Consider the following 140,300-nt stretch of genomic DNA (forward strand, 5'->3'; position numbering starts at 1 on the left):
CTGCACTCTTGTATTGAAATATTTATTTGGTTGTAACTGATTTTTATTATTAAATTTTGCTCTTGAGTTTCTGTAAAATTTTATACTAGTCAGAGTTTTAACTATCAAAACTAGTATAATTATGTAAACCTTACTGTATCTCTGTGTAACCTTAACATTCAACCCACCAAATCCTGCCATATAAACTCTGAGCAGCAAGCACAAGCTGGGGAAATGGTCACCTAATTAGAAGAGCCCATTCTCTCAGGGTCAGCCTTCAGCATCATCTCACTCAATTGAGTGTTTTATTACTTTACTGCTAAAATGCATATTCTCTTACCTTGTAACTCAATCCTGAAACATGTTTCAGATACATGAGATTCAGCTATTAGTGATAAGCACAATAGAAACACCCTAAAGGAAATTAAGCATTGCTTATAAACATGCAATAAACATACAGAGTCATGAAGTGAACTGTGATTAAAAAAAAAAAAAAGAAAAAAAGAAAAAGAAGGTGAGTGGCTACAAATTCATTGAACACTTTTCATCCTGGGCACTGAATGAATCAATCTCTTGTGAAATGTGACCATATCATTAAAGACTGATAGCGCATTGTTGTGGTTCCGCTCAAGTGGGCAGCCAAGCTCCACCACAGCCGCTCTCTCACTCCCCCTCCTCAAAGAGGAATGAGGAGAAAATATGTGAAAATGGCTCAAAGGTTGGTATAAGGACGAGAAAATCACTCAGTAATTATTGTAACGGGCAAAACAGACTCGGCATAAGGAGATAGTAAGATTTATTGCCTATTACTAACAAGCTAGAGAAGTGAGAAAACGAAGGAAAGAAACCAAAAGCACCTTCCCCCCCACCCATCCTCTTCCACCTCCTCCCCCCGAGCGGCGCAGGGGAACGGGGGAATGGGGGTTATGGTCAGTCTACAGAGCTTCTTCTCTGCCGCTCCTTCTCGGTCACTCTCGTCCTCTGTGCTGTGGGGTCCCTCCCACGGGATGCAGTCCTTGATGAACTGATCCAGCGTGGGCTTCCCACAGGCAGCAGCTCTTCCAGAACTGCTCCAGATATGGGTCTGTACCACGGGGTCCATCCCTCAGGAGAAAACTGCTCCAACCTGGCTCCCCCACGGGCAGCAGCTCCTGCCAGGTCACCTGCTCCTGCGTGGGCTCCTCTCCACGGGCTACAGGTCCGGCCCGGAATCTGCTCCGGCAGGGGTCTTCCACAGGCGGCAGCCTCCGTCAGTGCAGGGCCACCTGCTCCACTGTGGTCTCCTCCACGGGCTGCAGCGTGGAACCCTGCTCCACCGTGGTACTCCATGGGCTGCAGGGGGACATCCTGCTTCACCATGGTCCTCACCACAGGCCGCAGGGGACTTCTGCTCCGGCGCCTGGAGCACCTCTCCCCCTCCTTCTGCACTGACCTTGGTGTCTGCAAGGCCGTTCCTCACTCCTTTCACTCTCCCAGCTGCTGTGTGGCGCAGCGTTTTTTCCCTGTCTTAAATATGCTCTCACAGAGGCGCAAAACAACATCGCTTATTGGCTCAGCTCTGGAAAACAATGGGGCCCTTCCCAAACATGGGGCAGCTTCTAGATCTTTCTCACGGAAACCACCCCTATGGCCCCCTGCTACCAAAACCTTGCCACGTAAATCCACTACACACATACACCCTACCCTGACAAGCCTTGATTCTGCTGTTACAGAACTGGGTGTTTACCTTCACAACTATAATGCCTCATCTGCCACATCACACCAAAAAGCATAAATGGAGATCTGACTCATGCACAAGATGCAGCAGCCAGCTCTAGGCCAAGGACACTGCTCTGCTTAACAGGCCAAGCTATGTAATACATTCTGGTAGTTTCTTCCATGAAAAAGCAGGGGTAGCAGGGAAGGCAGATGAGCAAAAGTCCTCTTTTGTAAGTGAAATTACCAGGTACATTTCAAGTTGCCAGACAATTCTGCCAGGAATTATGAGAAAAAACAAAGACGAACAAACTGGGGAGTTTGGTTTTCCTAGTGAAGGCTGATAACAAGATCAAAACGGAAAGCATGAGGTGAAGATACCAACGGAGCATGAGGAAGGAGTGCGATGTTCTAATAGTCACACACATGGCTGCAACCATGAGTCTCACATCCCCTGCTAGTGAGGAACATGCAAAAGAAAGCCAGTTCCTATTTCTTATTCTGCCTGTGACTTCTAGCTTTACAGATACATCTGTGATCTCATCCTGAGATTTTTCTTCCTATCCCTTCTGTTGGGAGCAGAGTAGAACATGTGGAGATGTGACTTGTGTACAAATCTACGCAGTATTGTCAGTCTGCAGGTAGCTTCGTTCACATGGATTTGAGAGAGGAACAAAAATAGGGGAATGAAATAGGCTGAGAAAAGAACAGGAGAAGAACCTGGGTAAAAACAATCAAAGCAATGAATTGCAAGCAGAGATGATACAATGAACCATAGTTAAAAAGAATAGCTTGAACAGTTCAAAGTTCAGCTCTTGTGCAAACATTACAATCTGCTCTCATTGTCTGCAAACTGTCCAGCTCCAGCCAAAGTTCTGCTATGAGCTAAAGGGAACACATGTTGTCAGTTGTATTCTTGAAGTCCTTCTGCTAACTGATACAGAGACGCAAGAGCCAGCAATTTCAGACACAAAGAAATACAGAATGTAACCCTTTTCACCAGTTCTGAATCTGTCGTACATCACTTTGCTTTGATTTCACACAAAGGTGGCAGAGACCTCTCTCTAGGAATGAATAAATCTTAAAAACACAGTTGGACAGATTCATTTTACTGAAGATTGACCTGACAAGAATTATCAGCATTTCTCAAGAAGTCAACTATTCATTTAATTAAATACCAAACAATATTCATGCCTTGACCTTCAACAGTAACCTCTTCTTTAAGAAGAAAAGTACATTTACCAAGTCAAGTAGACTTGAAATGTTTTCTAATCACTTACTGTTCAATACTTGAAAATGTGTTAAAGGTTTCACAGGTCCCATGTCCCATTTTAGTCTGCTCCTCAGAAATGGGAACAATTAGCTGTACCGTTAGGGCCTGGTAACAAAATGACTTGAAAAAACAGGGTTCCTTCCACAGATACGTATGGAAACACAAAGACTCTAGATCTAGATGTGAGGCAGACTCCTGCCCCCATCCAGAGAAAGCTACAAAAGAAGGGAATCAAAAAGCTTGCAGGCACTGGCCTTGGGACTCCTCCTGAACAAGGGAAGCTTGTATCAGAGAGAAGATGCTAAGTGCTCCCAGGCTAGAGGCAGTGGAGGTGGTCAATCACGGTTCTTGTGTCTTGTGCACAGTGTAGAAAGAGCTGTTGATGAGGTCTTGGGGAAGGCTCTCACGTGCTTCCTGCATCCGGCACCGTGCCTTCTGGAAAGCCTCTGCAACACAGCAGGTGACAGCAAGTCAGAATGCATCAGACAGCCTCAGAGAAGAGGAAGGATGAGTCTGCCCACTGAACATCATCTCTCTCAGAATAGGAGTCTCACTAAGTACCACCAACAAAGCACCAGGATCTTGCTGCTCTCTTGACTTCCAGCCCTGTCTTTGCTCTGTGCATAATGGAATCAGAGACAGAGCCTGTGCACCACAGCCACAAGCTATGTTTTGTGCCAGGAACGACCAGGCAACCCAGCCTAGGCTTTGCCGTCATGGAGTGACTATCCCTCCTGCCTGCTGAGGGCTGATGCCTCAAGTTTCCAGCAATTTCAGGTCAGAACATTTAACCTCTGCTATGGACTCAGACCCAAGAGAGCTCACAGTGGGAGACAATCAACCCCACAGCAATGGATTCTCTCTGCCCACTCTATGGGCAAAAGTGAGCCCGAGGCTCCCCAGGCAGAATGAGACTAAAAGCCCTACCCAAAACATTGTAGACAGAGCTCTGCTGGCTGAAGCCTCCAAGCCGGTCCAGTACACTCTGCATGCGATGCCTCGAGGCACTGGTCTCCAGAAAGGCTCTGCACAGAAGTACAGTTTGAAGTCAGGGCTGGAAGAACACTGCTGTGAAGATGGAACTTGCAATCACTGCAGCACTCACTTGGATTGCTGCAGGCAGTAAAGCCGGAACGTGACACTCCCTGTTGTCTCTGTGTGAAAACCAAAGCGGCTCAGACGCTCTCCCTGCAAAGACAGCAAAAGTTCTCCTAACAGCCTGCAACCTGTTGCAGCAGGCTGACCCTGGCAAAAATGAGCATGCCCCACCAGAAGTTCATACTTGATTAAAAAAAATGGTGACCTGACAGACAATTTTCAGACAAGGACAGCACAAGCAAGGGCAAGGCAAGATTTCGGAACACATACAACCACTTCTCTAGGTTACACACACCTCAAAAGGCAGAGAGCTCTATCTCAGGGTTTGCCCATTCTTGTCTTACTCATAAGTATCAAAGGGGATCCATTTATTTAGTCAGAGGGACATGACCACCAGAGTATCTGTTCAAGTCCAGTCCAAACTGTCCACAGACATCTGAAGTCAAGAGACACCAGATTCTGTACCTGGGATGGGGCAGCCATGGATATAAGTACAGCCTGTGAATGAGAGGCTGGAGATCAGCCCTATGCAAAGGGATCTGGGGGTTATGGTCAACAACAAGTGGAACCTGAGTTAGCAGTGTGCCCTGGCAGCCAAAAGGACCAAGTGTATCCTGGGCTGCAGTAAGCACAGCAGAGTTAGCCGGTCAAGGGGAGTGCTTGTCCTGCTCCACTCTGCACTGGTGCAGCCTCACGTTGAGGACTGTGGGCTACCTTGGGAGCCATGAGAGAAGGACATCAACCTCTCAGAGAGGTCCCAAAGAAGGGCAACAGACATGATGAAAGACCTAGAGGGCATGGCGTAAGAAGAGAGTTCGATGTGGCTTGGTTTGTTCAGCTTAAAGAAGAGAAGGCACAGGGGTGACCTCATGGCGGCCTTCATCTTCCTCACCAGGGGGAGCGGAGGGGCAGGCACTGATCTCTTCTCTCTGGTGCCCAGTGAGAGGACCTGAGGGAACAGCAGGAAGCTGCCTCAGGGCAGGCTCAGACAGGAGCTGTCGGGAAAAGGCTCTTCACCAGGAGGCTTGTCAGGCACTGGAACAGGCTCCCCACGGAAGTGGTCACGGCACCAAAGCTGCCAGAGGTCCAGAAGTGCTTGCACAAGGCTCTCAGACACATGGCTTAATTTTCAGGTAGTTCTGTGTGGAGCCAGGAGTTGGGCTCAGTGATCCTGGTGGGTCCCTTCCAACTTGGGATAGTTTATGATTCTGCAGTTTCAAGAGCGTAATCCACCTTTTCCCAGCAAGAGCAATGTCCTGCAGTTGAGCCTACCTTGAAGGTTGCTGGTATCCTGACATACGTCATATCCTCTAACTCAGGAGATCCACCAATGAAAAATCTCCTCAGTTCAGCAACAGTCCCCAGTTCCACAGGGCGCCAGGTAGGGATGGTGAGTATATGGAGACCTGACCACAGGACAGCACAATTTAGACAACAGAACAATTTAGCAGAACAATTTAGCTGCTCTGACCAACAATGTAAAGTCACAGAGGTCATCACAGTAGATGGATACCTACTGATCCCCAATGTCTTCCCAATAAGCAAGCCCCCGTCACAGAGACAGCATTGAAACTACCCTTGCCTATGAGGAGCATCTACTTATTAATACATGAGAATGTCAGACTAGTTGTGAGCCTCAGATTCCATCTGGGACAAAGGGAGTCTATTGCTAGTATAAAGATGGACATGCAGCACTACACAAAAGCATCATAACATGCAATTTTGCAATGGAACCACTGAAGGAGAAAGGACAGCAACACATGATGCTTCTCAACAAGGTATAACAGTGCACGATACATAAAATCTCTCTTTGCTGCCTCACAGACAGCTAGCTATTCCCTTCAGTATGCAAAGGTAAAGCAACGCCAGGACGGGATGCATCCGTTCCCAAGAGAACCATTCAACTCTCATTTCCCTAGACACTTAACATAATGTCCCAAGGATGTTTTACCTGGAGATGCTGGCAGCACCAATGAACCATACCCTTCAACACGGTATCTCTGCCAGAAATCAAGGGACAGAACCTCAAAGTAGAGAACAGGCCATTGAGGGAGACAGTCTGCAAGGAAAAGGAGCAGATTGCAACTTTTTAAAAGCTGCAGAGGGAGATCATCATAGCGGGGAAAAAAATACTAAATCACTAACTCCGCTAGCAAGGAGCCCTTTCTGTATTTCTCCTAAAATGACAGACATAGGTGTATGGGTGATTATTTTCCCCTATAAAAGCTGAACCCTCAGACTTGAGACTGAAAACAGAATTATTGGTAAGTTGCTAAAAATTTGGGAAAATTCTTTGCTTTGATGAGTCTCTGACAGCAAGTCCAAACCGGTTTCTCTATCGTTTGGGCAGACAAGGCACTCTTCTGCAAACAATTGATGCAAAACATGGGAACCTTTTTATCTCTGACCTTTCTCATCATTGTTGGGGGATTATTAACTTGGATTGCCCTACCCGCCTCCAAGCATTCATTTATTTTCTCCATGGTGAAACAAACTCATCATATTTATTCTAGGCTGAAAGTTTGTTAATGTTGAATACTCCAATCCAAAGTGTTGGCTGAATACTCAAATACAATGCATACACTGGATTCAAGTGGCAGACATGCTGTAAAGCTGTCCCTGGTGATTGCAAAACAAAGAGCAGAGGGGTTGGTGAGGAAACAGTAGCAACACAATGAAGCAGTAGAAAAAGGCAGCAGAGAAGTCCAGCCTAAAATAGAGATGGAAATTTCGAAGTGACATAGACAATATGAAGATTATATAGATGTCCTGGTTTTAGTTAGAACAGAATTAATTTTCTTCCTAGTAGCTGGTGGAATGCTGTGTTTTGGCTTAGGATGAGAAGAGTGCTGATAACACCCCGATGTTTTAATTGTTGCAGAGCAGTGCTTATACCAAGCCAAGGACATCTCAGCCTTTTGCTCTGTCCTGCCAACAGGCAGGCTGGGGGTGCAGTAAGAGCTGGGAGGGGACAGACCCAGGACAGGTGACCCAGACTAGCCAAAGGGGTATTCCATACCATCTGACGTCATGCTAAACAATATATAGGGGTGGCTAGCCGGGGGGAGGGGGGCCGGACTGCTCGGGGTTAGGCTGGGCATCGGTCAGCGGGTGGTGAGCAATTGCATTGTGCATCACTTGTTTGTAAATATTATTATTATTTTCCTATTATCATAATTGTAACATTATTGTTATTATTGTTATTATTATTTTGTTATTATTATTTTCCTGTCTTATTAAACTGTCTTTATCTCAACTCACGGGCTTCACTTTCCATTTCTCTCCCCCGTCCCAGAGAGGGAGGGGGGAGGGTGAGCGAACGGCTGTGTGGTATTTAGCTGCCAGCCGGGTTAAACCACGACAACAGGTCACTGAGTGTGTCTACTAACTTAAGATTCAGCACATAGTTTTAGCTGTGTACAAAAATAGGCCCATTTCTTCCACTGCTCTATGCAGTACAACATGCACGGCAATGCAGACCAGCATGTCAGGCATTTTGAGACAGACATGCTAAGACCCAAGTAGTTTTGCATATGGATGAAGCTGACTACAACCTGGAAGCAGAACAATGTCAATGAATACATACAAATACTAACACATTGCTGGGGAGGGCAAACTTAGTATGTGTCCTGAGCTTACGCGGTGATGGGGTGAACATCTTCTGACTGAGCAACATTTCCCTGAAGTGGTCATGGCACTAAGCCTGCTGGAGTTCAAGAAGCATTTGGACAATGTTGTCAGAAATATACTCTGATTTTTGGGTGGTCCTGTGTGGAGTTGGACAACACAATCCTTGTGCGCCACTTCCAGCTAGGGATATTCTATGATTCTATAGTTTTACAATTCTGTGATTCCCTTTGTTTACAGATGTCCTTTCACCTTGGCAAGTCAAACAAGTCAAACAAGTCATCAACAAGTCAAACAGCATGATGCCTACACTGCAACCAAGAGATGTCAGAGCTTTATATTTCAGAGAAACAAGGAGACGTACCTTCTGATTCATTTTCTTGGGAGAAAAACATCTCCAAAGTGAAGGGGTAGCAGAAGTACGCCACATTATCCTAGAAAAGGAATGAGACAGAGATCAGATTCCTGGAGGAGAAAGTTCCATCACTGGTATCACAGGGGGTACAGAAAGCAGGGAGAAAAGAAATAATGGTAGAGCACTAATGATATCCAGACAAGATCAATCTCATCACGCTAAGAAACACTTGACTGCACAATGGATCTGCACATAATCCTATGCCATGTTGACAGAACAGGCTAAAATAAAAATAATGAAAATAATGAAAAAGAGCAAAACACACCTCAAATGATCATTCAGCCATTTGCATAACTATTACAGAATGCTACAGTCTATACAGGAGCCAAGCAAAATACCTCAAACAACAGTCCTACCAAAATGTTGTATGATAATGATTTTAATATGCAAGTCAGTTCACATCAAATACATAAAAATACATTAAATTTTATTGATTATATTAATACATTAAAACTTTATAAAATTCAGATTTTACTGTCTCTCAGAGAAGAGCTGGAAGAAAGGTTGATTCTGATAAATCAGTTTTGAGACTGTTTGCACTCCAGACTCAGGCAAGCCAGAACAATTCTCCATTAACTCTGCACATTTGAGAACACAAAAATCAAAGATCCAAAGGCAATCAGCCAGAAGAAAGGAAAAAGTAAGGTTCCAGAAACTGCTCTGACCTTTTATCTGAATACAGCGGAACATGTAAAACATGATGTTTTTCATGCTTTTTTTCAAGTATAACAACAAGGAGGATTCCAAATATGCTCTGCTCTTGAAGGGAGCTATCATGCTAGAATCTTGGTTGAATAAATCTGTAAGTTGTTATACACTTCAGTTCAGAGAATGACTGTTCAAACTCTGCTCTGCAGGTCTGAAAGCATCCTTACCCAGTCCTCTGTCTTGGTGGCACAGGTCTGTGTCACTCCTGATAGCTGCTGGAATGCGGGGCTTGACCAGTCTGGGAGAAGAGAATGTGAGCGCAGGGGGTGAATACTTTGGGTAAGAGGAATGATTCATATACCAGAGCAGCTCAAAGGAGAAAGTCAGAACCAGATGTTCCTCCACACTGAATTTCCCTAGGGGCATCCTGCCCCATCTTGTTCCAGGTGCTCTCCAGAACACCCTGGACATATGAGAGCACCAACTCCATCTTTGCACAATGGTAGAACCTTTTCGAAATGCACATAGAAGCAAAAGCAGCATCTCAGGCAAACATCAGGCTATAACCAGAAGGGAGCCAGGGCCATAGCTTCAGGAGGATTAAACACATAGCAGGACGTGCATGTTAGTGTTGGGAAGCTTATTTATCAGTCAAAGCTGAATACATCAGTGTCAACACAAAACATAAAAACACAATGCTGGGCAGCAAAATCAGACAAGGTCATTGTTGAGGCAGAAAAGACAGGAAGGCTTTTCTCTGCAGCATCAGGAATGAACCTGGGGTAGTTTGCTGGAAACGATCACCTCTGGTTAAGAAGTCTGTGGACCAAATCCAGCCAAATTTGGAACAGACAAGAGGGGAAGATGCTGACATATTCAAACATGTCAGTTTAGTTCAAACCACCGAGTTCTGCACTTTTAGCTCTGAAGATTTCTATTTAGATCTCAGACCCTACATTACCTTTTACTAACTTTTAGCAAAGCTGATCTGACTGACTAGCTTAAGCATGCTTTATTCTTTGTGATATGGCTGGAAGCATGAATACTCACGGTCAGGCAGCTCCAGGAAGAAATGAACATAGAGGTTGTCATACTCATAGCCTTGAGCTGAAACTGAGAAGAGAGAATGAATTTCAGCAGCTAACTTCCACACTAACTCCTCCATTATACACTGAAGATTTTTGGGAGAGGCATCACAAATAACCTCAGCACAACCAGTTACTGCTAGAAGCTGGGAAAAGGCAAGGTCTTTGAAGTAAAAGAATAAGACCTCAGAAAAGATTTTCTCAAGACTAGCCTATCCACATATAACTAACCAGATTAGAGAGATCACAAAATTAATTGCCTTCTTTGCTATGTCTGTTAATTCCCCTATCTGTTGTCCTTTATTCAGAACTCTGTCTTCCTAGAAAAGCTGCAGTATCTATAAACCTCCAATCAGTAAATGCCACTTGAGGGTTAGTCTGCAAAAACAGTGGAGAAGAGGGAGTAAGTAAAGAATTTTAGGGAGAGAATCACCTACTCTAGACCAGGTTGTGAACCAAAAATCTTTAGACCTTTCATAGCCTCAGCCATCCCAGCACACCTAGATTTGCCCCTACAGTTACTGTTCATAATGAGGACTCACCTACTTCTCCATTCACAAAAAGACGCAATGTACCAGGAAGAGTCTGTAAAAACAAGCAGATAAAGGGCTTAGAGACCGCTGGTGGAACCTCTTTCAGTTCCCCCCCCCCCTTCAGGGTCTCACATGGATATCCTACAGACATTTGTACTTGAATGCTTTGCTTTGCTGGTCAGGGAGAAATCATCACTTCTTGCATCAACCTGTCATCCTTTCCAGAAGTCAGCAGTCCCTCTGGATAGAGGCTCCCTATGAAGACCAAATTCCTGTACTGCGGGAATTCACTACTCTGTAAAGCAGATCTACAGATTTCTAGATGGATATAAAAATGTAGTGAGAAGTCACTTGCAAAAATCATAAAATCATAGTCCTGGTTCTCCTGTAGTGTTCTTGCATATGCTCAAGAGTGTGAAAAAAAAATAACAACAACCAAAATAACAAAGCCAAAAATCCATAGGACAAATTGAAACACACTTAGCTTAACTAGCTGCAGGAAAGAGTACAACAACTTTCCTACTTTGGCAAACAATACTTTAGCAAAAAACAAACAAACAAACAAAAAAAAAAGGCTGCAGCCTAGGTAACTTAGTGAGCAAGAACACACAAACTGTGCATGAGAAAAGAAAAATTTAGTGAGTTTGAAGGTTGGGAGGAGCTGTTTACTTGAGCAAAGTGGGACACGGATACATTTGATATTCAAGAAGTTAACAGCAATCTCTATCCCAAAAGATACAAATCCTCTTTCTGTCTTACTACAGTCAAAGACCTTCAAACAACGGATGCAGTCTCACTGAGACTGTAGCATTCAGCATGCTCTGCTACAGGTCTGACAGATGCATGTTGGACCTTCTCAGGCCCCATATCCATTGCAATCATACTCTTTCAACCCAATTTTCAGTAGGAGGCCATGAGGTAAAAGCTGCCAACACACCCCCAGAACAACACAATCTTTGGAGACTGGTACAGAAGTCAGCCATGTGAACAGCCTGCAAAGGCTCCAGGTCCCTGCTGAGTGCTGCTGGTACTCACCGTCTCAAATTCTGAGCCTACAAGACCACTGAGGTACTCCTTGTGTCGACTGTACAGCTGAAAACACAGAACAAGTGGATTAGAGTGTCTTCTTGATTATAGGTTTTTACTTATATTACTGCAAAAAAATGTAATGGATATGTAACTTAAAACCAACTTAAACTGTTGACAGGCTCAGCTAACAGTTTTTTGCTTTTATAGTAGATACGGAGAATGTAAGAATTTAATAGAACAAAAGATGCATAACTGCTAGCACTGCATGAAGCTCCAGCTTCAGAAGAAACCTCATCAAAGGTCAATATGAGGTAAAAAGAAGCTCCAAAGAATCAGCAGTTCTTATGTGACATAATGGGAGATTAGTGTACCTAGGTCAGGATTTCCTAATTGGCCACAAAACCAATAAGGAACTGTACAAACTAAAATTAAAAATGAAAACAGACTAAGTATCCTTATAGACTGCCACAGGCAAAAAGACAATTAAAAAAGGTCAAGGCACAAAATGAGTATCTCAAGTATCCTGGAACATCATGGGTCATGAGAAATCATTCAGGAAATATACAGGCAGCAGAAGGAAACCCAATGAAAGGGTTTGCCCACTGCTTGAAAGGGAAGAAAAACCACTGGCAGGTGACGCTATTGATGGTTTCTTTCATCAGCTCCTGCTACATATATCAACTACAGTCAATAGCCAACACAAGTTTACCAGTGGCAAAAAGACAAGGCCCTCAACCTAGTTTAAGGAATGAAACAGTCAGGGAGTATTTATTGGAGTTCTTGTATCACTGAACATGATGAAACTCACTGCAAGCGACATTCATTTTGTAGCTCTAACAATTATGTCTAGTTGAAGGTCTTTATTCCCTTGGTCAAATCAGGACGACTAGCCAATATAATCAACAGAGGCCAGTCCTTACATCTCTGAACACACGCTGCTCACGTTCCTCCTCCTCTTGCTGCACTTGGATGGATGCATTCTCAATGGTGTATTTCCACAGCTCTCGCTTCTGTCTATCCAGCTCAATCCTGCAGAACCCCAAAATGCATGGGGAAAACCCCATTATGCAGAAAACAGACCCAGCAATATTATCAGCTGTTCCATCATAAAACACCAATCGCCCCATCAAGGCCTGAACAGAAACAAAATGTCACTAACAGCCCTCTCCTCATTCTTGAGTGCCTGACAGCATCAATAACTCAGAGAGACTTGCTTTTGTCCATTGTACACATAACCTGTATTCCTAGGAACTGGCTCCAAAGCCCCACACATCATATGCACAGTAACACCAAGCACAAGGAAACAATAGCCCTGTCTTAGAAACCTTTGGAATAAACCTAAATAATAGCCCTCAATTTAAGTGCAGACTCACTGCCTAAGGGGTAATCAGGAGACAGCAATTTCAGCCCTCCATACCAGTCCCAAATGTGGTACCAGCCCTGTCCCGCTCACCAGTAGGCTCCTTTGGTGCCAGTAAAGTCAGGCTTCACTGTGATCACCCCATTGCCATCCACCTTGATTGTACAAAGAACACGTTCATACTCCCTTTGACCAAGCCTAATGGAAGACATCAAGAAACACAAAGACAGTCTAAACAGAGCACATGGACATTTTCTTGCTCCGGAACAGCAGAGCTGGTAAAAGCACATGGAGGTACATAAGGGAATAAATATACCAATACTTCCCTACATTAGTTTAAGAAGCCTTTTGGAGGGATACATTCCATACCTCCCAAGAAGTAGAGAGAAAACAGCAGCTTGAGTTACTGTGCTCTTTGAATTCCCTCCCCTTAACTACTGAGAGAAACAGAGTCGAGTAAGGAGAGGAGATGGGTTTGTTTCTGGGAAATTAAGATCATTTGGGAATTTTACTTACTTCCCATAAGGTCCCAAGTCCCCCATGATGTACATAGTCTGAACAGGAGTGTTAATCACATGATTGTTCTTTATAAATTCTTCTGAGGGCTCCCAGGTGATGATTTTTGACTTAAGAGAATTCGCTTCTCTGTCAACAACACAAGCACAACTTATTGTCAACAGAACTCACTGCGGTAGCCAGCAATGAACTCTCCCACAATGAGGAGTCAAACTGCCAGACTCTGAGTGCAACACAGCTCAAGCCACCAACTTCCACGGACCAGGCTGCTCTGCAGCTGGGACAACAGGAAACCTGCATTAGCAAGCTCCAACCCGGTTGCACTCACATTGGTTTACGGTCTTGTCTTCTCCTCCTCACATTGGCCATCCTCTCTGCCAGATATGACGGCACCTCATGATCTGAGTCAGTTACCTTCTGGCAGTGCTGAAGGAGAGAAACAGAATAGAAACAGCTTAAATACAACAGGACTTCTTTCTCAAACATCTCCACTCCTGGAGAATAGAACAGGTATTTACATACATATACATGGACAAACTGCTAAAAGACCATAGAGTTGATTCACTGCTCTTGTGGAAAAGCAGAGGTGAAGTCCATCCAGCAAGTTACGTACAGATGTGATGAAAGTTTCCCTCCCTATTTTACTGATTGGTCCTTGTAATAGGAATGTGTGTTAACTTTGTTGGTATGCATATGGCATGTATGTATATATATTAGTTTGCATTTTATGCTCATGAGTGGAATTTCTTGTTCATACAGTAAGCAAACTAAAAGACACCTGCTCATCACAAGGTCCAGAGACAACCCAACCTTGGGGTAAGTACTTTGCTATTCTGCTACTTGGATGATCAAAGAAGCAGAACTGCAGACAACCAAGATCCTAGCACCCTAAGCCCCTCTAAAATCCACTTGAAACCTCACGCCCCACATTTGGGGTCACAACTATTACAATATCAATCCAGGAATGACTGGATCAGAAGCTGTTTTAAGTTTCACTCAGCTACATTACAAATCATCCATCTAAACATCCCCAGTTTTCCAGGCAGGGTCATGCTGCCCCTCACAATTTCCTGCCAGTGAGGCTGAACAGTAAACAGGATAAAGGGGTCTCTTGCCATCCTTGGGCCATTAAGACAGCATGAATCAAGACTGCTAGAAAGCATTGTGCATGAATCACCTCATGCATATGAATAAACGTGTGCCTTGTAATTCTGTATTCTGTGTCCAGACTTCTCACCTTGGTTGGTAACAAGCCAGCATTTTTCTAACAGAGCAACTCTACAATGCCAAGTCCCTCCAACCTGTACATTGCACTGAAACAGGGAGACCTCATGCTGGGTCTGGGATGCCAGGTGAAGCTGCCTGCAGAAGCAGTATGTTCTCCTGCTCCCAAGATATATGGCTTGCTTCTCCATGGCCAAGAAATGACAAACATTCCCTCTGCAGTGGGCCTAGTGTTGTTGACAGATACTGCTGTAAAGATTATGCAAAACAAAAAGCTGGTACCTCCTCTAGGTTGGTGAATCGGTCATGATCAGTGTAGGTGAAGATGCGATAGTTCTTCCGACCCCCAGCCTTCTCCAGTTTCAGGATCTCCTTGTGGTACTGCCGGTCCAGGTGAGTTTGACAGGCTGACTCATTTTGATAAAGATCTACCTCAAACTGAGAGCACCACAGGTAAAACGTAAAAGCTGCATTTCATCAGCAAGCTCAGGGCCAAAGTTTTTCAGCTGAGATTTGTGGAGACACCAAAATGCTGCACTTGGGTCACAACAACCCAGTGCAGCAATACAGACTTGGAGAAGGGCGGCTGCAAAGCTGCCCAGCAGAAAAGGACCTGGGGGTGCTGGTGGTGTGCCCGGGTGGCCAAGAGGGTTAACAACAGACTGGCCGGCATCAGAAACAGCATAGCCAGCAGGACTAGGGAGAAAAGACCTTCAAGATCACTGAGTCGAACAAGGGGATAGTCCCCTATACTGGTAAGACCACTACAAGAAGGATACTGGGCTGCTGGAACACATCCAGAGAAGAGCAACAGAGCTAGAAAACAGGACTTATGAGGAGTGGCTGTGGGAACTGGGGCCGTTTAGTCTGGAGAAGAAGACGCTAAGGAGAGAACTCATCACTCTCTAGATCTGCCTGAAAGCTGTCCCCCTGCTGGGGCCCCGCTCGCCCCGACACAGGGGAGCCGTCGGTCGGTACAGCGAGGAGAAACAGCCGCCGCACACCCACCTGGCTGAAGAGCTTCTCCTGCCACCCCACCTCGGCCTCCTCTTCCTCGTCCGGGGGCCGCCGGGCATCTGCGGTAAGGGGTCGGTCACCACCGGCAGCGCCCAGGAGCGCCGCCCCGCGGGGCTCCCCACTTACCTGGCGAGGCGCGGGCGGCCAGCGCCAGGAGCTCGGGGCCGCGCGGTGCGGAGAGCGGCGGCGGCGGCGGCGAGGCCTGAGCCGGGAGGGGCCCGGCGGCCGTGACCCGCTGGATACGGACCCTGCGGGGGGACAGGGAGGAAGAGTGAGAGGGAGCAACCCCCGGAGCCGGGCCGAGCCACGCCGGGCGCTCACCGGAGGCGCAGGTTGCGCACTGGGTCGCGGGAGCGGTACACGGCGCCGCCCGCCTCAGCGCCCCACAGCCGCTCCGCCATGGCCCCTCACCATAGACACGGGGCGGTGGCGGCCGCGGCGCCTCCCCCCGGCCGGAGGGCGCCGAGCGGCCGTGGCTCCGCCCCGGCCGGGCTGCGGCAGGGCCCGTTCCCCCGCGGGCCTCCGGCTCGGCCTCGAAGCGCTCTTGCGGCCCGGCCGCGGCAGGGCGCTTCCCGCGAGCGCGGTGTCCGCAGCCCCCCCGCGGCCCCCCAGAGAGAAGCCCCCACAGCCGCCCGCTGGCGATGCTGGCCGAGAAGATGGGCTGCGCGCCACGGAGCCTGATACGCGGAGCTGAAGGCTGTGAGACCTGTGAGGAGCCGACTGCGAACCTTTGCCTCTCGCTGCTTGTTTCCCTGCTCCTGCCCACCACGTTACTAAGGAACGGACATCTTCAAGGGGACATCACTGCTGTCGGCTAGGGCCTCACTACCACGTAGCAGTGGGCCTCTCTCTCTCTTGATGTGAGCTGGTGCTGCGCCCTGCTGCCAGCACACTAAGCATCACTGCCATTTCGCAGCCACCTACCCAGTACCACCCACCCTAGCCTCCTGCCTGCCCTGTCTGCGTGGCTTGCGGTGGGATCTGGTGAAAACGTCATGGAAACCCACCTGGTCTGTGGCAACCAGGTCTGCCATTTTCTTAGGTCTCTGGGCAGTGTGCATGCGGCATGCAAGGAGTTAATAGCTAAATGAGCCCCTTTTAGCAGCACCTGTTAAACAAACTTCACTTTATGCAGTTGCAGTTTCTGAAGGGGAGCAGCACAGAGGGGATTGTGGGGTTGTGTTGCTCCTGCAAGAAGGCAGGGGCCAAGCATGCTGTTGGCGCTAGCAGTGTGATGTCCCCCATTGCAAAGTAGCCATCTTCTTTCACAGCTCCATGCCTAGCTGGACATGAAACATTGCTCAGGCTTTTATAAAAGGTCAGAGTTTGCAGCACAGTCCAACGCAATTTTGCTCAAACTGCACTTGCTGTGCCTTGGGATTTCAACCACTGGGGCTGTGCTGCTCACTGACATGCTCACAATGATAGTCTGATTTTACTCCAAATACTTTCCGACACACAACATCATGCTGCGCAGCACAGCTAGCTATGGTCACACATCTCCCTGGTCCTTGTTCCTCTACCACATCTCCAACAGACCTGGCATATCAGTACCTTTGCAGCAACTTGCATTCAAGTACCCGACTCCTTTCCCAGACTGCCTGGCATCCTGTAGAAGTTGCATACCACCACTTCAGGTCTCTCTGTATCTTCTTGAAGTCTTCCTTGGGTTTATTTTTTATTTCTCATAGGACTGCTGCTACTCCTTGTCCTACTGCAAGGCAGCTGCTGTGGCCTCACCTGAGTTGCAGCCTCTTGCCCCGCTGCCACCTTTCCCCATCCTATGATTTAACTGGAGGCCCACTCACTCGGTCTCTCATGTTTCACTCCCATTTTTAAAAAAGGTAGAAAAGAGAAACCGGGGAACTACAGACCAGTGAGCCTCACCTCTGTGCCTGGCATATTCATGGAAAATGTCAAGGCACGTGCAAGACAAAGAGGTGATCCGAGACAGCCAGCAGATCTTCAACAAGGGCAAATCGTGCCTGATCAATCTAGTGGCTTTCTATGATGGAGTGACTGCATCAGTTGATAAAGGAAGACCAATCAATGTCATCTACTTGGACTTCTGCAAGGCCTTTGACATGGTCCCACATGACATCCCGGCCTCCAAATTGGAGAAAGATGGATTTGATGAGAGAACCATTCAGTGGATAAGGCTTGAAGGTCGCACCCAGAGGGTAGTGGTCAATGGGTCTATGTCCGAGTGGAAGCCGGTGACAAGTGGTGTCCCTCAGGGGTCTGTTCTTGGACCGGTGCTGTTTAGGATGCCATCCAAAGGGACCTGGACAGGCTGGAGAAGTGGGCCCATGTGAACCTAATGAGGTTTAGCAAGTCTAAATGCATGGTGATGCACCTGGGATGGGGCAATCCTGGACATGAGCAACAGGCTAGGAGAACTCACTGAGAGCAGCCCCACAGAGAAGGACCTGGGTGTTCTGATGGATGAAAGCATGAGCCAGCAGTACACGCTTGCAGCCCAGAAGGCCAACTGCATCCTGGGCTGCATTAAAAGAAGAGTGGGCAGCAGATCAAGGGAGGGGATTGCCCCTGTCTACCCTGCACTCGTGAGGACCCACTTGGAGTACTGCGTCCAGGTCTAGAGCCTCCAGCACAAGAAGGATGTGGGCCTGTTCAAGCAAGTCCAGGGGAGAGCCACAAAGATGATAAAGGGGCTGGAGCATCTCTCCTATGAAGAAAGGCTGAGAGAGCTGGGACGGTTCAGCCTTCAGAAGATATGGCTCCAGGGGTGACATCATTGCCCTCATTGCAGCTTTTCAGTACTTAAAGTTGTCTTATAAAAAGGATGGAGAAGGACTCTTTACTCAGGTAGATAATGACAGGACAAGGGGGAATGGTTTTAAACTAAAAGAGGGGAGATTTAGATCAGAGGTTAGAAGGAAATTTTTCACTCAGAGGGTGGTGAGGCACTGGAACAGGCTGCTCAGAGAGGTTGTAGATTCCACAATCCTGGAGGTGTTCAAGGCCAGGTTAGATGAGGCCCTGAGCAACCTGATCTAGTCAGTGGCATCCCTGCCTATGGCAGGGGAGGTGGAACTAGGTGATCTTTAAGGTCCCTTCCAAAACAAGCCATTTGATGATTCTATGATTCTTCAGATAAGTCTCTACCTCCAGCCTGGCATGCCTGAGTGCGGGGCCCAGCTCAGCAACCCACCTCCGCCAGCCAGGGCCCCACTTCTGAGGAGTTCCCCTGTTACAGGCCTGCTGGGGTAGGAGTTGCTTCCCACTGCTACTCTTGGGATGTTTTGGTCAAGGCAAGTTTAAATACTGCAGGAGGGCATATTCACTTAAATGTGCTGCAATGCTGACATGACGTGCCACATCAAACTGGCACACTGTACCGGGTCTGGCTGGGATGGAGTTAACTTTCTCTGCAGCAGCCCACACAGTGCTGTGCTCTGCACTTGTAGCTAGAACAGCATTGGTATCACAACGGTGTGGTGTCTATTGCTGAGCAGTGCTGGCACAGCATCAAGACTCCCTCTAACCCCCAGAGAGCCAGCAGGCTGGGGGTGGGCAAGAGGTAAGGAAGGCACATCACCAGGGCAGCTGACCTAAGGCAACCAAAGGGATATTTCGTACCATATGATGTCAGACTCAGCAATAAAAGGTGGAAAATGGAAGAAGAGGGGAGGGGTGGGCTCCCGTTGTGAAAACGTCTGTCCTCCCAAACAATGGCTATGTGCATTGAGTCCCTGCTTCAAGCCCCTGCATCCTGCATCAAGCATTGCTCATTTGTGGGAAGTAGAGAGTAATTTCTTTCCTCTGCACTTCTACATAGCCTTTACTTGTTGTTTTTTCCCCCTTTTCCCCTTTCCTTTTTTCCCTTCAGTTAAAATATCTAATTAATAATTTTTTTTCCTTAATAATTATTTTTTCCTTTAATTAAAATATCCTTATCTCAACCCATGAGTTGTTTCTTTCCTTTTCTTCTTCCCCTCCTCAGAAGAGGAGGGGGAGTGAGAGAGCGGTTGTGGTGGAGTTCAGCTGCCTGACAAAGTAAAGCCACCACATACACACACACATAGTTTGAAGTATAAAGCCTGATAGGATTCAGATATCTCACCTTCTCAGACTAGTTGTTACAGAAATTTCTCAGCAGTTCCTGCTGGTATTGTAAGGCCCTTACATTTTCAGACCTGGAATGCTGGCCATTACAAATACAAATGCAAAATCAGAAAAAAAAAAAGAAAAAAAATATATATTTATATATATATATATAACAGACACTGGTACAATTGTACAAAAGTCACAGCAAAATATCCTATATATATATATATATATTATATTATTTTTTTTTCTGGGCAAGTATGACATTATCATGCGACTATTTTTTCAGTTTTTAAAAATTTAATAAAGTGGTAACAGGAACTATGTCATAATAAAAACTTTGGCAAAGCTCTGGCAACTGTTGGCATCTGAGACAAAGAAAAGATATAATTACATGTATGTGGTAGATTCTCAACAGGTTTCTACACAATTGGAGTTTTAATAGCTATATTGCTTTTGTCAAATTTGACATGACAGTAAGAATTGGGCAGTCAACATAGACACAATATTGCAACAGATTGTTAACTTCAATAGTCCCGATTAGATGGGAAATCTGCATGACTCACTGCAGTTTCTAAACAGCTTGAGTGAGTAGAAATGTGAGCAGGTAACAAGTGAGGAGCATGATGGAGATGTTGAGTAAAGGACCTGGCCAGGCTAGAGAAATGGGTGACAGGAACCTTCTGCAGTTCAGCAAGGAGAAGCACAAAGTCCTGCCCTGGCGAGGAACAACCCCAGGCCCCAGGACGGGCTGGGGCACCCAGCTAGAAAGCAGCCTGGCAGAGAAGGCCGTGGGAGTCCTGTTGGGACTGAGTCCAAGTTGAACATCTCTTGTATGAAGAAAGGCTGAGAGAACCAGATTCTTTTCAGTGGTGCCCAACACTGGGACAAGAGGCAATGGGCACAAACCGAAACACAAGACGTTCCCTCTGACCGTCAGGAAGCACTTGTGTGCTGTGCCGGTGACTGAGCACTGGAACAGGCTGCCAGTTGTGGAGGCTGTGGAGTCTCCTTGGAGATGGTCAAAAGCCATCTAGACAAGATCCTGGGTCCAGGTGTCCCTGCTTAAGCAGGTGTTTGGGCAGGATGACCTCCAGAGGTCCCTTCTAACCTAACGCAGCCCATGATCCTGTGGTGCTTCCTTCCCCAAGAAGTACATTCCTGCTGACTTTCATGCCATCTCTAGCACTTGGACAGCTGAATGATCAGGTGCAGCTGACCCATCTGAAGACTAATTTGCTAAAACCAAAAAAAAAAAAAAAAAAACAAACCACAAAACAAAACAAAAAGGACCAAAACAAACAAACAAACAAAAACACCACTAAAAAAAAAAAAAAAAAAAAAAAAAGAGTTCCCAGCTCACTACACTGTTCAACAATCAAACCTAGTGACATGCGGAAAATGGACTCCACAATTAGTAAGATTGTAAAGTAGGTATGTTTATTCAGTGCTGGGCAACGGGGGGGGGGGGTAGCCCCACCGAAATTGTGCACACCTGACGTGGCAACTTGCCATGGTTATATGCAGCAAAGAGTTACATATGCATGAAGTTTCACACTATGCCTATACATATTCATAACCTGTCCCCGCTTCATATTAAAATTAATTCCAAGGAGTCATTTCCATAAACTTCTCCCATCTGTGCTTGCGCAGTGTATTCTGGTGGTGGTCTTTGGGGGTCATGGGGATGAAGATTGATGACTCTTCCTCATCACTGCTAGTTGACCTCTTGTCTCTGTGCAGATTCAGTTGCTTCTTGGTTCTTGTCCATCCGCAGGAACAGTTTCTTAAGACAGGCTCACACTCTTATTAGAAGACTGACCTTGGTAAAGGGACCCAAGGCTTCTTGCTTTAATTAATTTGAGCATCCTAGTTTCATGCTGTCTATCACTCAATCTCTACTTGATAAGATTCCTCTAACTTCCTCTCTCAGTTCCACCTTTTCTAAAAGTTAGTAAATTCTTTTGCTAAAAGGTTAGTGATTTATTGTATTCTCCTAACTCCCTCTCTCACTAGAGGTACAGGACTGTACTGTTCAACTTATTCATCAATGATTTGGATGATGAAACAGAGTTAACCCTCAGCAAGTATGTGGATGACACAAAACTGAGAAGAGTAGCTGGCAAACTGACACACCAGAGGACTGTGCTGCCATTCAGAGAGACCTGGACTGGCTGGAGCATTGGGCAGAGAAGAACCTCATTAAGTTCAACAAGGGCCAATGCACCTAGGGCAGAATAACCCCATGCACCATTACAGGTTGGAGCTGACCTACTGGAAAACAGCCTTGCGGAGGAGGACCTGGGAGTCCTGGTGGACAGCAAGTTAACCATGAGCCAGCATTGTGCCCTTGTGGCCAAGAAGGCCAATGAGCTGTATTAGGAAGGGTGTTGACAGGAGGTCGAGGGACTTCTAATAGCAATTTTTCTAATGGCCAGGTGGCTGTGGATAGTTTATTTCACTTTGTTTATCTTCATGCAGTGCAACCATGGCTTTATACAGACATTAACAACAAGCAAGTTTTCTGTGTCATGTGCATCATGAGATATTTCTGCCTGTACCATAATAGAGTAGGGAAATACAGCTCTGGTAGGAAAGCAGATACCTTGAGAAGCAGGATACAGGATGTGGCGCTGAGCATAGGTGCAGGATGGTAAGAGATGGGGCACAGGAGATTCCAAGGCCAGAAACAGCTATCTGATTGCAACATGACAAAGAACTGTCCCAGAGCTCAACAAAACTGTTTCTAAGGATAATAAAGAACAAGCATCAAACTTTTGTGAAACACACTGGGCTTACTAAATTCAGATGCAATGGTGAAGTTGCAGACCAGTGAAGAAAGAACAAGGTGTAAAAGTGTCTTAGTAAACAAATAGCAAGTGACCTGAAGTGGAACCTGGAATGAGGAAAAAGCATGTACTTACTCCTGACAAAAGACTCAACTCATTACTCAACTATGTACTTACTCCTCATGAAAGTAACTGTGGATGCTGACAACTTGCGATAAAGACCCCAGCAGACTGAAGCTGTAACATTAGGACCCCAAGTGGCAGAGGAAGGCTGAGCATAACACCCAGAGCAGAATTGGATATTAGGAAAAGTGCAGGCAACTATTATTATTGATAATTTATTTATGTAGTGGTATTCATATATTGCCCCTTTCTTCATCTATAATTATTAGATCTAGACTAATAATAATTATTTGATGAGACTATAGAAATCTCACTTACTAGAAATAAATTATTCTCTTTTCTGTTTACATTTTGCCCATGAGAAGATTTCTAAGCATAGCAGGTGGCAGCCAGTGCCTAAGCCCTTGTGACATTGAGTATATTCTCATAGTTGTGATCATAGTTAGTGGAAAAAATGAGGGAGAAGAGATCAAAACACCTGAAAAGTTAGGGAAATCAACATTCTTGGAGCACTTTAACTTTTAAATACCTCAACAGTGGTTGTGTTTTTAGTTTTTGTTTGTTTGTTTTTTATCATAAAATCTTAAATTTTATGCTGCATTATCTTCTTAGAAGTTCTCTCAAACACAATCTTAAATTCCAAGATATATCCAGAATAAATGGCATACCAGGAGAGGGGTGTTCTTGGAGTTCAGACACACATTTGATATGTGCTTTTGAATACACATATCTCTCATATGGAGGACCATTTGCCAAGCTCAGTTTATTTGCAAGTTCCTCATGCAGATTTGAAATATCTTGGATGGAAAAATATGTTATATCTATCAACATTCTTCCATGGGAACTTTTAAAACACAACACTAAATAACTGAAATTAATATTTTGAAACCTCCCTTCTCAATCCTGCTCAAGAAAATACAGCATACATAGTTAAGAATGACAATATTTTGAGTGGGTGCAGAGAAGGGCGACGAAGCTGGTGAGGGGCCTGGAGAACAAGTCCTACGAGGAGCGGCTGAGGGAGCTGGGCTTGTTCAGCCTGGAGAAGAGGAGGCTCAGGGGCGACCTTATCGCTCTCTATGGGTACCTCAAGGGAGGCTGTAGCGAGGTGGGGGTTGGCCTGTTCTCCCACGTGCCTGGTGACAGGACGAGGGGGAATGGGCTTAAATCGAGCCAGGGGAGTTTTAGGTTAGATGTTAGGAAGAACTTCTTTACTGAAAGGGTTGTGAGGCATTGGAACAGGCTGCCCAGGGAAGTGGTGGAGTCACCATCCCTGGAAGTCTTTAAAAGATGTTTAGATGTAGAGCTTAGGGATATGGTTTAGTGGGGACTGCTAGCATTAGGTTAGAGGTTGGACTCGATGATCTTGAGGTCTCTTCCAACCTAGAAATTCTGTGATTCTGTAATATTGTGTCAAAGCAACATGATCTTGATTTGCTGTAGAAGAGGGCTCAAAGCACAGATGACAAAGTTCAAATGCAAGATCTAGGCCCACATAAGATGAGTTTGTTGAGACTCCAGTGCACAAGTAAGAGACACATGAAATGCCAGTTCAGCACACCAGCATCCTACAGGAATTACCTGCATGTACCACGAGTTTCTTCAGTAGATATACCTCTCCTAAAGACCTTGCTGTTTTGTTCTCCCATCAGCATCAATCTCTTGGTGTTTTACCTGACTCTGTCCTTTAAACCTCCTTCTCTCAGTGGGCTGGGATTGCAGCAAGGACAGAGTTGCTGCCTTTGATAAAAGACCTGAGCCTCTGAATAATCCTGTGCTGGTCTGTGAACAGCATCCATTGGTCAAAGATCTGCAGCTCTGATCATCACTGCCAGGAAACAACCATCTGCAGAGACAAGATGTCTCAGATCTACATGCAGACAGTGAGTACAGGATAGATTGTGCACAACATGAGAAGCTGCCTGGGGTCTGCTTGGGACAGAGGTGCCATTTGGACAGTGTATTCTTTACTTGTTCCATTGTTGCCATGAGCACACACACGGGTGCGAGGTTCATGTTACAGGGAACCACAGGGAAAGAACGGCTAGTTTTGTCTTAAATTGAAAAATTCTTATCCAAACCTGTGGACTATCAAATAACAGATTAAGATCTGTAGGACCTGCTATACGGGTCTTGCTATGGGGTGATGGAAGAAAATGCAGGACACAGCTTTTGAAAAGGAAAAATTTCAAAATGAAGTGGGACAACACAATTAAAACAAGCAGAGCCTTACATCCCTGCTCCTTCAAAACACGGGTCTTAACAACTATGGAGCCACACTGGGTATGCAAAATGAATTTCAATTGACACCTGAAATGTGTGAGCACCTCAAAAGGGGAAGCAGTTTGCAACCTGCTGTGTACTGAGCATTGTGCTTGCTGTGCTGTAGAATTAAAAGGACTTTCCTCTACCTCCAGCCATTCTCTGAATAGAGGACTGAAGAGGCTTTAGTAGCTACTTCAGTGTTGCTAACATCATTACAGATGTTATTAGTACTTGACGTGGCAAAGGAGAAGAAAAGTTGCAGGCAGGTCCTTTGATACAATCATTACAGCTAAAATTACTATTTTGTTTTACAGCTGGCACCAAACAGCTTGTGGGAAGTTGTTGCATCTACACTAACCAAGCCAGGGTATGGAGATTAATCCTCACTAGTGCATCAAGCACTGGGAATTTCACTCCATGGTGCTCAGCGCCAGTAAGGACTTAATTTTTTTTTTTTTTTTTTCCAAAATAGATAATTTTAGGCAGATAAAGTGGCCAGATTTCCAACATGCTAAGCATCTGAACAGACAAAGATAGTTTCAGAAGTCTTTTGCAATTCTCATTAAGAATTAATGGAAGCTCCTACGCAATTTTGAATCTATCAACTTCACTTAAAGGTATATGGGATCCCTAGAAAGTCTTCTTTCAGTTGGGAGTGCTTCAGAAAGTCCTGCTGAGACAGTTCAGAGAGCAGTGCTTCAGAGAATGGTTTGAGGTTGGGGACCATTTAAAATACATTGACCACTACTGCATAGAATTATGCTACATGGCAAAGCCCCTTTTCTAGATTTGGTGAGAACACAGAACAAAAGAAGTTGGTCTTCACTCCCAAATGTTTACAAACCGAGGCAGAAATTAAGTTGGCACTAACATAAATGCGGACTTCCCACAATTTTTACCGGAATCTGCAGCTGTCATGAACTCCATCTGTTTTTTTGCTGCTCAGTCTTTCAACTGTGTCACCTATCACAATCCATGATTCAGGGTTGTCATGTAAAACAACACAGCAAAATGGTTTAGCTCTCATAGAATAGAATCACAGAATATCCTAAGTTGGAAGGGACCCACAAGGATCATTGAGTCCAACTCCTGAGACTGCACAGGTCTACCCAAAAATTCAGACCATGTGACTGAGAGCACAGTCCAAACACTGCTTAAACTCCAACAGGCTCGGTGCCGTGACTATGTCCTTGGGGAGCCTGTTCCAGTGTGTGGCAACCCTCTCAGTGAAGAACCTCTTCCTGATGTCTAGCCTGAACCTCCCCTCCCGCAGCTTGACACCATTCCCACAGGTCCTATCACTGTTCACCAGAGAGAATAGACCGGCACCTGCCCCTCCCCTCATGAGGAAGCTGTAGACCACAATGAGGTCTCCCCTCAGCCTCCTCTTTTCCAAGCTGAACAAACCAGTTCTCAATGCACATATGTGGTCCTGCAAGCATTCTTTGTCATAAATGCTTAGGATATGTCTGAAGTGACAGATGGGCTTTGATCTCGATATCAGCTATTGTTTTTTTCTAAAGCTTTTTCCTGTATTTTACTATGGCTTCCACTTTTCTGCTGTCACCTGCTCAAAAAAAAACAAAACAAACAAACAAAAAAACAACAAAACAAACCACCACCCTGAGTGTTTGCAAAGGCAGAAACATACTTTGGATGTTTTTTGCTAATATATTCCAAGACATTCTCTATAGAGTTCATAAATTCAATGTGTGTTGTCTCATTGAAATCCAGGACCTTTCCAACCCATCAGTTTTTCTCTCCTTAAAATCCTGGCAATGGCATCTTGCATGTAGTGCTCTTCAGTGCTCAAAGCAGTCTCATTCGCTCTCCTTTCAAAATTCAGCAGAACTTTCTCAGTGCTTCACTCATTCTCATTGGCACAGCTTTCCCTTTGCCTGAGAAGTCTAGCAGCTCTACTTGGAGCAATAGGCAAAATGGAAATGACAGACCTGTGGGACAAACCAGTGCTCATGCTATAGATATGTGGCTTTGTGAATGCACTTTTATGCTCTGGACCTCCACAGCTCTGCATTTTAATAACACACAGAAAGCGACTCTACTGCTGCATCTTCATGAAGTATTTGCCGGTCTCCGTGCAGACAATGCACTCCCTGAGCAATATGTCCAGGCCAATACAATGCTATTGGCAACAGTAATTATCGTCCTCTATCTCCATCCTCACTCCTCCTCCTCCTGAACTCAGCAATACACACACTGCTTTAGAAAGCTCATCTCTGCTTTCTCTGATTACAAGAAGCTTTCCCTCTGTATCTCTCTCCTAAAACTATTTTCCTAATATCTGTAACTACATCAGGATGGTTTGTTTTCAAATCTACCAGCAGCTGCCCTTCTTGTCTGGCCATCAGGATCCTGAAATGAGAAATTATTAAAAACACTTGGCAATTATACATGGCAGTGTAACAAAAGGAACCATACACCCATAGTTCAGGCTTATACACTACATTTAATAAATGGAAAATAAAAACCATTACTTGCAATGCACAAAGACAAATCAGACTGTTGCAAAGATACCCAGGGACATCATGTTAATTAACCTAATTTATTGGGCTCTTTTGCATAAGGTAAGGCTTACGTGGGAAGGCAAGGCTCTTGAATGTGCCAGTCACTGTACAGGTAGAGGTGACGGTCTCCTCTGCAAGCCTCTGCACCACAACTCCTTTGGCTGGGTGATCCGACACTCCCCAGCTGTGTCCTTGATGAATTATTACAATCCAGCTGCCCTGGCCCTGTGTGGCCACTTTAGTATATCCATGATCCATCTCTAAATGTTATCTTAAAGCTGCGTGCAAAACGCAATCCAGCCATTTTGACTGTCATAACTGAAGAGCAACCTTGAACCTCCTCTTCATCACCATTTGATATAAATGCCACAAGTTTTGTGACATGACTGTGGCAGTATTGTGGGGCCATGCGGGACACCACTGGATTTAGGCGCAGCTTGCAGGAACACAGACTGGAGCCTGGTGGTGAAGCAGAAGCAGCTCATGAGCCCACTGGAACTGCATGCACCACACAGCGCTGGCAATGGTAAAGCTTAGCTGCCTCCGCACCGAGCCCCTTGGCTGAGCCCCCTGCAGCTGCATGTGGGGGTGGCAGCACCATGTGGATGTGCTGGGACCGGGTCTGGGAAGGGCAGGCTCTGTGCCCCACTGGGTTTCATGCCCCATGGCCACCAGCCCACCTCCTGACAAGGGGCACTGGGCTTGACTAGAAAGACAGGCAATAGGCAGCAGGCCTGCAAGTTGTGGTGTGGGAAGGGGGCAACAGTCCCAGTCTGGTGGAGTGAGGGCTCCACACCAGCTTGTCCCGTGGGGCTGGGGGGTGGACACAAATCCCAGTGCTGCCCGCCACCCATTCCCAAGCTCCCACCCCAGCACTCATCTCCCACCTGCCCCCACAGTCACCCAGCACTGTATTTCAAATAGTTTTAATTTTAAAAATATTCTATTCAGTGCTAAAATATCTTTTCATTTCCACACGCGGCCGCACCTTCGGCTTCGCCAGGCTCGATCACAGACAGACTCGGCAGGACATGCAGTGGTGGCGGGGAGGCCCGGTGTGGTGCTGTGGGCCAGGGTGCTGGTGCGGGGAGCTTAGGGACATGGGCATGGGAGGGCTCCCTGGGGGTTCCTACATCTTGCCCGGACAGGGTGTACCTCAGGGGCAGCTCCCCCTGCTCTGCCAGCCAGGTGCAGGGTACAGGGCAGCAGGAGGGGAGTGGGGTGCAAACCTAGTCAGGACACGGCCACACTGGCTGCCCCCTCCCCTGCCAGCCTCTCTGCGCTCCAGCCCCCGCTCACCCTCTGCAGAAGGCAGCAGAGGCTCTGTGAGGACCCGGCAGCAGAGCAGCAGCAAGCTGCACTGATGTGTTCAGTACCTGCCCTCCACAGTGGTAGCGCTCCTCTCTCTTCCAATACTAATGGCTTAAACTAGCAGCTTATTGCACAGCGTCCCAGCATGGGATCCCTGCCCAGCAGCATGAAGGGCTGTTGTCTTTATTCCCAGGGTGCTCTCCCCCCACCCTTCATTGCACTTTAAACCTATGGCAGGAACACCCCAGCCTACGGTCACAAGGGAGCAGACAAATCACTTCGTGCAGGTAGAACACAGCTCTTTGGTTCCCAGCACGCAGCAGCTGGTGTGGAGGGCAGACATGAGATCCAGAAACAGGCAAACAGCATCTGCCAGCGCCGTAGGGGTGATAGACACTGGGAAGCCCCAAGGATCCCTCCCTCTGTACATGCAGACCACCCACCAGAGACCCCACACCACTATAGTACAGGTCAGCAGGGAGAGTGGGAGCCAATAAATAGAGGCAAATTTGTAGGTACTGGTGGCAGCCCCATCTGGCTGGGGGAATCATTTGCAGGCTGCCTCTGCAGGGGCTGGCAGGAGGCTCCTGCCCCTGAGGGCAGGGCAGGCTGGATAGCAAGGTGGCAGGAGGGCCCTGTCCTTCAGGAAGGGCAGGCTGGGGGGAAGCACCCCGGCCCCCAGGGGAGGGCAGGCGGCTCTGCGAGGGGCTGGCGAAGGCTCTCCCCAGGGACGGGCAGGCTAGCTCTCCGAGGCCGTGTGGCACACAGAGTTCTGATCAGCACAAAATCTCTTCAGAGGTGGCGCACCAGAGTCCTCCTCCTCTTCAGTTACCTGCAAAACCCAGAGGTCACTGGCAGTGACAGGAGCTCACTGCACCCACGAGGTCGTGCTGACCTGCTGGACAAGGCTGTCTCTCACCCTGCGGGGACACCCTGAGTTTTCCTGAGGCAGCCTCAGCAGGAGCCAAGCTGTTAATGAGCTCCTGGGCATTAGCAGTGAGAATCCACCCCAGTCCTGGAGTCAGCTATAATTATTATTCTACTCCATCTCCACACGTTTTCCACACACAATTTATGCCCTAAAACATGAACTAAACCACAGGACCCTGCAGGAAGCCAGGAGGTTTGGGGAGCTCCTGGGGGCAGTTTGGGACTGCAGATCAAGTCTATACATCTTCATGTTTCTGCTACAATAGACAACTAATGAAATAGTAAAGGTGCCCTGGTAAAAAAGGGCAAGCTTGACGCATGCACATTTTAACATGGTATCAATCCTCCTTCCCTTACCTGAGTCTCAAGGGGGACCGGTTCTTCCTTTGTGAGAGTGGGAGGCTCATCTGCAACTTCTGAGGAAGGCAGGGATGGCTCTGGAGGGAACAGAAGGGTTAACAACAGTGCAGACCCAGAAGCACAGTGGTACCCAGCCCACTGAGCCAGGAAAGAAGACCTCCAGCAGAGGTGCCTCAGTCACCCGCCTTATAAGAAAGACACAAGCCCTGTCACAAGGCCTTCCAGCAGTGCTTTCCCCTGCCTCAGCTGGCCACCTCCTCTCTTCCCAGCCCAGCAGCCATGCCCAGGTGTCCCAGAGCCCACCTTCCAGAGTCTCCTGTCCCAGTGTGGGTGGCTGTGAATCGTCCGTGCGGAAGTCAGATGTGTGGGCAGGACTCATGGACTCACTCTGCTGGGGACTGGGGCTGGAGTTGGGGCTGCTGTCCACCTTGAGCTGGTAGACATCCGACAGGGAGCTCTGGTTACTGTTCTCATCTGCAGAAACAGCACCTAGTGAAGAAGAGTACCTTGATCCAGCAGCACAAGCAGCCAAAGGCAGCACTGAGATCCAGGGCCATGGAGGGCTCATGGAAACAGAAGAACAGTCAGTGGCATTCACACAAAGGATTCACAGTCACTCATCAACAGTCAGAGCATCCTGACGCAGCACTCCCCACTGGGACACAGCTAGCACCAGATCCACAGTTGCCCCACAGAAGAGAGGGAGCTTCTGCCCAGGGAACTGGAGAGGCTGAGTAAGGCAGAGGAAAGCAACCTGGGTCTATTCAGAAAAAAAAAAAATGAGCACAAAATGCAAGGGTGACACAAAGCTCTGCAATGCAAAATCTCACATCTGCAGCTTGTGGTGGGCACCCGCACCTGGGCATTTGAGGGCAAGAGGCCTCTTGCTTCTGTACCAGAGTTTTGTACCTCTTCTGTTTGCAAGGCAGCAAACTAACATCAGAGCAAGACTCCACACCTGCCCCACAAGGGAAGACAATCCTGTTTTTCCAGGTAAAGCTGTTCCATGGGGGGTAAACTGCAGACCTGCAGTGCTAGCTTGTTAACTGCATCTACTGGAAGCACCAACACAATGCCTGATGTCCCTTAGCCACAATGAGGGTTGATTGTGTTGTCTGGGGACAGGCATACACTCTGCTCCAGCAGTGGGCTCGTGCACTGATCAGCTCCATCAGAGATTGCTCATTGCTGCTACAGCACTCTTGGATCACAAGCAGCAACCCGCAGGACAGAGATGCTGCTCCACAAGGAAAGGTCTGAGTAGGTCTGAAAGCAAAACCCTGAATCACCACGCCAACCCAGCCAAAGCACGCTAACAGTACCAGGGAAGAGGAAACAAGCCCATCTTGCCACTGCAGCACATCCGGCAACAAGGGAGGTGTAGCATTACATTCACAGAAAACCTCTCCTTTGTCATCTTACACTGCCTTCCCTCAGTCTGGCAGCAACTAAAGGTCCTCTGTGCTTTCATCCCAAAGTCTGTGCCAGTCCTTACAGTAAGCAGGGGCCTCAGCTGCAGGCAGCCACTCATCTGTCCCCCAGCAGGGACTGCAAAGTGGGAATAGGAATCCCCACTCCTCCAGTTCCCCATTAAACTGCTCACAGAAACATTCCAGAAGCAGCTGATTATGATTCTTTTTGACGGCAAGAGTCAGCAGTTTCAGCAGGAACAGTCCAGAAGTGGAACAGCACAACTCTGCACTGAAGATGTGTGCTGCTCTTCCCAACAGGCAGCATGCATCAGCCAGTAACATCCCCCCTGCTGTAAGGCCTTAGAGTCTTCCCCCAGCTCGGCAGGGAAGCGGACTCTGCCAGGCTCACCTTGAAACTCCAGGAGGAGCGAGGAGTTGGCAGAAGTGTCAGCTGGGAAACCGTTGGGCTCTCGGGCAGTGCTGCCGCTTGACTTGGATTTCTCTTTCTTGAGGAAAAAAATAAAAAAAAAGCACAAGACGAGGCGACGGGGCCGGGCTGCGGGACACGCCCCGCAGAGGCCGCCCCCCAGGCCCGCTCCCTCCCCGTCCCGGCAGCCCGCGGGCCCCCACCGGGAGCGAGGGAAAAGGCGATGCGGGGGGGCGGCAGAGCCCGGCCGGGGCGGCTCCTGCGGGGCCGGCAAGGCCGCGGGCAGCGCGAGGAAACCGGCGGGGGGGCTGCCGCAGGGCGGCGCTCACCTCCTTGCTGTCGGCCACCGGCACCCACTTGAAGATGCGCAGCGAGGTGTCGCCCACCGTCACCCACTTCTTCTCCCTGCGCCACACGGCCGTCAGCGCCGCGCCGCCCCCTCGCGATTGGTCCCGCGGCCCGCCCGTCAGCGGCGCTTCTGCTCCAACCCCCCCCGCTCCCGAGCAGCCGAGCGCACTAATTGGCCGCCGCTTCCCTAGCACCGCCCGCCGCCCCGCGCGGCGCTCCGATTGGAGGCTCGGCCCCGGAGCACCTCCGCCGACAGCCGTGTGGCGCGGTGATTGGCTGCGGGTCGGCAGGCCCCGCCCCCCGGGCCCCGCCTCTCACCATCTGCGGACGCGCTCGATGGCCGCCATCACTTTTTTGATGTCATCCTTGGCGCGGCTGCGGGTCTCGGCGCGCACCGAGCGGCCCGACATGGCGCCCGCAGCCCCGGCAGCCCCGGCTCCGCAGCACCCGCCGCCGCACCCTGCGCATGCGCAGGCTCCGCCCCACCTACGCCCCGCGCGCTGCGTCAACGCGTAACGCCGTGCCCGGGGGAAGGGAGGAGGGAGGCCTCAGCGTAGCGGCGCGCACTGCGCCTGCGCGGCTCGCCCCGCCCGCCGGCGCGCGAGGAGGAGGACGCGCGAAGGTGGGGCGAGGCGGCCGCCGCCATCTTGAACGGTGGCCGGCCCGGGGCGGGGCCGCGGCCCGGGGCCCCGTGCCCGCGGAGGCGTCCACGCGCCCAGCCCCCGGTGCGGTGGAGCGCCCCCTCGCCCCTCCCCGCTGCCGGCTTTGGGGCCGGGGAGGCGGCCCGGCGCTGCTCTCCCTCCCCGCTGCCGGCACGCAGCCCCCGCCGCCGCCGGCTCTCCTCTGGAGTGGAAACAGCCCGCCCCGTGAAGCCGGGGAGACTACGACGGCCCCCCCGGCAACAACAGCGACTGCTGGGCGGGACCAAGCAGCTGGAGACAGCCAGAGGCCCTTCGAGACCGCCTCTCGCACCGCCCTTCCCCCCCCCGCGTCAGCCCCGCATCATCCAGCTCTGTATTACCACACTCGGAAAGCACAGAAGGAAGGCTCTGCGTGAGCAGTCAAAGTGCTCTTTTATTACAAATTGTTCAGTGTTATTAAAAACCAACTGCAGCACACTGCTCCCTACAACTGCAGGGAATTGGAAAATGCTACTGTGGGCAAAGAGGACTAGTGCTTCCTGCCATAGATTGCTGCCAGTGCTTTCTTGGCACTGGTGATCTGCTGCTCCAGTCTCTCTCGGGTGGCTTTGTTGGCAGTTTTTTTCAGCATGGTCTCCATCTCCTCCACCACCGCCCGGTAGCCAGCGGTGTTGTGGAACACCCGGATGGCCCGGTCTCCACAAGACACCAGGTAGCGGCTGCTAGTGTCAAAAGCCAAGTCTGTTATACACTGTCCATGAACACCAACAAAGCGCTCCTCCTCTTCTCCTCTTCGAGTGTTGTACACCATAATGCTTGTACCACAAGAGATGGCTGCGACATGAGCATCAGGGGACAGGGCAATGTGACATGGTTCTGTTACTTCACACTTCCCTGTCAGAAGCAGGTATGGATCTTGTTGCTTCTTATATTCCACATCTGTGTCCCAGAATTTCCATGTACCGTCCTTGGAAACAGTTGCCATCCTACAGGCAGGACATAAACCACATGACTGCAAGGAAAAATCCCCCTAATACCCTTCCACATCTGCAAAGAAGGAATCCTTTCCTTTGTGGATAGAGCGCTCTTTTGGGCAGTGTGAGCCTGTATGCATGTGTACTTCATCCTCCTTTCTAGAGCAATGGTCACCCACCAGGAGGAAACCCCTGTGGAAGGCAAAGATGGCCCAAGGCACTCCCTGTGCTCCCAGGAGCACACACACAGCAGAGTTCCCCCACACTGTGCAGGGCTGCAGCCTGTTCGGATGAGCTGCTCAGGCACACTGGAAGGGGTGAGCATACATGTCCTGATGGTGCTATTTCAGGCAGTGAAATAACACTAACTTACCGCCTCGAGTCATTAGAGAAGGAGAAGTAATGTATGCCAGCAGTGTGGCCTTTCAACTCAAAAGCCCTGATCACTTCCCGAAAGTCTCCACTCTTGCCAAAACACACTTCCCACACCTTTACATCAGGGGTAAAGCCACACGATGCCACAAACCTGGGTAGAAGAAAGAGTGAGACAGGGTATTTGTTACAAATTTGTTATTTTGGCTGGGCCATGGAGCTCTATAGCCACAGCCACACAGAGCTCTCCTCTAGCCTCCTGAGGGAGGCAGAGGCCACTTGCAGTCCTACAGGGTGCCTCGCAGAGGAACGCATAAGAAAGGGCTCTGTGAAGTCAATCCTATCTGGACACCTACATTCGGAACTTTGCTTTGATCTGCTGAAAAAGTTTTCACCGGAAGACTAGTAAAGGGAACGCCAAGGAAGGCCACCAGGGACAAGAGCAGCAACTCAACAACTTAACGTTGAGAAACTACTCAGACAAAATAAAAAACCTAAGTGCTGTGATCCCCGAACTCAGTGGGATCAGTGCATACTAACAGGCTTGCTACAGCAACAGGTTAGAGACAGCGCTGAGAACAAGATTTTCCTGATAAACAACCTTTAGGTAATAAAGATTTTAATTTTGTAATTAACATTTAAAAGGTTAAAAACTGCACTAAAAATGTCATTTGCTATGTACACACTGTTTACATTGGCCCACCCACTTTGCCACCCAAAGCCAGTGCTGTTCTCTCCCTCAGCTCTTCAAGAGATGGTTAACGGGAACAGCAGTTCCTGAGACACAATGACAAACCACTAAGTGTCTGAGATCGTGCAGGTGGGAATCAGCACTCCTGGAGGGACTGCTCTTGGGGGCAGGAATCTTTTTTAAAAAAATAAAAATAAAATAATGTGGAACCCTCAGAAAACTGCATTATAGTAACAGCAAGCTGCAGATGATCTGATAATTTCCTCTGAGAAGGAGTAAGGTTGTTTATTCTTGTGGCCTCCCACTTCTCAGCAGGAACAGCTTGGAATACCTGCATGCACCTCACCTCCCACAGGGTGACACTGTAGCATAGGCATTGTTCATCTGGTTAGTGTTAATGCTGGCAAGGACTTCACCTTTCAGGTTCCAGATCAGGATGGTAGTATCACTGGAAGCTGTCATGATAAACTTTCCTGGGGAAAAAAGACAGAGATGAGGACAGCATCTAGGCCTAAAGCTGTCACAGACTTTCCAAAGGACTAGGACAGTCCCTAAGCAGAGCAATCTCTCTCTGCACCAGAAGAATCAAGAAAAGCAAAAGTAACACCAGAATTCGAGTGCTGATCTCCTGACACAGAGTGAAAAGCAGTGTCAGAAGGCTCAGCTCCTGGTTAATAACTTAATGCTCAAACCTGTGGCTTCAGCAGCTGTCAGCTGGCAACGCTGCGTGCTTCTCACCCCAGGACCTTTCGAGCCCATTTCCATTTTCACTTTTGCAGCTGAACAAGGGCCTCAGTTAACATTTTCTCTACTCTTCTATTGCAGAGGAGAACTTGTATCTACCTACTTTCAACTGCCCATTGTCACATACCTGAACCATCCATCAGTTCCCTCATTGCTAACAAACTCCCTCCCAGGCTCTGGTCTGAAAAATCCGAGAAGTCCAAGATAGATCCTACATTTCCTAATCTATGAACTTACTGGGGAGATTTCTGACTGGTTAAAGAGACAGGTGAGACAGAGAACAGAAATGCTCTCAATATTGAGACAAGACCTCTTTGCAACAGTATCCTTGAAAATCTAAATTAAAAGATTGTGCGTATCAGGGAGGTAACACTGTGTTTACATGAAAATTGTTTCTTTGCAACCTATGCCTTCCTATTTACTTACTAGTAAACAAAGGCTAAAAAATCACATCTAGAAGAACAGAGAATCAAGTGGGTCTTAATTAAGCCAAAAACCCTAACACTTTAAACCCAGCACCCATTGCTTTAAAGGAAAATCAAAGCAGATCTGGAGAGCCTTGACAAGCGAGCAGATTGTCATCACCATACCTGTCTCTGCAATTCCTATATTGATGACAGGAGCTTTGTGTTTCTTTGGGAAGTCCTCAGAAGTCGCAGTGAAGGTGAAGGTACCATCATCCTTCTTAGTCATTTTGTAGACACGAATAGTCTCGCCATTCGCCAGCCAGACAATGAATGCCCTAAGTGGAAGGACATGTCACTCTGAACCATTAAGAAACAAGATACCTCAGTTCAGTCTATCTATAAGGTAAGTTAACAGGTCATTCAGTGACACCTGGAGAAAGGGATACACAGTGATGGATAAAAAGCTTTCTTTTATGAGGGTATCAAGTTCTCCCTGTGTTAGCTCAATTGCAACACTGAATGGAAAACAACATCTGGAAACCAGATCCTTTCCTCTCTCTAAAGGAGGCCACTTTGCAAAATGCCAAGGCAGGCTTTTCAAGCAACCTCCCCAGGCAGCAAGAGCTCTCACCCCAGTTCTCCAGAGAGGCCTAGCAGTTCAAGCTGGCTTGCTGACAGAGACCTTAACAAGCACCTCCCACAGGGGCAGCAAGCTGGACATTGGGATATATGCCCCAAGCACCGTACTGAAGTGCCAGCTGCTTTCGGGAGAAGCCACAGATCAGTGGTACCGTCAAAACCCTGCAAGACTTCTTAGAGGGGTACAGCCTCCTTGCAGCCTAGGTGATGCAGCCCTGACTTCAACCAGGGCTCGGGTCATGTGTCTGGCAGCTCCATCTGCGGGGCTTTGGGGTGCAGCAGCACCTCTCACAGTCCCTGGGCTGGGCTGAGATGAGGTGCAGGGAGGCCTGGCCCCACCTGCAGTCTGGGCTGAAGCGGACAAGCTCAGCGTGGTCCAGCTCCACGTTGGCACGCAGACACCGGTGCTCGCGTGCTGTGAAGTCGCGGGTGCTCCACAGGCGGACGGTGCGGTCGTCAGCACACGACGCCAGGTACTTGCCGCTGCTGCTGAAGTCCAGGCAGGACACGGAGCCGCTGTGGCCCTGCGGAGAGCGCGCGGTCAGGAGAAGGAGAGCAAGAGGCGCCCGGCAGCGCCGCTGCGGGGACGGCAAGGTACCTTGAGGGCGGCGACCAGGAGCCGGTGCGTGAAGCTGTGCGGCTGCGGCTTGTCCCTGCGGGCCCGCGCCGGCAACTTCGCCTTCCTGAGGCCCTCCGGCCTGGCGGCGGCGCTGCTCGCCCCGGGGCCTGGGAGGAGCGGGGAATCAGCGGGGAGGGGGTCTACGGGGGCAGCACCGCCCAGCTCAGCCCCCCGCGGTACTCACCGGCTGGCGGCGCGGCGGGCAGCCCCCGCGGGGCGGCGCGGCGAAGAGCGGCCGCCAGCAGCGGGACCAGGACCGGGACCAGGACCAGGACGAGGGCCCCCAACGGCCCCCACCCCGTCAGCGCCGCCGGCTCCATCCTCCCGCCCCACCGCGCGTGGCGGGGCCCAGTGCGCCTGCGCCGGACGGCGAGAGAGGCTGAGGCTCGCCCCGCCCCCTCCCGCCGCGCTGGCTGGCCCCGCCCCGCCCCTTCCGTCCCGCTGCCTGGCCCCGCCCCTTCCCACCCCGCTGATTGACCCCGCCCCTTCTGCCCCGGTGCGCGTCCACCCCCGCCCCGCCCCGCCCCGCCCCGCCCCGCCCCGCCCCGCCCCGCCCCGCCCCGCCCCGCCCCGCGGCAGGAAGAGGCTTTGGGCTGTTCAGCACGCGCTCCTTTATGGCCCCGGCACGCGAACACCGCCCCCCGCCCGCCATCGCCCCCGCAGTCCCGCTGGGGGCTCCCCGCCGCCGTCGGTGGGCGTCCGGGCGGCCTCAGGCTGGGCCCGCGCGGCAGCCCCGGGGCGGCTACGAGGAGCTGCCGCGGGGCGGCCCGGTCACTGCCCGCGTCGCCTGCTCGGGGATGCGCGCCGGGTCGCTCAGGATGGAGGTGGAGATGCTCAGCTGCCGCAGGGAGCTCAGGACGGCTGCGGGGAGACGCGGGGCTCGTCGGTGCCCGCGGCCGGCGGCGAGCTCGGCGCACGCCGCCCTCCCGTGCGGAGGTGCCGCGTGTGTCGCAGCCTCGGCCCCAGCGTGCCCCGGCCGCTGTCTCTCTGGTTTTCCCCCAGGAGCTGCAGAGCCGGTCGGTGCGGGCCACCTGGCCGGCCCTGCCGCTGGGGCGCTGGGCGGGGACGGGGCTACCTACTGGGCCGAAGCGCTGGGAGGGAGCAATGCTGGTCCAGCCAGGCGAGAGATGTCTGGGTGAGGCTCTCCATGCTGGCTGTGGACACCATGCCGTTGAAAGACTCGAACAGGGGCCGGATGATGATGCTGAACTGAGGGGAACAGAGGAGTTAAGGGCCAGCTTGGTCATGGTCTCCCACCCACCAGCTCCTGGTGTGGGTAGCATCCTCCCACAGGTGGCAGGACAGGCCTCCCGCTGGGGTGACAGGGATGTGAGTGCCAGCAGGACCATTCTGTGGACCAGGAAAGGGCCCAGCACCACCATCCCAACCACCCCGCCAGGCCAGGTGCTGCAGCACTGCAGCTCTGGCATGTGGGCGCCCTGGGGAGCCAGGTCCAGCTTATGGCCTGCACCACACAGCTAAGGGCAGGCAACAGGAGAGCTGCACAATCTGCATCACAGCTCTTCCAGACCAGATCAAGGAGTTGACTTGTGCTGTGTCCTCTGCAGGTACCCAAAAGCAGAACATGACACCAGCACATGTGCTTCCCAAGCTATACCCAGCTTCAGGGAACAACACCGGGGGCTGGTGAATGTGTGTGTAGTAATCCACGGGAGGCACCTCCTCCACCATGAGCATGCCCATGTCAGCCTCAGGATCCCTACTGTTGTGTGGAAGGAATCAAAAAGCCCTCTCCCAGTCCGTGTCAGGGACCACCTCTGCTTTGCCCTGGCTGCTTCTGCTACCCAGGGTTTGGTGGACCTCATGGTTTCTGCAGACTTGATGGTCTCAGTGTGTCTAATCCCCATTCATGAAGAAGCTGGCCCAGGTCTTTGACCATCCTGTCTGCCACTCCTTGGCCTTTGGCCCTCTTTGTCCTTTCCACTGTGTGGAGTCCAGACTTGTATCCCAGGCATGGGCACAACTTGGTTTCCAGGGTGTGCTATACTGGCCACCAAGGTGAAGTCCTCATGTCACCAGGTTTGTGCCTGGTCCTTTCTTCAGGTCATCAGGAGCTCTTCCCTGCATGGCAACAGTGAGCTCAGCTCCACTGGTGACCTCCCTTTTCCCCAAGGACTGATCATTTATTCCTACTCTGTTCACTCCCTTGTAAAAGAAGCTTCCCCTTAGCCACAGCATCTCAATGGGCTCCCACCGTGCATCATCCCCAGAGCCTCTTGAGCCGGAGGGACATAGCAGTGGGCTGAGTGGGCAGACCAGTGGACCCAGTGTTTGGTGGAGGGAGCAGAGCCAAGAACAGGCACCAGCCCCAAAGGATACGATCCAGAACTTCCAGTTTTGCAGTGTGGAGGAGCGGATGTACTCGTCGAACATGCTGCGCATCTGGTCAAAGCGCTGGCGTGTGATGGGCACCCCTGTGGCTGGCAGCTGCTCCTGGCACAGGCTGTGGTGCACAAGCAGCAGTATGAGTCTGTGGTCAGGAGGCTGGGAGTTGTGGCAGCCACCCTGTAGGGAGAGGCTCCAGCAGGCCATCAGCTCTCAGCGGGGCTCAGTAGCTCTGCCTGTTTAGAGCTGGTACTGTCCTGCTCTCAGGGTAGTGGTGGGGCATGTGCCCACACACTCGTCCCACACAGCTCTACTTCTTGAGCAAATCCCCCAGGTAGGGTTTGAGGCGGGGGGGGAGGGGGACACAGACAAATGGAGGTCCATGGAGGTGCTCAGAAGATTTGCTGTGGCTGCTGGCCATGGCACTGCTGCTTGCCCCGCCTTGCTTCCCCGACACAGGTAGCAGCTCCCTCCCACCTCCCCTGGCTGTGTCTCCCTACTTGATTGAGCTGTTGAGCTCCTCGATCTGCTCCCGCAGCCGCTGTGCCTCATCCTGGAGGGCTGCCCGCTCCTGCTGCAGCTTGCATATGTACTCAGCTGTCTTCTGCAAGGTGGTGGCCTTGCTGACCTGCAGGAGAGCAGGGCTGAGGCAGCAAAAGGCATGAGGTCTTGTGCGCCCCACTGCCAAGCCTTGGAAGTCTCTGCAACAGGCTGCAGACCTGAGGCAACCTGGGCATGACTCCATGAATACTGGTGCAGCCTGGGGGCACACGATCTCCAGGAGATGCCCTGTGCCCCTGCGTGCCCAGAGCTGGCCAGCTGGTCTGCTCTGCCCTGCACACTTACCTTGATGCTGGGCTGGGTGCTCAGCGTGCTCACCAGGCTGTGCAGTGTGTCAAAGCCCAGCTTGATGTTGAAGCGTCTCTTCTGCTCAGCAGAGATGTGTGTGATACGCCGGCTTTCTATCTGTGGGCCAGCACTGTCAGGCACCTCCTGGCAGCGGAGGTGGCCCTGGGCCTCCTGCCACACTGGATATGGGCTGACCCAAAGCTTGCAGTGAGGGTGGGGGTGAATTTGGTTGGGCAGCAGGGAAGGGGGTGCACATGGAGATGCTGCCCCCGTAAAGAAGGCAGCGCTTGCTCCTGCCATACCTTGCTGGACTCAGGTCTGCCCCTACGGGATGTGGGGTGATGCAGGGAGATGCCAGTGCCAAGCCCTGCATTGGGTCCCAAGGAGGCCTGTCTGGGCTTGGGCCAGTCACTGCCTGGATAATAAAAGAGGATGCTTAGGGAAGACAGGCTGACACCAGGGTCCTGTGCTGGGATGGGCAGTGGGGAGCAATCTGCAGCATTGCCCTGGCTCCAGGGCAGCTACCCCCTCAGCTGATGGTCCAGTTCCCAACCTTTTCTTGTCCTGTCTTTGTCCAAATCACATTCGTTTTACAACTGCTCAGAATATGGGAACATCTGGTAAGTGATATTTTAAATTCCCAATGTTTCTTTGGGTGGGAACCACCAGGATAGAGTCCTGAGGGCAGTAAGGCTGTGATTTGCAGCACCAAACTGAAACTGGACATGACATGGGAGCCGGTTTTCCAGCCCCCACTCTGGTTTCTGTGGGTGAAAGCAGAGTGCTTCCCACTCGAAAACCAAGCTCTGGGTTTTCAAAGCCACACTCTGACTTTTTTCTGCTTTTGTCTTTTCCTCTTTCTGTTTGTTTTTTTTTTTTTTTTTTTTTTTTTTTTTTCCCCTGGAGAAAGAGCCAGATAAAAAGGTCTGTGCCCTCCTCAGCAGAAAGAAGTCATTCTTACTCAGATAGGTAACTGCAAAAAGCTGGAATCAAAGCAGAAATTATTTTTTCCCAGAAGCAATTTGTGTTTGGCCCAGGCTCCCTGCAGGAAACAGGGTGCCCTGGGGGAGTTCCCAGTCACCCCACTCCTTGGGGCGCCCAGACTCACCGCAAGATGATGTGGGGGACAGCCGCTCCACCTTGGGGACCAGCAGCGGCCCCGGCGCAGCACCTGCCAGCATCACTGGCACTGGCACTGCCTGGGAAGGGCTGGAGCCAGGAGACAGCCCTGGGCTCAGCTGGGCCACTCTGGACAGGAAGGCGACAGGGACGTCAGGGACACTACTCTGCTGCTGAGAGAAGGTAGAAGGAAGCAAGAGGTTGGAGGCCAGTGTCCTGTGTGCATCAGGGACCAAACCTCACCCGCAGCACAGAGCCCCTCTGGTTGGTCAGCGCCCCAGCACTAACAGCCAAACACTGCAGGGGGACCTGCAGGGGCCTTGCAAGTGAGACGTTTGCGAGCTCTGCCCAGTTTCTTTTACCTGAAAAGATGCTTGGGCGACTCCCACCCAGTGCTGCTCTAAGCCTCCTTGGCACCCCAGCCACATGCCCCATCTGCATCCAGCTCCATTTTGCAGTGGGGTCCCCGTGAAGCCCCCTTTTCTCCACCTGCTATGTGGTGGCCCTACCCATTCCCCAGCAACCAGAAGGGCAATTCTCAACCTGGAAGGGGGAGAGGGGGCAACTGGTAAAAGGGTATGCAAGTGCTTACCGGGGAGACAGGGGATGCAGGCAGGAGTGACGGACCATGCGCAGGCGAGGTATCCAGGGCTGGCTCCTGCTTGGCTGCAAGAGAGAGGGGATTAGAAGGGTGCTTCTGCGTCAGGCTGCCAGTGCTTGGGTGAACTTTTCCTGCCCCATGGGGGTGCCAGCCCTGAGCACCAACATTGCTGCAGCCCTTTCACTGCCCATCTGCTCCAGGGAAGACTGAAGCAGACACTGGAGAGAGGTGCCTTTGCTCCCTGCATCGGGGACATTCTATAGAATTATAGGATCATAGAATCATTAAGGTTGTAAAAGACCTTTGAGATCATCTGGTCCAACCATCATCCTACAAAAAAGAAGCCCGCAAGGCATCCTAGGGTGTAGCTTGAACCTACAACCCCAGCATGCTGCTAAGGGGGAGGCGAGCAGCGCAACCACTAGGCTACAGCCAGCCCCTTAAATCCTCATGTGTTGTGAGCCTGGGAGCCTTGGTGCAGTCACATACCCCCAGCAAGTTTTGGCCAAACAAAGGAACGGACAAAACATCCTCCATGGCACCTGTCCCATCACACACATGGGCAGCAGGGTGAGCAGACACAGCCGTCCCCTCAGCCTTTTCACACCAAGTAGGCTGTAGACACCGGGCTGGGGACACAGGGACTTTGCACCAGTGCTGGTAGTCAAGCCCTGGAGCCAACTGGTCCCCATCTCCATCCCAGGAGCAAAGGGCGGGGGGGCTCACCCACGTGTCTTTGCCTATGGGCTTGGCACTGTTTGCCCACTCCCTGCCTCACCATGGGGACAGCCACACACCCAGTTCCACATCCCCAGCATCCAAATCCCAGGGAGGAAGCAGCTCTCCCAACACCCTCAAGCACCCCCACCCACCACTGACTCATCCCAACCCTGCAACCCCCCCCCCAAGGGTCTCCTGCGGCCCCTCACCTGTGGTCAGCAGCTGGGTCAGGCAGGGGTTGGGCACAGCCAGGTGTGGCGGTATGGAGGATCCTGGCAGCCTCTTCGCCTTGGTGCTGCCAGCCTTTGCCTTCGACCGCCCGCTCCCGCCAGGGGATGGCCCTTTTGGGGTGGCAAACCTGGGGCTGCCCGGTGTGGTGTGGGGCAGGTGCTGGGGGGCAGCTGGGCCAGGGTACCCTGGGGGCACCATGTCTACAGCATAGCCTATGCCTGGGGTGTGCTGGGCAAAGCATGGTGTGGAGAGTGGGGACACAGGGTGGGCAAGGAGTGAGGGGCTGGGTGATGCAGTGTAGGGAAACTTGGAGCGGGGGGTGGAGGTGGGGGAAAATGAGGGCTCTGGGCCCAGCAGTGGGGGCCCAGGGGATGGGCTGGGGGGGGTGTAGGGGAGGCCAAGCGGCTCCATGCCGATGCACTTGCCAGGGAAGTTGTACTGCAGCAAGGGCTTGTGTTTGAGCTGGGGGCTGAGGCTGCCAGGAACTGCAGCAGGGGGCTCGGGGGCCAGGGGTGGCGGGGGTTGCTCGGAGCTGAGGAAGGCACCATGGAGGCTGAGCTGGGAGGCACTGCCAGGCTGTGGGAAATAGGGAAATGTCAGGAGGGGTGGCTTGGACACTGGCAGCCATGGGCCATGAACTGGGGTCACGCTCACCTGGAGGAGGGTGCTGGGAGGGAGCAGGGCATTGGGGCTGGTAGGCATGGCCCCTCCGCCACCATAGAGGGGCTCAGCCATAGTCACAAAGCAGGGTGGCTCCTGGTAGCCCAGTTGTGTCTGTGCAGGCAATGGCCGATGGCTGATGAAAATATCTGCGGGACAAAGTGGAGAGGTGGTGATGGGCAGTGAGGGCCCAGAGGAGTGCTCCTGCTGCCATGAGTTGCTCCTGGAGAGGGGTGACAAGCCCAGGGCATACTGGAGAGAGACTCCATGCCTGGTGCCGGTGCAGATTTGCCTGTTTCACCTTCACCTTGGGGGGGCATGACAGCTGCTGGCTCCATGGGCAGATTTGGTGCCCTTGTTGTGAAACACTGGAGTTTCACATGGTGAGAGGGAAGAAGCAACTCACGCGCCTAGGCCCAGCCTTGCCACAGGCACTGGGACAGGAAAACCCACCCAAGGACGCCACCCAGGGGTGGGGACCCCATCCCTGTCCCTGTCCCTGACACCCAGCTGAGAGCTGCATGTTCCAGCTACTCCCTGGGGGTTTGGGCCCTTCCCACTCCTCCTGAGCCAGCCCTGGTGGCTGGGACCATGCCACCCAGGCTGTGGGGCAGCTGTGGCGCTGGTCTCACCGCCAACACAACATAACTCAGAGGATCAGGTCGCACTGTCCCTGAGCCACGCGACACAGTCCTGCTGGGGTTGAGGCAAGCATTTGCATCTCTGGTCTGGTGCTGCCTTGCGTGCAGCCTGTGGCTAACCACATCCCATGGCCTTCCCGAAGCCGAGCCCCGTGACCTTGCTGCGACTCCCTCTCCCTTCCTGTCTCCTTCCCACAACCCTGCTTCTTCCGCAGGCCCAGACACCACGGCACAAAGCACTGGCGTTATGCCTGGGGCAATCACCTCCCCTGTTAAACATGCTCCATGGGCACATCAGCCCCACACACACTTCAGCTCTGTGCTGGGGCTACCATCGCCTGTGCCAGCACTGGACCAAACATGACCACCAGGAGGGTTTTTCCCCAGTGAGAATGACTAGGGGGTGGGGATGGGGCTGCTGGATGTACGTTTCCCTGTAAGGTGGAGCAGGAGCACTGGACGGGCTTGCAAGCAGCTGCCCGACAGCTTGTGGCACAGGTTCTGCATCCAAGCAGCTGGTCCAGTACACAAGCACCCATATGTCTGCTGGGGAGCAACTCCAGCCCAGGGCCAAATCCTCAGCTGACATGGGCACCTCTGCCTTCAGGCCCTCGTGCTGCTGACAGCAGAGCCAGTTCAAGAACAACCAGGCTGACCCTGCCTGCCCAGCTTGCCCAGCTGTGCTCTGGGCACCAGGAGGCCTGCAATGACTCCTCTGAGCTCTGGCACAGGCTCCAGTGCCTGGAGTGTCCTCATTGGGAGAGGCAAAACCTTTGGGCCTGAGACCCTTTTGAGTCTACACTGGAGGAGGAAATGCCAGCAGAAAGGGATGCCGTGGCAATCCCAGCAGTGCCATACTGCACAGCACACTGTTGGCTGAGGGTAACACTGGTGTGACACAGGGCAGGTGCCCTGCTCTCCTTGACTCTTCCCCTTCCCCATAAGCCCTGCAGAGAGGAGCTGCAGCCCACGTACCCCAGGCTGGGGACAGCATTTGTCTACATGTCTCTTGCAGGGATGGGCAGCAACATTCACACTCCACTTCTTCCCAACCCACTGCTACAGGTTGTTTCAAGACAGAGTTGGCTGCTGTTGGCACCAGAGCCCTCATGATGGAAATGGCTTCTGAGGTGCTCAGGTCCTTATGGCCCCACTGTCCTCAGAGGCTGCAGCACATCCTCCTCAGACCCTGTTCCCAGTCCCACCTGGACCGAGGCCAGGGGCATGGCAAATGCCTGGGAGCACAGCAGAGCCACTCCTGCCCCTCCAGGGCCAGTACATGGTGTGGGCTGTGGCATGGCCAGGAAGGGTCTCAGCATTCCCCAAGGTGCAGCACCCAGCTCCTTGCTGCCTCTGGCCCTTCTCTGTGCCCATGCCAAGCTGTCCCCTGCCACCAGCACCGCAGCTCTGTGTGTATTTATAGGCATTTCTGGTGCCCAGCACTGCAGATTCGATTCCTCTTGTGCCTCTCACTTTGTTGCCAGGATGGATGGTGGATCCTGCGCAGCACAGCAGCAGGCAACCTCCTGGGCATTCTGTCCTCCCCTTCTCCTGCCCCTTACCCACCCTGTAGCTCTCGCCCATGCTCCTCTCCACTGTCACATTGACCTAATCTGCTCACGGGCTGTGCAGTGTGTCCAGGACACACTGCTGCTTGGTGGACAAGAGCCTGTGCGGTCAGCACACTAAGCCTTTGGCATCATTCTCAATCCTGGAGCTGCTCTCCAAAGGGATCCAGGTTACAGAGCCTGTTCCCAAATACAGGACCCTCCAGCACTGACCCTGGGCTCCAGGCAAGCCCTGCGGTACTGCAAGGTGATGCCACCCCACGAGCTGGCCAACTTGGCCCCTGTAACCCAGTACCCAGAGCAGGTCCTACCTGGAGTGCGGTGCCAGCAGAGCTCGGGCACCGCACCGGGTTGTTCCCTTGCCTCTGCCATCAGGACTTCTCCATCTGCCCCACACCATGCTCCGGCACCCGCTGGGGACATGAGGTGGTTCCTCATTTGGGGATTGGCTTGCACTTGCTGACTGACAGGCACTGAGCTCTATGACAGCCACCAGGCACAGTGACAGTCCTGTGACCCTTGAGGAGTCCTGAGCCCCCATCTCTGCTCCGCTTGCCTTGTTCATGAGATGTGTAGACTCTGGGCACAGCCCCAGTAGGGCTGTTGTGGTGTCCACCCCGCACACTTACACCATGCTGCTCTGCACAAGGCTGCCGGGGGATCCCTGCTCAAGCCACCATCAGCCATCACACACACTGCAAATGCAGCCCTGGGTCCTAAGCTGACTGGCACCTGCTACTCTGGCACCCGGCACCCAGCTTTCAGCATCAGCCTCCCCTTCCTGGAAAAGGACCACCATGTCCTCTCCCTACTCACCCCATGGCCCTGTGGTCACACTTAGGGCCCTGCACACCCCAGCTGTGCTGCCTAATACAAGTTCAGACTCCCAGCCCAGCCTGAGGTGCGCACTCCTCTCTGCTCCCTGGCACACTCACACATCCTGGTGTGGAGGCTTTCCTGCCATTTAGTGGCTTGTGGTAAGACCCAGCCCATTTGCAGGCAGCACCCTGGAGTAAAATGCAGGCCTCTACCCCAGGAAAAGAAAGACAATTTGGCTGTTCATAGAAATGTGTTGCTTCAGATGGGTACCATAGTGATACTTGACAATTCCTGCTGATCATGAGGCTGGGCCACACTGGGTGCACAACAGCAGCATAGATGACAGTGTGGCCCATGAAAAAGAGGCACTGGGGCTGCTGTTGTGACACCACTGCTGTGAGGTGCTGCTTAAAAGGGGTCAGTGCAGCCTTCCAATGCCATGCAGGACCTCCTTGTGGAATGGCAAGTCTTATTTTGACCCCTTCAGAGCTGTCCCACCACCCAGCAACTGGTGCCCACCAGGGGCACCCAGGGACAGGCCAACGGCTAGCAGTGAGGGCAGATCCTTTTCCCAGCATGGCTCACCCCAATGGGATACATGGAACGAATGTGCTGGAAGGGCTGGCAAGAGCTCTTCCAACCCATCTACCCCTGGGGCATCCCACCACCTGCCCCCGCACATGAGGGTGCCCACTATTGCCTCTGCTCCCCGTCAGCATCTGGTCTTGCATCAGCCCACAGCTGTATGGCGCAAGCCACTTTGTTTCCTCCAGTGGAGGGAAGGAGGAAATAGAGAGGCTGGCCAGGGAGCTCCAGGAGTCCCAGCCAGGCTCCATTCACAGGGCACTGAAAGACACACCGAGGGGTCCAGAGATGCTGGTGCTGTCTGAGGCCACCAGCTACATGGGAGGCCTGCAGCCACCAGGCCACATCAGCTGCCCCCCCTAGAAAGTGCTCCCAGGCTACTGGCTTCAGCACACTCAAGGGCAGAGGTAGTCTCTGGTGCAGTGTGTGCCAGCAGTGCCTGGCCCTTACACCACCCATGGGTACACAGCACAGCACAGATGGGACCAGAACATGTCCCAGCTGATACTCTAGTGCTCACTAGAGTGCTCAACTAGCGCTCAACTAGTGCTCACAGACACTGTACTGCTACAAAAGAGTGCACCATGTCCTGTGTCGCAGGCAGACCATGACTGGCAGCACTGATCCCATGGGAAGAGGCTGACATTGCTCACTCATCCTCCTCAGCAGCCCCGTTGCCCCAGCTGTCTGGCCTGGACACCAGTGGCAGTTTTGGTTTTTGGGGCCAACCTGGCAGGGATAGTGACATGTCCTCAAGGGATGTAGCACAGCCCATCATAGGGGCCCAGCTCCAATGCAGGCTGCAGTGCCTGGGGCTGGCCAGCAAGAGAGGGCTGAGGAGCGGGACGTGGCAGCACAGAACCTGCTCTCTAGAGGTTTCCTCTTTCTTTTTTTCTTTTTCTTTGACAATTGTCCTTCCTCTGTCTGCAGCCAAATTCATGTGTTTTCATACACCTGGAAAGACACTCTGTAGAAGTCCCTTTCACCAGCTCTTGGCCAAGCTCCTCCTCAGCTGCTACAGCAGACCAGGGCACCCCAGCCCTTTCTTGCTGCTCTTTCTATGTTCAGCACTTTCTGGCCCCATCAGATCTTGGTCCTGGCCAGAATTCTCACATTCACTTTGGGCTGCCATGGTGTGCACAGTGCACCAGGCTGTATGGATGTGGTTCTGCATCCAGCCTGGCTCTTACCTGAGATCTCCATGGTATCATCCAGGCTGGGCTGCAGGGGAGCCAAGTCTGGCTGGATCATGTCGGCATTCCCAATATATGCTGGAAGAGCAGAGATACAGCATTAGGGCACTGCACCCCCAGTCATCCTGTGTCCTCTGTCCCCCAGGGCTGTCCTCAAACCTGCCCTATTGCCACTGCCAACACACCATTGTCACCCTGCATTGCTGCACCTTGCCCCACAGCAGAGCAAAGCCAGCCAGATGGGTTCTCTCCCTGCCGGAACCCAGCCTCCAGGTCCATCCTATCCCACCATACTGCCCACCAGCACGTCTGAGGCCTCATCCACCCAAAACCCTCCATGAAAGAGGAGAAAAAACAGCTGATCCAGGTGCAGGAGCTGGCGCTGGCTGGTGCTGCAGGAGCTGCCTGGAACCGGGCCAGTAGGTACAATGAGGAGCAGTCCCAGACTGGCAGTGCTGCCATGGAGTCTGGTATGAGGTGAGTCCTGGCCTCCCTGGCAGCTACCTGTGGCACCACAGCCCATCTTGCCCTGGACAGCACGTGCAGCCACTGGGAGCTCTGTGTTTCCAGGGCAGCAGCAGTGTTGGGGTTGTCCAGCACTGGTGGGGGCCCTGTCTGCCAAAGGCAGCAGCTCTCAGTTTGAAGCCAAGAGGCAGAGATCTGCCTTGGGCATGCTGTCTGCCTGGACCTCCTCTTCCAATTCCAGCATGGCTTGGGGCACCTACCATCCTCTGGGAGTGCCTGGTGGGTGCTGGGTGTCTGTGTCATGGTGAAGAGCGTGTCAGAGATGTCTGATAGGAAGGTGTCCAAGTCGAAGTGCTGCCGGCCCCCCAGCTCCTCTTCCTCGTTCCCAAGCAGCATGGGCACCACGTTGCAGAAGAGCTGGTTGCACCATTTCTCCGTTGGTCTCCAGGCATCCTCGTCCTGGGTGAGATGGAGAAAAGGAGCTGGTGGGCACCTCCTGCAGGCAGGGCCCATGCCTGCCTCCCTGGCTGCTGCCCCGGCAGTTCCCAGACAACTGCAGCCTCCCTCATCCCAGGGCCTCCAGCCTGGCACACTGGTGCTTCTGGAGGGTGAATCAACATCCCAGCTCCCTCCCATCCAGTGGCCACCACAGACATCAGGGACAGGGGGCTTTCAACTATGCTCTTCCGGAGCTGCCTGGCACAGGGCTCCACATCATGCCCCTCTCACCACTGCCCATCCTTCCCCAGAAGACTCACCTGCTTTGGGCTGGAGAGCTCTCCCTCCCGGCTGGACTTTCGGAGCTGGAAGGAGAAGAAGGTGACAGCTGGGGTGTGGGCAGATCCAGGGCAGGGCAGCGAGGGCAGTGGGTCCTACCCCTCAGTCACTTCCTGCCAGCGAGCAGGACCACGCGCACTGCCTGCTCTAGGGTCTGGTCCTGGCCACCACCCCTTCACATCTGCCTTTACTGCACAGGACAGTAGTGAGGCTGGTGGAGAGGTGCGTGGCGGTGCGAGGCTGCCTGCACACTGCCTCCCGTGGCACCCTGGCCTTTTTCAGGCTGAGCGAGCGGCTGGGGAGGAGGCTGGCATCATGCTCCTCCCTGCATGGCGGGTGGCCAAGGCCGGTGCCACCCGGGCCACCGCTAGATTATTCTGCCCGGGAATGACTCTCAGGGTGACACTGGGCCAGCCGGCCTGCTGGCACGTGCTGCCTGGCTGAGCCGCTGCTGCCAGCGAATCGTGGCCCAGCCAGGGTGATGCAGTGAGCGCCGCTTGTCCCACCCCAGCACGTGCACTGCAGGTGTGCTGCCAAGCCCAGCCCCAGGCCATGCAGCAGGCAAGGCAGAACCAGCTCAGGTCAGACTGCGAGAGTATGCCACAGCACCACAGGCAGCCAGGGACGGGACCCTGCCAAGTCCCCTCCACCATCACCATGGGGGCAACCATTGGCCAGCTCCCAGGCAGCCATGTCTCTGCACCAGGAATGCCGCTATCCTGTCCCACCATCGTCGCACTGGGGCAGGGAGCAGCAGGGACAGGGCCACTCACCCGCTTCTTGTAGTAGATCCTCCACTTGTGATACTCCCTCATTACCACCTCAATGCGGCGTTTCCAGTAATTGCCCTCCAGCACGACAGCCTGCAGGAGTGGACAGTACTGGGGCATCACTGCCATGCAGCACCCTGGGAGCTGATCCCCCAGTCTGGCACCCCACAGCCAGCCCCTGCCAACCCCAGGCCCCCCACAGATGGGACTGGTTTCCTTGGGCCACATCATAAATGCCTTCCCCAGCAAATCTTGCAAAGACAGCAAGCTGGGATGGGGGCTCTACCTCCTCTGATGTCCCCATCTCCCAGCTGCACAACCCCTGCCCCTCCCAACCTGCTCCTGGCTACAGGAGCAATGAGGGCCCACACCCTACCTCTGGTTTTCGATGCTCGTCAGCCTCTGATCCTTCCAGGGGGGTGATGAAACCACACATGGGGTTCTTCCTCTGCTCCACATCTGTCCAGGGAAAACAGCCAGCTTTGCCCACAGCCTCCTCCCTGCACAGGGGAGGGAGCCGGCACGCTCTAGGGCTGGGTGCCTGCTGTGGCTCTGCTGCCCCAGCATCAGCCCCACCCCACATGGCATTGCCCGGCACTCGACATGGGCAGCAGGGTCTGGCCCCGTACTCACACTGGATGTACCACGCTCTCCAGATAGCATTGTTGAGACGGATTTTATCCCGGCAAAGCAGCCGCTGCCCCTTGAAATTCTTCCACTTTGGCGACACCAGCTTCCCACTAAAATGCCAGGCAAAAGAGAGGCTGAAGGGGACCATGCTAGAGCCCTCCCATTTTGGGGCCTTACAAGGAGGCCATGCCTTGAGACAGACTGAGGGCTGCCAGCAGGTCTGGGAGCAGGCACAGCCATGTGGCTCAGCTTCACAGCTCTGTTGCAGGCTTCTTGCTAGGGACCCATCGGAGCACCACAGGAGCACCCTGAGCTCCTGTTCACTGAGAGCAGCACAGGCCTAAGTCAGGAGCTTTGCAGACCCACATTAGGCTTCTGGAGCCTCTGGGATTAAAGCACAGCATACATGAGAATTCACTGACCGAGACTCTAAACATTGCTCCAAGGTGGGACCCCATCCTCCCCGAGCTGTGTTCTAGCTCCCCAGGGGACAGGAAGGGAAGTCGCCCACCCAGCCAAGTCACTGGGAGCATGTGCTACTGTGGCTCTTGCCTCATCGCAGCATTGGGACTGCTATTTTTTTGCCTCTTTTTAACTCCAGGCAAGGTTTGGAAACTCTGCCTTCAGCCAGCATCAGGCATGGGCAGCAAGGCAGGCAGGGACAGCTGTCTGTGTGGGTCTGGGGACAGAAGGACATGCAGCTTGAGGACATCACGGGACACTTGCTTCTGCCCTAGGAGGGGCAGAGACAGGACCAGCCCTGTCCTCAGCCCAGCACTGCCACGGGCTCCTTTTCCACCCAACCCTACACCTGGTGCCACTCTGCACCCCCTCACCCTATCTCCCAGCCCAGCCTGGGCTCCCTCCTTCCATGTTTCCAGGCTTCTGGAGGCAGCGGTGTTTGTTGTGCAGCTTTCCATGGTGGTGGTGAGGTCCCTCACACAGCCTGCAGTGTGGGAAGCTTCCTTTCATGAAGCCAGCAGTGCAGCTCATTTCCTTCCATCTGAGGGACCCATTACCCTCCTGTGCACCCAACTGCACTGCACAAAGGTTCCCAAAGTCATGCTGTCCCATGGGGCCCTGTGAGAGAGGCCAGGGTCTCTTATTGCCTGGCTCTCCTGATCCTCTGGCCAGCCTCTCTGTCGCAGGTTTGGGATCCCAACTGTTTCCTTTCCTCTTCTTCCTGCTCTCCCACCTGCCAGCACATGGCCCTGGGTGATGACAGCTTCACCCACAGCTTCACGAAGGCTGGGCTGCTCCCCATGGGCAGCATTCACACACACAGCACAGTGCATGTGAAAGGCCACAGCTGCAGTTCTTCCTGTCCCTCTCCAGCTAAAAGTTTCTCCCTTGAAAATCTCAGTGCTGCTTCAGGTCCCTCTTATCCCCTATACATGCAAAGAAGAGGAAAGGTAAAGGCTGGGCTTGAGTGTGTGTGGGCATATTCCCCTGTTGCCACATCTCCTTGGCTGTACCCTGCAGATGATGGGACAGGTGTCCACGGGGAGGTGCTGGAGGAGGAGAGCTGGGCCCTACCAATGCTTTAAGCAGCAGCACACTTCCTATTCAAACTCCTGAAAGCTCTGTTGTGCAGGCTCTAATGAAGACTCTGGCCAATACTGCATTAACTGTGCCTTGAAATCTGCTTCCCATGTCTTGACTCAGCTCAGTCCCATGGCAGAAATTGTCTCAGTCCTGCCCGCAAGGCTCCCTCCCTCTACGGCTGAGCGACTTGGCGAGGAGGAGCTCAGTGCAGTAGAGCCAGTGACATAGCCACATCCCCATGGTGCTTCCCTCAAGACCCACCTACTGCCAGACATGGTGGCTAAGACTCCAGGGTGCTCCTGTCCCTCTGCCCCACAGAGTGAGGTGGCTTTTTGGGCAACAGGGAGACATCGCTGCTGTTACATACAGGTGTCCCAATCAGGCAGCAGTACCTATAGCAAAATGCTCCATGCTGTCCCCAGCTGTCTCTGTGTATGGGAGGTAAGCGCTACCTGTGCCTTCTGGCTGGGGCTGGGAGAAGGCGCAGGGACCCCCAAGGTGCCCCACAACTCCAGAGCCTGATGTAGGAACATGTCTGGGAGCTAGAGCTCTGAGCCACAGGGGTGCAAGGGGGGACACCATCCCCAGGGAGAGCCATGGTTGCGGGCCACTCACCCAGCCCTGACCCATGGCCCCAGGGGGCTGGAGAAGGACCCACATCCCCATGGCTCTGGCCCATAGAGAGTTAAGGACTTGTCTATGCATTGGCCACTCCACTATCACCAGGGATTTTGAACTTTCCCCAGTGGCACAATGCAAACAGCGCGGTGGTGCCAAGCAGAGGAGCCAATGGAAAGGACAGGTTTCCTGGGCACGTGGCCAGTTCCTGCTGGTCAAGGCTACCCAGACACACTCCTTGCTAGTGCTGCCCATGTCACCAGCCAGCTTAAAGGAGCAGCCAGAAACTGTGGCCCCAAGCCCTAGGGCTGTAGCTGGGTGCCTTGGCCATGCATGAGGCTGGTGGGGCCATGGCTACCAAGCACCATGGGACGTGGAGGCAGAAAGAGAATGCCTGTGAGCCTCACCACAAATTGCCTTTTTCTTCCATTAACGATCCTTTCAGTTTTGGAGCTTATCACGCTGATCTTTGCTCACTGGTTTGCCTTGAAAGAAGCCCCACCCTTTCCTGAAATTATGTCCCAAGGAGATGGATGGAAACACTGCACTGAGACATGAGAAAGGTTTGGGATGCCCTGGTGTGCCTTGGCACAGTTCATGTGTCCTGCTGCCCTGAAGAGCTTGAGGAATGGGGACCTGGATCCCATAACTGGCAAAGGGGTTTCTGTGTGACAGGGAGTGGAGCTTGCTCTGTGACCAACCCTGGCACTGGCCAGCAGCACCTCTGGCTCAGCCAGTAGCACCTGTTTGTTCTATGATTTATTTAGCCTGCCCAGAAGTTTAAGAATTGCAGCCCCTACTTCCATGGCAAAATGAGTGTTTTGCTTTCCATCAATGCCAAGAAGAGGGGGAAGGAATGACTTCGTGAGATGCAGAGCTGCATGAAAGGAAATGGGCTGTAGCAGGAGGGGAAAGGCTAAGCTGAAGGTCCTCCTGCAGGCACGAGACTGCTTGACCTTCCCAAGTACACAGAAACAGTGGCCAGAAGCAGGCCCCCCTGGGGCCACCAGAACCCCCTTGTTCCACAGGCAGCAGGGACCCCATTGGCCCCAGGCTGGCTGAAAAATGACAGCCTTTCCTGTAAGTCCTAACAGCTCGTACACCATTTCTTGCAAATTTTGGTACCAAAATCATGGTGTTTTTGTTTGTTTGTTTGTTTTTAACATAGATAATCCAGAATCTGGGAGATAAAGTTAAAAATCTAGCGCCACAGTTTTCCAAAAATTGCCCCAAAGCAAAAAGTGATTGTGCTCAAATCAGACAGTTGTGAAAATGCCTCTACTATCTGCATGAGCTTTTTTTTTTTTTTTTTTTTTTGTATTGATGAAAAAAAAAATGTTCTGCCAGCTTGTCTGTTTTGCTCTACTGCCTCCAGGGAAGTATGTGCTTTGCCCTGGCAGGCGTGTGGTGGAGGCTGGTGTGGGTGTATCTGGGATGATTTGAGGGCAGTGCTGTGACAGAGGTGTTAACAGAGTGTGGGTAATGCTGAGGATTAGATATGGAGGTGCGCTGTGTATTTTCTCGCAGATAGGAGTGACTACATCCTTACAGCTCTGCTTTGTGGGCAGCCATTTACCTCAGTGCAAAGAAAGCACAATGTGCCCCAGATGAGAAGGGAATTCATTTAAATCCTCTTGCAAATAATTGTCTGGGAAGCTGGACAGCTTGCAAGTCAGGCTAGGTTCAGCATGGGAACAGGTTTGCACACCGGACCAACTCCTTTGCGCTCCACACTCTGCTTGGGCATGAACAGCCCCCAAATCTTTGGGAAATGGCTGAGAAAACACAAGCAGTTTCCTGCTGCAAACAACAGCACACCCACACTGCAGCACAGATAGGCTCAGCCGTGCCCAAACCTTGCCCCCTCTGCAGGACCGCTGCTGCCCCTCATGTTGACAATTCACAGCAGGAGCTGCACCGACTGCTGCAAAGCCCGTGGAGATCTGCAGAGCTGGGGCTGCTGTCAGCACTGAGCTCTGCTCCTGTGGCCAGAGTGCCCTGGCTCCTTGCAGATCAGGCATACACAGCATTGAGACAGTCTTCGGTCTTGCAGCCTCATCAGATGGATGCAACCAAATCTGCACTAGCCACTTCCAACCAGCCTGAACTAGTTCATAGGAACGCACTTTGCACAGGCAAATGCTGGTGAATTGTAGTGAATTGATTCTGAGTGATTTGCCGGGAGGGAGGGCAAAGGAAAGTGCAGACTAATCCTGACAGAAAGAGAAAGGAAGAGGATAGTTCAGTGTGTTCATCACTGGGGTGGTCCCTGCCTGCTAAGTTGCTGTATTCTTCCTGCTCTGTGCATCAGTGTTTAAGACAATGTGAATTAGAGAATCAGTAATGGCAAAGCTACAGCGGCAATTCCACTTCTCCTAGGAAAGCCTTAGAGGCTGCTATTAGCTTGCCAAGACGACAAAACAAGCCTGTCTTGTTTTAAATCGTATGAGAGTGGCAGAGTTGATACTCCACTCCGATGTCCCTACCTGCTAAATCTCCCATTCCAGTACAGGCAGGGAAGAAGAGGAGGTTATTCTAAAACACACTCTGGAAAAAACTACAAGAGGTTTTGTTTTGTTTTGTTTTGTTTTGTTTTGTTTTGTTTTGTTTTGTTTTTCCTGAAGCACAAGACAGACCTGCACAAGATGGGACCACACAAACCTGCAGTCTGCAGTTCCCATCTGCACTCGATTTTTCTCCCTTAGAAGGACAGTTCCTCAGGACAGCCACCCAGTGATTCCCTCCAATTCTTTAAAGGATGGGGTGGGACAGGATGAGGTGGGATGGTGTGTGAGCCCAGGAGACCCTGAAAGGCAGAATGATGGGGAGTAGCACCGTGCTTGTGGGGAGAAAGAGTTTGCTCAGCTGGGGCGATTATGCTGGGGCGAAGGTGTGAACAGTTCCTGAAGGAGCTTGGCTCCACACGTGCAGCTTCTTGGGGAAACCTGGGGAATCCAAGTGTACTACTGCAGGGAGGTCCACCCGTGACAGACATGAGAAACAGCAGTCTGAGGAAGGGACTCAAGAAAAGCAGCAAGATGATTACTTGCAAGGAAGGAGTGGATGACAATCCTTAACTCTTTGGCAGGAGAGCTGCTGAAAAGAGAATAGTGTCCTGAAAAATGGTTACAAAGAGCCTTGGAACTGCTTCACGCCAGCCCCTAGCACCAAGAGGAAGACCATGGTGGGGGGAGATGCTGCTTTTTGAGGGAGCTGAAGAAACAAGCTACTGCTGGAAGCAAGCCCTGATGTGGAGAGGGTGCTTCTTGCTCACAAAGGAGGTGATGAACTGTCTGACCCATGGATGATATGAGAGATCCTCAAGGCAATGGCTCAAGCTGAGATGGGACTGCCATAAACATGTGTGAAGTACCACAGAGGAATGATGGAGAGGGGTGGAGTTACAGCTAGTCAAAACACTGTTCAGCTACAGTCATTAAAAAACAGTTGTAAAAAAAAAAAAAACAAAACAGTATTTTTAGAGACAGTTTAGCATTATTTACCTTCCTTTAATATGGTGTGAGCCAGGCCTTGAACAACAAGGAGTATGTGGCTGCAACAGACACCTCTCAGCAAGTAGGTCAAGAAGTGATAGTTCCACTCTATTCAGCACCTCTAAGGCCATGTCTGGATATTGTGTCCAGATTTGCTGCTTCTCCCCACCCTGGGGAGTGGTTGGCTCCACAGTCAGGGTCCAGTCTCATGTGTGGAGAAGCATATCCAGCGCTGCATTGCAGGTCCAAGTTCACCTGAACCTGAGCTCTGATCAATGCTTCTTGTCGATCTGTTTTTAGGATGCTCCAAAGCTGTAGAGCACAATGGCTGTGAGATGGAGGAGGGGAGCATGTAAGCATGGAAGGGCCTTCAAGAAAGAGAAGAACTGAGCATGAATTTGGGTATCATCTAATGTCAAAATCTCCCTGCTGTATTCCACAACTGGCAGCTGCCCTGGCTCCAGGGTTGACAAAGACATGCTCTCACAGGTGCTGAGCAAGACCTACTCTTGCGCCAAGACAGACAAGAGAAGTCTCTACTGTTCTGGGCTCTGGGGTAGCCAACAGTGGTGGCAGTAAAACTTTGTAGCTGATGTGGATCTTCCTCACTGAGTGCTACTGTTCAACTGCAGTTATGGTTTGCCATGCTGCTGGGCTTGGGGCTGGTTCATGCTTTGTCATGCAAGAAGAAAGTGAGGCCCAGGAGTCTAAGGAGTACAGATATCTGGAGGGATGGAGTCATGTCTGCATCAAAAAGGCCAGTCCTGGCTCTTCTGGTCTTCTCCACCCACCAAAGCACTCACATCCTGCCCCTCTCCCTTCTGCCTGGGACACATCATTCATTGCTCAGGAGCACATGGAGGCTGCTCAGGAGCCAGGAGCCTACACATTCTGGGGTGCAGCAGTGTCTGCTCCTCCAGCCCCATGCAGCAAGACTCACAGTAAGGCAAGTGTGGGGCTGGGAGAGCAAAGGAAAGCAAGGCTACTAATTGCCTGAGTAGCTGGCAGTAAGTGCAACCAACCCTTGGATGGGCCACCCTATGCTGAAGTTTACCATATTTCTGTAGAGCATCAGCCTCACCTGCACCTCAGATGAGAGCTGTGCCTCACCAACTATAAGCAAACCATGCAGGCTGGCACACAGACGCATGGCGATGGGCCAAACGTACACAGCTACGTGGCAACTAGTACCCTGCGCAGTACCGTCACAGCACCTGGCATCACCAGGACTACTCTGAGACTGACCACATATTCCATCATGCCAAGCTCCAAAGGACTTCAAGGCACACCTGAGAGGCCAACGTGGGACCAGGACATGGGCAATTCTTCAAGGCTGTTTTGTCCGGGTTTTGTTTTCACAAGGTATCAATAGGTAATCATCACTCCAGGTTTTCACTTGGATTTTTGGGAGCTGTGCAAATAATTTTGCACTGAGGTCTGTAGAGCAAGTCAACCTTTGAGAGATTGCAAAGCCTTGAGGTCTTTGTGGAAGAGGGGAGCTACCTCCAAGAACATGGCCCAAGGTGCTAAGAAACAAGTTGCAGGCTCTCCTGTTGTCACTGAGGAGCTGTATGTGGGCTGAGCATGTCCCTTGCACCCTGGGCTTGGGTGATTTGTATGTTTGGGGGAACGACACAGTCACCCATCTGGTTTTGCTGGAGAGAAGGGGGGAAGCTTTCAGCAGGTCGTAGATAAAGCCCTGTGTAGCCGTCCAGGCTGGAGTGCTGCCACTGCCACATGACCTAGAATAACCTTGGGACAAGTGGGCACAGCTCTGTCCTGGATTGCCAAAGACTAAGTGTTGTCTGCATACAGGTTACTGCTGCTCTACAGAGTGTGCAAGGCTGGGGTGCAGGGTGCTGCATACAAGTGCAGTAACTCCAGATCTCCTGATGGAGGATGGTTAAGCTATGTGCTAAGAGAGGAAGAACTCATCTGGCTCCATAGCAGTTCTCCAGCACCAGCTCTTTTTCCCTGAAACCTCCCAGGATGGTGTTCTGTGAGCAGATTCCCCACTACAACCCAATGGACAAGCAGATGAGGTTCCTGGAGATGGAGCAGGGCTGGGGGAACCCAGCTTTTCCAGCGTGCCAGACTCACACGTTCAGAGAACTGGGGGATCAGTGAGATGCATGCTGGGCGCGAAGACTCTCGGACTCACCTGTACTCTAGGCTCATGCACTCAAAGAGCCGGGTCAGGGTCGGGTCGATGCTCCGTGGATCAGCCGCCTCGGGATCAGCATGGCGGTGGCGCCGACGGGGCAGCGAGTCGCTGTGCGGCGACGACACCATGAAGTGGCCACTATGGATGACCTGGGAGGGTTTCTGCACCCCAGCACCAGGCCCTGCACCACCCGTGGTCGCATCCTCAGAGTCAGAGTCGAAGTCGGAGTCAGGGCATGACCCAACGAGGGGTTCCGGGAAGGGTCCTGGGAGCCCCACCTGAGCTTGTGCCATTGCCCAGTGCCTGCTGCAGGAGCCGCACACGCTGGGAAGCCCTTAGTGGTCTGCCCCAGCACTGCAGTCCATATTCTGGCAAGTGCCCGAGCCCTACAGATGCTGCACTGGCATGGAGCACGCACTATTGCCCTCCCCAGCACTGCACAGGCACCTCCTCCTCAGTGTGGCTCGCCCCACCCCTGTCCCACGCCGTCTCCTCCACGCTGCTTGGTTCAGCTCTGGGTTTGCCAGGCCAGCTCTCTGTGAGCCCTATTTATAGCAGTGGCAGTGATCCCGCCCATGGCGCACCCACAGCCAGGCTGCAGCGCTTGCCACAGGCCACCACTAGCCACAGGTGCTCCAGCTCTGTGCCACTGCCATGTTCTCACCGTGTGCCCGACTGCCCTGACTTTTATTTCCCCCGCAGATCTGGGGAAGATCAGTTCCAGGTCCCCTGGCCCACCCCTTGCCAGCAGGGCTTGCTGGCAGGAGGAGCACAGTCAGCTCTGTTTACCCTGGGCTAATCGCTGCTCCCAGAGCACCGGTGGGGAGAGGAGCACATGTTATTTACCTAGTGCCTCTGCCCTAACGTGTCTCCCTGCACTTCCAAGGGAACAAATACAGATTAAGGGACACAAACAAGTAAAATTATAGCAACGGGCATCCAGCTCAGCACAATGCACACCAAGTCACTGAGCCGTGCCACGAAGCTATGGAACAACTGAGGCAAAAGCCGGCTCCAAGACATGACCCAGCAGGAGAGAGGATGCAAACACTGTGTGCGAGACCCGTGGAGAGGACTATGATGAGCTCAGGTGCTCAGGATTCATATACCTTGTAGGCATGCTGTCCTTAAAGCCGACTGATTCCCTCTGTGGCTGTGGTGGCCCAAGGGAAGCAGCTAGGCAGGGCTCTTGCTCATGCCTCTTCTGGGCCCAGAGCTGACCTGGTGTAGCTGATCTTTGATAAATGCTGGGAGTTTTTGCCAGGGCTTAGCATTTCCCAAGCCATCTAGACCTGTGCCACAAGCACATCCTCACTGGTCAGTCACATGGGGATAAAGTAGATATAATTTTAAATTTAAATAATCTGTTTTATATCTAGTATCTGGCAACTTCTTCCCACAGCTCCATAATCCGACACAAGCATAGGTGCATAGGAAGCACCCAGACATAGCTTTTGGATGCCCCTAATGAAAACTTGGGATAAACAGTTGCATAAAGCTAACATCAGGTGGCCTCAGGCATCTGAACTTTAATCCAGCTCTCAGCTGGAGCTGAACACCCTTTGTACCACAAAGGTGGGTCCTGCCAGTGCTGCAGATGAGTGAGCAGCCATCCAGAATATTTTGTAGAGCTGGAAGAAGAATATGCACAAATAGTTGCTTTGGATATTTTTCTCACTGATTGATGCAAACCTCATTCAGGAGACATTTCTTCATTATCTAGGCAGGTCTACATTGCTCTGTAGCTCTCTTTTTCCCCTTTGTGACTGATTACAAATGTGTCAGCTTCTCCCAGGCTGCCTGTCAATGCTGAAGAGAGCAGCAATTTAAAAATTACTGTGTGCAGTCATTTGAGAGCAATAATGTCATGTGGATTTCCTGGGAAACTAAGAATTAGGCAAGGAAATAAAAGAAACAAAAATATTGGAGACACTGAGGATTTTTGAGAGCTCTCCTGTGCCAGGGCCACACTGTGCTAAAGGGACTTTTCAGGTTTTTCCTCAGGATCATTTGCCATCTGTTCACCTGCTGCAGGCAGACTTTGTTTTTCTGGAACAGCAGATGTCTAAGGGAAGCAGAGAAGTACATCAGTGAGGCTTTTAGGGACATTATAACGTGCTCATCCCCAGTCCAACAGTACTTGCACTTCAGAGGAGGGAAAGTTTATGAGTGAAGTACATCCAGGCTGGGGAAAGGAGAGACAGACCGCACAGAGGGACCTTCCCCATCAGACAGTGGCCCAGGTATGGCCCAGATGTATGCCCTGTGGGAGCAACGATCCTACACAGGAATGAGCCATCTGAATCGCTGAGGGATTTTGTAACTGGCCCTTTGGATCTCACACTATGTGATGCCAATTACAGCTATATGGATGCAACACAGTCTCTGAGAGAGATGGTGAGGAAGCTGTGGTCCTTGGTGCAATGCAAAAGGGATGTTCCAAAGGGGCACTGCCACATGGGAGGTTAAAGCTCCAAGTCCCTGGAGCAATTCTCTAGAATGATCCCTACACTGAGCACTGAGGCAGGGCAAAACAGCTGCAGTGCTCACTATGGGGACACTACTCACAGTGCAGAAGTGGCAGTGGAGAGGGTTTCCCTCATCTGAGCCCTTGTAAGAGGTGGTGGTGAGAATTCAGATTGAAAAGTCAGTGCAAAGAAGTCACAAACCTCACTCATTAGATGAACATTGCCAGGAGCTCTAACCAAACTCCATCAGGACATTTCTGATCTGCTCATAGTGGGCTGTGACCTGCTACTTAGCTACTAAGGGAATGGAGATGACACAGAGATTGTCAGTGCTTGAAAGTCTCAGTCATTAATCTAAAGCTCTCCAGAGTCAGAGGTCTCATTTCTACATCTACCAAAGCAGCGGAAATTTCAATAAACATAGAATTAATGGAAACTCTTGGATAAATCCAATAACTTGAGGAAGAGTTGATATGGATTTTATAAAGGAGATCAGTTTAATTTTTTTGGAAGGAGGTGTATGTGGACAACAGTGATCTGACTAATATAATGTAATCAAAAAAAAGCTTTTAAGCTTTTAAAAATATCTGTCATAGAATCTCCAACGACACTGAGATGGAATAGATTGATGTCTTACAAAGCTCAGAAGCAACAGTAAGACTAATTGGAAAGTTTTCACAGTGTACAGATAACTTATTGAATGCTACATGTACCTGTACTGGAGCTGAATTTTTCAGCACATTAATAAATGAGGGAGAAAAGTGAGTAAACAGCATGATGCCAACATTTTCTGGTGGATAAAATAGTTTGGAACAGTCAAATCTAGAGGTGACTGGAGAAAGCTGCAGAAGGATTTCAGGCTGCTGAGTAAGTGGATGATAAAATGGCAAATTAAATTCTATGTTGATAGTACATCCCTAACTGTGCTCCACGAGGGACTCTAAATTAGCTGTTACAATTGGAGAGTCAGTTTTTAGGGTAATCATGGGCAATTTTCTGAAAACATCAACCAATTATAGAGTATACAGGCTTTAAAAACTGCAAGGAAAGGAATAGGCAGCAGAAGACATCACTTGTGACTGTATAAACTAGAAGGTAATCATAGATGTATACTGACTGTTTTGGTGCCTGCCTCCAAAGAAAAGATCTAGAAGAGATGGAAAAAGTCACCAGAGATGAGAAAGTTGGGCAATCAGAGGTGAGAATGAAATCCATGCAATAAAAAACTGAATATATCCATGAAGAATATATTAGGACTATCCATGAAGAAACAAATGAGGTGGTAAGTGCTATAGATGTATAAACCTGATGCAGTAGGAATAAAGAGTGATTGGAGAATGGTTATCTGGCAGTTTTAGCAACCCAAGAGCCACAGGCACGAGGCAAAGGAATGGCAAGTGAGTTTATCTCATGGCATTGTGAATCTAAAAGTCAAACAGAAATTAGATAAATTGGTGTAGCACTGGAACTATTAAACTAGACAGTCTCTGTATGCTGCATGTACAAATAAAAGCTTCCTCCTGGGAACTCTGGGCATGGGTACAAGCTCGCACTCAGTTTCCTGTTGCATGGACAGAAGTTGGTGAGTGCAGGATGAGACCTTCCAAACACTTAAGAGTGCAAGGCATCTCCATCTTGTCAAAACTGCCTGCACTGACCATGGAGATCTGCTCCACAGGCCCATGCAAAAGTCTGCAGAGAAAGTTTTTGTACTTTTCTCCTTTGGCTGCAGATGCATAAATGATCTGGAAATATACATGTATATATATATATATATATATATATATATATATATATATATATATCTTTCTATCATTCTCTTTTTCCCTGTATTTTTTGCTGTAAAATATAAATGAACTGCTCTATCTCACCCAGAACATGAACAAGTAATGGTGCTATGGATGCTGTTGACCTTCAGAACTTCTCTCAGCCTTCTCTACTTCACTGAAGTGAGAAGGATGTTTGGGACAAGCAGTAAGGAATTTTTCCAATCTTCTTTTTTGACTGCCATACTGGTGCCTCTGCCTCTACAACCCAATACAGTGTAACAGAAGATAGCCTGGGATCTGAACTCCTGAATCCATCACACCTGCTCATGAAAGCTTGACACATGTCCTAGAACATGATTCTGAGACCCATGTTTCCAACAGGATGTGGATGAACTTCCTGTAGTTGGGCTACATCCCTGACACCAAATGGTGGCCAACAGAGGAGATGAGATTAATATTAAAGGATGCAGGATGCTGGCAAATGAAGAATGGATGCAGTCCACCACCCAGAGGTTCTCCTTGTAGGTGTGGATGAAAGGAGATGGTGCCATGCCATTTAGCCACATGTCCCAGAAGTGCTGTTTGGCACTTCTTTCTCTTGCAGCATTAATTCAGACTAGAACTCAAATATCTGCCTTGCCACCAGCATCTATAAGGAGCCAAGTGCCAACAAAGCAGACTGCTCTCTAAGACAGTGCATGGACTTTGGCCTGGAGTTGGTGTGGCATTAGCCTTTCCTTGGAAATGGTGGTGCTACTCACACTATAGCAGCCAACAGTTTGTATTCCTCCCAGCAGTGATGAGGGAGCTGTGGAAGGAGGGCTGGGGGTGATGGCATGTTTGGCACATTGGGTCGCTGTCTCCTCATTGTTGGAGAATGTTGGACAGTTGAAGAATGGAGAAAGAGACTGAAATCTCTTGTTATGGACTCACGGTGCCCACTTGCCTATGGAGCTGAGGCTCTTCAACAGGAGTTAGCGTGTCTGTCCCCGAATTGCTGGGAATACCTTGACCTTCCACAGCCTGTAGTAGTTTAACCTGGCAGGCAGCTCAGCACCATACAAGCTGTTTGCTCACCAGCCCCCAGTGAGAAGGGAGAATCAGAAAAAAGTAAAACTTGTGGGTGGAGATAAAGACAGTTTAATAGGACAGAAAAGGAAGGAAGAAGGAAGAAGAAGAAGAAGAAAAAGAAGAAGAAGAAGAAGAAGAAGAAGAAGAAGAAGAAGAAGAAGAAGAAAAAGAAGAAGAAGAAGAAAAAGAAGAAGAAGAAGAAGAAGAAGAAGAAGAAGAAGAAGAAGAAGAAGAAGAAGAAGAAGAAGAAGAAGAAGAAGAAGAAGAAGAAGAAGAAGAAGAAGAAGAAGAAGAAGAAGAAGAAGATCAATCAATATTTTCATCCTAAACCCAGAACACAACACCACACCAGCTACTAAGAAGAAAATTAACTCTATCTTAGCTGAAACCATGACATGGCCCTAGTGTATGAGGCCACAGATGGCCATAGGAGGGAAATCCTGACAAAGGTGTTGCTGAGATACTGTCACATGTAAGGCTGAGGACCCATGGTGACGTGTTCCAGTTTATTGTCATCTGCAATACTGCTGTGAAAAACATTAATTTGGGAAGGCTGGATCTCCAAATTGATGTAGCAGTAATCACATACATCCCAAATGGCCTGGAACCGGATACACTGTGCCTGTTGCTATCTGTTTCCTAGGATTTTCTGTAATCAAGAAAATGTCAACAAGTACCCCGGAAGCCATTATTGTCCCAGAGCTCAATTAGCAGAGGTTGGAGGAGGTGGAAGCAGGAGGTACTGCTGCAGTTTTCCCACCCAGAGTACAGCCAGTTGGCTTAGTGCTGTTATATGGATTGGATATCAGCCCTTAATCTTATAATCTTATGACAAACTCCAAAGTCACTGAAGAGTCCAGACACCAAGGCAGGCTCACCTGTGGTGTGGCCAAGTACCACCACATAAGTGAGAAGGTCACCTTGCATGAACTTTGCACATCACCAAAAATGTCTCTGTGGTCTGCTTGGGAAATGCACAGCTACAGCACCCAGATAAAGTACAGCATTCCAGCTAGAAACAGAGACCTTGTAATTATGAGTAGTGGAAGTCAAATATGACCTTAATGAGAAATTGCAGGCAAAGGACGATGGCTTTGTCAGAATCACTGGGGACTTTTCCTCTTAATTCTGAAGATATGCAACTCACTGTGGGGATCTGGCCCTGTTTCTGTCCCTAGCTGCTGCTGGAAGTCCTCTCTCCTCTGCAAGTGAAGCCATCTGGGGAGGGCTGACACCTTGTGACAGTCCCAGTTGTGGTGATGCTGCTGTATCATGCTTAAAGGGCTTCACTTCTCTGCTTGCTGTACTTGTAGATGGGGCCAGCCCTTGGTTGCCCTGACAGTGTGAACACTTTTGGAGATGGATTTATCCATCTGGGCAGGATTTCACAGAATCATAAATTATCCCAAGTTGGAAGGGACCTATGAGGATCATTGAGTCCAACTCCTGGTTCCACATAGAACTACCTGAAAATTAAGCCACATGTCTGAGAGCCTTGTGCAAGCCAGGCTGAGCAGTGCCAGATCTCTCCTCACAGCAGAGGGCTTCAGCATCTCTATGTCCCTTTGTTGAACTCCCTCCAGTAGCTCCAGGTCTCTGTCGTGCTGGGAAGCCCAGCACTGGACACAGGTCTCCAGGTGTGGCCTCACCAACACTGAGTGGAGGGGAAGGATCACCTCCCTCCACCTGCTGGAAGCACTTTGGCTAATGCAGCCCAGGATACCACTGGCCTTCTTTGCCCAAGGGCACGCTGCTGGCTCATGGTCAGCTTGGTGCCCACCAGACTCCCTGGGCCTTCTCTGCCAGGCTGCTTTCCAGCTGGGTGCCCCAGCCTGTCCTGGGGCCTAGGCTTGTTCCTACCCAGAGCAGGACTCTGTGCTTCTCCTTGCTGAACTGCAGGAGGTTCCATTTCTCCAGCCTGGCCAGGTCCCTCTGGATGGCAGCACAGTCCCCTGGTTATGTCTGACACTCCTCCCATTTTGCCATCACCTGCAAACTTATTGAGAGTGCATTCTACCACATCATCCAGATCATTAATGATCATCTTCTGTCAAGAAAGAAAGAAGGGTTATCATCATGGCGGACTCCCTTCCGAAAGGGACAGAAGGCCCAATATGCCATCTGGATCCTATCCACAGGAAAGTCTGCTGCCTCCCTGGGGCTCATGTGAGAGGCATTGCCAGGAAAGTCACTCGCCTGGTACGGCCCACTGACTACTACCCACTACTGTTTTTTTAAGCTGGTAATGGCGAAGTAGCAAGGAGAAGTCCAAGAGCGATCAAAAGGGACTTTAGGGCTTTAGGGCGGCTAGTTAAAGGATCAGGGGCACAGGTTGTGTTTGCCTCTGTCCTTCCAATAGGAGGGATCAATGATGACAAGCAGACTTGTCACATTAACACATGGCTTCAGAACTGGTGCAACCGGCAGAACTTTGGGTTTGTTGATCATGGGAAGGTCTACATGACATTGGGGCTGCTGTCACCAGATGGGATGCACCTCTCTCAGAGAGGGGTAAGGATTTTGGCTCAGGAGTTGGCAGTGATAGATAGGGCTTTGAACTAGAGTTGAAGGGGGAAAGGGGTAAAAACAGGCATGCTGGTGATAAGCTAAGTGATGGCACACTAGAATCAGAGGGACTGTGTGCTAGTGAGGTCTTTCAGTGTGCTCTACTAGGTGCTGCATGCTATGACACACATTTGAAGTGCTCTACACAAATGCCCACAGTATGAGGAATAAAATGGATGAGCTAGAAGTCTTGGCCCAGTCCCACAGCTACGACATCATCAGCATAAGCGAAACCTGGTGGGATAAGTCCTGTGACTGGTGTGTTGCAATAGATGGTTACAGGCTCCTCAGAAGGGACAGACAGGGCAGGCAAGGTGGGGGGGTGGCAATGTACATGAAGAAGAGGCTGGACTTTGTGGAGCTTGCAGTTGGTGATGGCAAAGTTGAGAGCCTCTGGGTAAGGATTAAGGGACAAACAAATAAAGGGGATATTGTTGTGGGAGTCTATTACAGACCACCCGGCCAGGATAATGACGCTGATGAATTATTCTTTGAGGAACTAAGAAATACCTTTAGATCAACTGCCCTTGTCCTTATGGGAGATTTCAACTTGTCAGACATCAACTGGGATTACCACACAGCCAAAACGAGCAGGTCCAGAAGATTCCTAAAGCACCTTGATGATAACTTCTTGGTGCAGGTGCTATGGGAGCCAACTAGGAAGGGTGTCCTCCTGGATCTGTTGCTGGAGAGCAGAGAGGGTCTTGTGGGGGTTGTGGTAATTGACAGCTGTCTTGGTCATAGTGACCATGAAGGGGTTGAGTTTAGAATTTATGGTGACAGAAGGAAAACTGCCACCAAAACTTCAGCCCTGGATATGGGAAGAGCAGACAGGCTGCTTAGGGAACTAGTCAGCAAGGTCCAATGGGAAACTGCTTTTGAAGGTGTTGACATCCATCAGTGCTGGTCAGTCTTTAAGCACTGCCTCCTAAAAGCACAGGATCAGGCAACTCCAAAATATTGGAAGTCAAGCAGGTGGGGCAGAAGGCCAGCCTGGCTGACCAGGGATCTTCTGCTGGAGCTTAGGCAGAAAAAGAAAGTGTACAGCTGCTGGAAGGAGGGTCAGGCAATGTGGAAGGGATACAGGGACACTGTTCACATTTGTAGGGAGAAAATTCGTGTGGCCAAAGTCCAATTAGAGTTGAAGCTGGCCATGTCTGTGGGAGACAATAAAAAGTTTTTTTGCTTCTCTGTTTTTTAATTATGTGAACAGAAAAAGGGGGACTAAATAAAACATAGGTTCACTACTTGATGGGGAAGGTCACCTCACAGACAAGGACATAGGCAAAGCAAAGATGTTTAATGTCTTTTTTGCCTCTATCTTCAATGCTGATGATGGACTTCAGGACCCCGGGTGCCCTGAGCTGGAGGACCATGATGGTGGGAATGATAAACTCCCAACCAGGGTCGGTATGTGTGCAGGATTTGCTGCTCCACCTGCATCCATACAAGTCCCTGGGTCCAGATGGGATTCATCCCAGGGTAGAGAGCTGGCTGACGTCATCACGGGACCTCTCTCAATTATTTTTCAACAGTCTTGGGAATCTGTAGAGGTCCCAGCAGACTGGAAGCTGGCAAATGTTGTACCTAATTTCAAGAAGGGCAATAAAAAAGACACTGGCAATTACAGGCCTGTCAGCCTCACGTCAGTGCATGGTAAAATTATGGAGAAGATGATCCTTGAAGTTATCGAAGCATACCTGGGGGACAATGTGGTCATTTGTCCCAGTCAACATGGGTTCATGAGGGGTAGGTTCCTGTTTGACTAACTTGATTTCCTTTTATGATATCTAGTCGATCAAGGAAAACCAGCTGATGTGATCTTTTTGGGTTTCAGTGAAGCTTTTGACACAGATTCCCATAGGATCCTATTGGACAAAATGTCCAGCATACAGCTAAACGAAAACATCATATGATGGGTGAGCAGTTGGCTGATGGGCAGGGCTCAAAGGGTTGTGGTAAATGGGGCTGCATCAGGATGGTGGATGGTCACTAGTGGGGTGCCCCCAGGGTTCCATTTTAGAGCCAGTCTTCTTCAATGTTTTTATAAATGATTTGGATGTAGGAATAGAAGGTGTTTCGAACAAATTTGCCAACAACACCAAACTTGGAGGAGTTGTGGACTCTGTTGAGGGTGGAAAGGCCTTGCAGAGAGATCTGGACAGATTGGAGAGCTGGGCAATCACCAACCGCACAAAGTTTAACAAGAGCAAGTGTCGGGTCCTGCACCTGGGATGGGGCAACCCTGGCTATATGTACAGACTGGTCGACGAGACACTGGAGAGCAGCACCGCAGAGAGGGATCCGGAGGCGGTGGTTGACAGCAAGTTGAATATGAGCCAGCAGTGTGCCCTGGCAGCCAGGAGAGCCAACCGTGCCCTGGGATGCATCAAGCACTGCATCACTGGTTGGTCGAGGGAGGTTATTGTCCTGCTCTACTCTGCGCTGGTGCGGCCTCACCTCAAGCACTGTGTGCAGTTCTGGGTACCACAGTACAAAAAAAAAAACATTAAACTGCTGGAGAGTGTCCAGAGGAGGGCTATGAAGATGGTGAAGGGCCTAGAGGGGAAGACATATGAGGAGCAGCTGAGGTCACTGGGCCTGTTCAGCCTGGAAAAGAGGAGGCTGAGAGGAGACCTCATTGCAGTCTACAGCTTCCTCATTAGGGGGAGTGGAGGGGCAGGTGCCGGTCTATTCTCTTTAATGACCAGTGATAGGACCCGTGGGAATGTTGCCAAGCTGTGGCAGGGGAGGTTCAGGCTAGGCATCAGGAAGAGGTTCTTCACTGAGAGGGTTGTCACACACTGGAACAGGCTCCCCAGGGAAGTAGTCACTGCACCGAGCCTGTTGGAGTTTAAGAAGCATTTGGACTGTGCTCTCAGTCATACACTCTGAATTCTGATTTTTGGGTAGACCTGTGTGGACCCAGGAGTTGGACTCAATGATCCTTGTGGGTCCCTTCCAACTTGGGATATTCTATGATTCTATGGTTCTATGAACATATCAAAGAAGCATCAGTCATCTAATAGGATAATCGCTCTTTATAAGTACATTAAAGGAGGCTGTAGCGAGGTGGGGGTTGGTCTATTCTCCCATGTGCCTGGTGATATGATGAGGGGGAATGGGCTAAAGTTGTGCCAGGTGTGTTTTAGGTTGGATATTAGGAAGAACTTCTTTACTGAGAGGGTTGTGAGGCATTGGAATGGGCTGCCCAGGGAAGTGGTGGAGTCACCATCCCTGGAGGTCTTTAAAAGACATTTAGATGTTGAACTTAGTGATATGGTTTAGTGGAGGACTTGTTAGTGTTAGGTCAGAGGTTGGACTTGATGATCTTGAAGTCTCTTCCAATCTAGAGAATTCTGTGATTCTGTGATAAGCAATGTAAGCTGTTACTCCAAGAGGAGCTCTAATGGGATATTGCTTTATGCAGGTGACAGTTTGATGTATCTGGGCCACTGCTAGCTAAATCCTCCCCAGAGTCCCCTCTTCTGTGGCTCTTCTGGCTTCAGGATAAATCATCTCTCTCGTTTTTATCTGAAAGACATGAGGCCCTTGGCTGCCCATGGTTGTGAACACAAAGCACCAAGGGAGCATGCGTTGCCCTCCCAGTGAGCACAGTGGAGAGGTCATGCATTATTGTCTGCAGCTCCTGCCCTGCGCAGTGCCTGGCAAGCTGGTGCTCAGCCCTCATACTGGCACTGTGTGGTCCAGCAGCCACTAGGATTTGTGGCAAGCCCTGATTTTGGTTGCTAATACCTACTCAGGGTGCAGGCAACATGCATGCCATGGCCCAGGGTCATTCTGACTGGCAGGGTTGACTTCTGGTAGTCAGTGCATCCCCTCTCCCCCCTCCCCCCTCCCAAAAAAAAAACAAAAAAAAAAAAACAAAAAAAAACCAGAAGTCTTCCATTGGATACACAGGGCAGGAGAAAAAAGAGACTCACAAAGAAGGGTTGAAAAGACATCCGCAGTAACCTCATCTGCTTATATGTGGAGATAAAAGGCCAAGGGGCCCCAGAAGGACCATAAAGATTTGTGCTTGAGGCATGAACCACAGGAAGATGTGCCATTTTACATCAGTGCACATTTAAGCAAAGCACTGCACAGAGAGAAATTCTGGGAGCTGCTGCAGGACTCCAGCTTTCTGTCGGCAGAGCTGTTTGGGTCTTTTTGTACTCCTCTTTCTTCCTGTCCATGGATTTCATTCAATCAAGCCCCTGGTTCAGGAAGGTGAAAGTCTGCAAGACCAAGACTCACAGCCCAGCAGGGCTTTCTGCTGCAGCCTTCAGTTTGGGTGCAGGCACCATGAGGTGCTCTCAGGCTCCAGGCTGGGCCAGGGTCCACGTGCCAAGCTGCAGTCCACTGTGAGAGTGGTGGCAGCAGAACATGCACCAGTCTTGCTGCCACAGGGCTGTGGTGCTGCCACCAGCCTAGGCAGGGATGGCTGGGATGTCTGATTAGTCATGGGAGAGATGGAGAAGCTGAGGAAGAATTGCTCATCATGGATCATGGTGTAGAGACAGAGGAGGAAAGAGTTTTCAAGTGCAGATCCTAAGAACAGCTGAAAGATCAGCAGGATGCCACATCTGTGGATCCTGTGTAAATAAAGATTCATTCAGGGAGGGAGGAAGTGACCCAAGGAAGGACCTTGCAAGCCAGCAGATGAAAGCTAAAGCCTGTGTTTGAAAGCTGCCAGGATCACTCTGGCACACCCTACGTGTCACCTCCACCACTGGTAGCTGGCTGCTTGCTCCTGTGGATCACCTGCTGCTTAGACTCATACTCTATGCATCTGCCAGATCTGTAAATCTGCTTTTGTCTCTGCAGAGGAGAAATCTGAGAACATCCTCTGAGAGGCAGCTTTATCTCCTTTTATTCAACTCTTTTTTTCGATAAATCCCTTTACTTCCACCAGGGTTTAACAGGAGTTGAAGGCTGTTTCAAATGAGTCCAAATACTTCTATTTCCTATATGAACAACTTTCAACTTCAAAACAGACTGTTTAATTGCCAGTGATTCTTAAAGAGCCTTCAGCCTGAGGCAGGCATCAATGGAAGAACTGACCAGTCAGGAGAGCAGGCTGCCTTCTTGTCTTGGTTTTGCAAAAGAATCACAAGATAGCAGATAGCTATAGATTCCCCCAGCTAGTGGGAATATTTCTTGCTAAAATGGTTACTTCATAGTAACCATTCTCAGGAGGTTTTAGGGAGTGTGTCTGTACATGGAGTTATTTCCTTGTTCATACTGAGATGTCATCTGGCAGCTATTGTATAAAGGCACTGCTCTCCTACATTTGCAAAGAAACATTTGAAAAGAAGCTCTTAGGCTTGAAAAAAGTTTGAAGAACAATGAAGTCTCCCATCCTTAAGTAGAAGAGTACTAAGAAGTAACTGATAACATCAGCACAGCATTATATAACCATAAACATTTGCATAGTTTAAAAAATAAAGACTACAAAGCATCTATTAAATAACAGGATTTCAAGAAGGGGATTTTTAGAGTTGCTTTTGTGATTTTAAAGAGAAATGAGATGAAGAGGCCTCATTTCCCGAAGGATTTTATAGCTCTGAAACGTGACTGCCACCATCATTCTTTGGAGCGCTGAGCAGAGCACTGTTGACAGTGTTTTCCACTATGAAGTTCTGTTTCTACCCTATAAATAATCCTACAAAGTCTGCTTTCTTGCCTTGAAGGTCCCTAGATGACTTCTCTTGCTAGGGATCTTCTTCAAGTCGCCTTGCAGTTGCTGTGTGCAGCACCACATCATGAACCCTAACACTGATGATGTATTTCTAGGAGAACAACAAAGAGAAAAAGAATTTTGAAGCTGCAGCCTAGGACAGGCACCTGGAATGTGAGACACATCTGCTTGTACCCAGGGAGAACTGAAATTGATTCAATGAAGGGTTTCCTTGATGGGTTAAGCTTTTTCCTTAGCAGACAGAACATTTGCCATTATCCCAAGAGTAAAAGTCATTTAGTTGCCTCCTAATACGTACAGCCAAAGGCAAGTTTTAGTAGCTCAGAATATCCCACTGTATTTAGCATTGGTGTGTCCTCACCTTGAGTATTGTGTGCAGTTCTGGGCTCCACAAATTGAAAAGGATATTAAGATACTTAAAAGCATACAGAGGAGAGCAAAAAAACTCATAGAAGGGCTTGAAGGCATGCCCTGTGAGGCAAGGCTGAGGACACTGGGTTTGTTGAGCTTGGAGAAAAGTAGGTTGAGGGGTGACCACGTTGCTTTTTACAACTGCCTGAGGAGGGGAAGTGGACAGGGAGGTGCTGGTCTCTTCTGCCTGGTATTTAGTAACATGACACGTAGGAATGGCACAAAGTTGCATTACGGGAGGTTCACACTGAACACTAGGAAAGAATCTTTCACTGAGAGGGTAGTTAGACTCTAGATCAAGCTTTCTAGAGAGGTGATTGATGCCCTGTGCCTGTCTGTGAATTTGGATAATGCCCTTAATAATATATTTTAACTTTGTGATAGCACCTAAGTAGTCTGACAATTGGACTTGATGATCACTGTAGATCACTTCCAACTGGAACCATTCTACCTGAATACACCTAAGTGTAGGAGGATGACCAGAATTAGATCCCAAACTGATGCTAGTTATGTCCAGCAGCCTCTGTCATGGGCTGTTCATCCAAGACTGCCCCTGGCACCCTTCCAGCAACTGTGCCTCTTGCTCATCTCCACTCTTCTTGCTTTGAGCAAAAAACTGTCACCTCTCCTAGACCAAAGGGCAAGAAAGGTGAATGAGTATGGGACATGAGTTGGAGTGAGGATGCAGCCCCTGAGTTGGATTGGAAAGGGGACAGAAAGCCCTGGACAGGAAGAGGATTACATGGGGTTGCTGGTGCAGGCAAGGGAGGACAGGGACAAAAGGGAAGTGTGACAGTGGCTGAGGGGTGGGAGCGTGGAGCAGAGGGAACTCCTACACCTCCTGGTGGGGACTGGGCTGTCAGGAAGGGTGGGGAGGGAAGGTTCCTATCATGTACTCCCTGCACAAACAGGTAATGGCAGTAGCCATGGCTCTGACTGGGAAGGCTTTTTAGTGTGAGCTAAGTTCTTGCAATAAGGCTTTTACCTGGCTTTGATTAAAGCCCTCAAACTTGGAGGCACTGAAGCTGCACAAGCCTCCCATCTCCAGGTCCTCTGTGGTGATACTTCCGTGACAAGGATGCTGTGCCATTCCTGATGTTTGCACCATCAATACATTCTCTGATGAGCCTACTGTACTCATTGCTGATGGCTCACTGCCCTGATTTATCACTTTATATCCCACAGCATGGACCATCACCTGCTGCAGACATAGCCCTCTCTTTTCCTCAGCAGAGACAAGCACATGACCTACAACTTGGGTTTTATTCCAAGCTTCAAACCACTCTTCAAAAAATCTCAAGCATGGTCTGGGGAATGCCTGCATACATTGTCCAAATGCAGGACTGCCATCTCCTGGGCAGCTGGGAAACTCAGTCTACAACAGCCCCTGAAAACCACCCTGGAATAATTCAGAGGCCATGTGACCAAGAAGCCACAGCCATGGTGGGTATGGCCCAAGGAAGAGAGACACAGCATTGGGTTACTTCGGAAGCAAATCTGGCCTTCTCTGTGTTTAACCCATGCACTAAGCAGAGCATGAGCAGTGTCTTTGGGCTCTCAACCAGAAATTAGAGAGCCAGATGGGTCAAGCAGGCTGCTTCCTGAGTGCTCAGCACTGCTGTATCCCTGCCTGCCTCTTTGGAGCAGTTTCCTGCACACCTCTGCCCTTCCTGAAGGGCGGAAAGACACCAGGCCGAGCTGGGTGGCCCTGCACCATGGCTGGAGGGTGTTGGCAGGACAGAGGCACTGGACTGGCACTGGGTTCAGGGGACCGCAGCTCTGCTCCCACCCCTCCCCATGGGTCCAGCCCCCTCACCCCAAGCTATGCTGTGGTCCAGATCTGCACCTGACCCCCGCAAAACCCAAACTCCCATCTGCTTTCCTTACACACCATTTTTCCTTCTCATCCTCACTTTACCCTGCAGCCCGTGGAAGTGGACAGGAAATTTCAGCCCAAGAAACTGAGGTCTGATAAAGCTGCAAGCAATGAAAGCAACACTTATGGGATGTACCACACAATCCTCTTTCAACGGCTGTGATCCCACTCTGCTTTGAAAATAACTCCTATAGCTCCTACAGCACCTGACCAAGGTAAAGAGAAACCTCAACAGAAATTCCTAAACTCACCATTATATTTATGGCATTAAATCCCAGTTCTGGTAGCAGAAGTAAATAAGGACAAGTGTTAGCATAATAGAGATTCACTTATCTCAGCATTAATTCTGTGCTCTGTTAATGTGTGCAGGGAGCCAGGTATGGAGTGGGGGGAAACCCTGGTGGGTCCTGCCCCACACACTGGCAGGACAGGCCTGGGGGTTGGCAGTACCAAAGCAGGATGTAGGAACCAAGTGAGAACTGTTTGTGTTTGTTGGGACCGATCTGAGCATAAGCAGAGGGTGAACCACAGAGCAGACAGTGGGGTGGCTGATCTTGGAGGGGCTGAGATGTAGCCAAGCACAGCAGGACACCAATGTGCCTTTTGATGTACGAAGGACAACACCAAATTTAGTCCAAACACAGATGCCAGGTTAAAGACAACAAGTGTAGCAATGCAGTGAAGAGACAGACTATTTCTAGCAACTGTATACAGACTATCAGATAAAGAGAGAAAGAGAAGCCAACTGAATGCCCCCTCTGTGACTGCATTTCTGCTATTAAGTTACCCTGTGAAGTCAATTACTCCTGCACGGCACAGCATGTGCACAGGGGAATAACAGGAGCTCTGCGCTCCTCAGCACCCATTGCCAAGTGAGGTCCATCACCATGTACCTGGATCCTCCCTGGCACCATGAGAGCATCTAGGACACAGCTGATTTCTGTTGTCTCCTTTCTCTAAGCATGCTATTTGATCCCTGCATTACACCTTGTGGAGTTAGAGAGAGAGATGCATTTGTAGCTGCATCTTAGGCACTCTTATTCTGTTAATTAACTTTATCCTTACATTACAGCATTACCACTATCTCCAGCTTGTTAAACAATCATTTAAACATACTTTCAGCTGATTTCTGTATGTCAACTGGCACTGTGTTCAGTACGGTAACTGACATGTTCAAGGGAGGCTCAAAGCTTTCTGAGGTTACAAGTACCTTAAACAAATAAATGCCCCATGAAATTAATTTCTTTTCCCACTCCACCAGCAGAAATGATGTGATACTTCTTCTATTAAAATAATCTGGTAAATACATTTTCCCATGTGAAGGGTGTGATACAGAAACTATTGTGTCTGTTACAGAAATGGATAACAGTTTTGGCTCTGTTGCTTGAGAACAGCACATTTTGCACAGCTATTTGTGTCAAAACCCATGCCTACTTGTATTGGGTTTACATGGCAAGGTTTTGGCAGTGGGGGGCTCCAGGGGTGGCTTCTGTGGGAAGAATCCAGAATCTGCCCCGTGTTAGATAAGAGCCCATTTCAGCCAGCTGCAAAGGGACCTGCCACTGGCCAGAGCCAAGCCAATAAGTGATACTGTTCGTGCCTCTGCAAGAGCAGACATACATGTATAAGAAAGGGAAAAAAACAAACAAACAAACAAACAAACAAACAAAAAACTGCTGCACAACAGCAGCTGGGAGAGAAAGGAGTGAGAAACACCCTGCAGCCACCAAGGTGAGTGCAGCTGGAAGTGCTCCAGGCACACAGCACAAGTTCCCCTGCAGAGGCCCCTGGTGGAGCAGGCTGTCCCCCTGCAGCCCATGGGTCCCACATGGAGCAGATCTCCACGCTGCAGCCCGTGCAGAGGAGCCCACGCAGCAGCAGGGGCCTGGGGGGAGCCGCTGCCCGTGGGGGACCCGTGCTGGAGCAGTTTGCTCCTGACAGATGGACCCCGTGGTACAGAGCCATGTGGGAGCAGTACTTGAAGAGCTGCTGCCTGTGGGCAGCCCCCACAGGCTCAGTTTGGGAAGGATGGCATCCCATGGGAGGGCCCCCACAGGGAGCAGGGGCAGAGAGGGACCGTGAAGGAGCGGCAAAGACAAAGCATCAAGGACTGACCTCAGCCTCCATTCCCCATTCCCCTGAGTCACTCAGTGGGAGGACATGGAAGAAGATGGATGGGGAGAAGGTGTTCTTTGTTTTGAGTTTCTCACTGCTCTAGCATATAAGTAATAGGTGGCTGGAGTCAGATGGTCAAAAAACAAGCCATTAAGACAGGCTTCTTTGGCCTGAGGAGGTGGAGAGGCTTCACCCTTGAGGACCTTGTTAGAGCTTCAGCTGCTAGCATTTAGGGAGCACTGTATTTCTGTGTGCTTTCACTGATTGCTTGCAAGGTGGCGAAGAGGGGACTTGTTTTTACTTATGCTTTTCTGTGGTAGAGGAAGGAATCATGATAAAACAGTAACTCCTTGTTTTATGCAGTGCTGCTTTTTCAGTGGAGATGCATAATGGCAGGATATAGTGTTGATGTACCACGTTACAGAATCACAGAATTTTCTAGGTTGGAAGAGACCTCAAGGTCATCGAGTCCAACCTCCAACCTAACGCTAACAGCCGTCCACTAAACCATATCCCTAAGCTCTACATCTAAATGTCTTTTGAAGACTTCCAGGGATGGTGACTCCACCACTTCCCTGGGCAGCCTGTTCCAGTGCCTCACAACCCTTTCAGTGAAGAAGTTCTTCCTAACATCTAACCTAAAACTCCCCTGGCTCAACTTAAGCCCATTCCCCCTCGTCCTGTCACCAGGCACGTGGGAGAACAGGCCAACCCCCACCTCGCTACAGCCTCCCTTGAGGTACCCATAGAGAGCGATAAGGTCGCCCCTGAGCCTCCTCTTCTCCAGGCTGAACAAGCCCAGCTCCCTCAGCCGCTCCTCGTAGGACTTGTTCTCCAGGCCCCTCACCAGCTTCGTTGCCCTTCTCTGCACCCGCTCAAGCACCTCGATGTCCTTCTTGTAGCGAGGGGCCCAAAACTGAACACAGTACTCGAGGTGCGGCCTCACCAGAGCTGAGTCCAGGGGGACGATCACCTCCCTAGCCCTGCTGGTCACACTGTTCCTGATACAAGCCAGGATGCCGTTGGCCTTCTTGGCCACCCGAGCACACTGCTGGCTCATATTCAGCCGACTATCCACCATCACTCCCAGGTCCTTCTCTGCCTGGCAGCTTTCCAACCATTCCTCTCCCAGCCTGTAGCTCTGCTTGGGGTTATTGCGCCCCAGGTGCAGGACCCGGCACTTGGCCTTGTTAAACTTCATGCAGTTGACCTCAGCCCATCGGTGCAGCCTATCCAGATCCTCCTGCAGAGCTTTCCTACCCTCAAGCAGATCGACACACGCACCTAACTTGGTGTCCAACTTCACCTAACTTTATGGTCTGAAAAGATGAATTTGTCCCACAAATCCCACTGTTCATTAAGGCTTCTTCTTTTCACTCTGAAGTAGTAATAGCAGGTCTATGCAAAGCAAACATATTCCTCAGTGCAATGAGGCAGTGGGGATCTGGGATTGCTAAAACATACTTATTTAATACGCTAGATGTTAGGTAAAATCAGCATTCCTGATCACTGAAAAAGGGGCTAGAAGGTGCACTCCTGGGCTCGTGTTTATGTGACAGCTTTTGGCAGGCTGCACTTGAGCTGCTGCCCCTGGGATCACTAGTAAGAACACATGTAACATGAACTTGGCACGAATGCTTTATTGTAATAAAAGAAACAACAACAACACTCGATTTTGGATTAAAAACAAGCACACTACAACAACAAAAAATCACACAGTTCCTGGACTTACATCCTCGCACAGAAGCAGCACCCGAGAGGATGCCCAGGCCTTCCGCCTCACGGCACCCCGACCGCGGCGGCCGCCGGCACAGCCCCGCGCCGTGCCTCAGAGCCGAGACCCGGCCCCACGCCAGCCCGGCGGCTACCGGCACGAACGGGCGGGCCTGGCAGCACCGCGACCCGCAGTCACCGACTGAGCCCCGCACCGAGGAAACGGGACCGGGACCCTCGCTACCTCCCCGGCCGGACCCCTTCCCGAAGGCAGCGGCCCCCACACGAGCGACGCCCGCCGTTCCGCGACGCCCCGCCCGCCCCTGCCCCTTTAAGAGCCGGGGGAGGGGGGAGCGGGACGAGCCGAGCGCGGAGGACAAAGCCCAGCAAACGGCCCCGCCGCGGTACCCGGATGGGCGGGGAGAGGGGGCGCGCCTCGATTGGCCGCGGCGGGGAGGGGCGGGAGGGGACCGGGGCACAAAATGGAGGCCCGCTCCCTGCCCCTTACATAACGCGACCTCTCACCTTGCGCGCGGCGCAAGGCAGCGTGCTGCGCCGAGGGGGTGGGGCGAGGCGGCGCGATTGGCGGGCGAGCTAGCCAATCGGAAGCCGGCCTCTCCGGCGGCCCGCCAGTAGGCTCTCAGAGCCGCGGGGGGCGGGGGCGGGCCGCGCGGCGCGGAGTGGGCAGGTTCGGGTGCGCGCGGCGAGGCCGGGCCTGCCGCCCGCCCGCCCGGGAGGGGGAGGGGAATCTCCCGCCATTTTTCAATCCTCCCGCCCGGTGCCGCCGCCGCACGGATCCGCCGGCCCCAGCCGGGGCCTGTCTCGCCGCGCCATGGCGCCGCTGCTGGGCCGCAAGCCCTTCCCGCTGGCTAAGCCGCTGCCGGCGGGGGAGCCGGGGGAGCGGTTCATCATCCCGCACACGCAGGAGGCCTTCCGCACCCGCGAGTATCCCCACGGCCGAGGGGGGGGGGGGAGGAGGCGGCCCGGACAGCCCCGGGGCGGCGTCGCTGTCACCCGCCGGCGGCTCCGGGACGGCCGCGCGAGCGGCGTCAGCGCCGGGTGGGCGCGGGCCCGGCCTCCGCGGCCGTCCCGGGCCTCCTGGGGAGGGCCCGTGCGAGACGGCGGCGGGGCCGAGCCCGGGGCCGCGCCGAACGAAGCCGGGCCGAGAGGCGGAGGCCGCCGGTATCCGCTGGGCGGCCCCGGCCTCTTCTTCGGCGCTGGCGCGGGCGGGCCGGGGCTCCTGGCGGGCTTCTCCCCGCTTCGCAGGCGGCTAAAAGCGGGCGAACGACGGGCTGAAGGGGCCCGGGAGCAGCCTCGTGCACGCCGCATCTCGAGACAGCCCCGGGCAGGGCGGAAGCCTCCCGGTGGGTGCCGCAGGCGGGCTCCTGCCTGCCCGGAGCAGGCGCCGTGCTCTGGAGGAGAGCTGTGGGGTCTGCGTCCTGCGGGCGGGGGGGGGCGGGCGGAGGGACCGGGGGCTCCCGCACGGGAGGGAATGAGGCAGTGGCGGAAGCAACCTGCCCGCGGGCAGCCGGGGGGCTTCAGCTCCAACGGGAGAGGTTTCTTCAGGGCCGCCTTCGCGAGACAAGCGGCTCTTTGGGTTCCGTGGAAGCGGGCGCGCGTCGCTCTTCGGGAGGCAGGAAGTGGACGTGGGCAAGGCAGATAACTGACGGGAGCTGTGCGGCTGCGTGGGCAGCGTTAGCGTTTGGGCCCTGTGCCGGGCTGAGGGGGCAGGACTTCTGCGCCGTAACCTACAGACCGCTGCCTCAGGAGCCTGGTTTGTTGCTTGTGTGATATGGCTCAGAATCTGAGGAACTGAGAACCGAAGGAAGGACTGAAACCATGGCAGAAATGCATAAATAAAGAAATGTACCTCAGAGATCTTGTTGGCGTGCAAGACGCAGGGATTCGAGCACTTACACAGACCCTCCTGGCATTGGGGATGTAAGAGTGTCGTGTTACTTCAGCACGAAGAAGAGAATGCAAAAGCCCCTAGGAAGGATTAGCTCGCTTTTGAAGAGGAAATGCATATATGAGTGCAAATAGGCATTATTAATGCAGTCTGACCAATAAAATTCACTCAATAAAATTGAGTGTTTGATACAAGGTAGATACGTGCTTTTTAAAAGTACTGTAAATTCAAATATATTCCACTTGAAACCAAACAGCATACTATGTTTGTGTAAACAAACTGAAAGGAGCTCAGTCTTCCAACTGGCCAGGCAGAGGCAGACCTGTTCTCTTCCTCTTCATGGAACTATCAGTGGTCAAAAATAAGAGTTTAATTCTAATTACTGCTGTTGTAGATGTTGCTTTAAGGTTCACCTGTGATGTAGGAATAGCTCAGAGGTGTTTAGGCGCACCTTATGAGAACACCAGTCTGGTAGCATGGCTCTTGTGGATCGATGAGCAGGTGTAGGACATGTTTCTCTGGACACTTGGATGGTATTAGCCTTAAAAAAGAAATGATGTTTTCTCTCTCCTGGGAGAGGATGCTGGTAGCTGCAGGGTCAGAAGGAAAGAAAGCACGTGCAAGCACAGAGGTCCTACAGAGATGCTCTTCTGTTGGAGAAAGTACTACATGGAATGCAGTGGGAGGCTGACAGCCTAGCCTGTTCTAGAAAGTTCGTGTTGCCAGACATGTCAAGAAGCTAAAAAGAGAAACTAAGTTATGTTAGGTTTCTATCTTACTTTGTTGCCTATGTGTATAATACAAGCTAGGCAAAAAGTGGAACAGAAAATTGCAAATGAGTCAATAGGCTGAAGGGAGATGTTACCTAAGGAAGATTGGAGGGTTTTTTTTGTCACTTCTGTTGACCCTGGATAGCCACAAAAGCCATTCATTTGCACTAGCTTGCAGAGAGGGCTGTACTGGAGCCTTTACCCAGAACAGCTCTTGGTGTGGGTAGTGCCAGGGCCTGGCAGAATGTGGTTGCCTGACCTTTTTCCACCTTGAAAAGCAATTGATCAGCTCTTGCCCTTAAGGTTTGCAGGCTCTTACACTGCACAGCTATGAATGCAGTATTTGAAAGACACAAACTTTAAGAATCTTTAAGATTTGCGGCTGTAGATTAGGTTGAATAAGAACGGAAATGGGGGTATTGTGTGGTAAATGTGAGGGAAGACATCTGTCCTGTGGGCAAGGGTTAAGAAAGTGTCTAAAAGCAGTGGGCAGATGGATAGACTAGTCATCAGAGCTCAGATATTTATTTGTCTGTGAAGTTTATTTCTAGTTTTACATGGCTTTCTTCTCTAGCTAAGTCCCCTGGAAATCTTTTAAGAGCAACTGTGCTGTGTAGAGTCCCTTGCATGCTAGAGAAGCCTTGTGTTTCAGAGTGAGACTTGTTCATTGTGTGGGGATGGATGAATCACAGAATGGTCAGAAATAGGCTCCTTATGGCTCGAGCTCTGTAGGATCTATTCTGAGATCATGTGAGGTATGAAGCAAATAAATTATCCCTGCTTCAAGTATGGGACAGTCTTGTCCTGTTTATTTCATGTGTGCACCAGGGAAGGTGAACTGTCTGTGGTGCTTGTACAGTGAGTTTGATGTCTATCAAAATCCAGAATTCATGCTGTTGACACCAGGTGATCTCTTCCATTAATGTGTGGAACTGCTGTAGTGTGTTCTGTTGTGCTGGCTATAGTTGGGAAAACTCCTTTGCTAGTTCAAGAGAAGACACAGTTTGGAGAGCTCATTGACCAGGGCTGGCAAGATGGACTGTTCCAGCCAAAGCTTTCCTTCAGTGACTCTTGGGAAGCTGTATTCTTCTCCCCAGGCAAAAGTTTGCTGTGATTGCACACATCTATCTTTAGTTTATGGGTGTGTACAGTGAACTGCAGAGAAAACATGAAGAATTGGACTCCATTGTAGTTTACATCTTGACGTGTAATATCAGAAAATTAAAATCTGGATGAAAGGTGGCAGCACCAAAACATGGTCATGTCATGCTCTGCAATTGTGTGAAAACTTTGTCTCCCACCCACTTTGTAAATGTACTTCCTGGTAAGTTTGCCTCTGGCTGTTACATGTGGAAACAATTATGATACTGTAAAGCTATTTTGGAGTTGATACTAATTTATATGAGAGTATCACTAATCTGGGAAGGAGCAAACTTTGTATCTGTTTAATAGTCTTCTTGTGTACTTTTAAGCATTTTTCTTTAAAATGGTCCATTGTTTTTAATTTAGATTTGTTTTCTGACTTTTTAACATCGAAGTCATGTCAGGAGGATAAAAAAAGGAATGTGATTTGTTAACTGTTGCACAGTGGGTAGTCATCAGTATTAATGTATTACAGCTTTCTGGGGAATGTTCACAAGTAGCTTTTGTCCGGGTTTTTTAGTTAGCATGCTGGGGGGTTGTGGCAAAAGCAGTTCCAACTGTGCTCTTGGTAGAAAGATGGGGTGGTTGTGGCATATCAGTGAGCCCTTGCTTGTAGCCCTATACCAGATCTGTTGTACAGTTTGAAATAGGTTGGGTTTGTTTCCAGTCTGAGTTGAAAGGACAAACAGCACTTGTGTAGTGGAAAGTTTGAGCCACAGCAAACTGCAAAAACGTTCTCCTGCTGTTCATCTTTGTGCTCACCCCAGGATTTAAAAGTAGAACCTGACTTGAGAGGCTTCAAGCAGAGCACAAAGGAAGGATGAGGATTGTGGCCGTGAGTCTTGAGCGCTGGTTAAAGAATGTGGCCAGGGGTCAATGTTAGATGAGAGCTGACCAGCTGCAGGTGGAATTAAATTGCATTTTGAGGGACAGAGTTGAACTGGACAGGGGAATTGCTGTACCTGCCACTTTTAAATTCAGCGTTGATATGAGAAAAATGAGTTGTAGTATGGTGGGATTTCACATGTTTTCATAAGTATGTACAGGCAGAATGCTTAGGGAAAATCCTTGTGAGCCTTCCTGTTAATATGGGAGATGGTGTTAGGTAAAGCAATACATACATTTCAAGTATATATCAACTGGAGATGAGCATTTTTTTTATTTTTTTTTGTTCTCCTTGCTGGGAGGATTACTTATCTCCTCACAGGGACATAGAATGTTTTTAAGTGCAGGAAGTAGAACATTATTTCTCACTTATCTCAAACATTTCTTCATAGTTAGAATACTGAAAGCTTATTAAGGCAGTGTGGTGAACCCTTAATAAGGGTATTTTTCCTTTAGTGTTCGTGCTAGGCAGCTGCAAGTCTTTGGTAGTGTCCATGGATATGTCTAAGGAAATCCATGGGAGAGGGAAGGTGGCTTGCTGAAGGAAACTGAAGACCAATGTTGTTTGTATGTTCAGATTCCTGTCTATGATGAGGATTGAATTTGCTTTTGACTTCTGCTTTTTGTGGGAAAGGCATAGGAAAGAACAACATTATGACTTCAATTTAGTCATTATTAGAATCTCCAATTGCTGTAAATACAAGTAGGACTCCTGGCTTCTGGTTAGATTTTTTTTCAGCTTGATATTGTTACTGAAGCTTACTAAAATCACACTTCTGGCCTGGTCAGCATTTCTTGCAATGAGCTGCTCTAAGCTGTGCTTTCTCCTTGCCTCCTGCCACTGCCCCAGTGCTTTGTGTCCTGCAGCCCCAGGCTGCTGCCTGGGCTGAGAAACAAGTACCCTCAGCTGTGATAAAGGCTGAGGAAACTCAGGTGCTTTTGAAACTTCACAGTTGAGAGGGATAAGAAATATCCAGAGGACTCAAAGCTTAGTTGGATGATGCCCTGTCTAATGCAAATTCATCTGCCAAGGAGCAGGAAACACTCCAAGAAGGGCTGTTGGGGAAATGGGGGATTTTTCAGATTTAAGACGTGTTCTGGGCAGACAGAGTGCTGTCAGCAGTGGCAGTGCTGTGTTTTGGTATTCTTGTATAGCTCTGGTTGATGTAGCTATAATGTGCCTGTCAGTGTTTTCAGAGTAGCATCTGTGCCTTATGTCCAAGAAAACTGGTTTCATTGGAATTGCAACTCGCCTTCCTAATACAAATCTCTTTTTAAAACCACCAACTACAACAAAACTTTAGCTGAGTCATGCTAAAATTTTTTGACAAAGTGTACGCAAAGCACAAAGCATGGCTTGCTGTGATTGGTGGCTCTGCCTTCGCAGGAGAGTGGAGCAATCTGCATGCTCCCACAGCAGCTCACTTGTAATTAGCACTTGTGCTGCAGTGGGCCGAGCCTCTGTAGTTGTTACATGTATGCTTTGAGCTCTTTGTTTGCTTTCTGCTGGAAAATGCACCAAAGGAGAAGAGAGAGAGAGAGAGACTTTTTTCTTTTTTTTTTTTTTTTTTGCCCCTCTGTTATAATTTCTTTGCTTTCCAATGATAATTTAAATACACATCAAACTAAACAGGCTGCCACAGAGTAAATTGTTAAGAATTTACACTGTATTAGCTTTTCTGACAATTTTGCCTATACAGTCCACAGGAAGTATGAAGTAGCTTATCTGGTTTTACTGACAGATAACTACCTCTTAGGTGGAATGAGTAAAGCATAGGCAGAGATGCTTATAACAGAGTAGCTAATGCTGTATTTCATACGAGTGTCTGCACTACAGCAACTCACCTGTGCAACTATTAAACTTAATGGGCAGAATAACTTAACTTTGAGGCTGGTTGTGGTATAGGAAGCAGGAGATGATGATGAAGATACTAATGTTGTGCTAACCCAGGAGGTTGCTTTTGTTGGAAACTACGGCAAACATGGCCTTCCACGTGACTTCAGTTTCAAGGCTTCTGTTTTTGTTTTTTTTTTTTTTCTCCCCAAAAGACTGGGGATACTGGGTAGACCACTAGTTTGCATCTGTAGTTTATAATATCACCCTAAAGCATTGGAGTGGTAGTTCACCAACAGTTACTCTCAGGCAATTAGTGATGGTTCATCTATGCTTCCTGCATCTGCCTGTGATGTTGGTGCTGCTTTCCAATGAATCAGACTGGAATAGCTGAAAACTTAGCAAAACCAAGAAGTGCTTAATGGTACGTATTTCCCTGGAGCATTTCAGCTGAACCAATGGTGGTGTGCCACCTTCTGTATGCCAGCACAGAAGAGGACAGACATTTCAGCTGCAGAAAGTTTGAAAGGGTCCTGGTCTAATAACCTATCAGATTTAGTGCAGCATCTCCATGGTAGATGCAGAGTCAAACCTTACCTTTAGTCTTTGTGCACTCAAATAGAAAGAGTTTAATTGAATTAGATAGTCTTGTGCTACACCGGCTATGCTTTCTACTGCATAAATCCTGTTTTCCTGAGCTGCTACTGCTACAGAGAATATGAAGCGCGGTTGGAGAGATACAGTGAGCGAATATGGACATGCAAAAGCACAGGAAGCAGCCAGCTGACGCACAAAGAAGCTTGGGAGGAGGAGCAGGAAGTTGCTGAGCTGTAAGTACCAGTGAAAAAATTGGTATGTGTCTGTCTTAGGGGCAAAAGAGAGGACTTGGAAATGAGATATGATTGCTAGTTTTTGAAGTAGGTAACTTTTTACTGGCTTTGGCTAGATCTGGGGATTCTGGAGTTAAAAGCAAAATCCAAATTTGATGCCATTGCTAATGCAGTTGAGTAATGTACTTCTGTGCTGTATCTTGGTATTACTTGAACTAAAATAGTTCAGCATATGCTACTTGATGAATTTTAGAGTTCCTTGAGTAATGGAAATTCTTCAGAGGGGGAAAAAACAATTTAAAAATAAGTTTTTGGAATTTCACATCAGTGAGCTCCACAGCTGTAATTATTTTTGGCACATCTGTATTGGAATCACTCATTGTACTAAATGCAGCTACTTTGGAGTAAGCATTTGGGGATCTACTCTATTTGAAATGATAAATAACAAAGGGACAACAGCAAGAATAATTAATCAATTCAGACCACCATTGTTCTTCCTTGCTGGTGTGTCCATGACCTCCCCCTCTAGTGAACGGCATAGGCCCTGAATCCTTGGTTGAGATCCATGGTGACCCTTGCCGTAAGAGAATTCTCTTGAAAGGTGTAAGCTGTTGGCTGAACTAACATACATAATGTATTTTGTGCATATCAAACTGTAGGAATAATGCCAGGCAAATGGTATGTTTCTCTCTTCTGTGAACTGATGACTTGGATTTCTGTAACTTTTTTTGTTTCCCCGGATTTAAACTGGGCATACTGTAAGCATATGAGAGGAAAATTGAGAGGAAAGTTTCAGCTGCATCTCTTTCATGAAGAATCCAAGTTTCTGACTGGCAAAATAGTTAATAGCTTCAGTTTGAGGAGAAATTTTAAGTTTTATCCATCAGTTAAGTTTAAACGCATCCGTAAAGGCAACAAACAAAAATCTCTTTTCCTAATAGTCCTAATGTTGATGAGGCTTGAAGTACTACTGTCACCCATCCTTCCTCACAAACGTTCCTGCCTGTGAGGAGGGTGTGCAGCTGACTAGTGTCATGTCCTGTTGGGTAGTGACATTTAATTGGTTGTGCACTTCTGAAAACATTTGAAAAATGGAACATAAATGAAAAATGTATCAATAACATTTAGCTGTAGTCTCTTGAAATGTGTGTGTGGGAAACATCCTATGAAGTGAAATTTTGGACTTGTCTCTCTGAAACAGGATTAAAAGCTTCCTAGGTGGTTTATGGGCTGCTGATAGGGAAAAAAAAAAAAAAAAAAAAAAAAAAAGGCTTGCAAAATGGATAAGTTTGTTCATGGCAGTTGTAGAACAGCAAGTACAGCAGAGAAAGCTAAAAGGGCTCTGGAAAAGTGGAGTATCTTGTTCATTCTTACAGTAACTTGAAATAGATTTTATTTTCGCAATATTTGCAGAGCCAAAAATCTTTATGCAATATACTTCTCAGCACTCCTATCAATTAACTGAACTGACTTGATCCTTTAGTAAGTAAATTAGTCAAGTGAACTTGTAAGTCTTCTCTCTTCTTTAAATGAAAAAGCTTTAAGATCTTGCCATGGCATGAAACACACAAGACATTTTTCTCTGGAAAGATAACTTGATTGTGTAAGCCTAGACCTGCTTTCTTTCCTGCATTAGGAGTGTGTAAGCCCAGCGTTTAGGAAGAAAGAAAAGCTCAGTGTTCATTAGCATCATCTTACTGTTGGAAACAAAAACCTTGAAGTAACAAGTCCCAGAATAATGACAAGTTTTTGGTATACGTTCCCCATTTAATTGGGAGGCAGTAATAACCAGCAAGAAAGTCAGTGCTACTCTTCCCAGAATTTTTCACAGTGTTTCTTCTGGGAAGGACAAGCACAATTAGTATTGTCATGCCAATTGACACTTTGGAGAGTGCAGATGGGGAGGGCATGAAAAAGCCTTTCTGTCTTTGCATTCCAGTGTGGCATTTGCCTAAAACATTGTCCTAGCTGTAAGCATTCCTGGAATTGCAAAACTGGAGGTTACTTTGCATTTTGGCCTTTCTTCCTTGAATAATGAAAGCTTCTTACCTCCTTGCTCAGCTTGAAGGAGGAGTTCCCCATCTGGTATGAGAAACTGGTACTGGAAATAGTCCACCACAACACTGTGTCTTTGGAAAAGTTGGTGGATGCAGCTTGGCTGGAGATCATGACCAAATTTGCAGTGGGAGAAGAGTGTGACTTTGAGGTAAGCATCCATTTTCAATTTTTTCCCGTGCTTTTGCACAGAACTAATTTTGTATATCTAAAGGCAGAGGTGGGTAAGAATACGTGTACTGGGTCTGGCTGGAATGTTAACTTTCCCGGCAGCAGCCCATTCAGTGCCGTACTCTGTATTTGTAGCTGGAACAGCAGTGTTATCACACCAGTGTTGTGTCTACTGCTGAGCTGCAGTGGCACAGCATCGGGCCTTTCTCTAAACCTCCTAGGGGGTAGGCAAAAAGTGAGGAGAGAAACATCACTAGGGCAGCTGACCTAAACCAATCAAAGGGATATTCCATACCATGTGGTGTCACACTCAGCAATAAAAGGTGGAAACAGGAAGAGGAGGGGAGGGGTGGGCTCTCATTGGGAAAACGTCGGTCCTCCTCTCGAACACCAGCTACGCGCGTTGAGGCCCTGCTTCAAGGACGTGGTCAATCATCGCTCATTTGTGGGAAGTAGAGAGTAATTTCTTTCCTCTGGACTTCCATATAGCCTTCATTTATTTTATTTGTTTGTTTTCCTCCCTTCTTTTTATTTTTTTCCCTTTCCCCCTCCCTTTTCCCCTTCCCCTTTTTTATTTCCCCTTAGTTAAATTGTTTAGTTCATAATAATCTTTATTTAATTATTATTATTATTTCCCTTTAATTAAATTATCCTTATCTCAACCTATGAGTTGTTCTTTGCTTTACTTCTCCCCCTCCTCATCTAAAAGAGGGGGAGTGAGAGAGCGGTTGTGGGGTTTAGCTGCCCAGCACGGTAAAATCACCACAATATGTTAGCCACATGCAATATCAGAAAGATGGTGAGATTTTTTTTTTGGAATCCTAGTGACATCACCTGCTTTTGAATGTGAAACAGTTCTATGATAGAACAGAAGCACACAGATGACCCATACAAATGTCATGAGAAAAAGGAGTGACTTTTTTTGGGGGGATGGGGGAGCAGAACGGGGACACAACAGCTTTGTTTTATAGTTTAAACATGCAATGGTCTTTGTGTATGTATTTCATTATATGTAAAATACATTTATATTTTAATTACCAGTCGTTTAAAATTATAATCTGCTGTAATCTTTTCACATAACATGTCCTCAGAAGGAGTGATAGTCTTAAACTGATGTACCTTGAGGTCAACTGCTTAGAAATATCTAACGATACTCTAGTAATTAGAAAAATTCCTCCAGAACTATGATCAATAGGGAAAACTCAAACTTATTAAAAGTAAGGAAAATTACTATTAAAAAAAAGTTCTGTTTTCAATTTTGTTTAGGACATATTCTTTCATTTGTAGCTACAAAGGTAGTACACATTCATTTTGCCTACATACTCCTTCCTTAGGTTGAGAAAGCAACATAATTAAATGCTGAAGAAACTAGTGGGTTGGCAGGTTTCTCTCTTTTTTTATTTTTTAAGCAATTTGTACAGAGCTGCCAGATAGGAATAGTAGAAAGAAATCCTGTAGTTGTTTCATGACAGGGATAATAAGCTTCTCTCATCAAGTGTTTGGCCAAACTGCAGATTACAATTCCTTTTTTTGGTGTGGGATTTGTTGGTTTTCATTTATTTTTTTTCCCATAATGTTAAAGGTTGTTAGTTCATGTGTCTTGCTCAGATTCAGTTTTCATTAATATTTTGTTGCAGGTTGGTAAGGAGAAAATGTTGCCTGTGAAAGTTGTGAAAATACATCCCTTGGAGAAAACTGATGAAGAGACCTCTGAAAAGAAGTCTGATGGAGCTTGTGATTCCCCGTCCAGTGATAAAGAGAACTCCAGCCAGGCAGCCCAGGACAATCAGAAGGAATCCATCCTAAAAGAAGATGACAATAGAAGGGAAAGTATGAGTAAGTAGTAAGGCAGCATGACAACAAGTCATAATGAGATAACAACTAGAAATGAGTATTTCAATTCATATACATTGTGAATCTGGGCTGTGAAAGTTGTATGTGATATTTAAACAGTATTACGTAATCAAAATCCTGAGATTTTCATTGTTAATGGTGAAGCTTCAGCGGCATCAGTGCTGTTGGCTTTCAACTGTTCTTGTTGGTTTTAAAGCAGAAAACGTATTGTGGTTCTAAGGTGTAAGTACTTAGGCACATGGTCTGAACTTTTGGGTAGACCTGTGCGGTGTCAAGAGTTGGACTTGATGATCCTTAAGGGTCCCTTCCAACTCAGGATATTCTATGATTCTATGATTCTAAGTACAGAATGCTATGCATGAAATGTATAAAGATTTGAAAATACAACAAGCATTAAAAAAGAGGAGGAAAAATCCTCAGCAAAAGTTTGTGCAGCTGAAAAAAGCTAGAAAAAATTTAGCTGCAACATACCTTTGAATGCAATCCTTTGAACAAACATCTCTGATTCTAAAGGTTGTTATAAAGTGTTTTATTTTGGTTCTCCCCATTCCAATGTTCAAATGCTGAGTCAAAATTCATGCAGAAAAATGCATAGTAAACTTTTTTCAAAAGGTTCAGGATAAAGCATGCTATGAAATAGCATTTCCCATTTTCATCTGTTCCTCCTTGCTGCAGAAAAAGTAGTTGTCTAAGGCTTTTCTTGTCTCTGACGAGGTTCTCTGGAAAGAAAAAACAAATTAATGTCCTTTCTAACTTTTTTTTAAATGGAATTATAAGACTCTTTAACAAAGATATGAAAAAGTGTGCTTAAAAATAAGAGACCCCACAGCATAGCTGTAATCTGGATAGCTTAATTTTAAAGGCACATAAATGTACCAAGCTGCTTACATTTGCAAGTTGCCACCCAGCATCTGAGAATATGTATAGCCTATATTGTATAGCCTCCTTTAATACATAGAAGAGAGAACTTAGAAAGTAGCCCAGCAAGCTAACAGCAAAGTCAGGAGTAGAATACAAGTTGTCCCAAGTTTAGTAATTTCCAACTGTTTCTGATTTGTACTGGAAAAAGTTACAACAATCTGGCCCTTTGAAAACATAGGAGTGCTTGGAGAGGGATGGGTACATGTTTGTTTATTTTTGTTGTTGTTCAGTGATACTGAACAACATGACTATTGAACATAATAGTCATGGGAAGTAGCTCTTATTTTAAGAATGTTCAAACTTGCAGCAGCATTTCTGGGCTTGGATGTCTTGCAAAGAGTACCATCATGTTCTGTTCTGTGGCATGCAGTGCTCTAACCAGCTGTGTTCAGCTGTAGCCTTACTGAAGTTGCCATTAGAGCCCTCTGAGAAGCAGTGTAGCACCTTGACTGCAAGAATATTGGAGGAATAGGTATTCTTTTTTCAGGCTGTGACTCGGCTGATTATCTGACCTCTCTTCAGCTGCCTCTCTTTAAATTGGGACTGTCCTTCCCTTTCTGTAGAAGATAAACCTCAAAATTTTCAAATCAATGATGCTAGTCAAGTTGTAACATAATTAGTAGAAGTAGTAAGTACTTTTTTTAAACTCTTGTTTAAAAATAGTCTAAGTTTCTTTTGTGCATAGACTTTAATAAAAAGGATGTGTTACTGCTAAAACTTTTATATCCTGGGTTATAACAGAACATGATTAATAGGAGGAAATTCTTTCCAAAATCTGGAGATTGTTACAATAACTATATAGCATTTGTTAAACTTGTACAGCATACTGCAGCACTATTGCTTTCATTTGGTGGGCCTGGAATTGCAGGGGTCAGGAGGCTGTATACAGTATCTGGGGGTGACCTAGTCACACATACTTTGACTTTTTCTTTCTAACACGTTACATCCTTGACTGCTGTTGATACCTGATGAGGTCACTAAACAAGGTTGTGTGTTTAGATGTAGTAACAGCATAACTGCATGGTGTAAGAGATGTATCTTTCCATGCACACACAAGGGGGCAGAGTTAACCTTGTCATTCCTAGTAATACATATATCAAAATTTAAGGTTTTGTTGAAGGAGGAAATGTGCAGAGAAAGAACTCGGGTTGCTTTGTATAGGAGATTATTGTGCTTCAGAAGTTAATAATAATAAGCCCTTACACCAGAATTACTGTATCAGATGTGGAGTCTGAAGTAGCTTTGTATCTTTAGTTTAGTACCTTTAGGGAGAGTGATCTGGAAAATCTGCAGAAGCAAGAAGAAAGGCTAGATTTTCCTGAACACGGATAGTGAGCTGCTGAAGTCAGGTTCTGCGGCTTGAGCTCTATGTAGAGCTAATACAGCTTTTGAAAATCCCAAATAATTGATGAATAGGAGGAGACGCCAGATGTTTTATGAGATTCCAGTATGTAAGCCTTATTACAGTACAATGAAACAAAAGAATTACTTGACATATGCATTTTATAAAAATAACTTTAGGAAGGAGTGTGTAGTGATGTTCTAGCCCCCCTTTCCTACTCTTCTTCCCACCTTTAGATTTCCGGGGGTGTTTGATGGACTTCAATATAGATATTCCTAGTTCTAGAATCTAGAAAGTAAATCACTGAAGGAGAGGTCACTTACAGGCCTATTGCAGAGGGAGCAGTGTAATCAGGGCTAAGCAACACATTTTTAATTCTTAAATATAAACCTAGCATGCATGGTACACACATCCAGCAAAGATAACATTCAACCACTTAAGACATTGAAGCAGATCTCTAAAAGCAGATCTTTTACAGAGTTTGAAGTGTCTTGTATGCAATTTCAATTGTGTTGTTGAGCAGAAAAATATTTTAGTATTTTTTGACTTACTGAGACTTTTAATACAAATGTGGAACAACAGCTGATAGAAGTCATGTCTTAGCCTGATCTGTGATGAAAGTACTAGTCTATTTTCATGCATGCTACTACTGTTAGAAAATTCAGGGTTTTAATTCTGTTTTTGCTTTTTTAAAAAAAAACAAAACATCCATGATTGCAACAGAGAATTTCGTGTGTTATCTGAAATGTATCAATAATGCAGAAAGTAACTACACATGTATATGGTGCAGGGGAGCCCATGGCATCTGTGATCTGTTACCTAGCCAAGAGTCCTTATTTTGGAAGAGATGTGTGGCAAAAATTGGCTTTACACCATGTAAACTATAATGTTGCTGGAGTTCAAATGCTGTAGGGCTTAATAATATTACAACAATATACAAATTTAAAAATCTAACTCTACATCTAGGAATTTACAACTTGTATTCTATGTATAATTAATAGATAATTTTTCTCATCTATCGTGCTTGCTTTAGGGTTTTCTTTGAGTCATAACCACAAAAACATTTGGGGATTGCTTTTTTCAGTAAGCTTGGATTTTGTCTTGGCAAGGAGATTTGATTTTGTATTCCTTCAGTCACGTCTGTCTTGAGAATTAAAAAAATATATATAGTTGTATAAATATACTTATAAGCTAGTTTAGCTGAAGATTTTATGCACAGGAGCATATATATAACTGGAAGTCACTTAATGGCTATGAAAATGAAATGGTACTAAAAATTGCTTCAATTTGAAGTTGGTAATTCCTACAGGAAAATTATTTCAAATGTGGCATGGCAGATGCAACCAGGGCTCTCAGCCGCAACTTGCTAAGATTGCTCCTTACATTATGAAGCTTATCTTTTCTTTGTAAGCTTCATAAAACTCCTCTCCCTCCCTGTAGGTAGTTGCAGCTTGCCTTCTGTAAAGAGATGCATTAAAAACATTAAAGTGGTTAAGCTGCTTGATGAAGCTTGTTGTCTTCTGTTTCAGACCTGTTTAAGGACTTCTTTCCCAGCCTGTGTCTTCAGGATGTGTCTAGAAACCAGTTGGGGATTTTTTTTCCTTATGCTATATTTATCCAAACACTGTATGGGTGATGTGGGGGGTGTCCAGTCCCAGTTATGATCCTGATTCTTGTTTTTATCTAATTCTAAGACACTTAATGTCTTGTCTTTTTTTTGTCAGATGATCGAGCACGTAGGTCTCCTCGGAAGCTTCCCACTTCTTTGAAGAAGGAGGAAAGAAAGTGGGTTCCACCTAAATTCCTGCCACACAAATATGATGTCAAGCTGAAAAATGAAGACAAGGTGAGATGACTGCTTGAATCTTTTCTGTTACACAGTGAACATGCAAGCTTAATTAAATAACCATTATGTGTACGCAGCACAATGTAGTAGTACTTTCTGATGGAATTGAGGTATTGGAAGCAAGATGGCTGTGGTTTTCAGCAAGGCTGACTAGCCTCACTGTTGCTATATGTAATTTCATTTTGTGTATGAAGGCACCTGACAATCCCCTGGTACCACACAGGGAAGCTGAGTCACAGTGCTTCATTAGTTTTGAGTCATTGCTGTTGACTAGCTGATCTCTGGTCAGGCTGTTAATGAAACTTGGTGAGAGGTAGGCTGCTGATAATTGAGTGGGAGTTGCTGCTTTTCTCTGACTGTACCTCTTTGAGCATCCTGTACTTCAGGAAGCTTTGTGTAGCTGCAGCACTGCTGAGTGCTTTGTCATCACTTTGCTAATTTGACAGAGAGGCAAAGCTGACCTCAGTGAGTACTGCTTGCAGACATATTCCTCTGGTATCAGGAAAAAAATCAAAACAAAATAAACACTCGTGTAAAAGCTTCTAAGTTAGTAGCAAACACATGCTACATGCTGGGGAAGGTCAGAGACTTTCATTGCTGCCAAGTAAAGTGATGGGCTTTGGCAAGAAGTATGAAACAAACTAATGTTTTTGATGCTTTTTGTCTAACTGAATCCTCAATCTCTATTATGCATCTCAGTTCTGCAAGTTCTGTCTGTTTTGTTTTGAATATTTGTAAGAGTTTCAAAAGAGTGGAGTGGAGAGTTTGTGGATGTGAAGCAGTGTAACAGCCCACGCTCCTTTTAGTGATATGACTAAATCTATATCTATAATGTGTCTAGAAGTTTAATGTTAACATCCTGTCTCTTTATCTCCAAGATCATTAGCAATGTACCAGCAGATAGCTTAGTCCGTACAGAACGTCCTCCCAACAAGGAGATCCTGAGGTACTTCATCCGGCATAATGCTCTACGGGCTGGCACAGGCGAGAATGCCCCATGGGTAGTAGAGGATGACTTAGTGAAGAAATATTCTCTCCCTAGTAAATTTAGTGACTTCTTGCTTGACCCACATAAGGTAAGAATTCCTAAAAGTATCTCCTGTGTTTAAGAGTGGGGAGTGAGTGAGAAAGTGGCCCTGGCCAAGACTTCAGTGTGCTGGTTCGCTTTTGGTGCTCCTAGAGACATGCAGAGCAGGAACATCCGCTCTTTTGATCATTAACCTTTTATCCCTAAGGTGACACAGCTTGAATTTCTGAAACAATGGTTCACATTGAAAATTTGAGTCATGTACTGAGACTTGACTTTTCCTAACTCTTTCAGCAACAATTTGCATTACTTGTCTGTAAGTAGTGACAAGATTCCTGGTCTAAGACAAACAGAAGATCTATATTCCTTACCTGGTAAATATGAATTATTGCCCAATTTTCTTAATTACAGTGGAAGAGCAGAATATGTTTTACTTGGTACTTAGTGTTTTTTATGGTGCTGGACTGAGAAATGGCACATCTCAAATCTTGTACTGAATACTGAGTATTTTGGTGTTTTTCTTTTCCAGTCCACTGTAATGACTAGCCAAATCTACTGTTAGCTAAGTAAATGCAGTATCACGAAATCTTCTGTTTACCTTTGGTGTAGAAAACACTAATTATTGTTCTAGTAAATTCACTTTTTCATGGACTCAGTCTTCATCAAGCTTTATTCTAAAACAGAACCAGAAACATTTGCTATATTTTTCTTCCTTATCAGGAGGATACTGCCCTTTTCAAGCAAGCTTCTGTGGGCTCTTTTAAAATGCTGTAAATGTGCTTAAAGAGAAAAAGAAATTACTCGTATTGCAGCAAGGGTAAATAAAGCTCACAGATTTCAGGTCACTGTCTTGATAGAAATTAAAACACTTGCTGATGGCCTACAGTCTTTTACTGAGCACACTGATAGAGGCATATTTTTGGTATAAGGAAAAATACACAACGGTAACATCTGTGTGACTTACAGAATTCCTTAGCTTTGTGTTTAAGGATGGCACTTTCTGTAGTTTTTTCCCCTTGGCACAGAGATTGAATTTACATTGAATTTTAAACACCAAGAAGTGATTGGAGAATTTATTAATCCAAAGTTAGTGTTCTAGCAAAATAACTTCGTATAAGTGACAGTTTAGATTTACAACATATACTGTATATTAATATTTGTTTGTAATTATGATAATTCCAATTAATATTGGTTGCTTTCAGATTAAGTAATTCTCTTCAGCAGAGAATTAAACACAATTTTTGTAGAATGAAGTAATGCAGATGCTGGATTCAGCTTGGGTGCTGTCTTCAGTTAAAAAAAAAAATAAAAATCTCTAAACAGCTAATGAGGACTTAAATTGGCATAAGACATTCAAGAGAACATTCAGAGGCCAGCAAATCTGATTTTCTTTGGCAGGCTTAACTTGATCACATCTGTTCTTATGTAAATACTTCTTAGGTGCTTGCATCTTTTAGCTGTGCTTACCACTGCAGATTTTTTTTCTTGCTGAGTAATTCTAACTTTTCAGCTTCTGTTTTCTGATAATTTTATCCATATCTTAAAGGTAATATTCTTATAAGTGTCTTACGTCTTTTTCACTTCTTCAAATGAGTTGGTATTCTGATTCCTGAAACTGAATTGAGATGCTGAAATCAGTCTGTTTGGCTTTATGTTAAACTGTTCTGTGTTAAAAGTATGCTGTCAGGTAGGTCATTTCAAAAGCTTAAAAACAATCAGATATTCAATTACATTAAATCAGAATTCTTTCTTTCTTCTTGCTTTCATTACAGACCTCATATTTAAAAAGCAATGAAAATGCAGATCTTGAAACTTTCAGGCAGTTCAGAGACAAGTCTCTGAATTTCTGTTGCCCATCACATCTGTGCTCCGTCAGTTTCCATCTGGATGGAGACATGGGTGGGGTCCAGGACTGAACCCTACAGGACCTGCTAAGAAATCTCTTTGAGCAGAGGAATAGTTCTTTGAAATTGTCAGCATTTCCCAACAAACCCTCTCCCCACAACCTTTTAAGTAGAAACACAGTGGTTTAATGCAATGCAGTAAGAAATATTGAAAATACTTTTTTTAGTATTACATTTTATGAAGTCAAATGGTAACTTTCTGGAATGAGCTAATAACCTCATAAGCAACCTAGTGAATGAAGCCTATTGAAAGCTACTGCAGAAGTCTTCGTTACCATTAAAATATTGAGTGCTACTTGTTCATGGAAGGGAAAAATGTAACGAATCTAGATGACCTTTACATACCTTGAAATATTAATATAAAATCTTTAATTTTAGTATATGACACTCAACACCTCAACCAAGAGGAAGAGCTCTGGATCACCTGACAGAAAACCTTCCAAGAAATCCAAAACTGATGGTACATCTCTGGGTCAGCCACTGAGCCCTACTCTGTGGTGTCATGTGCACCTGGAGAAATCTATTATTGGCTCTCCACTGAAGGTGAAAAATTCTAAGAACTCAAAATGTCCCAAAGAGGAGTTGGAAGAGGTGATGAAAATCATGTCACCTGGTAAACTTGGTTCTAACTTTCACATTCCAAAGAGGAGCCGACTGGGAAAGGGCAGCAACAAATCCTTGGACAAAAAGCAGAGAGGCAAAAGGGTTTTAAATGGGCAGAAAACATCAGGGAAATCAAAGTCTCCTAGGAAAGGTTTGAAGACCCCTAAGATGAAAATGAAGCAAATGACACTCCTAGACATGGCTAAAGGTACTACTAAGATGTCCAGGGCTCCCAGGAATTCTGGAGGCACCCCTAGGTCTTCGGGGAAACCCCAGAAGCATCTGCCTCCTGCAGCACTCCATCTCATTGCCTATTACAAAGAAAACAAAGACCGGGAAGACAAAAAAAGTGCACTTTCCTGTATCATCTCCAAAACAGCCAGGTTACTCTCAAACGAGGATCGTGCCCGTCTCCCTGAGGATTTACGAGGACTAGTACAGAAACGCTATGAGCTTCTAGAACATAGGAAGAAATGGGCCACCATGACAGAAGAGCAGCGCAAGGAGTATCTGAAGAAGAAAAGGGAAAAGCTGAAAGAGAAACTGAAGGAGAGAGCAAAAGAGCGGAAAGAGAAGGAGATGAAGGAAAAACTGGAAAAACAGAAAAGATTTGAGGACCAAGATCTCAAAGGGAAGAACTTGCCCACTTTTAAGCTGGTTGATACTCCAGAAGGACTTCCTAATACACTCTTTGGGGATGTTGCTATGGTGGTGGAATTCTTGAGCTGTTACTCAGGTTTATTGATGCCAGATGCTCAATATCCCATTACAGCAGTTTCCCTGATGGAAGCGCTTTGCGCAGAAAAGGGAGGCTTCCTTTATTTGAACCGGGTACTGGTCATTCTTCTGCAGACCCTGCTGCAGGATGAAATTGCTGAAGATTATGCTGAGCTGGGAATGAAGCTTTCTGAAATACCGCTTACATTGCATTCTGCATCTGAGTTGGTCCGCCTTTGCTTACGCAAGTCAGATGTACAAGAGGAAAGTGAGGTCTCAGATAATGTAGATGAAAGCAAGGATTCGGCAACTTTTGAGGATAATGAAGTACAGGATGAATTTTTGGAGAAGCTGGAGACTTCTGAGTTCTTTGAGTTGACTCCTGAAGAGAAATTACAGATACTCGGAGCTCTCTGCCACCGGATTCTAATGACTTATTCAGTGCAGGACCACGTGGAGGCCAAGCAGCAGACGTCAGCTGAGCTGTGGAAGGAGCGCTTAGCTATCTTGAAGGAAGAAAATGACAAGAAGAGAGCAGAAAAACAGAAACGGAAAGAAATGGTGGCCAAAAGCAAGGAGAATGGGAAAGATGAGAATGCAGTGGGAAGAAATGAAAAGAAAAAAAATGAAATGGTAAAAATAGAGCATCGGGTAGAAATAGAAGCTGATGATATGATCAGTGCTGTGAAAAGCAGACGCCTTCTTGCCATCCAAGCCAAGAAAGAGAGAGAGCAACAAGAAAGACAAATGAGAGGTAAGAAAAATAGAGGAGAGAGTAGAACATTTGTGTGTTTTGGAGTAGGGGAGAATAAATTAGTGGCAAAATCATCAGTCTGTTTCCAAAAGCATTAGCTGCTTTTAAGAGATTAGCTTACAGAAGTATAGTTCAGCTACTGTAGGACTTTATTACTGACATGTTGGGAGAAGTTATAGGTGTTTGTATGGTGGCTCAAAATCTGGAATGTTAAAAAGTAATAATTGATTTTAGTATTCTGTATTTGTATATCTTCTGAATAGTACCTTTCTAATTCTGTCAGGCTAGGGAAGGATGGAGTACAGAAACTGCTTTGGGGGCAGAAAACAAAAAAAGGTATATATCCATGTTCAAGCAGCTTCTGACTCAGGTTATGTTATATATAACATATATGCTATGTTATATATACTAGGAGATGTTTCCTGCCTAAAAGTTAGTTCCCACAGTTCTGCTGGCCCTGCTGCTCTGCACATTGTCAGGTTGATGCTAGCAGGCTTCTCCTGGGACATGGGTAACAAATTTCAGCTTACGTTTTTTTCACTTTATACAACTCCATAACTAATTCTTTAAATACAAACCATTAACTGAAAACCTCTGTAGATCATCAGTTGCAATACCAAACTTTGAATATCTCTGTGTATGTAGTGGTGTATTGAATGTGTATGCTAAGGTGTACTGATTATGAAACACTAATGGAATTGCACCTCAGGGTACAGCTTCTTTGGTTTGTAAATGGGGGTACAGGGCAGATGGAAGTAAACAGCATAGGCAGTCTATGTTATAAGACAGACCCTCAGACAGCTGAGGGACAAAGATTTTGCATGGAGCTTGGCTTACATGACTTAGCTAGAATCTGTGAGTATTTGTTCTAGGCAGACAAGAATAGATAAATAACAGAATAACCTGAGGCTCCTAAGGAAGTAACCGTGCCTTGCATTGAAAGTAATTAGACTTTTCAGATCTTCTAAGTGACGTAAGTCTTAGAAGTATAATAATTTCAACAGAATCAATGAGTCTCAGTAATAATGATAAAATGAGGTAACTGTTCACATGACTTCTCTAAAGGGAAGTCAGCAGATAATTCAGTAGATGCTTGCTCGCTTGTGCTACATCTTGTACAGCTTCTACCACATATTAGTTTCTGTCTAGGAGCCTCTTGTTAATATTCAATGTAAGGAATTTCACTGCTCTGGCTTGAACTCTTTTGCCCAGATCACAGACATTCTGAATATTCTCTTTTCTATGAGCAAACTCTTTTTTTCTGGCAGACAAGGAAGGAAGGATTCAGCCTTTCATTAAGGTTTGAATTCCTATTGCTTAATTTCCACACAACAAACCCTAACATTTTATCTGTTAAGCAGTTGCTAATCAGGCATTAAGGTACCATCAAAGTACCAAAGATCTTGGTTTATGTTGATGCAGGCCTAGTTTGGGCTGCAAAGCTAGCAGCTCTGAGCTAACCTGTAAGGACTTCAGACTTAGGGGCTGGTGCAATTACAGTTTGTGGAAAAACAAATCCTGATAACCACGGTGAGAGCTGTCTCTTGTGGCTTTTTGTGGCCTGTGTGAGTGTATCAGCTTTTGCACCATTTCAGCTGCATTTACTTTTTAATAATGATAATATCTCTGGGGAAAGTAAAAGAGCAGTTGAGACAACACTTACAGTGCAGTGGTTTAGCTGGTGGGTGGGTGTGTATGTATTGCAGTCAGAGGTGTCTTTGTCACCACTCACATCCATAAAACTGAGTGCTAACTACTTTCAAGTTAAGCCTATGAAGATTGTGGCCAGTATTACCAAGATATTCTCAGCTTTAAAAAAACACTAGTATAAAAAAGCATAAATATATTTTTGTTCTTTCTTTGCTTAAGTCAATACATAACTTCCTGTATTGATAATGTGATTAATATCTGTACTTTCTTCTTGATAGTAGAAGTCAAGTCACTTCCATTTCCATGTTACCCCAGCACTAACTAATTGTTTTTTACTTTATCACTACATGATAAAGCAATATCTCCTGTACAGTCTGTTGAAGGAAAATGGAGAGCTGGAATTTTACACAGCTAACAAAGCCTGCTAGAGATGAAAGGACAGAAACTAGCTTGCGATCACAAATTAAAATTTGTGGAGCCCTTTTAATTTGATTTTCACAGAACATTAGGGATTGGAAGGGACCTTGAAAGATCACCTGGTCTGATCCCCCTGCCAGAGCAGGAACACCTATATCATGTCGCACAAGAACATGTCCAGGTGGGTTTCTAAAGTCTTCAGAGAAGGAGACTCCCTGGGCAGACTGTTCCAGTGCTCTGTCCCCTTCACCATGAAAAAGTTTCATCTCATATTTAAGCAGAACCTCCTGTGTTCTGGCTTGCATCCATTGCCCCTTGTCCTACGACTGAATGTCACCTAGAAGAGCCTGGCTCCATCCTCCTGACACTCCCCCTTTATGTATTTATAAACATTAATAAGGTCACCCCTCAGTCTCCTCTTCTCCAAGGTAAAGAGACCCAGCTCCCTCAGCCTTTCCTCCTAAGGGAGATGCTCCACTCCCTTAATCATCCTTGTGGCTCTGTGCTGCTCTCAAGCAGTTCCCTGCCCTTCTTCAACTGAGGGGCCCAGAACTGGACACAATGTTCCAGATGTAGTCTCATCACGGCAGAGTAGAGGGGGAGGAGAACTTCTCTCAACCTACTAATCACAGCCCTTCTGATACACCCCAGGATGCTATTGGCCGCCTTGGCCACAAGGGCGTAGTGCAGGCTTATGGTCATCTGGCAGTCCACCAGGACCCCCAGGTGCCATCCCCCCTTCACTGCTTTCCAGCAGGGCAGTCCCCAACTTATACTGGTTTCTGGGGTTGTTCTTGCCCAGATGTGGGGCTCTACATTTCCCCTCATTAAACTTCATTAAATTTCTTTCTGCCCAACTCTCCAGCCTGTCTGTCCTGCTGGATGGCAGCACAGCCTTCCAGCATGTCAGCCACTCCTTCCAGTTTAGTGTCATTAGCAAACCTGCTGACAGTGCACTCCAGTCCCTCAACCAAGTCATTAATGAATATATTGAATCATAGAATCATAGAATACACTGAGTTGGAAGGGACCCTTAAGGATCATCAAGTCCAACTCTTGACACCGCACAGGTCTACCCAAAAGTTCAGACCATGTGACTAAGTGCACAGTCCAATCTCTTCTTAAATTCAGACAGGCTCGGTGCAGTGACCACTTCCCTGGGGAGCCTGTTCCAGTGTGCAACCACCCTCTCTGTGAAGAACCCCCTCCTGACGTCCAGCCTAAATTTCCCAGCTTAACCCCGTTCCCGCGGGTCCTGTCACTGGTGTTAATGGAGAAAAGGTCTCCTGCCTCTCGACATCCCCTTACGAGGAAGTTGTAGACTGTGATGAGGTCTCCCCTCAGCCTCCTCTTCTCCAGGCTGAACAGGCCCAGTGACCTCAGCCGTTCTTTGTACGTCTTCCCCTCCAGGCCTTTCACCATCTTTGTAGCCCTCCTCTGGACACTCTCCAACAGTTTCATGTCCTTTTTATACTGTGGTGCCCAGAACTGCACACAGTACTCGAGGTGAGGCCGCACCAGCGCAGAGTAGAGCGGGACAATCACCTCCCTTGACCTACTAGCGATGCCGTGCTTGATGCACCCCAGGACACGGTTGGCTCTCCTGGCTGCCAGGGCACACTGCTGGCTCATATTCAACTTGCTGTCTACCACGACCCCCAAATCCCTCTCTGTGGGGCTGCTCTCCAGCGTCTCATCGCCCAGTCTGTACGTGCAGCCAGGGTTTCCCCGTCCCAAGTGCAGGACCCGGCACTTGCTCTTATTGAACTTCATGGGGTTGGTGATCGCCCAGCTCTCCAACCTATCCAGATCCCTCTGCAAGGCCTTTCCACCCTCATTCGAGTCCACAACTCCTCCAAGTTTGGTGTCATCAGCAAACTTGCTCAAAATACCTTCTATTCCTACATCCAGATCGTTTATAAAAATATTGAAAAGTACCGGCCCTAAAATGGAGCCTTGAGGGACCCCACTGGTGACTGGTTTTGAGTAGCACTGGTCCCAGTACTGACCCTTGAGGGATACAGACTAGACTCCGTCCCATTGACCACAACTCTTTGGCTTCTTTCTTTCAAGCAGTTCACAGTCCCCCTTACTACCTGATCATCCAGATAACATATAGTCAGTTTAGCTGTGAGGTTGGTGTGGGAGACGGTATCACAAGCTTTACTGAAATCAAGATAGACCATGTCCACTGCTTTACCATCATCTATCCATGTGGTTACTCTTCGTAAAAGATTATCAGGTTGGTCAAGTACCACTTGCCCTTGATAAAGCTATGTTGACTGCCCCCAATGACCCTTTTATCCTTAATATGCCTAGAGACAATGCCAAGGATGAGTTGTTCCATCATCTTTCCAGGAATGGAGGTGAGGCTGACCAGTCTGTAGTTACCTGGATCCTTCTTCTTGTCCTTTTTGAAGACCAGAGTGACATTTGCTTTCCTCCAGTTCTCAGGCACCTCTACCATTTCCCACAACTTACCAAAGATGATGGAGAGTGGCCTAGCAATGACTTCAGCCAGCTCCCTCAGCACCTGTTGGTGCATCCCATCAGGACCCATGGATTTATGGATGTCTGGCTTGCTTAATTTGTCCTTAACCCAGTCCTCATCAACAAAGGCAAATTCCTCCTCGGAAGAAGCAGTCCTTGAATGCTAACCAACTATCTTGGGTCCTGGTACCTTCAAGTACCTTGTCTCATGGGATTTCCCCTACCAACTGCTTGAAAAGGCCCTACTGAAGTCCAGGGTTGTGATTCTGCTTGGTATTCTATTCCTGCCACGTGAGATCCTGAACTGCACCATCTTGTGGTTGCTGCAACCAAGGCTGCCCTCAACCTTCACTGCTTCAGCCAGCCCCTCCTTGTTAGTGAGGACAAGATCCAGCAGTGCTCGTCTCATAGTTGGCACATCTGCCGCTTGCATCAGGAATTATCATTGATACAGTGAAAGAACCTCCTGGATGGTGGATGGCCGGCTGAGTAGGCCTTCCAGCAAATGTCAGGGTAGCTGAAATCCCCCATGACAACCAGGGCCTGTGATTGTGAGGCTGCTATCAGCTGCCTGTAGAAGGCCTCATCACCTTCCTCATCTGGTAGCCTGTAATAGACACCCACAACAGACAACAGTATCGCCTGTTCCAGCTTGTCCTTTAATTCTCACCCACAGACTCTCAACTCACTCCTCATCCGCCCCTGCACAGTACTCAATACAATGTAGTTGCTCTCTTATGTAAAGAGCAACTCCACCACCTCACCTTGCTGGCCTTTCTTTCTGAGCATGACTCTTTCACCAACCATCCCAAGGCCTTGAACTCTTTCTTCATTCCCCTCAGACTACAGGACGCAGCTTCCTCCCAACCTGTCTGGAAGATCAGTCTGTGGAGCACACCAGGTTGGGGAATGTCCTGGTGATAGCCATGATCTGGGCTCCAGGTAGACTGCAGACTTCCCTGTGATAAGAATCAACTCTCTATATTGGTCCCTCTGTTCCTCTCAGAAGTGAATCTCCTACTACGATTACCCTTTCTTTCTTTTTGGAGCTAGTCTTGGTCTTGAGGCATGGTGTCAACTGCCTCTTCCTACGTGACCTCATAAGTGGGCCTTCTACCATGTCCTTGCCTACCTCTCCTTCAAGATCAAGGGCCTCAAACCTATTACAGAGGGGCACCTGGGGAAGCAAGGCAGGTAGGGAGGGGGGTTGCCTGTGGCACTGAACTGGGACTCGCTTCCAGCCCTTCTGTCTTTTTGGTCTTCTCCCTCTGCCTGACAGGGTGGGGGCTCCACTGGCCTCTTGGGGGGCATTCCCCCAGTGCCCTTCTCTCTGGCACAACAGGGAGTTACTCCACCAGGCAATCTCCTTCATACTCTCCCTGATGCTCGTCAGTCTCTCTACCTCTTCCTTGAGGTCAGCCACTATGGTGAGCAGACCTTCCCCCTGAGAACAGGCAATCTCCCTGATGCCCTCCCACAGCAGCGGCAGAGGCCTGAACTTCCAAGTCTCTGGCAGGCCCTCCATCTGGGTTGTCACAAACTTTTTGGAGTGATCCCTATGCCTAGTGGACACTGGTTGGTGCACGATCTCACAGACTGCCAAGAGTTAGTTTTATTATATAGTTGTTTTTATTATATAAAAGCTGATCAACTGAGCTGGTGTAACAAATGCAAGGGTGTGTTTTTCAGCATGTTTCCTCTAATCACTCAGGATTGATTACATTGGCAGGACTTCAGAGATGGTCCAGGTATTTACTCATCAACTGTTATCAAATCTATCTTGATACAGAGATGGCTGCAAGAGAGAGTAGGTAACAGTCCTGGGAAAAGGGCTGCTTCCTAGCAAGAAGTCAGCTGTCTCCTTGAGCTAGCAACCAGCATGCAACCTCTCTGTTCCAGTTTTTATCTGCCGCTTTCCAGCTCACCCTTTCCATATGGTCTTGTTACACCTGCTTCACTGTGGAAGTATACCTGTTGTTTGAGAGAATTTTGAACTAACAAAAGAAACATAAATCTCCTTGACCTTAATGTTTTGCGTCTTGGCAGTAGCTGTGTTTCTTCTTGCTCATTACCTAGAGATATGAAATAATGTGTTTTGTGTGTAAGACTCTCCCAAGGAGCCTGTGATGCCAGGATTTAGGCCATTTCAGGGTTGTTGAGTTTTTCATTGTTTGTTGACAAAAAAAAAAAAAAAAGCTTATTGAGAGTTACTGAGATTGTAGTACTTCTGCCATGAGGGGAGAAACCTGCGGTTTCTGTTTTAATGCTCTTCCACATCATAGCATATCTGGAAAAGAATGAGATGGTTAGGAGACATGACTAAGTCACTGTTGTGAGATGTTGGTGCCTGGAAGAGGCTTCTATTGTGCCAGATCTGTTTGTTCAGTAGGTCAGCTTGTTGGGTGACCATTCTTCATAGCTACAGTCATAGAGATGCAGATGTCTGTTAGCCATGCTGACTTGAGTCATGTTGTTGCTGCACTGCTCCCAATGTTTGAGCTGGCTAGAGCAGAATTTGTTATTGTACATTCTGCTGTAATTAAAGAAAGGTCTTTGTTATGTAGAGTTGCACAGCAGCAAATGCTACTTCAGTGATCTATTATGAGGAAAAATAATGAATACTTTCTCCAATCTATTCTAATCCAAACTTTCCTCTTTCCAAAAGCTGGTTCATCCTTATGCCTCAACTTCTTGATAACTTTTGATTTTTTTTTTTTTTTTTTCTTCTAGAAAGGATAGTGGAAGATTGTATGAAAGGTGGCTGGCTGCATTAAAAGAATATTAAGTAAAGTCACCAATAAATTATTTTTTCCCACCTGACCTAGTAAAATAAAAGATAGTATTGATGTCTAAATACAGTAAAAGAATGCTAATACTTCTCCATGCTAATTCCAACAGTGAGGATGGAGAAAGAAGCAGAGGAAGAAAGAATCCGGAAGCATAAAGCTGCAGCTGAGAAAACATTCCAGGATGGAATTGCTAAGGCGAAGCTTGTGATGCGCAGGACCCCAATTGGCACTGACCGTAATCATAACAGGTAGGAAAAGAAATGATTCCATTCTGCTAGCTGCTCCCTTTGACAGTAGCTTTAGCAGATAGTAGCTCCAAATAATTGATAGGTATGGAGTATCATATTGAGAGTATTCTCTGCATTGGACTGTGAAGGAGAGCAGAAATTAGTTTTTGTGTATATAGAGTGTACCAGTTTTCACTTGTTTACATAGGAAAGGAAAAAGCTGACTGTGGAGGTTACAATCCACTGGCCAGCAGAACTTCAAGTGCTCAAGAATCTAGTTACGATCTTCCCTTCTTCCTGTTTGTTACACTGAAAGACTGCTAGAATGGATTTTAATAAAAGCTCTTCTAGTTTCTCAAAGATTTCTGTGCTCTTAAAGATTTTCTCAGTTTCTTTTGAGTCGAGGGCACACATGCTCTCCTCCTTGTGCATATAATGATGGATGTGTGTAAATGCAGCCAAAAAAGGGGACAGGTACCTGTTAACATGTATGTGTGCCATGCCCTGCAGGTATTGGCTGTTTTCGGATGAGGTTCCTGGCTTGTTCATTGAGAAAGGCTGGGTGCATGACAGTATAGACTACAGATTCATCCTTCCCCATCAGAAAAAAGAAGAAGTAAAGAAGGACTACAGCCCAGGAGGTATGATCATCTGGCTTCTCTTTGGGTGTTTCCTTTGTTGCTATCTAATTGTTGGGATGGGTTTGTCAACTTGAGAGAGAACTGGCTAGTCTCAGTGTCTTTGTGGGCTTCCTCTGATCTAAACTTACTGTGAACTCAGAAAACCTGCGCATGGGAGAGTTCATTCATTATGATTTCCTGCTACTGCTGCAGATCTTGAGACTGTCTGTCTGCACTGTACCATGTAAGGACTGTGGGATATGATCACCTATCTTTTAAAAGCATTTGATGTCAACTGTGTAGTAACCATACTGTTTTACTCTGTACCTGTTGGGCTACAGTGTACCAAACTTCTCGGACAAGTAGTTGATTGCCTGTTGCAGGGAGTGAGGATAGCCAGCTAATGCTAATAGCACCATGCTAATGCACCACCAGTGGCACAACTTCCAGATTAGCTTTCTTGTCACAGAGGACAAACATGCTGTTTATCTGGAGGAGCAATGAGCCAAACTTCTCACCATAGGCGTGTTCAGCACTTTCACACATACTCCACTGCAATAACGTCAAGCAGAGCAGGTGTCTGGATGCCTATACCTCACTGACTGAGGACATTTTGGCAAAGAGTCCCTCTCACATGTCATCTCAGCCTGCTGTTCACCTTGTTCCGAATGTGCTGGTGAGGGGCAATGATAAACTGAAGTTCCAGTGCTTTCTCTCCTAGTCACCAATTTTGTCTTGGTGACTTCAAGCCTGGGTAGCTGAGTATTGCAGGCAAAATTTGGACATGCTCAAAAATTCTTCTGTTGGGGGGGTGAAGCATAACGTTATGTGTTTGTGGTACAGAAGAACATACTGTAGTGTAAGAATAGTTGCAGTTTCAGTACTGATAATTTGTTGCATTTGAAACATAGGCTGTCATTGAGTTCATCTACAGCAATACTATATGCAACAGGTTATACTGAATTAAATCAGAGAGCCCTTCTTTGGTGGTATCCTGTCTTATACATTGGTCAGAGTAGACATCTGTAATAAAACAAGGCAAACATACGGTGATATTTCATCCAGTGTAACTTTCCAGCCTCCTGTGTCTTGATGAGTTGTGTTAGAAGTTGTATCATTCAGTGATGCTCAATGGGTTTATTTTCTTATGTGAATTTGCTCAAATATTGATCTGCCAATGTTCCTGTATACCACCTTGCTTCCAGCTGTATTAGTTTATCAAGTATTGCCTATGTATTTACTGAGCTGTTATGCAAAGATTTTTAACACTTTCCATTTGAAACTTAATGAGCAAAGTGTTAGATCCATATCAGACTGTTGGGGTAAGATGCTCAGAAATATAAATGCATCCTATTTGTATCACCTTCAAATTTAAAAGTATGTTGTCAGTGTATAGCTAAAGAGTGAAACTAGTACATATTTGAAATAGTAGGAATGTTTTTTATAATTCTGTGTGCATGCTTAATGATTCAATAATATTTTCTTTATTTATCTGTATTTCTACAAATGCTTATACTGTGAGCTTTAGCAAACTAGTGCTGGAGTAGTTTTCTCTGGAAAATGTACTGCTAGACTAGGTGTTGATCATAAATATTTAACTAAAGTTAGGTTAGTTTTTGAAAAATAAAATTTGTGTCTGAGGAGAAGCATGAATGAGAATACATTTGAGCTTGTGCTCTTCTTTTATAGACAAGCGGAAGAGCACAGCCACAGACGGCAGAGGGAGTGCACTTCACCGATCTGTACATGCTGTGGACCTTCCTGCAGAGACCACAGCGCCCAAGCAGGGACAGAACTTATGGTAATACGTGCTTTATATCTGTAAAGTAATTAAAATATAAAGGTCAAGGAAACTAAACAGATGTCATTTAATAGCGCCTATATACCTAATGTTTTTTCAGTACTTAACAGTCGAATGAGTTTATTGGGCTGTCAGGCCTCTGTTGCTAGTAGCAAATGGCTAATAGAGCACCTGATCCAAGAGGCAGTAGAACCATTCTAATCAATGTGACTTAGAGCCAGTATAGATTAACCTAGTAAAATACCACTGATTTTATATATTTTATAATCAGAAGAATTGTTAATTGAAAAGATTTGCTGTGGTATTTTGAAAAAGCTGGGGGAGCAGTGACCTATCTAACTGTCCAGGTTTTCTTTCGTGGCTTGTCTCAGCAGACCTGAATTGTAGTACATGGGGTCCTCGAGCATGTGAAATTAGTTTTCATTGATATGTTTGGGGCCAGACATCCTGCATGTTCTTGCACTACGATGTGGAGTCATTCCTCAGTTCTGTTTTAGTGTTAGCTTTCTTGCTTTCCACCAGCATAGCATGTTGGTGGAATTCATTTGTTCTCCGATAGCACCGTATCATGGAATTGATTTTCTTGTTTTTGTTGCTACTGATGATTATTTTAGCTTAGCGAAATTATTATTACATGTGAACAGTCTGTTTTCCCTTTAATAATTCCCAGTGCCAAGCAATAGCTACCAACATGTCTTCTAAGTGAATCAAATCTAAACAGTTTGCCTTTGAGTGTGTTTGATTGTGACTTAATCCAGTGATTGGCTCTAGTAAAGTCTTTAAAGAAAATCTGTCAACCATTTGCCTTGTGTAGTAAGGAGTGATTAGCAGTGTTCCCACGAGAGAAGAGAAATTGGCTACATCTTTACCTACTTAAACTACCTGTGAAAGACTGTGAAGGTGTTTTTAGGTAAGCCTGAGAAGTAATTCTCACAAAGTACTTGTTCCTTCAGCTCCTCTGTTACCAGTGGCTTTTCTCCGGAGTTTTCCATTGGTGACTCACAAAGTGGGATTACTTCATTTTTGCTAAATTTCACTAGTTTTGAGTTTAGCTCCAAAGCGTAGTTCCACTGAAGTCAGCAATACTTTACTATACTTTACATGTTCATGCTCTCCCATCAGGAACTATCAAAGAGATTGAAATTAGTGGACATCTTGGTCAATGCTGATGGTTTAGATGAATCACTGATTCCTGATATGGCTGTATCCTTTCTCTTCCATTGACAGGGACGTGTAGGAGATAGCAGTTCCCTCTGCATGCCTTCACTCTGTCTAACATTGCCATAGGGAATCTCCACCCCTTTCTCAGTCTAGTCCTTGGCACATCTCATCGTATTGCCAAAGTTCAAGAAATTGAGCATTCCTAGGGTGTGGGTGCTGAACAGAAGATCATAGATTGTATGATCCACAAGAAAGTTCTTTCAGCTCCTTCTAACTACCTCTTCTAATACTAATTCATTTAGCAGAGTTGGGAAGGTGCCTACCAGTAGAAGGACAAATTATAAATAGAAAACCATAGTTTAAACTATTAGTGCATGTTGCTATGAATTGAAGACAACATACAGCCAAATCAGATGAGCTAAGTAACACAGAATCCCTATAATTTGTAACCAGTCTGTGTTTAAAAAAGCATAGCACTTGAAGTTACACTGCTGAATTGCTTAATCAGGTTGGCAACTCTCACTCACATGCTGAGAAAGACTGATTTAGGTACAAGTGTCTTATGGAGTAACTAGTCATACAAATCAGGAGAAAAAGCTTTTTTGAACCAGCTCCTGTATAGTCTCAGGACTGAATTATATTGTGTTGTTGAAGAGAGACTTTGTAAGAATTGACCACAGGATGCTTAGATCTAGCATTCTTGTATTACAAAGAGAACAAAAAATTAAGAAGCTTAATGATTATTATAAAGCTTAAACTGGCAGCTAAAAGCCTAGAATGCTTTCAAAAAGATCATCTTAAAGTTTCCATACTAGGTGCTGACTCTTACCATTGGGGTGAAAAAAGGTTGAGAAAACTTTCGGGGGGGAACAGTAGCAACAATAAGAAAACATTCTCACTATGGTTCATATAAGGATTATAGAAATACTCTGTGTATGTTCAACAGGGAGATAGAGAGTAGTGCTAGAGGAGAATTGAGAAGTCTCCTTAAGAAAGTATTTTCTTTTGATGCAGAAACAACAGGTCAGAAAACCAAACTAGCAAATTACGGTGGTTTGTGGTTGGTTGGTTGGTTTTGGTTTTCTTTTGAAATAAGGGGGAAATTACTTCTGATCAGCTGACGTACCTTCCCCCAAAAAAGGTGACAGCCTGAGATCACTTGTTATAGTCAGCAACTAGAACTTCCCTCTGAGGAAATCCATATTCCTACTATAGTAGTATTTTTACTCTCTGATGATTGCCATCATCAATCTTGCCTGTCTCAAGGACTCCCATGAGCATAGGTGATTAGGGAATTGTCTCCTCCTTGGCTGCATTTTGCACATTGTCCTTGCACAGCGTGAGAAGACCTCAAACCGTACTGAAGTCCTTGGATACCTACATGCCCTGTTGTTTGGATGCAAGGGCTGGTTCATCTTGAATTCATAATGTTAGCATGTGGTACATAGGAAGTTCCATTTCTTTGTGTTCTTCTTTAATTCCTGTCACCTGTCTCTTTCGTAGTAGAATATCTAAAATGGGATTAAGTTTAGCCTCATGTAGAATAAATACCTTTAGCTTTACCCTGCTATACTTAGATTGAGTCTTTGGAATGAAAACCAAATTAACTCCATGAATGGTTGTAATTCAGTCCTGCCTCTTTTCTCATTGAGGCTGGGAGCTTGTAGGATATTGATGAAGGGTGCAATAGAATCCATATTTCCACCAAGAGCTGTAGAAACAGTGTCTCGTGGAAGTGGTTTCTGCTTTCAGTACTTTGCACCCAGAAGAAGAGTACTCACTGTTCCATCCTAGAAGTGAGTCATTGTTCTCATTCAGAATCATAAATGTGTGGTTATTTGTCTAGCTTCTGTCTTATCCAGATGGAAGAACCAGTACCATATCGTACACCACTTTCACTGATGTTGATGCTTATTAAAAAAAGAAAAATCTTATAAAGCCTCTGGACATATGGTCCTTGAAATGTACACGTCTGCCTTTCCTGCAAGAAACTCAAGTTAATTTAAACCTTTGCGGTGTGTTACTGTGCAGGAGACTTCTCACTCATCCTGGTCAGAAAGGAGTTGAATTTTAAAAATAGTGGCATCTCTGCAGAGTAACTCCCGTTGTTCTTCATCTATTAGGAATACACCATGATATGGCGGCTCCCCTCAGCAGACAATTTGAGTTAACCATGAGTGGGTGCTGACAGACTCCATTCTCACGACTATATTCTACAGTTGGAGTTTCCCTGTTTCTACCAACCCTCCAGAGCAGGTACTGATCCTGGGCTCCTCGAGATGTTGTCCTCTTGATTTCTTCATTCCCTAGTCTGCAGTCCAGATTTTATACCTTTCTTTCTGTCCCTTGCAGCCTGTAGCCCGAGAACATGTGGGAATATTCAACCTGAATGAATACTGATAGCTCCTTTTGACTTGTGTCTTGTGTCCCTTCTGTTACGATTGCTGACCAGTCTGGTGGCTTGCTCTTCCAGATACATAAGAAAAGAATCACGGCTGTTAGGGATGCAGGAAGCTGTTACCCCAGACAGGTTTCCCCCTTTCAGGTCAGTTTGAAGGCCTTCATCTGGTCTTGACTCTACCACAGATGTCTTTCCCTATATTCTGGATTGTGTTACTATGCATAAGCTCTGTGTAAAGCCACATTAATGGCACCAATTACTTCCCCTTCCCTCTTATCAAGACTCGCAGTCTCACAGCCTTGTTGCCTCCCCCAGTTAAAATGCTAGCCCTATTTTATCATGTCCATGCTCCCAGAGTCATGCTGGTTGAGCCCTAGCTGGAGGTGTACGTGGTTCCTTCAGGGGGTAGGGAATGTATGGCGTTGGTTTGAGAATCAGGAGCTGGGGCTGTACAAAGCAGCAAGGTACCACCAGACAAACACAGGTACCTCTTTAATGTGTTTATAGTATGTGCATTTGAGTTCAACCTGATGTAGAAGAGTACCTGCTCCTAGAAGTCCAGTTCTTACTCACAGGGAGGACTGGGAAAGCTCAAGTGCATGTTGCAGATGACCTCCTTTTCCTGTCCCGTTTCCTTTTCAGCAGAAACAAAGTTGTGCTAGGATTTAGCCCTTCCTACCTTTCTTAGAAGGATGTTATCTGCTTTCTCACTCTGGCCAGCAGCCTGTGTTGTCTTTCCCCAAACCATGTAACTGGAGAATCTAAGTGCCATATGTTAACCATTTCCAGTGCCCTTCCATCTTCATTAGAGAAGAAAACTGTGCAGGGAATTCTCTAGATTTGTACTCTTGAGGGAAAGCTGAGAAAGCTTGGGCAGTAGTGTCTTTTCAGGTATTTTCTAACTGGATCCCATGGTGTATCACTTGCAGCAATCAATACTTTTTCATCATGACCTAGGCAACCTCAACATGCTGAGAAACAGTAATCTGCTGGGTATCTACAGGACAACTGTTTTGAAACTTGGTTTATGCCATTCCCATACCGTGACAGGTTCTTCACACTGAAATATGGTTTAGGATTAATCTTGAGATTTTCCCCAAGGTTTTGGAAGCAATTTGATATCAAATATTCTAGCGAAATTTCTCTATTTAATGAAGTCCAGTAGAGTTAGAAATGTTAGTTTTTGCAGTGGTCTCTCGGTAGACCTTGGAATGCTAATGTGTTACCATGAGTGGTATCTGTTAGCAAAAGACAGGAGTTACATTGTTTGACTTAGGGCTGTTAAGGGTTTGTGTGAATGTCTGTTGGATCCCATGAACAGCCCAAAAGCTCATGCTTTTGAAGTGCATGCACTAGGCTCCGGTGGGTGAAATACCTTTGATATTTGGACCTGCTCTGTCCTGTTTCTTGTAGAGAGGGTGTGCAAAAGGTAGAGGTGGCCAAAAGATTTGATCTCTGTGCACAGTGAGGATGCCTTGCAGGGTTGGAGTGTACTGAAGCAGATGACTGGCAAGGAACCATTTTTCTTCCATTTTTAAACAATCAATCCTGTATTTTATTAGAGTGATTAATTTACCAAAGAAATGCAGGTTGTCAGGCCATTACCGTAATATGAGCATGCTAGAATTCCAAAATACTTCTGTTTCAGATACAATATTTAGTAAGTATTTCTGCCAGAAAAAGAAACTATTGCAGATACTGTTATTCTACAAGAGCCAGGACAGCATCCTTCTCTAGTTGTTGCTTGGTTCATCTGAGCTTGTGCCCAAGAAGAAAAACTAAAACTGGAGTCTTCTCTGTGTCTGGTAAGGATCACATAGTGATCCTTTGCAGTTGATTCCATTTAAGGTTGACTTTGCTATCCCATTAGATCCCTGTTTTAAGGAGTGATCATCTATTAGATGCATATTTTCCATATTTTCTGTAAATGTGCTTTGGAACTCAGATTGTATACTAATTCTCCCACCTCTGTCCAGCACACATGCATGTCTGAGGTGAGAAGGCTCCATGACATCACAGAAAAGTGTTGAAGGGAAAAAAAAAAAAAAGAAAAAAGACACAGGGTTTCAGGTTGTCTCAAAGCTATTTTAAATCTACAAACCAGCATTGAAACTAGTGTTTTGGTTGTACTCTGGAATTGCTGAAAATGCCTTGTGTAGAGAACTGCATAAGTGTAGCCCTGTTAGATTCAGGTAACTGCAGATTAACATTGCTCTCCTGAGGGACTTTCTGAGCAAAAAGGTTTAAAGCTAATGAATATAGTTTTCACGTGCTATATTAAAGCTTTCAAGTTAATGCAGGTTTCTTAGGAAGGAGGTCTACACTTGCAGAGGGCATAGCCTTCACTGTCTCAAATCTGTAACATCAGCAGTCATGGTATAAACTGACATTCTAGAGACTTCTTGAGTGAATGACATAAGTTGAAAGTTCTGCAGAAAGAATGATTAAATTGTCATACTATGCAATACAAAGCATGTTAATCTTTCCTAGTGCATCAAAAATGTGATTTGGGTGACTTAAACTGACTGCAATTTAGTGAATCTAATCCCTAGGGTAGATGACTAAATTCAGATGCCAATGTTTGAATAAACTTAATGCAGGAAAAAAACTCTACAAATCAGTTTTGTGTTTTTGTTACTCTGGAATTAGCTACATTTGGGAACCTTGAAATGAGGCCTCTCTTAGAATGCTTATGCCAGCATTACTGGAAGTTTTTCACCTTACTCCATGGGGTTTGATATAAGTTAATTGTCATTCCTGTCTACTGATATTTGAGAACTGTTTAAAAGAAGGAATCGTTGCCACAGAGATAGAACATGCACCAAAATCAGGTAATGTATCTTTCAGGTTTCTATGTGACAATCAGAAGGATTTGGATGAGCTGCTAGATTGCCTACACCCACAAGGAGTGAGAGAGAGTCAGCTGAAGGAACGTTTGGAGAAAAGGTTATTTATTGTTTCTTTTCTGTGTCTCTTCTCAATGTCAAAGCACATCATTATTGTACCAAGTTTTCAATTCCTGGGGCAGCATTCAGCACTTTGCTTTCATTGTGTATCTGCTGAAGAGGGGAGGATACTGAGAAATTGTTCCTTCTTAGATGATATTGTAAATATTACTTGATGAGCAAAGCTTAAATTTGTAAAGAGGTTGGTCTCTCTTTAAGTTGCTCCCTGCAACTGGAAGCAAAGGCAGTGCTGTTTTACCCGCAGAAGCAGAACTGCCCCATGCTTTAAAGCATCTTTCAAAGAACGTTCTGCACTGGTGGAGCATGTAGATCACTGAATGCCCCAACACCCTTGCAAGACACTGGTCTGCATGTATTCAAAGTTTTTTCTTGATTTTCCAGGTATCAGGACATCACACATTCTATCCATTTGGCTCGAAAACAGAACCTGGGCCTCAAATCCTGTGACGGCAACCAGGAACTATTGAACTACCTCCGAAGTGATCTAATTGAGGTCGCAACTCGTCTGCAGAAAGGAGGGCTGGGATATGTTGATGTGACACCAGAATTTGAAGCAAGAGTGAGTGAACAAAGTAGTACTAGGAAAGACTCAGTTCATACTATCTTTGGAAGGTTTTGACTCTTTGGTTCTCCTTTAAAAAGAGGATCAGGAAAATCAAATTTCTTGTATATTCTCTCTTTCTTAACTGATGTTTCAAGTTTACATAGCTACTGGCTTGAGGTCCTTTTGGTGTAGGTGAATTATAACTTTGAAGGTAGGTGTCCTGCTCAGCTGTGAAGTTGTCCTGTTTCCCTCATCTGGTGGAGGACTTCTTTATGGAGCTTTAGCAGAGCTCTTTGTAGCTGCTTTTTAGCTTCTGTGTCAGAGCCAGAATGTTTTGTTGAGACAGCTTTTTTCTGTTTTGTCAATTTTCATAAATTCAGACCACTTCAGGTTTGGGATAATGTTTGTGCTCCACTTCCAGAAGTTAAAGTCATCACAAGGAAGTTACTATGTTACATACAAGAAGTATGTCAGCACAAGGAAGTTACTATGTTTGGCCTTAATCACATAAGCATTTCTGGTGTGTTGTGTGCCTTTAGGACATGATAAACCTGTCATGGGTATAGGTAGAATACACAGTCTTATATCTACTGTATGCTCCTGTACCAAAGGATGACAGTGTCTATCTTGGAATGGTTAATAATCTGTTAAATTACATTCTGAGTCACTGCAGAAACTTCTTTTTCTATATGGGACCTTCAACGTTAAGTGAATGATGGGAAAAGTGAAGGGTTTAAAAGAATGGAAGAATTGCTTCCCCTCCACACACCCCAAAGCATCATGCTTTTTTCTGAACTAACATAAACATTCCTGTTCTATACATGAATGCGTGTATGCTGTGTGTGAACTCTAGCAGAAGCAGTGGTAATATGCTGATTCCATAACCAAGAATGGGATTAGCAATGCTGCATTAAGTATCCTACATATCCATTTGCAGGACAAAAACACCTAAAAAGCACAGAGAGTGATGTCCAAATGTTAAGTGATTGTATGCTCTTTCTATCAGGTACACTCACTAGAGAGCTTGAAGGATTTTGGAGAGTGTGTGATTGCACTCCAAGCTGGTGTTATTAAGAAGTTTCTGCAAGGCTTCATGGCCCCCAAGCAGAAGAGGAGGAAACATCAAGGAGAGGACTATATTGCCAAGGCTGAGGAGATTGATGAAGACAAGAAAATGGCAGAAGAAGCTAAGGTATTGTTCATTTCAGGGCTCTGTTTCTGTCTTGTAGTGCTCCTGCTTAAAGAAGAGTTGTATTACATTTCATATGGTACTATATCCCGTGCAGCTTCTCCCCATTGCAAGCTTAGAGTGCAGTGGGTTTGTTTATGGGGCCAGATGTTTCCCGGTTATTTTGAGAAGTAAAGGTATTACCAAAGTAAAAATCGTACTGTGTAACTGCAGTTAATGATTTCTCTATGAACAGGAAATGGGTCGAGTATTTGACTTTTTGGGGGGAGCTCCTCACAAAAACTGGATACTTGAATAAAAGCATATTACAAAACATTTGTAGAGAACTTAACAGGAGTTGTATCCATTAGAGAGGACTGATGGTGGCTTAATGCTTTCTTCCATAAAAAGAAAGAGACATGCTGAGGTTTTAGTGACTGCAAGGGAGTTAGGTTCAGGTACATATCAGTGTTATGCAAGAAGATGACCAAGTCTTATGTGTAGAGACACCCACAGAAGAAGATGCTAACCTGGGGACTACACCCAACTTGTGTGGACATCTGGGTGAAAGAGCTTTATGTTGCCTGCGTGAGAGAAGTGATATCATGGGGGTACTGGCATAGCCTCCCAATTCAAAGCTGAGAAGGAATGGAGGGGAACTGCAGAGGCTTTGGTAGGGTCCTTCAGGCAGTTGAGCTGTACCAGTATTTCATCCTATGAGGGATACGAGTGCTGAGGATACTTAGACTTAAGCAGAAGTAGGCAAGACCAGAACTGGAACAACAGGTTAAAAAAAAAAACCAGCAGGTTGAAATTAAATAATGGGTGCTTGACTAGTGTTGGTGTTTTTTTTATTTTATTTCTGTTTTAAAAGCTCTTGTCAGCATATGCTGAACCCTTGTTTGAACATTAAGTCTTTGTTATGCCGTGGCATTGCCATGTTAGCAGGATGTTTGAATAGGCACTAGAAATTTTCACATTCTTCAGCTGTAATGAAGTATTAAAATTTTATTAACTTTGTTGAATTTTCAGGTCCTTATTATAATGAGAATGGGAGGCTACCCTATCCTGAAAGCCCTCAGCAGGATACAGAGCTATAAGAATCAGTAATCTCTGGGACAGAAAGGATCTGGATCATGACATTTCCTTTATCTACAGCAACACCATATTGTGCTTTACTCCCAGGTGTCTTACAGCTGTAACTGTAAGGGTTATATGTGTAGGGTATACTTTAAGGATAACATCAGATTTACTACAATATCTAAATGAATAGTAATTCAGCTATGTGAGTTCTGTATTTGAGCCCTTGTCACTTCCCTTCTAATACTAGAGCTATGTTAGACTTCAAACCTGAGTTCTTACTTGTCAGAAAATTGGTCCATTTTAATCATGAGTGTTTGATTAGTTTTTCCATTCTACCTTAGAAATTTGCTCCCTTACTTGATGATGTGGTTGCAGAGCATCATTCTTTTTAGCAAGGCCAGGTTTCTGTAATTTGCTTCACTTTAGCAATTTCATAACTTTCAGCTACAGTAGCCTGGTTAGACAAAATGCTCTGTATGACTGAAACATACTGATTAGTAATTTCTTCATCTGAAAACCAGCTAGAACAGTAGGTTTTCTGAATATTGCAAGACTTAAATTCAAAATAACTTACTACTTTTTCTAGTATTACCCAATTTGTCTAATGTGGCTGCATACTTTGTTATACAACTCAGCCTTATAGCAGCATGGCATAGATTTCAGTATTGCCCAAGTGCGTGGTGTTGCAGATCCCCCTCTGGAGCATTGGCTTTTGTGTTGCGCTGATGTCTCTGGAACATTTACGTAGTGCAGTGACTTCTTTAACTGGCTCAGAGTTTCCTAGACAATCATGGTTGCACAGGGAATGCTCAACTTGTTTGTTTGTTTTCCTTACCTCAGATTACATGGAATAAGCTTTCTTTTTACCATTGCAGAAAACTGTTATACATGACCTTAAAAGAGCAGCCCAGATTTTAGATGCAGTTATCTGTTGAAGAAGCCTGACTGGTAGGCTTTTAAAAACAAATGTCCTGTACAGGACAATAATTCTGAAGTCTTTTAGAGCCAGAATTGCACTGAGTATACAGCGGGTAAAATATAGTATAGCTGTAGTGCAAAAAACTTAGTGTGCTTGCTGACTACACCAGAGAAATTGCAGTCTTGTGGCATCATTCTGTCTCGTTTTCCCTGTGAGAAGCAAGTTATGGCTTAACAGGCACCCGTTTGCTGACATAATTGTCTATACTAAGGGTTCCTGCTGGCTGGGCTACATAGCTAGAAAGCACCACTGCTGAGTGGCGAAAGATTACATTGTAGACCTGGCTTATGGCAGTTTCTGAAAATGTATCTTTTGCCTCCAAGTTTGTGCAAATGTTCCCACTTCAGGAGGTGGTAGCACTCTGCAGTGCCCTAGAATAGGACAGGGAAGTAGCAAAGGGAACTGTTGGGTTATCCACCCCTGCCGCTTGCTGGTTGGGAATGTTCACAAAGGAGCAGGCTGGAGAGCACTACTTTTCACCTGTATCACTGGAGTGCACCAGGCCCTGGTGGCAGACAAGATCTCAGAGCAACTTCACAATCAAGCATTCATGGTTTCAACTGTTCAGAGGGATTTTTCTCTCTTACTGTCTTAGGAAGCCTCTCGTCTGGTATCCTAGCCAGAGGTTTGTCCATCTTTACCAAAGTAGACATTTTCTGTCAGTCTCAAGTTGCAATGTGACTGAGGCTGCCTCTGGTAGTTTTACGTTGTTGTTGTTTGTTTTGTTTTGCGTTTGTTTTCTGTGCTAGAACACTCCCTTCCAGCTGGGAGGTTATTTAAGTAACTTGTTTCAGTCTCCTGTTTTGCCTACTTGGCAATTTGAACTCCCTTGATAATGGTACTGCTAAAATGCCTGAGTCTCATGGTGCTTGGGAAGCAAGGCTGAAAATCTGTTAAATTCTGTAGGCTTGGGGAGAAAAATCTAAGCAAAACGTGCCAACAGCTTTTGCAGATTTATCTTGGCCCAGCAGTTACCCAGTATGTTAAGAGCAAAACCCATGGAACAGTTACTTGGAAAATCAATTACACAGTATGTGAAGCACCTCAACAATGTTCTGCAAAGAAATAGCACAGCACTGTGTAATCTGTCACAGCAGGCTGTGGAGGTTTCCATTTGTCTTGAATGTCTTGGGCTCCAGGTTCTACACTAGCAATGACAGCAAGGATGTTGGCTTATTAGAACAGTTTGTTTTTCCAAACATCTAATATACACTGTGCTTCCTCAAATTCAGTGGGAGGAGAATGTGCAACTCTGCAAAATTCCTGGGTTTTGTTTGGCTCCCAAATTGCTGTCAGCTGCAGAGTTTAGTTTTTCCCATCTGACACTTCAGTGTTTGTTTTTTCATTCTCCTGTGTTACAACACTAACTTGAGTCCTATTATCTCCCTGTCATGTCTAGGCCATCACCTCATTGTTAAAAAGCAGAGGATTAATATTTGAGTTGAACATGCAATGGCTCTGGATTACTTCTCTGTTCTGGTGCATTTCCGATCCACTGTAATGTTTTTTTCTAAACCTTCAGAGCTGAGTTTGAGGTTTCATATGAAGCTTGCTATGTGCAGACTAGGTATAAATCTCAGATTTAATGCTCTCATCCTCACTTGCAGCTAGTTATGGGATTTCACTTGTGCTGAGGACATCTTGTCTCAGGAAAGGTGCTGTTTTCATATTTGGGGCTGTCAAATCTGGTAGTAGTTGCTATCACAGTCTACTTTCCCAGCTGAGCAGCTCAGAAGACCAAGTGGTGGATCTTGCTGATGGGCTCGAGCCTCTCTGCAGTACCCACTGGAGGGCAGTACAGGCTGCTCCAATCCACCACGCTCAAGTGGTGCTGCCAGCTGTCTACTGACTTTCATCCTACATTTTGTAGTGCTAGATTTCTGCTTTTTAATTTCTTAGCTTGCTGATTATTTGGGTTAGACTTTCAGAATAAGAATTTGGTGCAGTTCACATAGGTTGTTTTATCTTGGCTATAAAATGCAGAGGGGCTGTATTACTATGAACAAATTGCCTATTCCAGTAAGGCTGACTATGGATAAACCACAAATAGGACTGCAGAGGCTATAGAGAAGGAAAAAAAAATAAAGTTGAGTTTTGGTTATTAAGGGCCCCAGATAAAGGATGTTAAAAACATCTTCAGACTGTAGTGAGGTGTGTCTGTGTGCTTCGTTGTAAGTTGTTAGGTCTGTCTGCAGGTTGCTTCAGCCATGGAGAAGTGGAAGACAGCAATCCGAGAGGCCCAGACCTTCTCCCGTATGCATGTGCTGCTCGGGATGCTGGATGCCTGTATCAAGTGGGATATGTCGGCAGAGAATGCCAGATGCAAAGTGTGTCGCAAAAAAGGTATGCATTCCTGCCCCCCGCCTGCGTAACAGTCGGACGCTGACACCTCTCCATGCCTTGCTTAGGCAACATGCCCATGTTGTTGTCACTTGCTTTGGCTGTATTTTGAGTTTTAAAAATGAGAATTTACACAGAAGCATTCATCTCACAGAAGCATTTGACCCTGACTCCAATAAACCATTCTTATGAAACCAGTAAAAAGTCTTGCAGAACATTGCAGAGCTGCTATTCCCTGAATATTTACAGTACTTGGACACAAGTCATCTACAAATACTTCTGGGAACTTTTGTGCCACTGTCCATTTCCCTGTTTAATTTTTGAGTTGAAATAGTCAATGGGTCTCTGAGCCTTGTCAGCTATTCCTATCTCTTACAGAAGTAACAAGCAAGAAGAGGTTAGGAAGATTAATGCATTTTGTAACTCAATAGGAGAGAGAAGTGGAATGATGCTAGTTTGAGGCTATAGTGGAAGTAGAAGTGCTTGCTGAGCTAGAAGAAGCAAAATGTCTCTTGTGTGAGAGCAGAGAAATGAATCTATCTGCCTTTGGCTGCTGCTCTGGTAAGGCTGGGGAATCACAGAATCACAGAATTTCTGGGTTGGAAGAGACCTCAAGATCATCGAGTCCAACCTCTGACCTAACACTAACAGTCCCCACTAAACCATATCACTAAGCTCTACATCTAAACGTCTTTTAAAGACTTCCAGGGATGGTGACTCCACCACTTCCCTGGGCAGCCTGTTCCAATGTCTAACAACCCTTTCGGTAAAGAAGTTGTTCTTGTTCAGGAAATACCTGAACAGGTGACAAGAGACCATCTTCTCTGTGTGCCTGACATGATGAAGGGCTTTGGAGTCATGCAGGTGGAGGGGAAAGCTAGGGAGGGTGTCACCAGTAATGGAGTACTAGTAATTGTTCTGCCATAACCTCCTTTTGGATGGAAGCTTGGACAAAAGAGCTTGGTAGCACGTTCTGCCTCATTGTGTGCTCTTTGTATCATTCTGTATTTGCTGAAACACTAGCAGCAGACACCCCTGGGGGAATGGTAGGCCACTTCTGTTTACCAATTGGCTATGCTGTCCATCTCTCAAGAAATTAGAGATGAATTGGTGCAATGTCCTTCTTCACTATGGAGCCTCATCCAAACCAATGTGTAAAGTGTCCTGTCTGCTGCTGAGAAGGGGAGTCTAGGCAGATGTAAGGGGAGGCTTACCTGAGACTAACAGACTAGAGTTTCACAGAACTTGAAAACTGGCATTTTAGAGACATGCTGTCAAGCTCTCTGCATTATTATTATTATTTTTTTCTCAGTAAATGAAGTAACTGGCTCAGAACTACGTTCTTGTTTCCCTGTATCACTGAGAAGCACAGAGAACTTAGTTCTGCTGCATACACTTTTTTTTTTTTTTTTTTTTTTCCCCTGTGGGCTTGCTGCCTTAAGTAGAAAGAAGAAGCTGTGCAAGTTGATCAGATTGAGGCTAGAATAAGAATGGTTATGTTCCTAGCTTCTTGCTAGGCTTTTGGGCATCTCTGCAGCATAATTCTTTCCCTATGTTTGGTTTGAGATTTAGTCTGGGTGGAACGTATTTGGCAGGTTTCTGCCTTTGGCCTGCAAAGATTTCATTTGAGTTGAGGGACGTTACACTGTTGTATGTAATTCAAATGCTGCTTGTTTCCACTGCAGTGGAAACTGAGAGGAAGGGTCCCTGTCATGAGAGGGCATTTTGTGTTTTTCTCTTGCTTTCTGATCTCTAGCCCTGTGGCAGTTTCTGCATCACAGGTTGAGCAAGGCTATGACACTTGGTTACAAGTAAGTTGCACTCTTCTAGGTGAGGATGACAAGCTGATCCTGTGCGATGAGTGTAACAAAGCCTTCCACCTGTTCTGTCTGAGACCGGCACTCTATGAGATACCAGATGGTGAATGGCAGTGCCCAGCTTGTCAGCCTTCCACTGCCAGGCGCGGTTCACGGGGCAGGTAAGTGGTGCTCCTTTCCTTCGTGCTATCATTGATGCAGAGTTCTAGCCATGCTTCCACAAAATAACACAAAAAGCATTTAACAGCTTCTTTAAAAGGATTGAAATAGTCAAGTTAATTCAATAGCACCGGAACAATAGAAAAGCAATTTTTTCAGGCTGTAACTTTAGCGCGCCTGTGTTGTACTGACCCATGACAACTTCAGTCATTTTAATAAGTAATTTCAGTGTAGCAGTGGAATCATGCACAAAACATGAACCAAAATTCTATGTAATAAAGACTGTTGCTTTGTTTGACAGAGCATCTTGCTGGGTTGCTTTTATGTGGGAGTATAGTTGGTAGTGCTACAGCTCTGTAGTCCCCTGAGCTAAGTTACTCTTGTGGCCTTGTCTAATTAAAGCAGACATTACTCCAGGCTGCAGCTCAAACCCTACTGGGTGACTAAAAATCTGACTATGAAATGCCACCTTGTCAGTTTTCTGGACCTGATGAACATTGGCACCTTAAGGCAAGAGCCCTTATTGACTTCAGAGGGAACATGATTTGAGGAGGAATCAAAATTGTTCTATGCAGCAGAATTGAGTAGTTGCCCACTGACAGCAAGTGGTTGAATTGTTTTGTGAATTGCAGGCTGAAAGTTAACTGTATGCAGAATGTATTTTGTTTGCTTACAAAGTAAGCTAATTGTGACTCTGTGCTGCATCTATATGCTTGTCAGCAAGATGAGGCTATCAAATGACACCTGATGCATAAGCAGTCAACTGATTCTCCCTTACAAAGTGGCAGCACAATAAGAGGAGTACTAGCTTGTAGTGTGCAGGTGGTACACAGGTTTGAAAGTATTACTTAGCTCCCTGGGCACCATTTAAGAGTTCATCAGAGTAGTACAAGAATTACAGGGTCTTAATGCAGCTGTTTTAGCCTGAGATCATAGTTACTTTGATGTGGTGGAGTCACCTGGAAGCTGCTTGGCTCCTGGATGACAGCCATCAGGTGGAGCAACACCTGTCTTATCTGCTTTCTGCTATTCCTAGCTGAGGCAGGAAGAAAATGCTGGCCTGCAAATACTTTTGCCCTGCTTTTGCTCCTGTGGGAGCTGATTCTTATTCCATTTACTGCCCAAGATCCTCTTTCTCCAGAGGACTGACTCCCACAATAGCTTTGCCTTTGTCCCCTTCTGCCTATGCATGCTACTTTTTGTTATGGTTTAAATGTTTAACAAACACTTGCAGAAAATTGGAACTCCTGGGCAGAGTCTTTGTGGCTTTTGACATCAGCACACGAGAAGCCTGAACTGATGATCTGCTCAGTAATAAGCTTAGCTATGAATAGCACTAATCAAGGTCTGTTTCCTATAGTGCACATGCAAGTAGCCTGACAATGGAAGGTGATGACGGGGAAATATTCCAGCAGGAACAAAATAAAAAATCTGAAATTCCTTAGGCCAGGCCTGCAGGCAGACCTGTGTAAAACAGCAGCACTTCCTCTCAGGGAGAAGTAAGTGCATAGCAGTCAGTATCAAAAAATATTTTATCAAAGTGGTCAAGGTGCCTGGGATGGGGGATGGGGGAAGGAATGCACAGATTCGTCTGTTGGGAATTGTCAGCCCAGACGTTCAGATTGTAGTCTGGAAAGCGCTCTTTTAGCTGTAGCCACAGCTTGATACTCTAGGAAATAAAGTAGATTGCTTCAGTTTGAGTCTGGATTTTTATTTTACACACTGAGTTGGTCAGCAAGTCTGTGAACAAACAGTACAGAAGGCCTAGGGCTTCTCACACCAGGTTCTGGTACAACAAATACGTTTTACTTGCCTTGCTCTAGGAACTACACAGAGGATTCTGCTGAAGATGAAGGTGAAGAAGGTGAGGAAGCTTCTGATGAACAAGATGCTGAGGAAGAAGAGGAGGAAGAAAATTATGAAGTTGCTGGACTGAAACGTAAGGCTTTGACCATGCAGGGAAGTAACAGAAAATGTTAAGACTCTGCCTTCCATGTCCAAAAAATTAATCCAATTTCAGATTTGTACTTCTCCTCATACAGAACAGGTTCTTGGAAAATTGGGAGATTTCACAAGGAAGGCTGTGGTTGTGTCGTATATTACCTGGGGAGCTGGAAGTAGCTCTCTTCCCTTTGTACAAAGACAGCACTTAAAGAGATTGAAACTGTAGTGAGCTCTTGCTCACTGCTGGTTGCTCCCCTGGGTACACTGCTAATAATACACTGCCTGGCAGTCAGCAGAGGCTGCATCAGGGAAGGGTTAAATGGCATTATCTGTTACTGGTACTGACAGTCTGTGCCTAGAGAGTTTTTTGCTAAACTGAACACTGTTAATAGATTCTCCTGAAGCTTTAATCACAGTTCTCTCTCCTTACTTTTTCCTTTTCCACCAGGTTGTAACCTCTTAAATATAGGATTTCTAGTGGCAAGGTGCCATTATCAAGTAGTAAGAACAGTACTTCATCTATCCATTCCACTGGGAAGGCACAGTATTGAAGGTGTAGTGTGGCCTGAACTGCCAGCACCTGTTAGTTGCATACAGAGTGCATGCATACATGCACTCAGAATGCATGCTAGCTCGTTCCTGGTCAGCTGAATGGAATAAAATAGCATTTTCTAGACTCTTCAGTGACTACTTTTCTATTCTAGTGTACAGTGTGATCACTTACCACTTATTAGTGAGTGTATCCACTTGTTTTTTAAGAGAGTTTGACTCTGTCCCCTTTGGGCAACTCAGTACACTGAAAAGCTCAGTGTTGGAATGGTATACTCCCAGCATTTGCTTTCAGTCAAAATGCCCTTGACTAACATAAAATTAGCTTCAGACTGTCTTAACCAGGGCAGATGGTGAAATTCAGAGACTGGGACCTAAAGGCTTATCCCATGTTCTTTCAAGGGTTTCCATCTGTGTCTATCAGTCTTGATTCCCCTGCTTCATTATAGTTTCAGGGATGTTCACTGATACCCTAGCTATGTATGCTGCTTGTTGTTCTGTGGTGTATCTGTGTCCACACTTGGAGCATGTTCAGTCCATGTTGCATGGCCAAGTCAGGAGCAAAGCCAAGGTTTCCAAACAATAGCGGAAGAGTTACAGTCGCTAAAAATAAAGCACTAAATGCAACTCCTGGTTTTAAAGAGCATTGACATGGAAAGGTCACTGTGGAAAACTTTTGTTTTAATAGACAAGTCCCATTAATCCATGTGGCGTTTATCCTGAGGGATATAACTTAGAATGTTGGATTGTCAGACATCTAGCACGTGCCTCCTGCTTGACACACAAGCAGGAGTGACAGCAGACAGACGTCCCACTGCCCTGACGCACACTTATCCTGCGGGGGGAGCCTGGCAAGATGATTTATTGGACAGGGCTGGATTAGAGGCTGCAGATAAAGTGCTACAGCATGCTGCATGCAGCTTGCTGAAGCACTTGTGACCAGGTGGAAGGAGCTTGTCTGGGGACGAAAACCAGCATATTCTCCTGATACACAGGGGTCATGAGAGAAACTTCAGACAAGGGAGTTGAACAGCACACTTGCATTTCCATCATTGTAAGGCTCTGACAGAGAGACTTAGCAAACGAGCAGGAACATTACTGTGGGACGTAATGCAGCAGCCCTGGTTTGGGGGATAAAATCCCATTGTTTCCCACTTGCAGCACGTGGAGCAGCTCCCTGCTGCAGTAACTTGACACTCCCTCTGCACACAGTTCACTTTTCAGGGGGGCTTAGCAACTGGTTTATCCCACTGTGTGGGCCGCTCATAAATGTTTGGAAAAGAACCCATCCACAAATGGCTGAGGAGCAAGGGGGCAGCAGGAAACCAGAGCAGTTGTGCAGGTTTCTGTACCCAGTGCTTTCAAAAAAGATGTTGCAGTTTTATTTAAAACAACTGTCCATCCTTGCATTACTTCTCCCACCCTCCCTCAAGTCTTGATGTGTCAGGTATTCGGCACTTAATTCTGCAGGCAGAGGGTCTTTCTATTACAACACGTAGGAAGCAAGCAAAGCCGTACCTGTGGCAGAGTATCTGGAATCCCACAGATGTCCCTTAGAAGTAGAGGACTGTGGGCTGGTTTGTGTGACCACCCTTAGTTAGAAGATTGTTGCCAGACAGCATTGGCCTCTGGACGGGAAGTGCGTACTTCATCTGAAGAGGGGTACTGAGCACAGCTGACATGGGCATGTGCTGGGTGAGGATGGTGATGAGAAGCTGGGTCATTCCCCTCATCCGTGGGTTCAGTAGTTTCTCTGTGCTGTGAGTGAGATTACCTGGTGTGTATGTCTGGGGAAAAGGCTTGTGATCTCTGATTCCAGGTTAACCCATGCCTCTAAGCCCATGGCTTATGTGTTTCAGTGAGACCCAGAAAGGCAGCCCGGGGCAAGCAGAGCACAGCCATGTACTCCTCGAGGCAGGGAAGGCACCAAAGGAAGAAGCAGTTGCTGCACCCTGCCAGGGGACCCCAGCAGCGGGCTGCACCTGTCAACAGCGCAGACATTGATGAGCTGGTAAGAGCCAAATTGCTCCCTGGGGGCTGCTCACATCATGAGTTATAAACGAAACAGGTGTCACACTTCCTCCCCTTCCCAAAGAAATGCCCTGAATTGTATTGTGTAACCCGTGCTGGGCTGGAGGCGGGTTAACAAAGGAGGCATATCCTTAAGGGCCCGGTGCAAACGGAGCAGAGATATGCCAGACATCTTTCCCAGCCGCTTCCACACATTGTCCCTCCTTGATTAGCAGGCAGCCTGCAGCTTGTTAAAGGGTTTTAAATAGTATCCATATGTCTCTACAGAGAGATGGGGGGACTGAAGGCGGTCCTGCATGTTCAGAGAATGCCAGTAATGTAGGACGCTCACTCCCCGGCCTTGGCCATTCTCTGGCAGTTGTTGTCCGTATGGTCACTCCCCAACCTCCAGGATATAATTTGGCTGGCTTAGGTTTCACTTGACATTTAAAGAATAAAACCTTCTGCTCCTGAGCAATCTTGTGCGTGCGTGCTAGTTGGGGTGGAGCTGCCGCATACTGTCCTGTTTATCCTGAAGAGGGATGCACCACAGGGGATATGTGAGGATACTCTAGCCCCGTGGATCACGTCACTAGCTTCTGCCATATGTCTGCTGAGCAGCACTGCTGTGGCTGTATCCTGTCACTCCTCTCGAGTGGTCTTGATTGGGGTCTTTGGGCTCACAGCTTCTTGTGCTGGGTGTGGGTGGGCTGGTTGTGCTGATCTGCAGCACCTTTTTAGCTGTTTTTTGTTGCAGATTGGAGGGCAACCAAACCAGCAAGCCCAGCATGGACTGCCACAGCCTGCTTAGAGAGATGTTCAAGTGGGAAAAATCTTACTGGAACAGCTGGGTCAGGAACTCTGACTAGGGCTCTTTCACTTACTGTTTGTTCTGGAAAGAGACCAAAGCTTTCTCAGGAATGGCTCCCTGTGTTGTGGAGCCTTCTGATTTACCCTAAGCAGATCAGTGCCTCGTGAGCTGTGGACGGTCAGAGCTGAGATGTCCCTGTGCTGGTGGCTGACCTATAGATCTGTGGGCAAATGGCTGACCTTGTGTTCTGCCTCTGTATCGGACAGCAGCATTTGAGGCATCAGCTGCTCTTTGGTATTTAAAATGGCAGAGTAGGCTCTGGAATTGGCCCTCAGTACAGTAGCACAAGTGCTTTCCCCTTCTTCTTCTCACGTGCTGTCCACCAGGCGCTCAGAGAGGGAATTTACACTCTCCATTTGCTGTCCATATTATTTGGCTGCTTCCTTTGACCCTGTTGTTTTTAAACCTATCTTGAAAAAGCTTGCTGTGCCAGGAGAAAACACAAGCAGCCTGTGAGCTATTCCCATCAGAGCTTATGGATGGGGCTCCCATTCTGTAACTCAAGCTGCCACCATGTGTCTTGGCTGTTACCATGAACATGGTCCTGTAGCAGAGCCGTTTGCCTCTTGGTTATTGTGGAAGATGTCTGCATTTGAAAGAGCTGAGCTGTTTCTGTGCAGCAGTATTACGTATCCTCCACCCCAAAAGACACTGGCTTGTAAGCAAGAGAATTGAAAAGAAAATGTCTGTTAAGAACCAACTACTTTGGCCTTGAAACTGTTTAATGAATACTACAGCCCATGGTGGTTCCCCTCCTTTTAACAGCATCCCTCCTTTGTGTGGGCAGGTCCTTCAAACAAAGAAGACAACACGTCGCCAAAGCCTTGAACTGCAGAAGTGTGAGGAAATCCTCAGCAAGTTGATCAAATACCGCTTCAGCTGGCCCTTCAGGTGAGGGCAGGTGGCTTCCTCCTCCATGTGCACAGGACTGTACCTGGGCTGTGTGTAGGTGTGGGATAGCCATGATGCAGTCCTGCTGGATCCACTTGCTGGTTGTGAGACCTGGGTTTCAAAAGCAAGTTACAGATCGGAGTGAATCTGCTCCAGTAGAAATCACCATACTCTCAGTCCTCTGCTGGACTGAAGACCTGGGGCCCTTCTGAGGTGGCATAACAGAGGGTGGTAGGCTATGAGCCAGAGAGGGGAGGATGGGATCAGTGCTTTCTGCAGCCCCCAGGATTTGCAGGTGCTCTGTAGGAGGCTTGACTGAGACAAAATAGCCTTACCTGCCATGTACCAGTCCCTATGCCTGGGCCAGTACTCTGGGCAGCAGGATGAGCTGCTGTCATTCCTGTCTTCAGCACTGCAGCCAGCACAGGGCTAACACTGTAGTGCTGTTGAGGTTTGTGGGTTTGCTATGGCACTGCAGGGGGTGCAGGTTGGGGCTACTGCTCAGCAAAGGGGGTGGGGGTGGTTCACACCTCCACAGCTCTGCACTGCACAGTGCCAGGGCCCGTCATTTTCCTCCAATCTTTGTGGCTCTTCGTTCGTCAGGGAGCCAGTGACCACAGAAGAAGCCGAAGATTACTTTGAGGTCATCAGCAACCCTATGGACTTCCAGACTATGCAGAGCAAGTGCTCTTGTGGCAGTTACCGCTCGGTGCAGGAGTTCCTCTCTGACATCAAACAGGTGTTCTCCAATGCTGAGTGCTACAATCAGAATGGGAGTCATGTACTGTCCTGCCTGGAGAAGACAGAACAATGTTTGATCGACATGGTGCACAAGCACCTTCCTGGCCACACGTATGCACGCAGGAAACGTAAGAAGCTCTCTGCCAGGTGCCAGGGACTGGAGGAGCAGGAAGGCGACAGTGAGTCAGAGCCCCTTGAACATTCCCGGGGGCGGAAAAGGAAGAAATGAGGGATGGGAGGGAACTAGGGGGAGAGCCAGAGCTGGAGCAGGCCTTCTGGTGCTGCTGGGCAGCAGGATGGGTTGTCTGAAGGGAGTTAAGAAGCAGCAGGCACTTCTCTATTAATACAGCCTTTCCTTTGGCCTGTCCTAGCTTTATTTTTTCTGCAATTTCCTCAAATATTTGGTCATCCATTGAGTGAGCGGAGATGACTTAACTGCTTCCTACAAAATACACAAAGCTCATACATGTCTGTCCTGCTAGGAGGGGAAGGTGGGAGGGCAAGGGAAAGGCCTAGCCAAAGTGTGTGAAGCCCGATCTAGCTTGGGCGCTCTTGGCTTTCTTGGAACGAGCCACTTCTTCCACTCTGCAAGCAGCCAGCACTGGAGCATGGTGGAACCTCTGCTGTCTGCTGCCTGTGATGTGAAACCAGCCTTGAGCTAGTGTAGGGAGGGATCTTACTGCTTCACAGATAGACTGAGTGTGATCAGGCCAATGGGCTGCTAGTTCTTGTATGTATATATTTATATGGTATTAATTTTGAGCCCCCACTGAAGGGTTGTGTAGGGCGAGCAAGCACTTAAATTTATAGAGACACAGCTTTCACCAGCATCCTAATACAATTGGCTTCAAGGTGCTCTTGCTCCCCACCCCCCCCCACTCCCCCTCACCCTTGGGGAGCAATCTCTGGAGGTTGTGCTCTGAAGAGTTCTTCTGAGATCAGCTCTCCACACATAAGTTGCAGAGAATAGGCAGTTGGTTTCCCTGCTCACCTTGAACAGCACACAATCATGTAGCCCTTTGGATGAACCTAGTGCCAGAAGTATACCAGAGAGCATGTCTTTCTGCACACCCTGTAGGGCACTCCAGGGCAAGGGGAACAGCAGAAACATGTTCTGTGTAACTTTTTAAAATAATTTTCTAGTTATTAAAAGTGGCTTGTTTCTAGCTGTGATCTTGTATAAAGAACATCTGTAAGATACTGTTGTCTTGCTTTGGCACATGTACAGTTTATATCAAATTGTGTTTGCTGTATATTTTCCCTCCTCTGAAAACTCATTTTCCTATCAGTAGCTGGAGTTACACTGGGGGACTTGTTGGTGGGGGTTTCCCAGTCCCTCTCTAGCCATGCTCTCATCTCCTTTTGTAGTAACACCTTCCCTAGCTCACCTCTCTTGCACCCCCCCAGCACCATGAGGACCGTCCCACACAGGCTGACCAGTGGGGAAGCTCTATCCTGTTGGGAGGCTGCTCTGCCATGGCCCCAGCAGTGGGTTCTGCTACTTGGGATACTGACTTTTCTCTAAGAAAATAATGTTCTTTAATCACCTCTCCCTCTCCATCATTACAGGTTTTGATCATACAATTAAGGCTTGAACTTTTTATTATAGAATTCTTCAGTTTAGAACGAACTAGTCACAGTGCTGTTCTATACTGGTTTTGTAACACAGAAAAACAAAAGCAGCTGTTATGGCTCCTGTGATTTGAGAATAAAATTGAGATCCTCGATTAAAAAATTGCAGCCTAGTTTTGTGAACTTTTTTATTAACAGGTATTTGTTTCAGTTCTGGACTGATGGCTGTTGAGACTAGACAGGTTTCCAGCCACTTCCCTCTTCCCCTCTCCCCAGCCTCAGCTCCATGCCCCACAGAATAGCACTGACGTTTGTATTTCGCACGTCCCCTTCAGAGGCTATGTTTTGTCCTATTAATAGAGAACATTTTCTGCAGGTCCTACACAGTGAAACCTTTGGAACTGTATGTTTTTTAAAAATAAATGTCATTTGTGGCGGGAGGGGTGGTCTGCTAAGGGCTGTACTTGTAATAAATTGGAAAGTTAAAAAATAAACATTATGTACTTGTGTTTGTAAAACTGGCTTGCATCAAGTCCTTTGTAGGTGCCCTCTGTGCAAGACTGAGACATCTCATGTTCCACAGAGCTCTGCTTTCCTCAGAGCCTGCATCAGAAGTGATACAGCTGTCTTAATTCTGGAGGGAAAAAGGAGGCACAGAGAAAAGGATCAAAGGAGCACTGAGTCTGGGTTAGGTCAGCTTACAACTCTGTAGAACCATCTTCTAGGCTGAGCTCTGCTCACATTTGGTTATACCAGCTCTTGGTCTGTGCCTCTGGTCCAGGTGGTGTACCTGCTCAGACAGGTGGGTTGTGCTGCTGTTACCATTTCTGTGATGGGGCTGTCTTTGCACGATGCCTTTTCCTAAGCTTTGCTGGGCAGAAGGTTATTTGCTGGCATGGAGGTGTGTGCTTTGAGCTGGCCCTATTGATTGTCCTCCCCAAAGACAAGGGGATGTGTTCTTTTTCCTCCTGGACAGTGAAAGGGTCAGGAGGGAGCAGTCCTTGAGCTGGCTGCCCCTTTCACTCCGTTCTCTTCCTTTGGACTGCAGATATTGCTCCTGCAGCAAGATGCGGGGCTCTTTACTGCATCATGGCACTGTGGGTTGTTCTGAAGGGACTAAAAGGGAGTGATGAGGGGAGCTAAATAACTGCTCTTTCACCTCAGCATTGTGTGGCTGGATTGCCATCAAAACTTCCTCCCTAGGTCTGTTAATGTGCATTTTGTAACCACAGCCCTGTTTGCTGCAGTTCAGAGATCAGTGAGGACTGTTCCTGCTGTGTCTGAAAAGCATGGCTCCCAAGGGGAGCCATCAGCTCTTTCCCAGTGTGAGTGGGATGCTGCTCTGCCATGCTTCAGCATGAGGCCAAGTAACCAGTTGTTGCTGATGTACAACCAGTCAGCTATACAATGAAGGTGTTGGTCAAAGTTTGTACTTCTACCAGTGTCATAAGGTCAGAGGTGTGATGCCTTCCTGGGCATTGCCATTGTCCTGAATATTTAGGAGCAGAGCTGGGAGTGCTCAGGAGCTGATCTGAGCCAAGTGGGGTCCAGATCTGCTGGGCTGAGCGGGCTTTAGACCCCTTCCTCCTTCCAGGGCTTTGTGGGCTTTCAGATTACTGACAAGAGAGAAATAATGCTTTCCTCAGAGAAGCCTCATCCCCACACCACAAGCGAAGGTTCTGCCTGTTGGATGTGCAACAGGACCTGGGTGAACCAGAGCATGACTCAAGCTGGGATGGGTCCAGGCCTCAGTGTGGAGATCTCACACCAGCATCTGCTATAAGACCTTTTCTGAGATTCGCTTTTTATAGCAGCTCCTGCATGGCATTAGTGTCCTATAAATAGCTGTCCCTGCTCTGTGCTGGCAGGCAGCTGTGGCACCCCTGGTGCTGCAGGCTGGTGGGTGATGGCAGTCCCAGCTGCACCCACTGTTGCTCTGGGTGACAAACCAGGGCTGGGGATGCCTGCGTCTTCTGGAACTGCAGCGTGGCCTCAGGGAGTGGCTTACAAGGACCCTCTGCCTGGGTCCCATCTCAGCTTCCTTGAAGCTTAATGATTAATATTAAGCAACTAATGGTCCGTGTGACTTGGGATTTTTTTAGCACCTTTTCAGAGCACAGAGAATTTATTTCTGTTGCTGAAGGGACCCGGGACCTTCCTGTTTTGTGGGGCAGGGGCGATAATGTCTGCAGCTCCAGGAGTGCTGGGGAGCAGGAGCCTGGGCCAGGACTTTGGGGTGGCCTCAGCCTCTGAAGCCTTGCCTCCTGTGCCTCAGGCAGTTGTGACAGGCAAGCAGAAGGGCTCCCTGTGGGGATGGGACAGGGCCGAGCTCGGCCTGGTCTTTAAAACCAGACCAGCTTCAGCTCGCATCCTGTGAGGGCTGAGTGCACAAGAGTTGGCAAGTGGTTTGGGGGGGTTGCTATGGTTTGGTTGTGTTTGTGGCTGCTCCAAGTAGGGAGGGGAGATGGCCTGCAGGGTCTGGGGTGAGTTGGGGGTGTGGGGGCATGGACAGCTGATTCTCCCCAGCACACCCTGGGCTTGAGGAGCTGCAGAAAAGCAGTGACACCAAAGTGGTCTGTGCCACGATGTTGAGAGCTGCTGTGACAAAGGCAGGGTCCCCAGCAGAAGGTAGGTCAGAGGGGCATCTCCAGCTTGGTCTGGCTCTGTGGCACTAGCAGGGCCAGCCCTGCTGAGCTCCTGGGGCCTGCAGTGGAGCCAGCTGGGCTGCTGGGCCTGATAGCAGGCAGTAGTCAGGCGCCGGCAGCTCCACCACTGTGTGATAGCTGGGGCCCAGCAGCATGCACTTATCTGGGTGAGTGCTTGAGAGGCAGTGAGATATTTGGCAAGCACCAGGGTGCTCAAGGGCAGGGTGTCCCCACCAGACTCCACAAGCCACCCAAGGAGGTGGAACATGGACTGCTGCTGTTGCTGTGCTGTGTGTCTGTGTTCATGCTGTTGCTGCGCTGAGCCAGCTTGGGCCTTGGCACCACATGCTTCCCTGCACACCAGAGGTCTGGAAAGACCCTTAGTAGCAGCATGGCTGGTTCATGGGTTGCACCTCTGGTGCAGGCATGTGGCACCCGGGTGAATTGCCCACTGCCCAGCTCCCTGTGCTGGACTTTGGAGCCTGTCCTGGAGCCAATATTGACTCTCCTGCCCCAGGTCATGGCCCTTTTATCTGCCCAAACAGACCCTCCATGGCAGGCCAGAGATCCCAGGAGGCTACAACCCCACCCACCCAAGCCCTGCAGCAGGGGTAACAACATGGGGGTCCCTGGCCTGGGACCACTGTGACCAGCCTGGGAATGGGAGTGGGACCTGCCTGCTCAGCACCTGCTGGGCTCCAGCGTCACAAGAAGACGTCCCAGCTTCAGGGCACCCACCACTGGGTGCCAAGGGATGCCCTAGCACCACAGGGCCCCTGCACAGGAGCTGCATGCCAGCAACTGCATGTCAGTGCTGTCTCCAGCTCTGCTCAGGTGTGGCTGACAGCAGCACCAACTCCTGGGGGTGGCGGACAGTATCACTCACCTTCTCCCAGTGTCCCAGTCCCCCCAGCACTGGTGGGGGGATAGATTAAAGGCACTTTGTTTCATCAGTCACACCAACGACCCTGGCACACAATGCCCTGCTGAGCTCAGCGGCTGCAGCAGGCAAGGGGCTGGGGCTGCGTAACCCATCCGTGCTGCAGCCTTAGGGCTGGCTGCTCACAGCTGGCCCTTGGCCATGGGCCCCTGCCACTGCTCCTCCAACTACAGCTGGGCAAAGGGTGCAGCTCCCTCGGCCAAGCTCTGCCTGTCTCTTTCAATCCTGCAGCAGCCTTCTGCAGGGTGGCAGTAAGACAGGCGGACCAGGACAGGCTGGGGTCAGCACTAGCCCCTGCCTCTGCCCAAGGGTGCTTGGCAGGGATGAGGAAGCCTCCCAGTGACTGGGTTAGGGTACAAGGGCTGCTCTCATGCTAAGCACATGTTGTTAGCCTGGCCCTGCTGGGGCTGGCAGTGGGGAGACCTATACAGAGGGGATGTGGGGAGGGGAAATGGCTGCCCCCACAAGCAGCTTCCTGAGCTCGCAGCTCTTGTCAGGGCTCTGATCTCAAGGCCTTTGTCGGAGCTGGTGCTAACCTGGGTGTGCTAAGGAGGCTCACTCACAGACTTGTTGCTCTTGAAAGAGGGACGGGAAGGCCCCATGCTGGCTAATTAAGATGAAGAGGTCTGAGCCCAGCTCCCCACTGGTGCCAGGCACAGACCAGACACAGCCCAGCCCAGCAGGCCTAGAGCAGTGCTGCCCTCCGCTGCAATGAGCCGTGCCCTGGTTCCCTCCGCGGGGCAGCAGCCCCTGGGCCCGAGTCCCAGCAGAGCTACCCCGAGCCAGGCTTGGCAGTGCACCCAGTGCCCCAGCCACTCCACCCTGCCCACAGTGTGGTGCAGACAGCCCCCAGCTCCGCCCCACAAGAAGCCATGACGAGCACCAGCTGAGGCTTGAGTTTCCCTCCTGACAATGGGGAAGGCGAGATGGGATTGTAACTGGAGCATGGGATAAATAAAGCTGCCCAGAAGTTTCCATTACCCACACCTCAGGCTTCTGTTTGGCACATCAAAGCCAAGCCCTTTCCCACCCCCACCCCGAGCCCAGCACCCTAGCTCCCAACCAGCCACACTGCCTGGACACTGCACTGCCCCACAGGTCCTGCTTGTGCCCCGAGCCCCCCCACCTGGCACAGACACCCCAGCATCTCATGGTACCAACACGAATCACCTACCGAGCAACAGAATGGAAAAGATTATTCATCAGGGCAACACAAGAAACCTGCAGTAGGAGGCAGCAGGCGCCAAGCCCAGACATGGAGAAGCCACAGTGCTGAGTGGGGCTAAGCCAGACAGAGGGAGCAGTATGCTCCCCATGCTGAGGGTCACCATGCCAGGTGTGGGGTGCAGGGAGCCCCCAGGTGCCCACCCCAGCCCAGCACCTGGGATGCTGAAGAAGGGCATGGGGTGACCGGTCCCAACCACGGCAGAGGGGACGCTCCCCTGCAGCCTGGGAAGAGGCTGCCAGTCATGCACCCATCATACTGCCCATCCCCGGGGACCATGGCCCCTGGTCTGCCACCTCAGCTCCTTCCAAGCCTGGGGGCTCCCATGTGGTTGTTCTCAACCCCCTCAAATTCCTCCAAACAGCATGAGGCTCAGTTTGAAATAACACATCCAGGGTTTATTGTTTTTTCCATTCCTTGCAGCTAATGATTAAAAAAAAAATCTAAAATAAATTACAGAATTAAATAAACACAAACTGGATTATTCCCCTTCCTGCCCCAGCCCCTGCTGCCCTCCCCTCTACCCCCCCAAAGAAAGCGTTAGAACAGTCACTGGATTTGGCAACAGCAACAAAAACAAAACAATCTCTAGGAAAAAGCAGCTACTTGTCAGGGTCGAGTGGTGCCCAGGGAGCTCCCTTCGGGTCCCGCAGACCTCATCACCCCCAAACCAGTGTGTATTCACTCTCCTGCCACTCTGCCTTTGCCCTCGCCCCTTCCCTGCACCCAGCAGCTCCCGCTCCAGCGTGGACTCCCGGGAGGCTCCACTGCACTCCCCCGTCCCTTACCCGTGACACTCGCTCTCCCAGCATGCCGTCCCCAGGGAGAAGCAGACCCTGCTCTAGACGTGCGTTGGGTTGTCCAGATACGGGTCTGTTTTGGTCATATGCAGCATGACCGTCGGGGCTTTGTAGTGGCAGTGCACCCCGCTGCAGCTGACCCCACTGCAGGGCTTGCCCCTAGTCCTCATGCCCAGCTTCCTGTTGCACAGGCTCTGCCAGGTCTGCAGCGTCTTGGAGCTCCATACCCACACCCCACTGGTGATGCCCACCACCAGTGACATGAAAATCTTTAGCATAAAGACAGCCACGGTGGGCACCGAGGTCTCCAAGGAACAGTTGGCTGCACGCCGGCCAGGAAGGGGCACACAACCACGCTCCAGGGCCCTGAGGTTCCAGTAATCCATGTTCAGCCGCTCATAGAAGTAGCAGACAATGACGCAGGTGGCCGGGACAGTGTAGAGGATAGAGAAGACACCGATCTTCACCATCAGCTTCTCCAGCTTCTCTGTGTTGGTACCGCCTGTCTTCATGATCTTCCGGATATGGAAGAGGGCAACAAAGCCTGTAAGAATGAAGGAGGTGCCGATGACCAGGTAGCAGGAGAGTGGGATGAGGACAAAACCAGTCAGGGCGCTGACATCCATGCTCCCCACATAGCACAGCCCTGTCAGCTCATCCCCTGCCACCTTCCGCATGGTGAGGATGATGATGGTTTTCATAGCTGGGATGCCCCAGGCAGCCATATGGAAGTAGCTGCTGTGGGCTTCGATGGCCTCGTGTCCCCACTTCTTCCCAGCAGCCAGGAACCAGGTGAGTGTGAGGATGACCCACCAGAGCGAGCTGGCCATGCCGAAGTAGTAGAGGATGAGGAAGACGATGGTGCAGCCCGTGCTTTCCAGTCCCTCCTGGATGATGTAGAGCTCCCCATTCTCCCGGTCGCAGGCGATGTTCTCAGCCCCTGCCACCGAGCGGATGATAAAGGCCACTGAGTAGACGTTGTAGCACATGGAGAGGAAGATGATGGGTCTCTCAGGGTACTGGAAGCGGTGCGGGTCAAGCAGGAAGGTGAGCACGGTGAAAGCAGTGGAGACAAAGCAGAGGGTAGACCAGACAGCCATCCAGATGAAGGCAAAGTCTTTGTCCTCCCGGGACCAGTAGACATCCACCCCAGGGGAGCACCTGGGTGCACAGGAGAGGCTCTTCTCCACATACTGGAACTTCTCGGGGTTGTCGCAGGCCCCCAGCCCATCGGGCCCCCGGCCCTCAGCAGTGCCCGGTGGCCAGGGCCGGGGTGCCACAGGCAGCATGCCCTGGCCCTTGTGGGGCTCAGCAGCCGAGGCGTTCTCGGGGGCCTCCATGCAGAGGGCGTTGGGGTCATTCTTGGTGGGCAGCTTGCCGCAGTCTAGCGACTCAGGCCAGCCGAAGTTGAACTGCTCCATGATGGGGACGCACTTATGGCGGGCCTGCTCGCACATGGGGCGGCAGGCGGGGATGCTGGCGCTCACCTGGTCGGTGCACATGGGCGCGTAAAGGGAGCAGAGGAAGAAGCGCAGGTGGACGTGGCAGCCGTACTCCACCAGCGGCGCGAACTCGTGCAGCTTCAGCGCAGCCTCGCGCTGGCTCTCGTGTCCCAGCAGGTTGGGCATGCGGGTCAGGTTGTACCCGATGCCGCGGCACATGGGGATGTCCACGGGCTGGCACCGCGCCGCCCGGCCCCGCGCCGCCTCCAGCGCGCCCAGCTCCAGCCCGCGGCCGGCGGCCGCCAGCTGCCACAGCACCGACAGGGCCAGCCGCAGCCGCAGCGCCGCCATGGCCCCGGCCCCGGCCCCGGCCCCGCGGCTACAGCGCCGCCATGGCCCGGCCCGCCCGCGCCCTCCGCCGCCCCCGGGCCCCCGGCCCGGCCGCTCGCTGCCGCGGCGGCGCCGCCCCGGGGCAGCGCCCCCCGCCCGCCGCCGCCGCCCCGCGCCCCATGCGGCGGCCGCCCCGCGCCGCGCCGAGCCCCGCCGAGCCCCGCGCAAGGCGGCGGCCCGGGACAGCACCGCCCGCCCCGCGCCGCCGCCACGCCCCCGGGGCGGGCACGGGGACGGGGCCGCGCCTCCGCCGGCGCGTGGGGGGCGAGGGCGGCCCGCGCGCGCCTGGGGGCGCGGGGGACGCGGGAGCCGCGCCCGAGGCGGCGGGGGGGAGCCAGCCCCGCGGCCGGTGCCGCGGCCGCCCCGGCGTCCCCGGGAGGGGCTCCGGTGCCGCCCGGGCAAGGGCGCCGGGGGGGGCCGGCCGGTGGCCCGGTCTCATCGCTCGGGAGGGGCTGCCGGGAGAGCAGCCCCG

General features: G+C 48.3%; 7 protein-coding genes across 14 annotated transcripts; 1 reads left to right on the forward strand and 6 right to left on the reverse strand.

The window, feature by feature from the left end:
* Positions 1-862: 862 nt before the first annotated feature.
* MKS1 (MKS transition zone complex subunit 1) lies at positions 863-15,914 on the reverse strand. Of its 6 annotated transcripts, XM_084299518.1 has the most exons (19): positions 15,821-15,914; positions 15,626-15,747; positions 15,491-15,558; positions 14,765-14,920; positions 13,587-13,684; positions 13,259-13,387; positions 12,836-12,940; positions 12,303-12,411; positions 11,389-11,445; positions 10,363-10,405; positions 9,786-9,848; positions 8,963-9,033; positions 8,037-8,106; positions 5,997-6,104; positions 5,318-5,451; positions 4,938-4,994; positions 4,053-4,135; positions 3,875-3,972; positions 863-3,393 (listed from the first exon to the last, which is right to left on the reverse strand). In XM_084299518.1, exons 1-19 carry the CDS (start codon positions 15,898-15,900, stop codon positions 3,287-3,289), a joined length of 1,758 nt encoding a protein of 585 aa, XP_084155644.1. In that variant the 5' UTR covers positions 15,901-15,914; the 3' UTR covers positions 863-3,286. The 6 variants fall into 6 exon arrangements, 5 of the variants coding, with proteins under 5 accessions (XP_084155644.1, XP_084155646.1, XP_084155645.1 ...); XM_084299520.1 differs by lacking the exon at positions 5,997-6,104; XM_084299519.1 differs by lacking the exon at positions 4,938-4,994.
* Positions 15,915-26,100: 10,186 nt separating this feature from the next.
* On the reverse strand, positions 26,101-27,113 carry LOC311217664 (schlafen family member 12-like; the record flags this gene model as incomplete). Its single annotated transcript, XM_084299917.1, is given in 5 exon segments — positions 26,101-26,484; positions 26,615-26,806; positions 26,810-26,890; positions 26,894-26,981; positions 26,983-27,113. Coding segments are annotated over 5 exon segments (666 nt in total). The 3' UTR covers positions 26,101-26,310.
* A 1,071-nt stretch (positions 27,114-28,184) lies between these two features.
* Positions 28,185-32,597, reverse strand: BCL7B (BAF chromatin remodeling complex subunit BCL7B). 2 transcript variants are annotated; one of them, XM_084299884.1, is made up of 6 exons: positions 32,379-32,597; positions 32,042-32,117; positions 31,695-31,791; positions 30,177-30,362; positions 29,871-29,950; positions 28,185-29,415 (listed from the first exon to the last, which is right to left on the reverse strand). In XM_084299884.1, the coding sequence occupies exons 1-6, from the start codon at positions 32,468-32,470 to the stop codon at positions 29,323-29,325; spliced, it is 624 nt and encodes a 207-aa protein (XP_084156010.1). In that variant the 5' UTR covers positions 32,471-32,597; the 3' UTR covers positions 28,185-29,322. The 2 variants fall into 2 exon arrangements, with proteins under 2 accessions (XP_084156010.1, XP_084156011.1); XM_084299885.1 differs by having other exon boundaries at positions 30,177-30,347; positions 32,379-32,595.
* Positions 32,598-33,116: 519 nt separating this feature from the next.
* On the reverse strand, positions 33,117-37,493 carry TBL2 (transducin beta like 2). Its single transcript, XM_084299469.1, has 7 exons — positions 37,332-37,493; positions 37,127-37,254; positions 36,868-37,052; positions 36,073-36,224; positions 35,085-35,211; positions 34,049-34,201; positions 33,117-33,687 (listed from the first exon to the last, which is right to left on the reverse strand). The coding sequence occupies exons 1-7, from the start codon at positions 37,465-37,467 to the stop codon at positions 33,231-33,233; spliced, it is 1,338 nt and encodes a 445-aa protein (XP_084155595.1). The 5' UTR covers positions 37,468-37,493; the 3' UTR covers positions 33,117-33,230.
* Positions 37,494-37,889: 396 nt separating this feature from the next.
* On the reverse strand, positions 37,890-59,235 carry MLXIPL (MLX interacting protein like; the record flags this gene model as incomplete). The annotated part of the gene is made up of 16 exons (XM_084299584.1): positions 37,890-38,008; positions 38,227-38,356; positions 39,488-39,611; positions 39,994-40,121; positions 40,340-40,459; positions 40,645-40,757; positions 41,451-41,631; positions 42,054-42,127; positions 42,992-43,822; positions 48,477-48,557; positions 49,205-49,403; positions 49,703-49,747; positions 50,495-50,584; positions 50,868-50,950; positions 51,125-51,231; positions 58,940-59,235. The coding sequence occupies 16 exons, from the start codon at positions 59,233-59,235 to the stop codon at positions 37,890-37,892; spliced, it is 2,721 nt and encodes a 906-aa protein (XP_084155710.1).
* A 20,101-nt stretch (positions 59,236-79,336) lies between these two features.
* BAZ1B (bromodomain adjacent to zinc finger domain 1B) lies at positions 79,337-132,904 on the forward strand. 2 transcript variants are annotated; one of them, XM_084299709.1, is made up of 20 exons: positions 79,337-79,576; positions 85,886-86,002; positions 88,064-88,208; positions 89,866-90,064; positions 94,070-94,191; positions 95,070-95,267; positions 97,501-99,196; positions 106,652-106,790; positions 107,280-107,410; positions 109,079-109,190; positions 115,600-115,698; positions 116,100-116,277; positions 117,269-117,454; positions 121,688-121,835; positions 123,663-123,810; positions 125,632-125,747; positions 128,161-128,312; positions 129,970-130,073; positions 130,677-130,993; positions 132,585-132,904. In XM_084299709.1, the coding sequence occupies exons 1-20, from the start codon at positions 79,464-79,466 to the stop codon at positions 132,686-132,688; spliced, it is 4,524 nt and encodes a 1,507-aa protein (XP_084155835.1). In that variant the 5' UTR covers positions 79,337-79,463; the 3' UTR covers positions 132,689-132,904. The 2 variants fall into 2 exon arrangements, with proteins under 2 accessions (XP_084155835.1, XP_084155834.1); XM_084299708.1 differs by having other exon boundaries at positions 130,677-132,904.
* A 4,836-nt stretch (positions 132,905-137,740) lies between these two features.
* On the reverse strand, positions 137,741-139,806 carry FZD9 (frizzled class receptor 9). The gene has a single exon (XM_084299446.1). The coding sequence runs from the start codon at positions 139,787-139,789 to the stop codon at positions 138,038-138,040; it is 1,752 nt and encodes a 583-aa protein (XP_084155572.1). The 5' UTR covers positions 139,790-139,806; the 3' UTR covers positions 137,741-138,037.
* Positions 139,807-140,300: the final 494 nt, after the last annotated feature.

The sequence above is a fragment of the Netta rufina genome, assembly GCF_964035555.1.
Source record: "Netta rufina genome assembly, chromosome: 21".
NCBI lineage: Eukaryota > Metazoa > Chordata > Aves > Anseriformes > Anatidae > Netta > Netta rufina.

Coding starts and splice junctions, on each gene's coding strand:
- FZD9 (XM_084299446.1), bottom strand. CDS start 139,789: ATGGCGGCGCTGCGGCTGCGGCTGGCCCTGTCGGTGCTGTGGCAGCTG.
- TBL2 (XM_084299469.1), bottom strand. CDS start 37,467: ATGGAGCCGGCGGCGCTGACGGGGTGGGGGCCGTTGGGGGCCCTCGTC. Junction 37,255..37,331: donor GCCCGCCGCGCCGCCAGCCG/GTGAGTACCGCG, acceptor CGCTCCTCCCAG/GCCCCGGGGCGAGCAGCGCC. Junction 33,688..34,048: donor TTCTCTAATGACTCGAGGCG/GTAAGTTAGTGT, acceptor TCCTGCCTGTAG/GATGGCAACTGTTTCCAAGG.
- BCL7B (XM_084299884.1), bottom strand. CDS start 32,470: ATGTCGGGCCGCTCGGTGCGCGCCGAGACCCGCAGCCGCGCCAAGGAT. Junction 30,363..31,694: donor GCTCCTCCTGGAGTTTCAAG/GTGAGCCTGGCA, acceptor CTTCTTCACTAG/GTGCTGTTTCTGCAGATGAG. Junction 29,416..29,870: donor CGGTCCCCCTTGAGACTCAG/GTAAGGGAAGGA, acceptor TGGGTTTTGCAG/GTAACTGAAGAGGAGGAGGA.
- BAZ1B (XM_084299709.1), top strand. CDS start 79,464: ATGGCGCCGCTGCTGGGCCGCAAGCCCTTCCCGCTGGCTAAGCCGCTG. Junction 109,191..115,599: donor AAGCAGGGACAGAACTTATG/GTAATACGTGCT, acceptor TGTATCTTTCAG/GTTTCTATGTGACAATCAGA. Junction 130,074..130,676: donor CGCTTCAGCTGGCCCTTCAG/GTGAGGGCAGGT, acceptor TTCGTTCGTCAG/GGAGCCAGTGACCACAGAAG.
- MKS1 (XM_084299518.1), bottom strand. CDS start 15,900: ATGGCGGAGCGGCTGTGGGGCGCTGAGGCGGGCGGCGCCGTGTACCGC. Junction 13,388..13,586: donor AGACAAGACCGTAAACCAAT/GTGAGTGCAACC, acceptor TGTTGTTGACAG/AGAAGCGAATTCTCTTAAGT. Junction 9,034..9,785: donor CTTCCTGGAGCTGCCTGACC/GTGAGTATTCAT, acceptor CTCTTCTCCCAG/ACTGGTCAAGCCCCGCATTC.